Raw genomic sequence first — 140,982 nt, forward strand, 5'->3', positions numbered from 1 at the left:
TTGGGAAGGAATGAAAGCTAAACGTCTCATGTCATGGGCTGCTGAAGGGTTCTCTCAGGCGCTCCCAGTGAACTTTCCTTCTGCTCCGATCTTTGAATGGTGCCAAGTGTGGCAGGCTCCACCACTCTGCATTGTCACAGACAGGAGAGCCCAGAACCATATCTGTGTATATAAAAATCTACCAAGTTTTGAATGACAGCAACTCATTTTAAAATGTTTAAAACTTGCAAACACTGTGCGGGTGAAAATGCAGCTGGTGTGGAAGCCCCCAGTTTGAGACCCTGGGGTAGGGTTGGGCTGATGATGTCGGGCCCAGGAGCATCAGTGTCCCAAGGTCAAGGATCCCTAAATGATTTGCAGTCTGGCCACACAGAGGCTCAATCATGCGATTGTTGGAAAACAGTGCCAGGAGTCCTTGTTTGTAGATGTGGGAACACATCCAGAATGGCTGTCAAGTGAAAAGAAGCAGGCTCTAGGTCAGCTTGTGTCCCAAGGAGAGTCATGGAAAGATGTCACCCAAGTGCTAACAGAGAGTGCTTTGATGTGACTTTTAACATTTGCCTGGAGACGTCCATGGACAGAGGATCCTGGTGGGCTACAGTCCATGGGTCGCAAAAAGTCAGACACGACTGAGAGACTAACACGTTCACTTTAACATTTACACCACTCTGTAGTGCCCCACCTCCCACAACTAACTACTGTGCCGGAGAGAGAGAGAGAAAAAAGAAGACTTTTATTCAGGAAAAAAAGAAATCATAGGTTAGCTGGAGAGTGCTGAGCAATCGGAACAAGCAGCTTTGAAAGGAGTTGAGTTTTCCCTTGCTAAAGTGCTACAAGCCAAAGCTGCTGACTAGAGGGGGATTTCTGCCTTCTGTGGATCCCAAAGTTTTTTCTTTCCCTACCTTCCCAGCTTTCCAGATCTCCATCAGAAACTAAAATCCCTCCAAGACCTAGGTAATCATCATCTCACTTAATTCATGCCTAATGCTGGGATGCCCTTTGCCTCTTTTCCCTACTGGCAGGTTGGTTACCCTTTGCTTGCATGCCCCCCTATGATGGTGAACTCACTACCTCTTCCCCATCCCATAGTTTTAGTTGTCAGAGGTCCTTTATAAATACCAACAGTGTGCACAGGCTCCGAGCACCCACCCCAGAGTTGATGCCATGGTTTGATGGGGACTGCCCTGTCGCTTTGACTCCTACCCTGCAGGATTCAGATTGTGAATGTCGATGTGTCCCACCTCCACCTGACATTTGTTGCCGATTTCGGAATACGCTTGTTGGCAGCCACCAATTTTACTTTCAAGATCTTCCGGTGAGTCAGTCTCCTTGTTGGGAGCGGGAGGATTTTCAAGGACTCTCTGAAGGTAAAACGGAGGAATGGGATTTAGCAAATCCCAAGATCCCAACTCAGACCTTCTAACTCTGTTCAGCACTCTCTCCAGTGCCTTCTCACTCCCCCACTCTCCGTGGGGGAGTGAGACAGTGAGAGCATTTCTGAGAATCCAGACCCTGCTCAACAGTTATGCAAATGGAGAGAGTCATTTCACTTCTCTGACCCTGTTTCGTCCTTTGTGAAAAACCAAAGCAAAAGAAAACAAAACTTTGCAGCATGCCTATGGAGGTTGAGGGCTTCCCAGGTGGCGCTAGTGGTAAAGAACCCTAGTGCCAGTGCAGGTGATATAAGAGACACAGGTCCGATCCCTGGGTTGGGAAGATCGCCTGGAGGAGGAAATGGCAACCCACTCCAGTATCCCTGCCTGGAGAATCCCATGGACAGAGGAGCCTGGTGGGTTAGGGTCGCAAAGAGTCAGACATGACAGAAGCGACTTAGCAAGCAATGGAGGTTTGAGTGGATGGATTCACTGCTATGATTAAAATTATATTACCCCTTTCACGTGCAAGGTACCTGGTGCTCAATAAAATACTAGACTTGTTTCTGTGCATCAGTCACTATATATTCATTTAATTTTCAAACTAGGGGCTGAGTGTTCTTATTTTAACTCCTCTGTCCTGATACTACCATTTTATGAGTGCTAGTGGGCCAGCCTTCGAGTAGGATGTTTTCACATGATTGTTTTCTAGAAAATTCAGCATAGCAGCCTTGTGAGATAGGAACCACCAATCTGATGTCCATTTCTACAGAAGAAGAATCTAAGGCTCAGTATGGGGAATGACTGGCCCAGGGTCTCACACAAGAGGGTACGGGGAGCCAGAGCTCACAGCCATCTGATTCAGTGTCTGTGACCCTGAGTGGAGTCTGGGGGTGTGTCCAGCCTGCCCCGGGGGGACCATCTCATGCTGAGTAGGGTCCCTGCCTGTGTTAAGGGGTCAGCAGGTGGAGACCCCTGGGTGGGGGAGGGGGTCTTGCATCTGTCACCGTGGGCTTGCTAGGCAGTGCCGCTTGGACTCAGGACTGGTGTCCCCACAGTGACCCGGAGCCCCTGCAGCTGCTGCTCCCCATAGCGCTGCTGGCTGACACCTCCGTGGAACAGGGCTCCATCGGGACCCCCCTGGTCAGCATCTCCAGCTGCTTTTCCATCTTCGACAAAGCCATCGTGTCTGATGGCCGCAACAGGTGGGTACTGGAGGCTGGGCCGCTGGAACCCAGACATCGTGGCTATGGTGCTGTTTCTTGAACTTCCTACTTTATCCAATCCCAATGATGGATCTGAGAGCTGGCCCTGCCCCTGCCCCGCCCCATCGCCACCAGCATCATACCTGTTTTATGGCTGACGACACTGAAGTTCAGAGAAGGGAAGGGACATGCCCAAGGTCACACAGCGAGTGTGTGGCCAGAGCCCGTGGCTCCACCGCTGCTCTGCACCATGTGACAGCACACACTGGCCATTAACATCCTGTTTGGAGAGGGACTCGGCTGGCAGCCTCAGTCGAGAACCTCGGAGGGCTGCCCTGCCCTGCAGAGATGAGGAGTCTGAGGCCCAGGGAGGGTCTGGGACCCGCCAAGATCTCCCCATGAGTCAGGTGGCTGATCCTGTTTTGGAGTCTAAGACTGACAGCCACTCCACCTCCAGAGCACCACTGTGTGCTGGGCATGTTCTGGGCCCTTTCTGTGAGTCATCTCACAGTAGTCCTACCAGGTCGGTGAAGGCATTTCCCTCATTTTGCAAGAGAGCAAGTGGAGGTACAGAGTGGTTAAGTGACTTGCCTAGGGCCACACAGCTAGCACACGGGTTCAAACTCGGCAGCCTGATCGACTCCACTGCTACGAATTCCTCTGCTCACTTCGAGGTGGTTGAATATTTTAGCATCTTAAAAGGGAGCAACATTTACCCAAAGACTGGACTTTTTCCTAAGACAAGGCTTGGGTATAAATCTATTCCCATTTGGGCCCCCTGCTCAGCCTGTGTAACTCATGATCCCCCACGGTCCCTCACAGTCCTTGTGGGCAGGGGCTGCTCATGGTTTATTGATGGAAAAACAGGAGCCCAGAGTTTGATGCCGCTGAGAACATTGGTGCCTTCCTCCTGCCTCCCCAAGAGGCCTCTCAGCAAGTCTGGGCCATGCCTCATGTCAGCGTGTTAGGGAACCAAGGAACCGTGACTTCTCTTGGATCCCCATTCTGAAACACTGACTCAGCCCCACGGCTCAGTGAGGAAGGGACTGCAGTAGGTTTGCCACAGAGAAATGGGGCCCATGCAGGGAGCAGACCTGGGCCCCGCCAGCCACGGCCCCGCCTCACTGGGCTCAGTGGCCCTGAAGCCAGCTGGATGTGGTCAAGTCCAGCCTTCACAACACCCTCTGTCTCCCCACTCCACTTGGCCTCATTCTTGGCCACTTCCAAATCTTGAGACCAATGGCCCCTTCTTGGTGGCTTGATGTCTTCCACTGCGGAGTCAGTCGTGCTGGTTCCACGCCTGGCACGTGTCAGGGTGTGGCCTGGGCACAGGCTTTTCTCTGGCTTTGGGGAGAAACAGGCCCCTATGGTGCTGACCTGGGCTCAGGGGCCCTTTCTGGTCTCCTCCTCAGCACAGCCCCCGCGATGCTGGCCCCGCTGCAGAGTCACATCAAAGCTGTGCTGAAGAGCAAGGTAAAGGACCTGCCAGAGCCTGCAGGATGGGGGGCGGCAGCAAGTGCAGAGGGGGGTCGCAGGCAGGGATTGTTAGTGCTCCTCCTGAGGGTCCTCCACTTTCCCCAGAAGGGCAGGGAGGAGGCAGGGCTGACGGTCTAATGCCATGACCTGGCGGTTGTGGGGCTGCAGGGGAGGGAGGCTCCTCCACTCAGACCACCCCGGTGCCCTGTGGAGTGGAGTGCTTTCTGGGCCGTGTAGCTTCTGAAAAGAGAGCACAATGGGAGTGGATGAGGGCCTGGGCACCAGGGGTGGATGTGATCCTGGTCCCCTCCTTCCCAGCGGGGACCCTGGACAAGTCATCTGGCCCCCCTCTGCCCCTCCTTCCACATCTGTAAGGAGAGAGAACCACTGTCCCTATCCAGCCCCTGTGGGCAGGCTGTGGGGCTGAGTGCATCACAATGTGCGCAGTTTACAGCAGTTTGGGGAGAGTGAGCATTGCTGTGAAGGCCACCATGTTAGCTCCTGTCATTGTCTACGGGGGGCCGACTTGGTGAGCAACGGTGTCTCAGGGGCCAGGGCCCTACTCTCCCTCCCTGCCCCCTCCCACCCACCCTACCTCCAGTAGCAGCAGTAATGGAGACCAAGGCAACCCACTGTGTGCCATTTCACACGCTCAAGAGGTAGGCCTCAGGATGCCCATGCTACAGATGAGAACACTGAGGCGGGAAGGCAGAAGCTAGTATAGTCCTCTCCTCTGCTCCAGTACTCAAGCACGGATGTGAGGGCTGGGCCATATACAAGGCTGAGCGCTGAAAAATTAATGCTTTTCAACTGTGCTGTTGGACAAGACTCTTGAGAGTCCCTTGGACTACAAGGACATCAAACCAGTCAATCCTGAAGGAAATCAGTCCTGAATATTCTTTGGAAGGATTGATGCTGAAGCTGAAGCTTCAATACTTTGGCCACCTGGTGCGAAGAACTGACTCATTGGAAAAGACCCTGATGCTGGAAAAGATTGAAAGCAGGAGGAGAAGGGAGTGACAGAGGATGAAACGGTTGGATGGTATCACCGACTTGAGGGATATGAGTTTGAGCAAGCTCCAGGAGTTGGTGATGGACAAGGAAGCCTGGCGTGTTGCAGTCCACAGGGTTGCAAAAGTCGGATACAACTGAGCGACTGAACTGAACTGAACTGAACTGAACTGCCTCTTGGCCTCGCCTCACCAAGTCCTCCCTGGATCAGCTATGACCATCCCCGGCCTTGCAGTCTCTTCTCTGCCCCACCTTCTGTCACACTGACCCCAGCTTAATCCACTTCTGGTGGCCTGCTGGGCTGGGAGGACTCCAGTCTCCCTGGCCCGGCTTGCTGACTGCAGCCTGCATCCTCTGCAGGGAGCATCGTCCATCAGCTGGGCCTCTGGGCCGGTATGCAGCAGGCTGCCTGCCTCAGTTTCCTGGGCCTGGCTGTGGCCACTCCCACTGGGCCCCACAGCCCTGTTCTTTCCTCAGTGCTCACAGGCCCCAGTGTCCCCTCTGAGTCCCCAGGGCCCAGAGGAGGTGCTGGAAGAGGCCCACTGGCTGGTGGTGGAAGGAAGGGCTCCCAGGCCTTGGTGTCCAAGTTGGGAGAGTCTTCCACCCAGGGCCTGTAGACCCTCCCAGCCTCACCCCCTCCAGCCTTGAGAGCCGCTGGAGCCTCTGTCTTTCTGCAGCTGTGCCTGAGAATCTCCAACCTGGTGCAAGGCCTCAATGTCCACCTGGGCACTTTAATTGGTAAGACCTGGGAGCCTGGGGAGGGGGCTGGGGCCTCTGAAATCCTCTGGGATCCCCATGACCCTTCAAAGACCCCTCCTTTGCATCCGAGTTGACCTCTGGGAGATCAATCATAGGATGTCTGAACAATTATTGGTGGAATTTGGAAGTCTCCAAATTGTAGAACCAAGTCTTTGAATATTTTTTTTGTGTGTGTGTATGTGTGTGTGTGTGTATGCACACACGTGTCCGTGCCCTAAGTCACTTCCATGGTTCGACTCTTTACAACCCATGGACTGTAGCCCACCAGGCTCCTCTGTCCATGGAATTTTCCAGGCAAGAATACTTGTGTGAGTTGCCATTTCATTCTCTAGAAACAAGCCCCTGACAGGTCTTCAATTTACAATATGGAACTAAAAGCAACAGAAGTAGGTCAGCTTCATCTTTTTAGTGGTATTTATCAGTATTTATCAGTACTGAAGAACTGTTGGTAATTACTCACCCATTCCCAGACTGGTCAAAGAATGCATCCTCTGGTGACTCGGGAGGAAATCTGCGCCCAGCGAGCCCCGGGTAAATTCAGGGCATCCTCTCTTTTCACAAGCCCATTTGTAAAGCTGCTTCTGTTTGAAGTGCTCCTTCTTGTACCCGAGGACTTTCTTTGCCTGGGACTCTGGAGTTTCTCCTGTGTTGCCATCACTGACTTTGCGAAATCCAGAGCTGTCTGTCATTGGCAGCTGCCCTAGGGCATTGGTTGGTTTTGCCTTTGAGTTGGGGGTTGTATCTAACCCCTTACAGAGCCTGGGACAGGGGTGCAGGGCGATGTACTGGCGTTAAGCCAGGAAGGATGCCGGGCAGGGTCCATGTTTATCTGCAGTGACTTCTTCAGTGAGTGTTTTTATATCAGGGTAGCTCTTTGGCTTTCTTGGGCAAATTTTACCAATCTGACAAGGTTGTGTCGTTATCCCCAACTTGTAGATGGAAAATCAGAAGCTCTGAGTTTAAAGTCTCAGCATGGTACCAGCACCCTGCGTGAATCAGCTCACCTAGAGTTTCTCCTCCTCACACGTCCACCTATCATCCTGTCCACACTTCACAGCCCAGCTAGAAGTCTGGGGAACATTTCTTGAGCTCCCCCACCCTCCTCACGACCAACCCCAATATTACCTTAACAGGAGCTACTGAGAAGCCAAGGAAAATGGAAGGAATCAAAGGATATGAGTATGAATTCTGGCTCATTTGCTGTGTGACCTTAGGGAAGTCACTCCATCTCTCTGGGCTTAATGATTCCATCCAAAAATAAGGATCAAAATTTCTACTTTTCCAATGTGTTGCTATCGTACAAGACAGCCCGGGTTAGGTGCCTGGTATGCAATAAACTCAATAAGCCTTAGTCTCTTCCCTCCCTTCAGAGGGACTGTCTTCATCAAGATGCCTTGGAGCCGGGTTCATACCAAAGATCAGCTCTTGCCCTTGTCTTTGCTTCCATCTTGCCTTGGTCAGGGGATATTTGTGCCTGGAATGACCCTTCTCCCTTCTGATTTAGGGCCTTTAGTCTTCTGCTGATTGGGAAAGTAGAAACCCAGACTGTTAGAATGGTGTCTAAGAATCAGCAGGTTGTGAGCAGCTGACTCCTGGGTGTGCATTTTGCAACTTAAATTTGCTTACTCATGGGGCCTTTTCACGCCTCTTTTCTTGGTCTGGGTCTGGCTAAATGAGGTATGCGGGCATGTGTATGCTCAGTCACTTCAGTCATGTCTGACTCTTCGTGACCCCATGGACCATAGCCTGCCAGGTTCCTCTGTCCACGGGATTCTTCAGGTGAGAGTACTGGAGAGCTCCTCTCTCCATTCATCTCACCTTCTCCCTCTTCTCCCGGACCTTGGCCATAAGTCTGTTCTCTATGTCTGTGTCTCCTCAGCTGCTCTGCAAACAGGTTGATCAGTAACATCCTTCTAGATCCCACACACATGTGTTAATATATGATATTCACTTTTCTTTCTGACTTACTTCACTCTGTATAATAGGCTCTAGGTTCATCCACCTCATTAGAACTGACTCAAATGCATTCCTTTTTATGGCTGAGTAGTATTCCATTGTATATATGTACCGCAACTTCTTAATCCATTCATCTGTTGATGGATATACACTAACATATGTAAACAGCCAATGAGAATTTGCTGTATGACTCAGAGAACCCAAACTGGGGCTCTGTAATAACCTAGAGGAGTGGGAATGGGTGGGACTTGGGAGGAAGATTCAAGAGGGAGGGAGCCTACATATACCTATGGTTAATTCATGTTGATGTATGATAGCAATCAAACCAATATTGCAAAGCAACCATCATCCAATTAAAAATAAATAAAAATTAAAAAAGAGAATACTAAAGTGGGTAGCCATTCCCTTCTCCAGGGCATCTTCCCAACCCAGGGATCAAAGCTATATCTCTTATTCTCCTGCATTTGCAGGCGGGTTCTTTACCAATAGTGCCACCTGGGATGCCCAGCTAACTGAGGCATTGGTGGATAATGCTGAATATGCCATCTTTTGTTCTGCACCCTGGTTTCCTTCAGGCCTCAGCCCTGTGGGTCCAGAGTCCCAGGTCCGCTACTCCATGATTGACACCCCTACCATCACCAATGACTACGTTTCCTTGGATATCAACGTAAGTGCCTCCTGCTCCACTCAGAGCTGGGGCCTTGTTACCTCCGGAGTCCTTGGAGTTTTGCAAGATTCCTAAAGCGGCAGGAGAGATGAGGGGAGAGGAGCTGGGATGGCATTCCAGGAGGGAGCGTGGCACGTAGGTGAAGGGCTGAGGCTGACAGCATGCATGGCATCTCGGGGGTGGGTGGCATCTCACAGCCCAGGGTCTGCCATGGAGCCGCTTGCTTACTGAGGGCCCGCCTCTGTTCTCCTCCTCACTCCCAACTCAACAGGCTGTTCTCTTCCTGCTGGGCAGACCCATCGTCCTGCCTGTGGATTCCACCCCCTTCGTGCTGCCACAGCACGTGGGCACCAAGGGTGCCATGGCCACTGTGGGCCTCTCCCAGGACCTGTTTGACTCTGTCATCATGCTGCTGCAGAAGGCTGGTGCGCTCAACCTGGACATCACAGCGCAGCTGGTGAGAGCTGGTCCTGCCGCCCTAGGCACGTGGGGCAGGAGTGCCCTGTCACCCAGCCTGGGGAGACCCTGCTGAGGCCAAATCCTGGGTGGGTGGGGCAGTTGAAGCTTTGGGGCCACAGGGTGGCTATTGGAAGGGTTAGACAGAGGGGTAGGGTGGGGATTAGACAGAGGGGTTGGGGTGGGGAGACAAGAGGTGGTCTGGCTTGGGGAGTGACTGTTCTAAAACCTGTCATGTGTTGGGAGTTGATTTCAGAATTCGAGTAACAACCCGCTGAACACCTCTGTGCTGGGCCAGCTCATCCCCGAGGTGGGTGATGTTTCTGGTCATTCCAGGGGCTGAGATCTGGGATTGGGGTGGGAGGCTCTCTGGGCTCTGGAGTCTCTGCTGGCTCAGCATCTGCCCTTCCATCTGCACATCCTCTGTCTCGGGGTGGCCCCTCCTCAGGCCAGGCATCGCACCATTTCCTCCTTTCCGTGCAGTGGGCAAGAAGTGCCTACACTGTCTCCTCTGCTTCCTTCCCCTGATCCGTCCAAGTCCAAGCTCAAGGGTTGCCTCCCACGGGAGGACGAGACCCCTTGTCTGGTCCAGGAGCCTCCCTGCGCTCCCACATCCCTGAGCTACCCTCCCTCCTGGCACAGATCACAGGCTGTGACTGTCTTCATGTGGCCACCCATCAACTGGGTGTCCCCAAGGGCGGGAGTCAGGGGTGGACCCACCTCTGTGGTCTGGGCACTTATGGCACAGCCGTGGCTTGATCAGCATCTAAGGAATGATGAGCGAAGAGTCCTCCCAGTCTTTGCCCCCATGTGCCCTGCTCCCTCTCGCCCCTCTGCTCTCCAGGTGGCCCGTCAGTTCCCTGAGCCCATGCCCCTGGTGCTCAAGGTGAGGCTGGGTGCTACGCCCACAGTCACGTTCCACACCAACAACGCCACGCTGCGCCTGCAGCCCTTCGTGGAAGTCCTGGCCCCGTCCTCCAACTCGGCTTTCCAGTACCTCTTCTCCCTCAATGTGGTGAGTGAGGTGGGCTGGATGGGGCTGGCCGGGAGGTGGGCGACTCTCAGGGAGGCCTCACTTCCTCCCACATCCTTCTCACTTTCTATCCACACTGGTCTCCTTGCTGTTCCGTCAATGTGCCAAGATGTTCCTGCCTCAGGACCTTTGCACATGCTGTGCACGTCCTGTGCCCTGTGCCTAGGACACACTTCCCCTTACTCTTGGCAAGTCTAGCTTCTCCTCATCATTCAGGTCTCAGCTTAAATGCTGCAGTCTTCCTCCAGGCAGGCTTCTAGATGGTCCCCATCCCTCCACATACCACTGTTCCTTTTGACACCCAGCACTCTCTGAAAGGATCTTGTCTGATTTCTTTGGCTGTTGTTCACCTCCCCAGTGGCCTGTGTTCCACAAACTCCTGAATGGATGGGGTGTGGGTGGGAGACTGGGATATCTGGTGGCCAGCTGAGAGCTCCCACATGGTTCTGTGCCCTTTGACCCTGCTCTCCCCATGTGCCCAGGTAGTGAACCTGAGCCTCCAGCTTTCCGTGTCCAAGGTGAGGCTTCGGGGGACCACATCTGTGCTGGGGTAAGTGAGGCCTCCTGGACCCAGCAGCCTCAGTATGCTCCTCTGTGCAATGGGCCTGCAATTGCCTGTCACAGTGTCAGTCAGAGGAGCTTGGGATGCAGCTGGTGTGGTAAGCAGGTGAGAGGCACTAGGCCCCATTCCCACCGTTCCCCTCTGGCTTCCCTTTCAGGAATGTCCAGCTCACCGTGGCCTCCTCCAATCTGGGCTTCATTGATGTGAGTATGGGGCTGGGGTCTCCAGAGACCCCCTCACTGGGTGGGGCAGGCCCTGAGCCCGGGGAAGGGGAGTGTGTGCCCGTGTCTCTCAGCTGACTCTCAGGCCAGCAGTTCCTGGGGGCCGGACGCTGACACGACCCTGGGAGCAGCTGGGCTCTGCTTGAAGCCCGGACAGGGGTGACTTGCCCTCGTCCCTCCTGGCGCACCTCTGTTGGTTGATCCGTCTCTGTGTTCACGTGTCTCTCCTGGCCCCTTGCCGGGATGGGCCCGTGGTCCCCATCTCCCTGGCTCAATGGCTGCAGACTGACCAAGTCCAGACACTCATGGGTGAAGTGTTTGAGAAGCCCTTGCTGGACCACCTCAATGGTGAGCTCTGCCCTCTGCCCCGTGTGGCCCCTCTGGCCCCTTCCACCCGCATGCCTGCTCCAGGCTCTATCTTGGCCCCTTCCTACATCCCAGACTCAGAGGCTAACAGGGTGGCTTTGGGAGTCCTGCTGCCTGTGCATACATCTTAGCTCGGCTGTTTAGCAGCTGTGTGATCTTAGCTAAGTTCTGTTTCCTCCCCTAACCTCAGTTTTCCCTTCTATAAAGTGGGTATAGTAATAGCAGTTCCCACTTCCTGAGTATCTGTGGACCTTGGTGTCATGCCTCAGCGCAGGGCCAGCTTCAGGTGACACTTCGTTACCGGCTGACCTTGATTTCTCTTTTCTTTCCTGCAGCTCTCTTGGGCATGGGGATTGCCCTCCCCCACGTGGTCAATCTCCAGTACTTCACCCCCGAGGTTTTTATCCAGGAGGTGAGACCCTTTCAGTGTGACCAGAGGGGCCTCCTTCATCTTTGGAGGGAGGCTGGACTTGGGGAGGTTGGGGGTCACTTCTCTCCCTCCCTTCCTACTAGAGCACACAGTGGGGTCCAGGGTCAGCCAGGCCTAGGAATGCCCCCCTGCCCAGACCATGCCATGAATCAGCTGCGATGAGATGGAAAATTCTAAATGTAAGGTGACATTGGAGCAAAGGTTTCACTCACCCTCATCAAATATCACACCAGGTCACACTCAGTGGATTCAGACTAACTGTGATGTGACTCTGTGCCCTGGGATAGGCACAACCCCTCTGGAGTTTGGGGGAGGATGAGAGAGGGAGTCTTTCCAGGGTTGTACACAAACCTCCACAGGCCAGATGGTAGGAGGGGATCCTGACCCTTCTGAAATGATCTAATGTCGGGATCAGACATTGTGGGCCCAGGATGACATCCTACCACTTCTTTCTGTTTCACCTGAGCTACAAAAGGACAATATTCTTCCTAATTCATTCAATAAGATGTGCATGGGACAGAAAACTTAACCAAGGTCCTTCAAGCCCAACATCTGTGTCATTCACACTCCCTAAGAGGGACTGGCTAAGGGCTTTCAGGGAGGATGGCCTCCTTGCTTGAGAACTATGGTCCCAAGGCAATTGGCAGTTAATAACTTGCCCCCCAGAAAGTAACCATCTGCACACGTGGGAGCAGGGCCTTTAGTGGGAATTTCCCCAAGACTTCCTTTGTCGGGCAAGGTCAGTGGCTGACTCACCTTGGCACCCCCTAATCCAGCCACTTGGGACTGACGTCAAAGGTCCCTAGACCAGCACTGCCCAATAGAACTTCCTGCAAGGACAGAGGTCTGCACTGTCCAAGGCAGTGGCCCCTGTCAGCCACTGGGCACAGGTGACTTTTGGGCCCTCAACATATGAGCAGTGTCACTGAAAAGGTGAATTCTAAATCTTACTTTATCCTGCTGAATATAAATGTGCAGTAGTCTCACCTATCTAGGGGGAGACACAGTCCAAGATGCCCGTTGGCTGCCTGAACCTGCGGATAGATAGTACTAACGGGTGGGAATCACATGCAGTGTAGGTCCACCGGGCGAAGGGATGACTCACATCCAGGACGGGATGAGTAGGATGGCGTGGGATTTCATTATGTGACTCAGAATGGCATGGAATCTAAAGCTTAGGAATTATTTATTTCTAGAATATTCCATTTGATATGTTTGGACCATAGTTATACTTAGGTAAATGAAACCATGGATAAGAGGGGGTAACTGTAATTAGCCAGGTGTTAACGGTTACCCTATTGGACCATGTACAAGTTACGCAAAGACAAGGACTGGTTCTGGTTACTTTTCTGCTGGGTTCCCAACACCTGGCATAGGGCTTGGATCGTAGTAGAGGCTCAATGAAGACTGAAGAAAGAAAGAGAAAGAGGAAGGAAGAAAAAAGAAGGGAGGGAGGGAGGAAGGAAGGAAGGAAGGAAAAGATCAGCAGGCCCGCAGAAGTTTCTGCAGTGCAGTGTAGACAGTAGGGGACATTTTGGGGAGGGGGGGTATGCCTGGTTTTGCTAGAGAGGCTTGGACTTGGAGAAGATGCTCAGTGGTCTGAACTCCAGGTCATAAAACAGAGGTGGTCCTGACCACGTATGAAGCCCGAATCCAGCTCAGCTCCACACTGAGCGCTCTGCCTGTGTGATCTGGCTGTATCCATCTATCAGTAGCAGCCTTGCAAAGTGGATGCTTTACCGTCCACGAGAATCAGCAGCACACTGAGGCTGGAGAGGCAATGGCTGCGCTCAGGACACACAGCAAGAGCGGCAGAGCCTGAGCTAGAGCCAGGCTGCTGGGCGACCTGGGTCCTACGGACCCCGCGCGGCTTCTCACCCGGCCCATGGTTGTCTCTGTCTTTCAGGGCTACGTCGTGGTATCCAGTGGACTCTTGTACCAGCACTGACATGGGACCACTGGGAGAGCTGCTCTGGGGACCCTTTGGCCTCAAGCCACTTGGGAAACTGAGTCAAAGCCACCTCATCACCACACTTAGTCATTACCAGGAAGTTGGTTGGCCCAGCCAGCCTGCTTCATTCCATGCTGGCCCCTTCCCTCCCAACCCCCTTCCTCCCTTCATCCCCTCCTTATGGGGAGCAGATATCTCCTCCAGGCTGTACAGATCTTGCATTAAACACCTTCTCTTGAGCTGCAACTTCCAGCCAGGCTCGGCAAACTCTTTGCATATTGGAGGCCAGTTTCCTATATGCCGGGCCTGGTCCTGTCTGTCCCTGGAGCCCCCAGAGCTGGCCTGGGAAAGAAAGAGGATGTGGCCATGTCCCTGCTGACCAAGTCTGTTGACAGCATCACCTCCTATCCCAGGGGAGCAACGTGGATGAGCTGAAGTTACGAATGCCACGATGGCACTTCAGGCGTGTACCCTCACCTGGTGGCATTTCTCCTCTCAGAGTCACATCCCATCCTTCTCCTAGAACCTCAGGAGCCCTGAGAGTTCTGCGGGCAGAGCATGCAGTCCCATCTCACAAAGGCAGAGATTAAGGCCCAGCAAGGATGGGAGTGTGCCCAGAGTCTCCGAGCTGGGGGATGGCAGAAGGCAACCCCAGGACTGCCACCTTCCTAGGATTCAGACCGAAGATGCTCAGTCCTCTCTTCCATCACCAGCATTCCCACCTGGGGTTGGACCTTAGGTCATGAGCCTCAGGTGACAGACACTCACTGTCTTCTCTAGCAGCTTTTCCATCTCGGTTTATGCGGCTCACAGGCGAGTTTCTGTTTAAAGGAGACAGGATCTGCTTCCTGGGCCTGTGTCAGACACTGTCCATGTCTTATTCCTTTTCGCTGTGAAACCTCTTCAAACCCACCAGGTCACAGGTGACAAGATGACCTAGGGGAAGCTGAGGGGTGCAAATGCTAAGCCATGTGATTTTTCTCTTTCTGATAAGCTAATCTTTTAGCCAGAGATCATATTCCTTTCTTCCCAGATACACTGGATTCAGGTTACGTTTATGTTTCTCTGGGGAGTAAGGTGTCCAAATTTCCACCATCAGTAAGCAAAGCCCTTGGGACAGCGGTACACTAATCTTCCCCCTGTAATGGTTATAAGTTCAACCCTAAAGGCTCCGAGTGACAGGCTGAGGGGCCTGGAACAAGCCCGGAGTGTTAGTGGGACGAGGTGGGGGTGGTCCTGAAAGCTGGAAAGGGCCAGGCTATAAAGTCCCACCTCATGATTTCGCCCAGGACAGCATGGCTTTTATTTCATTTGGTTGTTTGGTGAATTCATGAATCCTACTTTAGCAGGTCTTTACACAGGCTCAGCCCAAGGCTAGGTGGTATGGAATACAGGAGAGACAAAAATTTTGAGACACAGACTCAGCCCATAAATTTAATACCTAGAAAAAGATCAATATGTGAGATCTATTCATTAAGCCATCAGTCCAGTGGTCCAGCTATTATTCCTTTCTTCCTCCTTCTGTTCTTCTTCCTTCCACCCATCCATCCATCCATCCATCCATCCATCCATCCATCCATCCATCCATCCATCCTGTCAGCCACACATCTACCCATTTATCCAGTGATGTGGTCTAGATCTTATTTGTACCCATGATGCTCCTGGTTCAATAATATACATTCTTTTAAGATGAGGGGGATGAAACAGCTGAGTCAAGCTCTCTGCCCAGAAGGAAGCCGGGGTCTGTCTGAAGAGAACCGGCCTAGTCCCTGAGGGACCCCATTCAGCCTTTCAGTAAGGAGCCCGCTGGGCCCTGGCTACTGGGGACACAGATGAGCATGGCAACCTGGGTCCAATCAGAAGGTAGAAACCACATAATATCTAAAACAGGGGACTCTCACTCTGAAGGATAATTAACTATGGTAAAAGAGTAACTGCAAGCTGAAGGAAATGCTATACAGTTCGCTAGGGCTGAGGGAGAGTACCCAGAAGGAAAGACTTGGGAGGGCTCAGATCTTGATGGGGAGGGTGCTGTTCAGCTTCCTGGGTAGGTAGCAGGGGGGTTTGCTACCAGGTCGGAGCTGGCCTGAGGTTGCTGGGCAAACAATGGCAACCAAGACCTCGAGGAATTCCCTGGTGGATCTGTGGTTAGGACTCCATGCTCTCACTACCAAGGACCTGGGTTCAATCCCTTGTCGGGGAACTAAGATCCCACAAGCTGTGGTGTGGTCACAAGGAAGACCTCCAGAGCCCCCACTACCGGGCAAGCCGCACGGGGGAGGGGAGAGTATGAGAGGAGCGGTGGCGGTTGTGAGTTGCAGACGTGGCAGCCACACACAGAGCAGCTGCCCGAGGGACTGCGGGCATTGTCACGGGCCAGTGGCCTTCAGAGCGAGTGGACAGCAGGAGGGTGTGGGTTTGGGGAGGGCCCTGGCTTATTTGGAAAGGGCTGCAGAAAGGCTGCCCCCAGGCTGAGCCAGAGGGGTCGAGTCTGGGCGGGTGGCTGAGACGAGCTTTGCTGGATGGTCTCCTCCCCACACGGCTCACCTCGACCCCACCGGAAATCACAGGAAGCCCCTTCCTCTCTCATGCCTCCCCGCCTTGCACCCTCTGGTTAGCTTCATGCTAAAGGAGACGTGCTGAAAAGAATTCAGAATTGAGTCCTGTATACAGACCTGTACTGAAGGGTGCGTTTTCAGGTCTGGCTCCTTCACGAACCTTCTCGAGGCCCACCTTTCAGCTTGACCTTGCACCTTGCACACGTTTCCTCTAGGCCTCGGGCTCTATGCCCTGCCTGGGCCACCTTAACCTGAACTGGTTTCCCCTGCCCATCAGCTCACAGGCGGTCTCCCTGGCCATGAGCAAACCCCTCTGCCCTGGTGATGCTGCCCTCCAGTTTCTGACGACCATGGCTAGTGTCTGCGGCTTCTCTCCCCACCACCCCTCTCTGACCCTTCCAGAGCCCTGCATACGGCAAGTGTGTAACAAGCATGTGGTGAGTGAGCTGCTTGTACTGTGTATATGCCGGAGCTCTGGCCCAGGCTTACCCAGCCCTGAGCTTGGGAAGCCGCGTGGAGTCCAGTCCCTGTAGGCCGGGTGGCTGAACTGGGTGTCACCCTTGCTGATCTTCAGGACTGGTCTGATCTTCAGTATCTGCGGGGTGTGTGGCGGGGGGAGGTGGCAGAGGAAGTTTCCCTGGAGGAAGAAGCCGCAGCTGGTCCTGGAAGGATGGCAGGACTTGGACTTCGGTAGGGACCAGGCAGGACGATGCTGGGGCGCGGGGCGGGGAAGGGAGGTCGGCAGGTAGGCAGTGCCCCCTCGGGTATGCCTTAGCATGCCTGGCTCTGGAGCTCCTGGCTCTGCCATCACTTGCTGTAACTTGGGCAAGTGGCTTGATCTCTCTGAGCCTCTGTTTCTCAGTCTGTAAAATGGAAAAAACTGCCAGAGTGCCCACCTCATAGGGTAGTCCTCAGGATTAAGTGGACTGGTGCATATCAAACACTCAGCACACTGTCTGGCACAGGTCAGGTGCACAGTAAAGGGGCCCTCTTGTTACTATTACTATCACCATCATAAGAGCTGAGTCGGAGGTGCTTCCAGAGGCTCTAGCCACAGGTTGGCTGAACCAGGCTTCCCCGGGGACACTGAAGCCATGTGATGACCCAGGGCCCCAGGAAAGATTCAGTGTGTCCCTAAAGGAATTTGTTTTTAGGGAGCTTGCCTCCTCTCTGGCCACTTTGACCTTAGAGAAAGAGGGGATGGCATGACTGTTCTTTTCCCTCTGAGCAATGCTATCATTATTCGTGCCCTCACATTATAAAGAGGATAAAAAAAGGTGGCCTAGGGAGGCTGAGGGTGCTACCCAAGGACACACAACTTGTGCGTGCAGAGGCTGGGACTGAGGCCCAGATCCCCAAACCCATGCAAAGGAGTTTCTTCAGCTTCCCCCATCCCAACCATCCCATGTCTTTCCTGCCTCCGCCTTCCCCCCAGTACCCAGGACTGCCCTGGGGGAGGCAGGGAGGGCTGGGTGATCGGAGGCACACCCGGGTGGATTTCCATGCAAGGAGGAGGCGGAGCCTGCTGGTGCCTCTGTCTGTAGGGGGTGGATCTGCAGGGATAAAGTGATGCTGTCTGTGGTTTGGCTCCTCCAGTGCAGGGCCCACATCAGGATGGAGACTGGCTATGCTGACCTGGATCCTTCTCTCCCTCACTCCCGTCTGGTTTGGCCCCGCGGACTTCAGGCAGGCCTTCACCTCTCTCTGGCCTCAGGAGTCCCCTGTGCACAATGGGCACAGAAGCATCCTTGATCTTCCACACCTGTGAGCTCCCTTTAGGTGGAGGACGAAAACCCCATTTCTCCAGCAGCCCCCTGGGACTCATCACCTTCAAGGCGCCCCCAGCCATGCCCCTCAAGGGTCTCACCAGGAGCAGAGCAGAGGCTGGGCACCCTGAGGCCCCAGGTCTAACTCCAGCTCTGTGGCCAGCTGATCTTGTGGCCCTGGGGTCAACCTGCCTTCATTGTCCTCCAGATCTGGAGAAAGCCCTCATGCCAGCATTTACCACCTCCTGGCATCTCCTCCAGGAGGGTCTCCCTTGAGGATGCACCACTGGGCCATAGCTCTTGGCCCTCTGAGAGTGTCAGGGGGCCCAGTCGTGATGGTCTAGCCCCCATGTCCCAGGCCCTTGCACCCGCCGACTCCTTGCCTGAAACACCTTCCCTGCCTTGCAGCGCTGGCTGTGCTTGCCCCTCAGGCATCAGCTCCAGCACCCTCTGCTCCAGGGCTCTTCTGTTCTGGAATAACCCCTCTTCTCTCCCTGTCCCATCTCCCAGTTCACTGGCTTCCACCACCCTCGGCTCCCCAGGACTGACCCGGCTCTGTGCTTTCCACTTGCAGATGGCCTGTCCCCCCGGGCTCCAGGAGCGCCCTTAGGATAGGAAACGCAGCTCCTTTGCTTGGTGTGGCATCTCTCACCCCCGCACAGGCCTGGCACACAGTGGGTCCTAGGTAAACATGAAAGGAATGAGTGCCAACAGTGTGCCCAGCCCTGTGGGAGGCACTGAGTCTCGGGGAGGGGAAGTGTGAGCCCCGGTGGCTGCTCTGGCGACCGCATCTCCTCCCCAGTGCCCGCCCTGGGGCAGCCATCCATGTCCTCTGTGCTATTTATGTTGGAACAGGCTGAATTGTCACGTGAGCTTTGGGGCTCCAGTTCTCTGGGCCTCTAGATAATTATCTGGGCCTTATTAAACCCTTAATTATCCAAGCAGCTAATCAGGCTCCCAAATATAAGGGCTTCCTCATCCCACGGTGGGGAGGCAGGGGCCAGTCATCAGCAGGACATCCCCAGGCTCGGCAAGGTAAGGACAGGCTCCACCTGTCGGCCTCTCCCAAGACAGTGTCTTTTTCAGCCCTGTCATTTTACAGTTGAAAACATTGAGGCTCAGAGAGGGCGAGAGACTTGCCTGAGGTCACACAGTAACTGGGTGGCAGGACCAGGGCTTGGATCTATGTCCTGACTCCCACCCAGTGCTCTGAACCTGACAGGAAGCCACCAGACATTCACAAATCTCAGATGCTGTAGGATCTGGGCAAGATCAAGGAGACAGCAGATCTGGGGTGCCTCCTTGGGTTCCATCTGAGGCCAGTGGGAGACAAGGGAGGCTTTGCTTTGCAGGAGCTCAGAGCTGAGCAGAGGCAGCAGCGGGTGGGGGGACGGTGATGGTAGGAGCATTTGGCAAGTAGAAAGCGAAGGACTCCAGATGGAGGAAATAGTGTGAGTAGAAGATGGGGCTGGGCAGCAGGAAGCACTCATCTTGGGGGGATGGATCAGATACATGCTCAGGTTCCGACTACGGTCTTCAAGCTGGAGAGAGTTGGAGGTTGAGGGGAGGCTTCATGGTGGAGGCGGCAGGGGCTGAAATTAGGACTTGAGGGATAAGCAAGGAGGAGGCAGGTGTTTGAGGGAGGGACGGCTTAGGCAAAAGCACAAACACAGCCAGAAACAAAACCCTGGCACTGACCCTTTGTCCCGGAAACACCTGTGTGACTGTGTTCTTCAGTGAGTGACGTTGCTCAGTTGTGTCCAACTCTAGCCCACAGGCTCCTCTGTCGTGGAATTCTCCAGGCAAGAATACTGGCAGGGGTGTTCCTCAAGCCACTTATTATTCTAAGAGGGCAAAAATCCCTGCTCTGAGTGGCCTTGACACCTGACATCAGTTCTGGTCTGGGAATCGGGGGACTGGGGTGGCGCTCAGTCTTGGGGCTCGGTCTCCCCACCTTAGGGGTAGGGCAGGGCTAGAGAAGACATTTACCCAGCCCCTTCAAGCTCTGCTGCCGAGTGCTGAACTCCATAGTCACCCACAGGATGAACTTCAGAGATCTGGTACTAGGTTTGTTCACAGGGATAGAAGAAACACCGTGATTGATTATTTTCAAGCTCAGATAGATATCTAAAAATTGAATGGGACGAGAGACAAATAGAACACAGTTTCACTTAGCAAATATTGATTGTAGGCTCGATGGTCTCCTTGTTTTTTTTTTTTTTTTTTATATACTGGCTGCTTTTCATCCTTTAGGCCTCAGCCTAAACATCTCCTCCTTAGAGAGTCCTTCCCTGATGCCCACCCCCACTCCCTAATCCCTCATACATATTGTATCCCATTCGATTTCATCTCTCTAAGATTCAGGACAAGCAGGACTGTCTCTGCTGTGTGTACCTTGTAGCCCGGCCTGCTTGACACATAGTGGGGACTCAGTAAATGTGAGTTGAATGAACAGATACACACAGGCAGGCATGGGCTCGACTAGAAAGAGGGCCCCCAGTAGGTGCCCGTTTCTGTTTATGGGTCAGTGGCTGAGCCGGCTGTCAGCAAGCTGGAGTCCATCGGGAACTCTTCCTCTTCGGTGACACAGGCCTGCCTCAGTGGCTGCCCCACCTTGATTCTTTTCAGCCACAGCTCAAACCTGAAATAAACACTCTGCCTCTGGTTGGAAGAATTTCAGGTCTTGGTAAGTAGTCCACAGGAAGAAAGGTTGTCTGGGAGCCCAGGGATGGGAAGGGGGTTTCCTGGGAGTTTTGAAGGATCTGAGGTCAGAGGTCACCATTTGATTCTATACTCACTGACTGGGAGATCTTGGCGCTGGTTCAAACTATGCCTTGATTTCCCTATTGGTGAGGCATTGTCTTCAGGGGCCTTAAGGGGCTGTGAACTGAGATTCTTGGAAGGGAGGCTGGGCTGGGGGAGGTGGGGGATGCCCTGGGCTGTCGTGGGAGGGCTGGGGGAGCGGAGGGTTCCCCCATTCCCACACTGCACTGCATGGGGAATTCTTGGATCAGGACCAGGAGGGAATTCCCTCTGTGGCCCGGGCACTGCTCTTTGAGCCACACCTTGAACACATCAAAAATTGCAGCTAAACCTCCCACCCAACCCTATCAGGCAGGCTGATCAGAATGCATCAGGCCCACAGATGAGGAAGCTGAGGCTTAGAGAGGGAAGTGACCTGCTCGGGGTGACTCCAAAAGACCTGGTGTTTCGTCCGGACACCCCTGGGCCCTTTGGGAGGAGGCAGGCATGAGGTTCTCTGAACTGGCTGGAGTCCAAAGGCTCCTAGACTTCTGAGATCATCCAGGGGGCTCTGTCTGCTCTGGAGCACGAGAGGTTCCCGGGAGAACCAGGGCCTGCTGAGCTGCACCCAATTCAGGCCCTATGGCACAGGCGGAGCCATGCTGTGGATCCTGCGTCTGGCGCTCTGCAGCCTGCTGACTCCCACGCGAGCGGACCCCGGGGCACTGCTGCGGCTGGGCATGGACGTCCTGAATCGCGGTGAGCTGGCGCAGGGTGTTGGCCAGGGGTGTGGGAGAGGTGTGTGGCTGGGGTTAGGTAGTGACTGCCCGTGTTTACATAGACTTGAGGGCTCTGTGATCCTCAGAGTAAACTTATAAGCAATGTGTTATTCTTCCATTTTACAGAGAGGAGAGGAAACTGAGACCCAGAGAAAATAGGGTGACCTTCCCAAGGTCCCCCAACAAGCTGAAGGCAGAGCTGGAAATTCTCCCTCCTGTAGCCTCTCCTTGGCCCTGATGGCAGGGGTTGGTGTCCACAAGTGGGTCATCGGGGTGACAGACATGAGCCAAATCCCAGCTCTGCCAACAATTTACTCTGTGACCTCAGACAAGCCAATTACCCTCTCTGTGTTGCCAGTGTGCTCATCAGTGGATGTAAAATGTAAAGAAATGTGAAATAGTGGGACTTCCCTGGTGGTCCAGAGGCCGCTCCGAACTCCAGTGCCGGCAGCCTGGGTTCAATGCCTGGTCAGGGACCTGGATCCCACAGGCTACAACTAAGAGTTTGCCTGCTGTCACTAAATATCCTGCACACTGAGACTAAGTCAGTGCAGCCAAATAAATAAAAATATATATTTAAAAAAATGTAAAATGGTAAACTGTCCTTTTGGGGCAGGATCAAATGAAATTGTGGTACAAACTCCCCGTGGCTCAGATGGTAAAGAATCTGCCTACAGTCCATGGGGTTGCAGAGAGTTGGATACGACTGAGAAACTAACACACTTCAGGTGAAATAGAGATGAAAAGGCTCTGAGGGTTCTTTACTAAGAGGTATTTTCCACCCTCAGCTCTGTGACCCTCAGGGAAGTCACATCCAGGCGCAAAGAGCTAAAGATTTTGTCAGCTCAGAATTTGTCCCCTCTCTGGGAACTAGCTTGTGACTATTACAGGGTGTTTCTGGCACAGTATCATTTGGGGTGGGGGGCCCCCAGGCCTGGGGAATCAGAATGTCTTGGCTTCAGGCACAGTATCTCTACTTTAACAAGCTCCCAGTTGAATTCCCTAACCACCCCGGATTGAGAGTGTCTGGGCTACAGCGTAAAGCCCTGTAACTTGAGGTTCAAGGCCTCTGGGATGTGCCCTGGAAACTGCTCCAACTGACAGGTCACCTCCTCCTGGAAACCTTCCCCAGCTCTTGCTTTCCTGGCCCAAACCTGTCATGTGGTTCCTCTAGCTGCTTGAACTTCTTATGGCTCTTATCACTTTTATTTACAATATATTTCTTTCTTGCTTTTTTAAAAAAATTTTTTGACTACACTCACTCCACGGCACGTGGGACTTCAGTTCCCTGACCAAGGATTGAATCTGCGCTCTCTGCAATGAGACGTGGAATCTTAACCACAGCACTGTCTTAACCACAGTACTGGCAGTCCTGGCTCTCATCACTTTTTCTTCTTTTAATGATGAATTTTTATGCGGTACTCAAAAATACAGCTATTTTACAATGTCTAATTCCAAAATACGCATTTTATTGAACACAAGCACATTTCTGTTGGGTATGTAATTAGTAGCGGAATTTCACGGTGATAGAATATATTCTATTCAGCTTTCATAGATTCTGCCAAAATATTTTCCAGTAGAATTCACTGTATTGTTTATTGTATTTTTAATTGGAGTATACAATGTTATGCTAGTTTCTACTGCACAACAACGTGAATCAGCTCTGAGTATACCTATATGCCCCCCTACCCTTGGACCTCTCTCCCACGCTCTCTCCCCACGCCACCCCTCTAAGTCATCTCAGAGCATGGAGCTGAGTTCCCTGTGTTATACAGCAGCTTCCCCCTGAAAAAAGTGAAAGTTAGTCGCACAGACATGTCCAGCTCTTTGCGACCCCATGGACTGTGGCCTGCCAGGCTGCTCTGTCCACGGGATCCTCCCGGGGAGAGTTCCCACTAGCTATCTGTTTTACCACAGTAGTGTCTGTATGTCGATGCTGCACTCTCAATTCGTCCACCCTCTCCCTCCTCTCGTCACTCCCTACTCCCTGAGAGACTGGCCAGGGAAGGAAGCAGTGAGGAGCCCAGGCGAGGGTCTATCTGACTCTTCTTTCCAGAGGTCCAGAATGCCATGGATGAGAGTCATATCCTGGAGAAGATGGCAGCTGAGGCGGGCCAAAAACGCCCAGGGATGACGCCTATCAAGGGCATCACTGAGTGAGCAGGGGAGGAGCTTCATGAGCCGGGGGAAGGGGGTGGTGGTTAGGGCAGAGGGTGGTGGGTAACGCTATGCCCAGGACCTGAGTGAAAGAGCTGATACAGGACATGGGGCCTCTTTCTGGCTTTGCTGCTGGCTTTCTGTGTGACCTTGGGCAGGTCACTGCTCTTGCCTGGACCTCAGTCCCCTCAGTCACCCACTGGGGACAATTCTAGTCCTGTTGTGAGCAGGGCCATTGGGAGGAGGAAGTGAAGTTGGAAAGTCAGACTCCAACCCCCTGCATGCAGCAGGAGCTTGCTGAATGAACGTGAAATTGAACGAAAAATCCTCCAGTGGCTGAATGGAAACAATCATCTAAGGACAGGGGCAAACTAGTTTCCTTGCTTGCATCGTACGGGATTGATTAGTAGGAGCTGTCTGGAATGATGTACTGGGGAGGGTTCTGAGACACTTTCTGGACTTAGCAGGAAATAGCAGTGTGATCGGTTACAATGTCTGCCAAGAGCTCTGGGTGGGCAGGTGAAGTAAATGTGCCACAACTTTGTTATCCCAGATCTTGACTGGTGATTCTCAGCCAGGAGTGATTTTGCCTCCAGGCGACATCTGGCAATGTCTGGAGCCATTTTTGATTGTCCCAACTTGTAGAGTGGGGGAGGGGGGGGTGCATCTAGTCCCTGTGGTGAGCAGAAGCCACGGTTTCTATGAAACATCCTACAATGCACAGGACAGCCCACAACACAGGATGGTCTTGCCCCAAATGTCCATAGCATCACTGATGAGAAACTCGGATCTAAGCAAACCTCTTCTTTTTGTCAGTGGGGAAACGGAGGCCTACATCAGGGAAGGGAGCAGCCCAGGGTCACAAATTAAGCCACATGTCATCTAACCCACAAGGAGAGCTTTCTGTGTACAGACTGGTTCATGTTCAGCCTTTCGTTTGCGTTTCACGACAGCCCCAGAGATAGGTTTATCCCTATGACATGGGATGGGGGATTTACCCAAGGCCTCCCAGCAAAGTGGTGGAGGAGTGCGTTGAGGGGTCTCCCCTGTCCAGTTCTCACTGCTCAAATGTCTGCCCCTCCCAGTCTGAAAGTGAAGGATGTGCTGCTGCCTGTCATCACAATGAACTTCATGCCTGGGGTGGGCGTCTTCCAGTGTGTGGCCACGGGCATGACCATCACTGGCAAGAGGTGAGTATGGCAGGGAGGAGAGAAGGAAAGGACAATGGCCTCTTTGTCTCACTCTTATATGCCTGTTGATTGAGTACCTACTGTGTACCATGCTGTGGTCTGAGATAATGCAAAGTTGGTTCCTACCTTTGATGGGAACCAGACCTAAGCACAGATAATCACAGACTGATAGATTGGCCTGGGACAGAAGAAATATTGACAGGGTGTAGGGGCTGTGGATTAGAAAAGGCTTTGGGGACATGATGACAGCTGAGCAACGCAGGGTTTTGAGGGATGTGTAGGAGTTCACCAAAGCAAGAGAGGAGAGGAAAGGCTGGTTGTGTGAACTTGGGCAGGTCCCATCCCTCTCTCTGTCCCATGGCATGGTCTCCCACCCTTTTCCCCTCTCAGAGAGGCTGAGATTGTGGCCACAGTGGCAGTGGTGCCCTGATGTCCGCCTGCCCTCCCCTCCAGCTTCATGGGTGGAAACATGGAGATCATCGTGGTCCTGAACATCACAGCCACCAACCGGCTTCTGCAGGATGAGGAGACGGGCCTCCCCATGTTCAAGAGTGAGGGCTGTGAGGTCATCCTGGTCAGTGTGAAGACAAACCTGCCTAGCAAGTGAGGTTCTCTGTGGTTGGGGAGGAAGGCTTGGTCCACCTTGCCAGCCCGACCCAGCATCCCACTTCCTGAGCCACTGAACTCCTTAGCCATGTCCCTGCATGTCCTGTGCCTAACTTCCTGCCATCTATGCCTCTGTCTCCACTCTCTGTGTCCAGCATGCTGCCCAAGGTGGTCAACAAGTTCCTGGACAGCACCCTACATAAAGTTCTTCCTGGTCTGGTGAGTGCCCAGAGTGAGCCTCCGCCCCTCATCCCCGGCACTGCTTAGACCAGGGCTGGCAAGTGCGTTTCATCTAGGTTGCTGATCTCGATCGACTGTTGGGGGCTGAGGAGGCTCCTGAGGCTGTGGCTGGCTCAGTGGGAGGAAGTACTGTGATCAGCTAGTGATGTCTGCCATAAGCAGAGGAGGAGGAAACAGCAGCTGGTACCCCACGGCTTGCCAACCCTGCTGAGTGCACCAGTCCCTGGGACTCTGCCATTGACTTTCTGTATGACTTGTGGCTTTGGTTCCCCCTCCAGTCCCTATCCCACCAGGGCCCTTGAGACTCCCCATGGAGTAACATTCAGCTGTGAGAATGGGGCCCTCCACTCAGGGCCCCTTCAGCCCAGTGCTTTCTCTTCTTCCAGATGTGTCCTGCCATTGATGCAGTCCTGGTGTATGTGAACAAGAAGTGGGCCAGCCTGAACGGTATGTAGCCCTAGCCATGCCTTGCTCCCACATGGGGTCAGCAGGATGGCTAGAAGTTTTGGATGTCCCACTCCCCATTCAAGTGCCTGCTCCTGGCCTGGCCTTGGGACTAGAGGAGGTCTGAGGTCATGGAGTCCACTCCTCCCCGCAATGCCCAGAGGGGGAGCCTTAGGCCCTGAGGGGCTGTCCTTACCTCTCAGCCCTCCACACAGCATTCTGTCTATCACCCTCCCAGCCTCCAAGGACAGCAGCCTCTGTTTACAACAGCTCATCCACAAACCTTGTACCACGAAGAGTAATTCCAGTAGTAACCCCACCCTTTTCTTTGTCAAGGGAAAACAGCCACCTCTATCACTGTGGGGTCCACAGGGCTCCCCAAGACCAGGAGGAGAAACCCCAGTGGCTGAGACTGAGGAAAACTGGTTCATGTGCCCAGCAGAGTGGCCTGGGACATTATTTCACACCTCCAATTCTCATTCTGTGCATCTGTAAACTGGAACCAATAATCTTGACGCCACCAATCTGCTGTGAGAACTGAGCTGGACAACCCTTAGTAAACGCTCAGGCTCTGTATTTGCAGGGTGATGTGAGGTGGCGTGATTTTCTAGATCAGGCACCATTGCCTCCATTCTGCAGATGAAGCTACTGAGGCCCAGAGATGCTAAGCAGTTTGCCTTGTGTCACAGAGAGGGCCGGGGTCCTGGCATTCAGGCCAGGTTCAGGTGGCAGCTGGCTGGAGCTGGCTTCTCCAGACTGTCCCTGGGCAGGTGTCTCTCTGAGTGAACCTTCATCTTTGCGCAGCCCCCATGCCTGTGGGCCAGATGGGCACTGTCCAATATGTCCTGACATCTGTACCGACCACTTCACCCAGCTACATTCAAGTGGACTTCAGTGTAAGCGCCAAAAGGCATCAGCCGGCAGAGGTCTCACTGGCTTGAGTGGTGGGGGCTGCTTCTGCCAGGGCCGGTGGCTGGGCTGGGGTTGCAGAGGGTGGGAAGGGCCTCTTTCTCTTTCTGCTCTCAATACAAACCCCAAATCCTGAGCTAATTTCTGGGATGGCCAAGTCCAACCCACACCCCTGAGGCTGCCTGCTTCTCCCAGTGAGTGGCTTGCCCACTGTCGTTGTATAGAAGAGAGCACCCAGCTTAGCAGGGAGGCAGGATTTGGTTAGGGCCTCACCCAGGACTCCAGAACCCTGGTGACCAGGTGACTGCATCTCCCAGGAATGGAAAGAAGAATCCCAAGTGGTCATCTGCCTGTGAAGTCTTCCTCCAGTGGGGGTCTTACAGGCTGCACACTGTCTTCCATTTACCTCTTTCTCTTGAGGTTAAACTAGTAAACGAGGGCTCTAATCATATAGAATCAGATTAACTGAGGTTACTTACACAATCCTATGTGGAGCTGCTAGGGGTTTAGTGATTGACTCCATTATCCTTGTGGGCCTCAGTCTACCCATCTGTACGCTGGGAGAGTCGAGCCACTGCACACTGCTCTGGCTCAACCATTTTATGACTTGCTTGCTGACTTGGGCACCACAGACTTCCCTGGTGGCTCAGATGGTAAAGAGTCTGTCTGCAGTGCAGGAGACCTGGGTTCGATCCCTGGGTCAGGAAGATCCCCTGGAGAAGGAAACCCACTCCAGTATTCTTGCCTGGAAACTCCCATGGACAGAGGAGCTTGGCGGGCTACAGTCCATGGGGTCACAAAGAGTCAAACACTGACACTAGGCTGGTTTGAGCACCATTCATTTGGAGGACTGAGGCTTGCCCATGGTCAGGGTTGAGTGTCTCTCCCCTGGCTGTCCCGCAGCCTGTGGTGCAGCAGCAAAAGGGCAACACCGTCCAGCTTGCGGATGATGCTGCAGGGGCTGAGTTCCCTGAGGACTATGCTGAAGGCCCCTCACAGCTGCTGCTCTCGGCCGCCTTCCTCACGGCAGAGCTTGCTCTTCTGCAGAAGTCCTTTGATGTAAAAGTCAAGGATACGATGGTGAGCTGCCCGGTGACCACACCCCCCATATCTGCGTCTGCCCCCTGTAATGACAGTCCCTGCCCAGACTGAGAATTATCTTGAGGTGGTGAGTAATGCTAGGACCGGGAGGGGCCAGGACAGATTTCTATCGTCATTTCACCCCATCATCCACCATCGCTCTGTCCGCGTAGCCACTGTGTATTCATCTGTCCATTCAACTGTCCATACACCAGGCATTTATCCACCAACCTACAGCTCCTCTGCATTGTCCATCCATCCACCTTCTTTTTTTCCAGTCTGCCTTGTTACTATGTAGTCATGTCCTAGACTCTATCCTTTTATCTAGAATCCACCCAACCCTCCATACCATCCATACCTAGAACAGGGGCTGATACTATTGAATGAATGAATCTATGTATCTGCCATTTACCACCTAAACACCCAGATACCCACCCATCTACTCATCCGTTCTCCATTATCCATCCTCCTACTCATTTACTGATCCAGCCAGCCATCCATCCATTCATTCATTCATTCATTCATTCATCCCCACTGATCCCCATCCTCGCATCCATGCACCCACCATCCATTTGTGGACCTTTCTATTCATCCCTCCACCCATCAATCCATTCATCATCCATTCTCCTATCCATTTATCAGATGATTCCACCATTTCCCCACCCACCCATCCTCCCTTCTCCATTATTCCTTTCATGCCTCCATGCAGCCATCCACCTGCTATCTATTATTCATTCTCCTACACAAACACCCATCCATCAATCCACCCATCCATTCACCCACTTGTCTGTTTATACTTTTTCTCCATCCACCTATCCATCTGTGAATCCCTTCACCCACGTCCTCTTATCCATTGCATTTGCCCATTCTCCCATCTCTCTGTCTACTTTTTCATCAAACAAAATTTTCTTAGTGCATGATCTTGTACTCAGAGGTATGGGCATTGGAATGTGTGAGCCACAGTCTGGGCTATCCAGGAGCTCATTATCTACTTAATCGAAGAGTGATAACTATTTTGATGACGGACCTCAGAAGGCATGTCCTTTTAAGTCAGAGGAGAGGTTTGTTAGGATGACTCAGGGAAGCCTTCAGCAATCCTAACCTTGACTATTATTTTGTAGATCGGTGAGCTGCCCCCCCAAACCACTGTGACACTGGCTGGCTTCATCCCTAAAGTAAGTGCCCCAGCTCTCCATAATCACCATAATCACCTGCCCTGTTCTGCATCCAGGCAAATGGATTTTCAATACCGTGTCTCCCTTGTCCAGTGTGGAATCATCCCAACTTCTCCGTAAAGTAGTCTTTGGGCCCCCCCACAGGAACGCCCAGGTTTTGTGCGTTGTACCTTCTATGTCCAATATAGAAATAGCCAGATTTTCTGTTTTGTTTCCTTCATTTCCTGATCGACATATCCCAGCCTTTGCATATAGTACTTCCAAGGTAGAAATCACCTATTTCATGTCAGACTCCTGGTTTCAACGGAAACCACAAGTCTGAGGATTGGCCCTGAGGGAGTTTCCTGGTTTCCGTAGGTGGCTGAAGCCTATCCAAAGCCGAAACCCCTGGTGACCCAGATCAGGATAAACAAGCCCCCCAAGGTCACCATGAAGACCGGCAAGAGCCTGCTGCACCTCCACGGCACCCTGGAGATGTTTGCTGCTCGGCGGCGGGGCAAGCCACCTGTATCCCTCTTTGTCCTGGAAACTGTGAGTGGATTTTTTTCCCAGCTAAGCCCAACTTATGGACATTTGAAGCTGGAGGGTAGGCTTTTAGCTCATAGTCAAGTAATGGATCGAAGGGTTCTTAGTTAATCTTGATTATTTGGTCATAACCTTCTGGGCACTGTCACCTACTGTCTGATTTTGGGCTCTGCAATTGAACCTCCAAAAGACTAGAAAGATCATTTCTTTCTCTTCCCTCCTTCCCTCCCTCTCTTTCCTGTTCATCTTCCCACCCTCTGACATTCATTAGCATCTATAATGGCAGTGAAAGTCTCACTCAGGGAACTATAGGAACCTAGAGAGATTGCAAATCTATTTTGAGGAAATCACAGAGGACTTCCTAGAGGAGGTGATGCCTGAGCTATGTTTTGAAAGTTGAGCAGGATCTGGCCAGGGAAAGGGTTGAGGCTGGGGAGGTTGGTGATGGAGGGTACTCCAGATAGAGTAACAGGATGTGGCCTGAAGCAATAACATGGTATGTTCAGGGACCCACAAACATGCCAGGATTTCTGATAGTGCTGTCGTGGGCTGGGTACAGGGAGGATGAGGATCCTGGGCTAGGGGAATGGGGAGACTGCTGGGTTCAGTTCCTGAGGGTGAGGTGGGCAGAGAGGAAGACTCTTGCTCTGTCTTGGCAGTGGTGGCAGTTCTAGGAAGGTCGTAGAGCCCCTGGTTTTACCAACCCTGATGGGGGACCCACTGCCTTCTTCCTGCTTTCCCCCCACTCTGTGTCAGCACTTCAACCTGAAAATCCAGTACTCAGTTCATGAGGACCGGCTGCAGATGACCACCTCTCTGGACAGGTAGGAGTCTGCTGCCCAGGTTGGTATCCCTGTACCCCGGCCTAGGCACCACCAAGACCACTTGGTTTCCTGCTCCAGGGCCTTCCTCTGACCCAGCCAGCACAGCCCGCACTGCCAGGCCTCTCTGGTCTCTACGCCTGCTCTAGAACCCTCAATGGCTCCCCATTGTGTGCACGATCTTTTGTCGAATCTTAGCCTGGCACTCAAGGCCCTTCTCAAATTCTCCCACCACCGCTCCCCCTAACCCACTAGGCTCTTGCACAGTGAGTCTGATCATGTGATCATGTTCCCTTTTTCACGAACAGGCTTTTCCCCATGCCATCCAAATGCCACCTGCTAGTCAGTGCCCACCTCAAATATTACCTTCTCTAGGAACACTTTCTTTATACTGATAACAGTCAACAATTATAGAGCTCTATCTATGTGTTAAGTCTAGTTTTGTATTCAATTGCTGAATACTTTTTGTATTTGTCATAATTTCTTGTCTGATGTGTTGGGTGCCGAGGTTCTATTGGTCGAAGAGACAATTTTGACTTTAACTCGCTTAAGCCCAAAAGGGACTCTTGAGTCATATAATTGAAATCTCTAGCAGTAGTTCTCCCCTTTCAGGCATGGCTGGATCTAGGTGCACAAAAATCCTCCAAGTTTATCCCTCTCTTCCCTTGGTTTTTGCTCTCTACTTTGTTGGACATTCTCAGGCAGCTGCTCCCCAGTTGGTGGCAAAGTGACCCCAATAAGAAGAGAGACCTTTTATTTAACCATTCTAACAAAATCTCAAAGGCTGTTTTCATTGGTCTAGTGTGGATCACATGACCAACTCTAAGCTAATCACTATGACTCTTTATTGCAAAATTCAGACTGAAATTGAAGAAAGTAGGGAAAACCACTAGACCATTCAGGTATGACCTGAATCAAATCTATGATTATACAGTGGAAGTGGCAAATAGATTCAAGGGACTAGATCTGATAGACAAAGTGCCTGAAAAACTATGGATGGAGGTTCATGACATTGTACAGGAGACAGTGATCAAGACCATCCCCAAGAAAAGGAAATGCAAAAAGGCAAAATGGTTGTCAAATAGCTGAGAAAAGAAGAGAAATGAAAGGCAAAGGAGAAAAGGAAAGATATACCCACCTGAATGCAGAGTTCCAAAGAATAGCAAGGAGAGTTAAGAAAGCCTTCCTCAGTGATCAATGAAAAGAAATAGAGGAAAACAATAGAATGGGAAAGACTAGAGATGTCTTCAAGAAAATTAGGGATACCAAGGAAACATTTCATGCAAAGATGCGCTCAGTGAAGGACAGAAATGGTATGGACCTAACAGAAGCAGAAGATATTAAGAAGAGATGGCAAGAATACACAGAACTATACAAAAAACATCTTTATGACCCAGATAACCATGATGGTGTGATCACTCACCTAGAGCCAGACATCATGGAATGTGAAGTCAAGTGGGCCTCAGGAAGCATCACTATGAACAAAGCTAGTGGAGGTGATGGAATTCCAGTTGAGCTCTTTCAAATCCTAAAAGATGATGCTGTGAAAGTGCTGCACTTAATATGCCAGCAAATTTGGAAAACTCAGCAGTGGCCACAGGACTGGAAAAGGTCAGTTTTCATTCCAATCCCAAAGAAAGGCAATGCCAAAGAATGTTCAAACTACCACACAATTGCACTCATCTCACATGCTAGCAAAATAATGGTCACAATTCTCCAAGCCAGGCTTCAACAGTACACGAACTGTGAACTTCCAGATCTTCAAACTGGATTTAGAAAAGGCAGAGGAACCAGAGATCAAATTGCCAATATCCACTGGATCATTGAAAAGGCAAGAGAGTTCCAGAAAAACATCTACTTTTGCTTTATTGACTAAGCCTTTGACTGTGTGATCACAACAAACTATGGAAAATTCTGAAAGAGATGGGAATATCAGACCACCTGACCTGCCTCCTGAGAAATCTGCATGCAAGTCAAGAAGCAACAGTTAGAACTGGACATGGAACAACAGACTGCTTCCAAATTGGGAGAGGAGTACATCAAGGCTGTATATTGTCACCCTACTTATTTAACTTATATGCAGAATACATCATGTGAAATGCTGGGCTGGATGAAGCACAAGCTGGAATCAAGATTTCCAGGAGAAATATCAATAACCTCCTGGCAGATGACACCACTCTTATGGCAGAAAGTGAAGAACTAAAGAGCCTCTTGATGAAAGTGAAAGAGAGGAGAGGGAAAAAGTTGGCTTAAAACTCAATATTAAAAAAACTAAGATCATGACTGAACTGAACTGAACTGATGACTCTAGAAATCGAATGCTCTGATTGGCCAGGTCTGGGTGATGTGCTCACCCCACTGTAATGCCTTGGATAGAGAGGATCAGGAAATGGAGAGTCTGTTATTGGAATAAAGAATAGATGTTGGGAAGATAGAACCAGTAGATGACCATCATATGGCCTGTTCTCGTGCCAAGGTGCATTAGTGACACCAGAGGCTGTGCAGAGGGGGGTCCTGTGAAGGACTCCAGCTCTGTGTGCTGCAGAAGTCTGGAACTGGCTAACTGAGCTGCAGACCTCTGCATATCTGGCCTTGGGCAGGTGCAATAGACAGAGCTTGGGTCCCAAAGAGAGGAGTCAGGACCAATAAGAGACGTCAGTGGTTTGAGCTGTGGGAAACAACATGGGCTGTAAGGAAGAGCGTAAGTGCCCCATCACAGGTAGCATGTAAACAGACTTAGGAGCGCCTAGTGTGAAGACTAAGGGGACTTCCCCATCAGAGAGGAGCTGGGGGTATTTGAGATGCCTTTTCTCCAGTGCTCTGACTGCCCTTCCTCTTCCCTGGTTCCCTCTCTTCTGCAGATTACTGAGCATGTCCCGGAGGTCCTCATCGATTGGCCCCTTCAAGGTAAGTATCCCAAGTACTTCTGCCTGGTCCGGCTTAAAAGCAAAAAAACTGCGCCTATTCACCTTGGGATTTCAGGGTAGAGCTCTGAAATGGAGGCAGAGTGAATACAGTAGGTCGTTGTGGGGTCTGGGGCTCCTGACTGACTGTGTGACCTTGGGAAAATTGCTTTGCTTCTCTGAGTCTCTGTTCTCTTTCCTGGATAGAATCTGGACATCTCCCTAGATTGATTTTAAAAGCATTGTTGTGCATAGCAGCACCCTGAGCTTGTTTGCCCAGCCCAGGTGCTATTTTTATTAGTTTCTGTAGCCTCAGGGCCCAACCCAGAACCTGATGTAGTTAGGAGTAGTGTGTGCTCAGTTGCTCAGTCGTTATCTGACTCTTTGCGACCCCGTGGACTGAACAGGAGCTAAGCAGAAATGAAGGGCATCCGTCTACAAAGTAACAGTCAGATGCAGTTTTAATGTGATTTGATGTCTCTAATATTCATTCCTGTGGTCCTTGGACTCAGCTGGACTACGAGCTGAAAAAAAATCTGTTGAATTAATGGAATGATGGGATGAGGGTACTTTCTCTTTCTCTCTTTCTTGCCAGGAGAAGAAATTGATTGGCTTCGTCACTGATTTTCTCCAAGAAGCCTACATCCCAGTCATCAATGGTGAGGGTTTTGCTGGTGCCAAGAAGCACTCTGAGCAGGAAGGGATGTCACAAGGGTGGTCTCAAAGGCCCTCCACTGGCCCCACATGAGGAAACCTAAAAGGGAATGGATAGTCAATAGTGAGTCTTCGAGGCTAATGTCATGTTAATGTCACTTGCTTGGGGACAAGGGCCCCTTCAACAACTTGGACTCTGACCTTTGACCCCATGCCAGAAGTCAGATCTTGACCCCGCCCTGGGATGCAAGTCAGTGGTGATCCAGCTGAAGGTGTCTAGGCCTGTGCAGCTGGCAGACATTATGAATCAATCACTGCACTATTTCCCACTATGTTGCTTCAGGCAGCCACTTAGTTGCAGAGCAGGTTAGGCTGAAGTAACTCTTCCTATATTTCTCAGATGTACTCCAAGTCGGGTTCCCACTTCCTGACCTTCTGGACATGAACTACAACCTGGCAGAGCTGGACATAACTGAGGTGAGGAAAGGAGGTGGGAAAGGCCAGTTCAGCCAATATTTTTGGCCAATGAGCAGGAGCCTGCCATTCTCAACTTGGAGGGCTTTGGACTAAGGAGGGCAGCGGCTATCAGTACAGTCTTGCCAATCCCCTGAGCAAGACCCTGCCCCTCAGAATCTGGAGGCTGCCCTTAGCCAGGGATCCCCCGAAGGAAACATGAATTCTGCTACTGTCCTCCTCTGCTGCCTTGGACGAATTGCTTTCTCTTTCTCAGTGCTTCTATTTTTCTGTCGTCTCAAATAGAGAGACTAATATACTCTGGAGAGCTGTTGTGATGATTTATGGAGATAATTCACTTAAAGGCATACAGTAAGTGCTCCATAAATGTTAGCTTTGTCTTGCACACCAAGCACTGCACTTGGAGCATTGAGTGGACATTTTTCTCATTTGATCTCTCTGCTCTGGGAGGTAGGGGTGCTTCTCCTCACTTGATTGTTGAGAAACTCAAAGTTCAGAGAGGTGCAGGGTCATAAGGCCAGTCTTCCTTTTTTAAACATTTCCTTCTTTATTTTTGGCTGTGCTGGGTTTTCACTGCTGCACAGGCTTTTCCCTAATTGCGGCGCGCAGAGGCAGCGTGCAGAGGCTACCCTCTCGTTGCGGTGCACAGGCTTCTCACTGAAGTGTCTTCTCTGGCTGCAGAGCACAGGCTCTCGTGCACAAGCTTCAGTAGCTACGGCCCCCGGGCTCTAGAGCATAGGCTCAGGAGTTGTGGCACACGGGCTTAGCTGCCCTGTGGCATGTGGGATCTTCCAGGACCAGAGATTGAACCTGTGTCTCCTGTATTGACAGGCAGATTTTTTTTTTTTTTAAGCACTGAGCCACCAGGAAAGCCCCATCCTTCTTCTCAAACACTGAGCTGATTTCATTCCTGTCCACACCCCTGTCCACCCCAGTCTGTGTCTGGGTGGCCCCTCATTGTTCCCCACACCTGCTCCTGGCCCTTTTTCTCCTGCCAGAATGCCCTGGTGCTGAACTTGAAGCTGGATTGACTGGGACAGGATTTGCCTGCCAGCTGCCTGCACACCATCAACTAGTTACACCCAGCAGAGGAGCCTGATTGGAACTGGGTGGGCCTGGCCCCCTACCACTGGGGCTGATGAGGAGTGAGCAGGGCAGGACGAGGCTGGGGACTTGGCAATAAACAGGAGAAAGGCCCTAACAAACATTTGATGTTTTGATCTCTTTATCTGCAGAAAATTGATGTGTGTTTTTACTTCCTCTTCAATGGGTTTTGGGATCTAAGAGCAGCTTGGGTCTAAGGGGCAGGCTTGAGCATATATTGAGTACCTGCTGAATGCCATGCTCAGAGCTTTACTTGTACCATCTCATTTAATCTATGCAGTAACCTTATAAGTGGAGGGTGACCATCCCCACTGTGTGTGTGTGTGTGTATGTATGTGTGTGTGTGTGTGTGTGCGTGTGTGTATGTATGTGTGTGTGTGTGTGTGTGCTCAGTCACTCAGTCATGTCTGGCTCTTTGTGATCCCATGGACTATAGCCCACCAAGCTCCTCTATTCATGGGATTTCCCAGACAAGAATACTGGAGTGGGTCACCATTCCCTTCTCCAGGGGATCTTCCCGACCAGAGATTGAATTGCAGGCAAATTCTTTACCATCTGGGCCACCTACTGACACTGTTCTTCAAACTGACCCTTCTTTAAAGTGAATGTATTTTTATATATAACAAAGTTAAAAACACAATCTAAAATAAATGTATTCTAAGTGGGTTCTCAAAATCAGTATCATCTGCTGCTGCTGCTGCTGCTAAGTTGCTTCAGTCGTGTCCGACTCTGTGCGACCCCATAGACGGCAGCCCACCAGGCTCCCCCATCCCTGGGATTCTCCAGGCAAGAACACTAGAGTGGGTTGCCATTTCCTTCTCCAAGGCATGAAAGTGAAAAGTGAAAATGAAGTCGCTCAGTTGGGTCCGACTCTTCACGACCCCATGGACTGCAGCCCACCAGTCTCCTCTGTCCATGGGGTTTTCCAGGCAAGAGTACTGGAGTGGAGTGCCACCACCTTCTCCAGTATCATTTGCTGGAATGTTGGAAAAAAAAACCAAACCCAAAACCTGTAACTTTGAAAAAAAAAAGTACTTCAGAGCCCCTCTGATGGGCTGTTGCTCCAGCCCTGGGAAGTATTGAGATGGTGGTCCCATGTACGTGTCCATGGTCCATGTGTTGCTGTTTGTGTCTGTCGGAGGGTCTCTGACTCCATGGGTGGGTCTGTGTACCAGCCTGGCCCAGAGCCATGTCACAGAGGAAGGAGGGCCCCTCCCTTGCCTTGGCCTGGGTGCCTGGGCTGTCCTCTTCCCTCAGAGTCGACCTTAATCACATCACCCATCATCTCCCAGCTCTGGGACAATGGTGGCCTTGAGACTGGCTGGCACATACAGACGCCTGGGTAATCTGTGGGTGGCTGATGCCTGATCCTAGGCGTGCCTGGGCTCCTCCAATCCCCTAATCCTGTCCTTAGATTTTCACACAGTACACTCACTGCTCCCCTCCCCAGCCCAGTGCACAGATGGAGAAACCAAGGCAGAAAGGCTGAGTCAGGAGGACCAGGTTCTTGCCTTGGCACAACCAGGGGCACACTATGTGGCCTTGGACAAACCATAGCTCCTCTCCAGACCTCAGTTTTCCCATCTGGGAAATAGGAAAGGGGTTGAGAACTTTGATCTCTAATCTCATTGCAACATTCTTTGAATGATCAGTTACCCTGGATTTATTATGGGCAGAAAATGAGGGCTGGGCTGGCAAGGGGAGCCCTGCGCTGTGACCCCAGCTTCTAGAGAGGCAATGATGGGGGTTTTCTGCCCATGGGCACTGCTCAACTTCCAAGACTCCCAACCTTGGATGAGGAAGTGGAGGCTCAGAGAGATGAAGCCAGCACCCAAGGGCACACTTGCATGTGGGGATGGGCTTGAACCCTGTCTGCCTGAGTCCAAGCCTCGTTGCTTCTTCACACCACATTCAGCAGCAAGATGCATCACCATTCTTTAAAGAACTGGGGCCCAGAGAGGGTGTATGGTCAGCTCAAGGTCACAGAGCAAGGAGGGAGCGGAGCCACGTCTTTGATCCTGGACTCATGACTATCGACCCCCAAAGCCTGCCACGCAGCCCCCTGGGGGAACTGAAGACCACCCACCGATGCCCCAGATTTGTGTCCACACCAGTCACCACCCAGCCTGCCTTCTCCCTTCCCAGCCCACTCTCAGCCGCAGTAACTTCAAGAAGGCCTCCCAGGGATCTTGCCATCATCTGAATTTCTCAGGCACCTTTGGCAGCCTTTCCTTAATGCTCTAAGGCCTATTTCCTGGATACCTGTACCCACAGCCAGACCAGTCAGGTGAGAGTGGACAATTTTAATTAACATCAGCCTTTTTGCAGGTTGGGGAAACTATGGCTCTGAGATGGAAATGATCAGAGTTAGGAATTGGACCCAGGAATTCTGGCTACAGGGCCTTCCCTCTAGGTCTTAATGCCCAGGGGTACTCTGCCATTCAGCCCCTCCCCTGCTCTAATGCATTCCATGGCTCCATATCACCCATGGTTCTCAAAAGGGCTACACATCAGATTGAAGTTAAACATGCCAGTTCCTGAGCCTTCCACCCCAGACCTATTGAGTCAGGGCTGCAGGGTAGGGCCTGGAGATATGCATTTTCATTAATCTTTACCATCGACAGGCCCAATCCCTGACTGGGTCTTGGTGCTTGAGGTGGCTTGCAGGTGCCTAGCGAGCTGGACGGGGGTGGGGGGAGGTTGTAGGAGTTTCCACTGGAGTGGGATCTGGAAGGAATTGGGGAAGATAAGGCAGACCAGAAAGTAGGTAGCATTTTCTTCCCTTGAGGAGGGCTGGCCTGGGCAGTGGTTAAGAGGATGAGTGTCACTAACACAACATTGTAAATCTACTGTGTTAAAATTAAAGGGGGGGGGGGATGGTGAGTGTCAGAGTCAGACAGGTCAGCTGGACTCTTGTGTGACCTTGGGCCAGTGGCTTCTTGGAGAGAGAGCCTTGGCTCCTTGAGGGTAAGACAGGAGCTATGATATGCTGACCTTCCTGGTCATCATGATGACTGGAACGATTTGTACACATCAGTGCCTTGCAGACAATAACTGCTCTATGAAAGCTAGGTGCTAGCTTTCCCTCCTCCTCCCTCTAAGAGTCTTAAGAATACTGGCAGTACCCAGTGTGCAAGAATATGCGCAGGAGCACTGGGAGAGCCCTGTGAAAAACCCAAGAAAATTCACTGTGGACACGTGCTACTTCACTTTGTTGCTGCTTAGTCACCGAGTCAGGTCCGACTCTTTCGCGACCCCATGGACTGGAGCCCCACAGGCTCCGCTGTCCATGGGATTTCCCAGGCAAGAATACTGAAGTGGGTTGCCACTTCCTTCCCCAGGGAATCTTCCCACTCCAGGATCAAATCTGCATCTCCTGCATTGGCAGATGGATTCTTTACCACTGAGCCACCAGGGAAGCCCCACAGGCACTACTAGGACCCAGCAATCCCTCTCCTAGTTGGCCATGCAAGAAACATGAACAACGAATGCACGTCCACAAAAAGACTTAACAAGAATGCTCAGAGCAGCTTTCAACCTGAAGGCCTGGGTGCCTCTAGACAGGAGTATGGATAAGCAATCTGGGTGTGTTCACATAATGAAATAGCATAGGGCAAAGAAGAACAAATCATTGCCTCTCACAACAGGACTGGAGTGCACAGACACAAGGTGTGAAGGAGCTATTCACAAAAGAGTACACGTGTGCAATCCCATTTATAGTACCCTCAAGAGCAGACTGAGCTCATCGCTATGTCAGAGGTCAGGACTGGGGGACAAAACAGGGCTTCTGGAATAAAAGAATTTTGTAAAAGTTCATCAAGCTGTACACTTAGGGTTTGGACTTTATATTTCAAGAAAAGATTTATTTATTTATTTAAAAGTGGTGTGGTTGGGTAACCTGGCTCAGTGTCTAAAGTCATAGGATGAATATTGTATGGTTAGGGGTTCAGGGGTTATGAGGTGAATCAGCTAAATACCACCCCTTCTCTCATCTCGCCAGATTGGGTCTCAGGGCCCCATGCAAGAGACAGACCCACGAGTACCCAGAAACATGGTTACAACCCTGCATGTCACAGATTCTGACAGAGGGGATCCCAGGAGGCTGTGGGGTCACAGACAGCTTGGGAGTCAGGAGGGCTTCCTAGAGGAGGGAATGCCTGAGCCTGGACCTGCTGAAGAATTGCAAACAAAAGCCAAAGTCTGTAAGTCTGTACAGTAACCTGCAGGGCCGCGTCACCTCCTTGACCCCGTGGCCCCCACACCCCTCCAACTGCACAGCCCTCTTTGTGTTCCTAGAACATACCACCTCAGGCCTTTGAACTTGCCTTTCCCTCCATCCATGGGGTTCCTCCCTCTGTCCAAGAGGAGAGCTTAAAAACTGGTTTAAAACTCAACACTCAGGAAACTAAGATCACGGCGTCCAGTCCCATCGCCTCATGGCAAACAGATGGGGAAACAATGGAAACAGTATGAGACTTTATTTTTTGGGATTCCAAAATCACTGTAGATGGTGACTACAGTCATGAAATTAAAAGACACTTGCTCCTTGGAAGAAAAGCTATGACCAACCTAGACAGCACGTTAAAAAGCAGAGACATTACTTTGCCAACAAAGGTCCATCTGGTCAAAGCTATGGTTTTTCCAGCAGTCATGTATGGATGTGAGAGTTGGACTATACAGAAAGCTGAGTGCCAAAGAATTGATGCTTTTGACCTGTGTTGTTGGAGATGACTCCTGAGAGTCCCTTGGACTGCAAGGAGATCCAACCAGTCAATCCTAAAGGAAATCAGTCCTGAATATTCATTGGAAGAACTGAGGCTGAAGCTGAAACTCCAATCCTTTGACCATCTGATATGAAGAACTGACTCATTGGAAAAGACCCTGATGCGGGGAAAGATTGAAGGCAGGAGGAGAAGGGATGAGTTGGTTGGATGGCATCACCGACTCTATGGACATGAATTTGAGCAAGCTCCAGGAGTTGGGTGATGTACAGGGAAACCTGGCGTTCTGCAGTCCCCGGGGGTCACAAAGAGCTGGACACAACTGAATGTCTGAACTGAACTTCCCTCCGTCTGGTGGGCTCTTCCCCAGGTAACCACCTGGCCCACTCCTTCTCCTCCTGCAGGTCAAAGGTCACACTTGTTCGAATATGAAAAGTGAAAGTGAAGTCACTCAGTCATGTCTGACCCTGCGACCCTTCCAGGCACTTCCATCCATGGGATTTTCCAGGCAAGATTACAGGAGTGGGTTTCTATTTCCTTCTCCAGGGGGTCTTCCCAACCCAGGGATCAAACCCGGGTCTCCTGCATTGCAGGCAGACTCCACCATCTGAGCCACAAGGGAAGCTCTTGGGGATCTTCCCGATCCAGGGATCAAAACCAGGTCTCCTGCATTGTAGGTGGAATCTTTACCAGCTGAGTCACACGAGGCCTCCCCTGACCGCCATACTGAAACTGGATCCCCTTCCCTTTTTTATTTTTGTCATCAGCCTCTGACTTACTTCATCCTGTGCTTATCTGTTCTCCCCAGAGGTATGCTGACCAGTACAATGGCCAACAGCCAACAGCCATACAAGGAGACTGACTGAACACTCGAAAGGTGGGAAGTCCAAATTTGGTGTGCAGACTTAGTATGAGAAAACAAGTGTAGGGTGTCTATTGAGAATTTTATATTGATTGAATGTTAAAAGATAATATTTTGGACACATTGGGTTAAAAAAGCTATACAATTTTTTAAGTTATTTTTTCCATTTTGGGTTTTGAAAGTTTTCAAATCTACAGAGGAGGGACTTCCCTGTTGGCTCAGATGGTAAATCGTCTGCCTACAAGGCGGGAGACCCAGGTTCAATCCCTGGGTCGGAAAGATCTCCTGGAGAAGGAAATGGCAACCCACTCCAGTATTCTTGCCTGGGAAATCCCATGGAAGGAGGAGGCTGGTAGGCTACAGTCCATGAGGTCACAAAGAGTGGGACATGACTGAGTGACTTCACTCATTCACTCACAGAGGAGCTGAAAGTATAGCAATAGTAAATAGCCATATATGCTTCATGGACAATTTAAACTATACTATTAACTTTCACTTAAAAAAATGTGGCTATTGGAAGCTAGAACATGGAAGCAACCTGGATGTCCATCGACAGATGAATGGATAAAGAAGTTGGGGTACATATACCCAATGGAATATTACTCAGCCATAAAAAGGAATGCATTTGAGTTAGTTCTAATGAGGTGGATGAACCTAGAACCTATTATACAGAGTGAAGCAACTCAGAAAGAGAAAGAAAAATTTCGTATTCTAACGCATACATACTGGACCTAGAAAAATGGTACCAAAGAATTTATTTACAGGGCAGCAAAAGGAGAAACAGACATAGAGAATAGACGTATGGACATGGGGAGAGGGGAGGAGAGGGTGAGATATATGGAAAGAATAACATGGAAACTTACATTACCATATGTAAAATAGATAGCCAATGGGAATTTGTTGTATGGCTCAGGAAACTCAAACAGGGGCTCTGTATCAACCTAGAGTGGGGGGATGGGGAGGGAGATGGGAGGGAGGTTCAAAAAGGAGGGGATATATGTATACCTATGGCTGATTCATGTTGAGGTTTGACAGAAAACAACAGAATTCTGTAAAGCAATTATCCTTCAATAAAAAATAAAAAATGTGGCTACTGGAAAAAATTTTCATTGCACCATATTTCTATTGGTCATCAGGGTAGGTGGTTTGTTTCTTCTGTTTCCAGGTATTATCCCCAGCACCTAGCAGACAGTAGGTGCTGCACAAGTGCCTGCAGAAGAAATAATGCATGGATGGACGGATGGATTTCTCTCTACCGTCACCTGCACCAGACTCAGGAGGGGAACACTGCTCTGGAACCCCAGGGGACACTGGGTCTTGGCAGATGGGGTGGAGTTAGTAGCCCTCCCCATGTCCGTCCAGAGTTCCTCTCTCCAGGGCCCATGGCTGTCTCCACGCCAGACCTGGGGTGGGGGTGGGCAGAGGGACAGAAGACCCTGCAGCTTTAAGCTCCTTCCTTCTCTCCCTGGGCCTCAGGTGGGGTAGATGGGGAGGCAGGGTGGATTCTGTGCCATCAGGGCGCATGTGGCCATTAGGGAACCCTGAAGAGAGACCCCATAGGTGGGCTGAATGCCCTACTCCACTCCCCAGGTCTAGGAGGAGGCGGCTGCCTTTGCAGTCCCCGGGCTTTCATTCTCCCCACCCTGGGCACTGACCCCAGTCCTCCCTTTTCACTCTACCCCCAGAAGGAAGGCTTAGCCCAGGCCCGCAGGGAAAACCACAATTTGCTTCTGACATGACACATTGACGGGTTTCTGGCGGCTGCGCCCCCTTTGTGTCCCTAGAGGCACTGTGGGCATATAAGGGCGGCCCCCGGGCCTGAGCGGGTGGAGGAGCTGACAGGAGGCCAGGAGCCCCCATCTAGTCCTCGTGAAGCTGCAAGAGAAGGTAAGACAGCCTGCGGAGCCCCAACTTTATCCAGATCCCCAGTTTTTGACCCTGTAACCATCCTGCTGTCCCGTCTGAATAATGGGCCCAGAAAGAATTCTCCCTAAGAGAACACTGTGGGTACATGAAAGGTGATGGGAGAAAAAGTCCATTTTGCAGATGGCAAAAGAGGGACTCAGTGAGGGGGCAAGGGCAGGGATTCATGGGCTGAGGGCAAAATTTTCTTAGGCTCAAGAGACGCCCATTTTTCTCTGAACCACTGATCCTGACCGGTTTCCCCTTGTGGGAATATTTCCTTCTATGAGAGAGTCAAGGTTACAGGGAGCCACTCTGGGACCAGTCCTGCTGATAGCAGGGTCCCTACAGAGCCCGTATGCACCTCTGTGCGAGAGGAAAAGGTGTCCTCTTGGGGAGGCAGAGCCTGCGCCAGAGCAAAGATTTGGCAAATACAGTGGGGCTGGATTTCCATCTACTCTTGGCCCCTCAGCCAGCACCTGCTCCAACACACAACCATGCACGGAGACCCTAGAAACAGTCCCTGCCCCCAGGGAACTCACAGAAATGGCACATGAGACCACAAACACAACACGTGGTCGCAAACTGCCTTCAAGTATACATTCTGGGTGGTGTTTGGTGACAGACAGTCTTTAGACAAAGTGAAGGACGGCGGCTTCGGCAAGTAGGTGACATTTATTCAGAACCTGAAAGGTGAAGAGTCATTCCAGAGGAAGAACCTCCCTAACAGAAAGAATAGCATGTGCAAAGGCCCTGAGGTGGAAGGAGCTTGTCATGGTTAAGACAGAGAAGGTAAAGAGGCAGGTAGGGTCCTTGTGAGTAACAGTAAGGAGCCTGGGTTTTATACCCAGGGCCGTGGGTGACCACTGAAGAGTTTAAGCAGGGGAGATGATGGGTATGTAATTGGGCTGGCAGATATGGAACTTCATACAGAAAAATCCCAACCTATGAAACTAATGTGAGCTATGCTGTCACTTCCTATCTTGTTCCTTTCAACATCGGTCCCGGATAGACGCAGGGTTTATGGTTACTGTTCAGTCGCTAAATCGTGTCTGACTCTTTGTGACCCCAAGGACTTCAGGCTCCTCTGTCCTTGCTATCTCCTGGAGTTTACTCAAACTCATGTTCATTGAGTCAGTGATGCCATCAACCATTTGTCTCCCCCTTCTCCTCCTGTCCTCATTCTTTCCCTTCATTGGAGTCTTTTCCAGTGAGTCAGCTTTTCGCAGCAGGTGGCCAAAATATTGGAGCTTCAGTAACAGTCCTTCCAGTGAATATTCAGGGTTGATTTCCTTTAGGATTGATTGGTTTGATTTCCTTGCAGTCCAAGAGGCAAGGGAGGCAGGAGAGAAACGGGACTTGTTAAATCTATCTGCTGGATGTCTCCAATGAGCCACACCTTCTGAAACGCCCCCCTGAGCCAATGGGAAAGTGGTTCAGGAAAGAGAGATCCTGTCCTGCTGTTCTGGAAAGGAAGGCCCTCTATGGCTCTTTCTCAGAGCCAGGTCCAGGCTCCCTGGGACCACAGATGACTAAATTCAGATGTGTTAGCTGCTGCTCAAATTGGAGGGAGAGGGCTTTCCTGGGAGTGAAGCTGGGCTCAAGCTGTGCCAGGTGGGTGGGAGGGCCCCAGGCTGGTGAAGGGGCACAGGGAAGAGAAGCCCTGGGCACAAGGACAGCCCCAGGTTCCTGCTTCCATTCTTGGTAGGTGTGACGCCGACAATGTTGGGCATGTGGTCCCCGCTTCTCCTCTGGGGTCTGGTGACTCCGTGCCAGGGGCTGCTTGAGACGGTGGGCACCCTCGCTAGGATCGACAAGGATGAACTCGGCAAAGGTGAGCCCAAGGTGGGCAGGGTGTGAGGATCCAGCTGCAGTATAAACTGTCTCATGGGTAGACTTACATGCTTATGCTTTGAGGGGTAGACGAGAACAGGGTTTGATTCCCAACTGTGTAGAGTTCAGGGGCTTAAAGGTTGGTGTGCAGGCTCCAATGGGTGGTTCACTCTCTTCTGAGAGGGGAACTGGACTGGATGAGCAAGCAGGGTTTGAGTCTCCCTCAGGGATGGGGGTGGGCAGGGTTGACGAGGTCCAGGGGAGGTTGCTGGCAGGGCCAGCCTCTCTGCCCCCCATTTCTGTGGTGGGGGAACTCTATCAGGCATTTGGGGCCCCAGGGGCTCAACGGCCCAGAGAGAGTATGGTTGTGAAGAGCAACTTCCCGGAAGCTCCCCTGGCTGTCCCAACCTCCACGAGGCAGTCCCTTCCATCTTGCCCTTCTCACAATCCATGTAGAGTCAGGCCAGTCGTGCCCAGGAGGGGCTGCCTCCTCCCTTTTGCTCGAGCTCTGGTGGCTGGGGGCTGCCTCCTTTACTTTTGCTCCCCACTTTCAATGCTACCAGGTGGTCCAGTGTCCAGGGGCCCTAGACATACTGTTGGCGCCAAACCCGATTTGTTGTGTGACTTTGTGCCTCTCTGGGCCCTAGTTTCCTCATCTGTAATATGACCCTTCCTCCCCTCCCCCACCCCCAACACCCCCGCCTGCCCTCTTTGCAGCCATCCAGAACTCGCTGGTCGGTGGGCCCATTCTGCAGAATGTGCTGGGGACAGTTACTTCTGTCAACCAGGGCCTCCTGGGCTCTGGGGGTCTGCTTGGAGGAGGTGGCTTGCTGGGCTACGGAGGGGTTTTTGGCGTTGTTGAAGAGCTTTCTGGGTGAGTCCTCACAATGTGGCTGTGTGACTGCCTATCTCCTGCGTGCTGTTCAGGTAGCCTGGTCTTTTCTTTGTTTCAGGGAATAGAGAAGAGGTTGACTTTTTAAATTTATTGGAAGGCAGTGGGAATATCATGGGGAGCCTTAGATAGGGAGTCCTAGAAACCGAGTCAGGAAATAAGGGGTCTACTGAATGTCAGGCAGCATGTCCCTGTGTTTGAGGGTTCCAGCTGTGGGATCAGTTTCAATAACTGTGTGAGTGTGTTATCTGGGGCAAGTTTCTCAGTCTCTCTAGGCTAATCCAAGTATCTTCACGGCTCTCTCCTTCCGCCTCTTCAAGTGTCTGCTCCAAAGACCTCTGTCCTGACCTGGCTGGTCTGGGTGGGTCCAGGCACTAAGGGACCGGTGCGGGGGGATGTCAGTGGCCCTGTCCTCCTCGCAGGTTGAAGGTGGACGAAGTCACACTGCCAAAGGTGTCTGTGAAGCTGCTGCCAGGGTTTGGGGTGCAGCTGAACCTGCACACCAAGGTGGGCCTGCACGGCTCCGGGTGAGTGTGCCCCTGGGCCTCTACACTGCTGCTCCCCACCCCACCCCACTGGGGACCTCCTACCCTATTGTCTCCGCAGGCTCAGCCCCTCAACCCCTATTTCTTCCCACCCTACTTCCTTCCCAAGGGACTCCTGCTTTGCTATTCCCTCCCTGGATCCCACCTCTCTACCCCTCTCCAGGGATCTCCACCCCACGGATGTCCAGGGACTTCCATCTCTCTCCCTGAGAGAGGTCACTGGTGGGGGTGAGGGAAGGGACGTAGGGGCGGCGAGGCAGCAGGGTGAGGAGGGCGTGGGACTAGACCCCTCGCAAGGCTACCCCATCCACGGCCTATCAGAGCCTTGGTCTGCTGCCCCGGGATGGGCGCGGCTGAGGCGGCCCTGGTGGGTGGGCCCTTGGCTGCCTGGTCACGCCCCCAGTTCCTGTCTCTCAGTCCCCTGGGAGGCCTCCTGCAGCTGGCCGCCGAGGTGAACGTGTCGTCGCGGGTGGCGCTGGGCGTGAGCGCGCGGGGTACGCCCATCCTTATCCTCAAGCGCTGCAGCACACTCCTGGGACACATCAGCCTACTCACGGGGTGAGTCCGCGGACTGAAGCCCTAGTTGGGCGGCTCCCGGCGTCCACACCTGATCGGGCTCATCGCGCTTGCGTACACCCGGGGTCTCCTGGGCCAGCTGGGCGGGGCTTGAGTTCACCTTGACTCTGTGCCTCTCACCACATCAGCCCATTGCACAGATTTGTAGACTGAGGCCCACCACGGACAAGGACTCTGGTCCAGCCCCCAGCTTGCAACTGCCGCTCCTGAGCGTCTCTCTTCTCCAGCCCCGGAAAACCTGCCTCCCTTCTTCCAGATAGAACAAGGGCCAATGGGCGTCCCTCCATCTGTGGGGAATTGAGTCTCTGCTTGTAGCATGTCAGAGACCCAGCTCAGCCTCTGACTTGCTGTGTGACCCTAGGGGATCCCTGTCCCTTGTCTGGGCTTCCGTGTCCCTATCTGTATAATGAGCACTTGAATTCAATGATCCCAAAGTCTCTGGCACCGTTATATCCATCTCTTACTCCAGGTGTTCAGGACACAGTGACTCTTCCACCACGGGGCAACTGAAGCCCAAAGAGGGCTAGGGATTTGCCCAAGGTCACACACCCACATTGCAGCAAGTGTGGAGATAAACTGGTCTCTGGACTCAGGTCCAAGGCTTTCTTGCAGCACTCTGCACCTGCCCCTACTGTCATCTGCTGTCCGCCCCCACCCCTTCCAACGTTGAGTCAGCCCCTGTTAGTCTCTCCATTCCAGACCAAATCCCACACCCACACCAAATCCCACACCCACACCCCACCTTTGCTGGGTGGCCCCCGCACAGTGATGGGTGATCAGATAGCTCTGTGTTAGTTTCCAAGAATAGGGTGAACCAGGGTTGGTTCTGTCTGCAGAAGAGCCTTAGTAAGGGGCTTCCAGGCAGGGTCTTGGGCTCCGTAAATCCCAGTGGCTCCATCCTGCTCCTCTGGGCTAGAGGTGGCGTGGAGGGGTGGAGCTCAGGAGGGTGCTGGCTGTGGTTCTGTGGTTGTCACGCTCCCTCTGTACACCCATCATCTCCAAACAGACCTAAGTCCATCTCCATGCACATCCTCAGGCCACCCCCTCAGACATTCATTCATTCATTCAACAAATACTTACTGAACCCTCAGCCTAAGCCAGGTGCTGTTGTTGACCCAAATGTCACTTGTCTATAACTATTGGGGGAGATGAAGGGAACAGACTTTCACTGAGCACTAGACATGTGTACGCTCTCATCTGATCTCAGAGGCAGCAGCTCTCTCTAAAGCAGGCACTGTATGGATGGGGAAACTGAAATCCCTCTTTGGGCCCCATGGTGAGGCAGAGCCAAGATTTAAACCCAGATCCCTAAGTCCCAGTCAAGCCCACCAGGAGAGGAGATGGGTGATGTCCTGAGTCCCAGGTGCCCATGCTGCCCCGTCATCTGAGTTGGCACTGTCCCTGTGTGGTGGCCACACCTTCACACATCTCGTTCTGCCCAGGTTGCTACCTGCACCACTCTTTGGGGTCGTGGAACAGACACTCTTCAAGGTGCTGCCAGAATTGGTGAGTGTGGGGCCACAGACCAGGCACACCCCCTCCCCTGGGCTGTGCCCCTCCTCCCCGGCTTTGAGTTAATCTGGGCGCCAGGCAGGATTAGGCTGGTCTTTCCTCCCACGCCCATCAGGTAATCCCATCCTGGCCTGCCCATGGGCCTCCCAGGTGTCGCCTGCCAGTCTGTAGGTGGGCTGGCACAGTCTGTCCCCAGACCTCTGAACCCTGAATCTACAGCTTCCGGCGACCTGCTCTCCAATCCAAGTCTCTTTCTCTTTGCCACCTGTATTGTTATTGACTCTATATTTTCCTGTAACTAGATCTGAATTAGAATTGGGTCACTCAATGATTTTTTAAAAAGCCCTGTGCTTAGCAAATACGTCTAAGAAGATCACATATATGTATATTAAGACGTGTGTGTGTGTGTGTGTGTGTGTGTGTGTGTGTGTTCAGTCGTTCAGTCAGGTCCGACTCTTTGTGATTCCATGGACTATAGCCTGCCAGGCTCCTATGTCCATGGGATTTTCCAGGCAAGAATACTGGAGTGGGTTGCCGTGTCCTCCTCCAGGGGATCTTCCCGCCCCGGGGATTGAACCCACATCTCCTGCCTTGCAGGCAGATTCTTTACTGCTGAGCCACCAGGAAAGCCCATATGTTAAGACAATGTACGACGTTAAACACAATATGATGAAACTGCTCCAGGATGCTCCTGCCTGCCCCTGCCATCCCTTGAACCACACTTAAGCTGGTCTGGCCAAAGCTCCATTTTGTTAAGGATGGAGAGGGGAGCGGCTTGCTGACAGCCAGCAAAGAGTAGTCAGGCTTTCTGGTTGCCAGTCCTGGCTGGACCTCTCTTGTGAGGCCTTGTTAAGAACACCCATGCAGGTGGCAAGGGTATGGGAGACTGATGCTGATGAAACTGCCCTGGGCTTCAAGAATCCAATCAGAAAAGCAGCTCAGGGGGAGAAGAGAAGCTCCCAGCAGCCCAGGCCCATCTCAAGTCGATTTCAACAAGGGGTGTAGCTATATTTAAGTCACAGCCAGTAACTGGGGTCTCTGCACAATTGGCTGCAAGACAGGATTTATGTGACTCAAAGAGGTTTTAAAAATAAGAGTTAATTACTGGCACTTAGAGACTGGAGGCTTCTCTCAGCAATCTGATTTCTGGCTTCTCTTGTGCTGCCAGCCATCCTGGCTGCCTGCACCTCCTTCCTGCAGGCGCACACAGCTAGCTGGTCTCCAAGGGGCTGCTCACCCCCTCCCATCACAGCCCCTCTGGTCTCCTCTCCTTTCTGTGATGTGCCTGACCCCAGAAGCTCTGGAGTTAGGGATTCCACGTTTAAATGAAAATACAGCCTTCTCTTGTTTTTCTGAGAACAGCTGTGACCTTGGACAGGTCGCCTCTCTCCTCTGGCCCCAGCTGTAGAATGAAGGGGTTGAGTGAGACAAGGGGCTGGGCTGGGCTACCTTTGGGGTTCTTGCTGCGGTGGACTCAGATTCCATGATAGGATTCTGGAATCCAAACTGCTTGCTCCCTGTTGTCAAAGCCCAGGAGTTTTTCAGGAAACCCAGGATGGTGTTATAGTGGACGCCCCGGGCCAGGCCTGACTCTGGGTGGAGGGTAGGAGGTGCTGTTAATGTGGGATCCGGATTGTAGGTCTCCGGGCGTCCACCTGGATGGCAGGAGGGGCCTGAGACCTTGGAGAAAACAGCCATTTGTTTCCTCTGGGGGAGGCTTTGTCCCCACTCCCCAGTGAGCTTCTGGAATGTGTCCCCATGTCCCCCCAGCATCCTCCAAGGTGTTCTGAGGGGGCCCATGTAACTGGCCCTCTACACCACCCACTCTGCCCTCTGACACTTCAAGCTCCAACCCATCCATGCCTCCCACCTGTGTGCCCCCCTATCCATCTCTATCGTCTGCCCTGTTTGGGGTCCTCGGGACCCCACAGCAAATAATTCAAAGAAGATGCAGTCATTCCCTGCACCAGGCTGGGGCCCACTCTTATGCTCCTGTTAACCCATCTCCTCTGGACACAGCTGTGCCCCGTGGTGGACAGTGTGCTGGGCGTGGTGAATGAGCTCCTGGGGGCCGTGCTGGGTGAGTTGGGGTCCACCCTACTCCTCCTCTGCACCTGCTGTCACCTCTCCACCCCATTACCCCAGCGGGTGGGCAACCAGCAAGGAGGACGGGGCAGAATTCTGGGCTCTTTCACGTCTTCCTCGGACTGACAAGGCCGCCATGATGAGGAGGCCTAATGGTGGAGTTCTGGGCTGAGGCCGGTTCAACGGGGTGAGGCGACGCGGAGCCATCCAGGTCTCCATCTATCGGGGCTTCAGGCCACTCGCTGATCACCAGTGGGGTGTCTGGCACTGTCAGAAGTGTGAGGCAGATATTATTATTATTTGGACAGACAAGATGACTGAGGTCCAGAGCTTACATAAGGAACCCAGGGCCCCTCAGCCACAGTGGCCCCCAGCCTCTCTGAGCCTTATGGAGACTTGGATGCCTTTTGTATTCACAAATGGGCCTTGAAAAAAGTATAAAAATGCTTAACTAGAATTAGGATGGAAAACCTGGGGGCAGATGTGTCTCTGTGTGTGGTGTTATATGAGAGACGCAGGGCAATGACATGGTTAGTGGCACCAGCGCTGGAAAACGGGAACCTTGGCTTTGCTACCCTGTGGCTTGTGTGGCTTGGGGCTAGTGACTTCCTCTGTTAAAGCCTCAGTTTCCATATCTGTAAAATGGGGATGACAGTAGCGCCCAACTCAGTAGAGTGCCAGGCATTCAGCAGGCGCTCAATAAATAGAAGTAGGGCCTGGGCTCATGGGGCCTTTCTCCTTCCTCCCCTCCTCATCCAGGCCTGGTGCCCCTCGGGGCTGTTGGGTCTGTGGAATTTACTCTGGCCACACTGCCTCTCATCTCCAACCAGTACATAGAGCTGGACGTCAACGTAAGTGTCCACCAAGGCCCTGCCCACCACTGGGGGTGGGTGAGGTCTCAGTGGAGGCCAGGAAGGGGATGCTGGCTCAGAGCCAGGTGAGTGAGCTGCCCTGAGATCCTGCCTCACTGTCTTTCACCTCTGCAGCCCATCGTGAAGAACGTAGCTGGTGACATCATTGACTTCCCCAAGCCCCGCAAACCCGTCAAGGTGCCGCCCAAGGAGGACCACACATCCCAGGTGACTGTGCCTCTGTTCCTCTTTAACACCGTGTTTGGGCTCCTTCAGACCAGCGGTGCCCTTGACCTGGACATCACCTCTGAGCTGGTAAGTGTGGCAACCTGCCCTGCTGGGTCTTAGCAATGCTAGTTGTAACCTAGCTGAACCTCATCACTGTTCAGCCCTGATGAGCCTTCTTCTTATAATCAGAGAGACTTGGACAGTTTTATAGCAGGTACATGTCCATGCTTGTCCTTGTAGATAAGTATGACATTACTTTTCTACAAGACTTTACTAATTGATAATGGCCTCTACTTGGCTAAACCTGAATGGGACTTCTGAACATGACACTTAGGAAGTTACTTTGAATTGGTCAAAATTGGTGTGTGAAATGTAGCCAGTTTTCTATCCCAGCACCAGATGAGCTCTTGTGGAGTCAATGCTCAATTTTTACTAAAGTGTGAATGGCTTAACATTCCTACTACTTTCTCAAGAGCATATTTGAGTTGAAGAGAAGAAAACTCAGGTTGGACTATACCAAAGGTATATGGAGCCCGAACAGTGTTAGAGAGGTACAGAGGAGCAGTCACCTGGGATGTGTGGTCCTCCTTGGGCGGCACCTGGATGGGGTTTCGGGGCTTGGGGAAGTCAATGATGTCACCGACTGTGCTCTTCACGACATTTGGACATTGGACATTTATTCTGAAGTTCCAGAGATATCTGTTTCCCTTCTGGCCCCTCTCACACTCTCACAGATGTCTGGAAGCCCCAGCCCAGAAGCCTTACCCAGTGACATTTTCTTGGTCTCAGCCCTGTCTAAAAGCAGTTAACTCCGAGCCACCTGGACCCCTCACCTGCGGCTCAGCCCAAGGGAGCAGGAGTTGATCATTCACTTCCTATATGTGGGGTCCAAAGAGCACGCTGAAGGCCTGTGGGGTGGTTGGAATAGGGCCTTGAGCTGGGAGCCAGATGTGACCAAATTTTCCAAGTTTTTTAAGTTAGAAACTGCAAATTTATGTGAAATGTCCTAATTTGTAAATGATAGAAACAAATGTATAGTATTTGGGAATATTTTGGGGTGAAAAGCAAAAATATGTGGGGTCAGATTCCTGGGCCTTCAAATTGGGAGGAAAGTTTAAAAGTTCTAGAATTAGCCTGCCCAGGTCAAAGCCCGGTGCCACCATTTACCAGCTTATGAGCCTGGACAGGAATCTCAGGTTTTTCCATCTGTAAAATGGGAGTAATCACAGCACCTACTTCCTGGAGCAGTTATAAAGGTGGAATGAGTGAAGGCTCAGAAAGCCCTTAGCATGAGTCTGGCATGTAGTAAGCACTCATCATTGGTTACTAGAAGGAACATGAGTGTCTGTGGAGATGCATGTGTGTAGTCGGGTGGGAGGAAGCTACTGTTTGTGCTGAGGGATCCCTATCTTGGCTCTGTGTTTATCCCCCTTCCCATTTGGTCTCTGGTCCAGGTTCCCAGCAATGTCCCACTGACAACTACAGATCTGGCAGCTTTGGTCCCTGAGGTGAGTGACCCTCTCATGGACTTTATTCATGGTGGGTCTTTCCTGATGACCCTGAATGGACTCCAGAATCTTTCTCAATACAGCTCTGCAGTCACAACTAAATGTTGCGTTCAAATTCACACTGAAGTGTGATTGACTAACACCATTTCCTTCCCTGATAGTAGATTTTGCTTAGAGAGGAAAGGACCAGGGTTTAACTGCGCCAGAAGTCAACTGGGCATTTGTCCTCGGTCTGGTGCTCCTCTGTCAAGCAGAGGACAGGAGTTTCTTTCCAAATGACTTTAGCCCCCTCCCTCCAACTGCCTTCAGTTCAGTTCAGTTCAGTTGCTCAGTCGTGTCCAACTCTTTGCGACCTATGAACCGCAGCATGCCAGGCCTCCCTGTCCATCACCAACTTCCGGAGTCCACCCAAACCTATGGCCATTGTGTCAGTGATGCCATCCAATCATCTCATCCTCTGTTGTCCCCTTCTCCTCCTGCCCTCAATCTTTCCCAGCATCAGGGTCTTTTCCAGTGAGTCAGCTTTCCGTATCAGGTGGCCAAAGTATTGGTGTTTCAGCTTCAGCATCAGTCCCTCCAATGAACACCCAGGACTGATCTCCTTTAGGATGGACTGATTGGATCTCCTTGTAGTCCAGGGGACTCTCAAGAGTCTTCTCCAACACCGCAGTTCAAAAGCATCAATTCTTCGGCCAACTGCCTTACTTCATCTTAGTCTCAGTGTTCTTGTCCCCAGAGAGAAGAGTCAGGGCAGTGACCTTGGAAAAATTCAAATAAGAGAAAGGAGAAGATTCAGGGAGATTTGACTAGTGGGCATCAGTCAGTATGTGGCTACAGGGCCTGGCCCTCAGCTTTACCATTCCTCCAACTGGGGCTGAACAGCTTCTTTCCAGACGTGGGAATCTGAATCATATGGCAGCCCTGGGCTGGGTGCTGGGCATGTGCAAGGGGCAGACAGTGAAAAGCAGATAGAAGTCTCTGTGTTCCAGGAGCTGCCATTGTGATGCGAGGGACAGACACTGAGCAAGTAAATAAACAGAAAACATACAGTGTCAGAAGGTGGAGGAGGGTACCTTGCAAAGGCCTCACTGGGGAGGTGATATGTGAGCTGAAGGCTGAAAGAGGGGAGGGAGGGAACGGTGAAGGTGTCTGGAGAAGACATTTCTGGCAGAGGGAACAGCAAGTGCAAAGGCCCTGAGGTAGGAGTGTGCTGCTTGGAGGAACAGCAGAGTGGTCAGTGAGTCTAAGAGAGAAGAGAACAAGGGCCAGTGGTGGGAGGCTAGATAGGAGGGCAGAGGATGGATCATGGGCATAGGAAGGTTTTTTGTTTTCTTTTTTTACGTTGTGTAATAAAGTGTGTTCTAGGGGTGATTTTGAGCTTCCCTTGTAGCTCAGTTGGTAAAGAATCTGCCTGTAGTGCAGGAGACCTGGGTTCGACCCCTGGGTTGGGAAGATCCCCTGGAGAAGGAAATGGTGACCCACTCCAGTATCCTTGCCTGGAAAATCTCATGGACAGAGGAGCCTGGTGGGCTGTAGTCCTTGGGGTCTCTAAGATTCGGGCACAAATGAGTGACTAACACTTACACTTATTTAGGGGCGATTTTGACTCTGATTGGGCTGTTCCATAATGTCAGCCTCAAGGGGGCTGAGACCAGACTTATCTGGTTCAGGCTGTTAACACAGCTCCCAGCTCAGTACCAGTACCCACTAGGTGCTCAGTGAGTGTTTGTTGACCGATTGACCGGCTGATTCTATTAGTGGGGCATCTAAGATGCCCCCATGCCCCCGGCTCTGCCCTGCTTCTCTCCAGGCCCTGCGGAAGCTGCCCCCAGGCCAGCAGCTCCTGCTCTCCTTGCGGGTGAAGGAAGCACCCACAGTCACGCTTCAGAACCACAAGGCCACAGTCTCCATCCCAACTACCATCCATGTGCTCTCCTACTTTCCTCAAGGGGCCCATGAGGCCTTATTCCAGCTGAATGGGGTGAGTGGCTGAGGGGTGGGAGGCGGCACTGGGGTTCTGAGTAGGGTTGACCCGCTCCAGGCTGTGGATCTTGGGGTGGGGGATCCCATGGGGCACCGTGCAGGAAGCCCGCCCCCACTGTCAACCTGACTGTTTGGACTCCCGCCTGCTCCCTCATCACACATGTGTCCCGGGTGCTTCCTCAGGATCTCAGGAGTTGTCCCCGCCCCCTAGCCTCCCTGTGCTCAGATATCTCTTGGATGACCCTCCAGTTCCCCCCGGCCCCCCACCTCCAGTCTGCTCCCCTCCACCCCACCTCTGCTAGTTTCCCCAACCATACATCTGGGCAGGGGCAGTCCCTACCCCGCTCACTCTCTGCCCAGGCCCCACACGGCCAGATACCGTTCCTTGCCGCGTTCCCCACCCCTGGCCTACTCTCCTGCTTTTCCCAGCCTTGTGTCCTAAGCCAGTTACTCAGGGCTGCCAGGTTCCCCCACCTTGCCCTTGACTGTGTAGAGACCACCACGTTTCTCCCCTTCCTTTGGCTGATTCCTGTCTTCCAGGATTCGGCACAGGGGCCACCTCAGGGGCAATGCCTTCCCTCACCCACTGCAGGCGGGATCGAGGGTCTGTCCAAGCTCCTGCCGCCCCTCGCACCCAATGCTGACAGCCCTTAGTACCCTGGTTTCTGAGCACCAGAACCTTCACATGACTTCTTGTAGCCCAGCATGGACACTAACACACAGTAGGGCTTCAGCAAGGGGTAGTGGAGGAAATGAATGGTGGAAAGTCACCTGTTGGCCAAGGCAGACCTGTCTTCAGGCTCCTTTTGCTGAACTGGTATAATCTCTGCCTGCTCTTCTCATGTAGGTGATGACTTTAAATGCCCAGCTGGCTCCCTCGGCTACCAAACTGCACATCTCGCTATCCCTGGAACGGTAACGTGGGATCCTGGGTGTTGTCTTTATGAACAAGAATTAGGGGGACTTCACTAGCGGTCCAGTGCTTAAGACTTCACCTTCCAATGCAGGGGATGTGGGTTCGATCCCTGTTTGGGTCACTAAGATCCCACGTGCCTCACGGCCCAAAAACCAGAACGTAAAACAGAAGCAATGTTGTAACAAATTCAATAAAGGCTTAAAAGAAAAAATTAGGGACTAGCAGAAACCCCATTATTAATTGAGAGGCAACTGAATTGCAGGTGTTTGTTTTGCCAGCGTCTTCCTTGCCTCTGGAACCTGCTGGGAAGGGGTGGTCTTGGCCCATTTTACAGATGAGGCAACTAGATCTCAGCGAATTGCCTCCAGAGCGGGCATCTTCCACAGCACCTGCTCAAAACCTGGCCCTGGAGACGAACCTGCTGCAGTGGAGTCCACACTTCTGAGTTATCAGCCCTAGAGGCAGGCCATGGAGATGCCTGTCCTTGAATGTGGTCAGATGCTTTGTTATTCATGTGGACTAGCTATTTCTCTAGTTTCTCCCCTTCTCTGGTAACTAGGCCTCATGATAATCATACTAACCGAGATAGTGAGGTTGATGACAATCCTTCCTTACGCATGCACAGCACTTTACAGTTTGCAAAGCCCAGGCTCCAAAAGTGCATTGTCTCTGGAAGCAAGTCCTCTGTCTAGGCCTCCGTCCTGCAGGCCCAGCGCTCTCGCCTTGGCCCGGGGCCTGCGGCCTCTCTGACCCTCCCCTGGGTGCAGGATGCAGAAGTATTCCCAGTGGACTCAGATCTGCCTGCCCTGGGCCATAGGCACCCGGCGCTCACCTGACCCCTGCCGGCCCCTCAGGCTGCAGCTGCCTCCCCTTCCTCCCGCCTCCTCCCCGCAAGGCTCCACCGCCACTCCATTTCTAGACTTGGCAAAGACCTCACCCACTGCCAGGGTTCATCTCCCCTTTCTGGTGGCTGTTGAAGCCTCAGCTCTTCAGGAGAAGAGATGTGTGTCCGGGCTCTGGCCCTGGACCTTCTTGTGGGCCAGCTGTGATCCGCTGGTGGTTTATTGCCGTTAGTGAGCAGCTGTGGGGTGCAGAGCACCCTGTATCCAGGGCTCAGTCTATGGGAGGGCTACTCCTCAGAGAGCGTCAGTCAAACAAGTGGGAGTCAGATCGAGGTTCCAGGGCCGTGGAGTTGGAGGTGGCAGTCATGACATTTCAGAAGGAGGGCACCTCCCTCCAAGCCCATTTTACAGGTAGGTAAACTGAGACCCTGAGTCAAGGCTGAATGGAGGCAGAGTTGGGCCTGTAACCTTGTTTCCTGATCCTGGAGAGCTAGGCATGGGGCAGGCTGGGGTATGGTGGGTGTTGGGGCCCCTCAATATCTCTCTTCTTTCTGCCAGGCTCAGCGTCCAGCTGGCATCCTCCTCTGCCCACACCTTTGATGTAAGTTCCTGGGAGGCTGGACAGTTTGGCGGTGGTGAGGGACTACAGGTAGGGTGGAAAGGAGGCAGGATGAGTCAGGCCATATGACTGAACTGGCCCCAGTCTGGGCCCTGCCCCCAAAAGACGGAGTGGACAAACATCCAGGCCGGCGTGTGTCTCTCTGTGTGTGTGCACACACGTGCACTCACTTGTCAAACAGTCATTGTCTTAGGAAAGTGAATCTCCCGATCTTCCAGTCTTGGAACCTTACAAAGCTGTAAATGTGTAGAACCTCACCAGGGCTCGAAATTCTGGAACTTCACACAAATAATAAAGTCCCTGACCTCAGAAGATTCTAACATTTCAGAGACTCATGGAGCCCTTAGTTTCCTGTTTCTTACAAAGTCCTGAGGTTCTAGAATTTCATGATGGTTTCAGATTCTAGATCATTCTAAGTGTTTCTCAACTCCTAGGAATCTAAGGTCAGCCCACACAGAGTTACTGGAGCTGGGCTCATTTCCTCCTTCTTTCTCAGACACAGGCCCCCACCAGGCGCCCCAGATCCTTCCTCCAGGAGCGCAGCCCTTCCAAGCTCACAGGGCCCAGAGTGAAGCCTGCCTAAATCAGAGTCCCCTTTGGGTCACTCTTGGACTGCGCACCCCAGCAGTTCCTGTGCCCACTAGGAGCTATGTCGTCAGGCTTGTGGGGATGGTGGGGCAGCTGGACCTCTGGAGTTTTCTTCCTGGGAAAGGTGGTGCTGCTCCCTGCAAAGCCACCCCTCCCAGCCTCTGCATGCTCTGTTGCAGGCGTCCCGTTTAGAAGAATGGCTCAGCAATGTGGTTCGGCTAGCTTATGTGCCAAAGCTCAATGGTAAGCGCAGCCTTAAGTGTTTTCTTGGACACAGAGTGTCTGAACTCAGGACTGCCAAATCCATTGTCTCTATCCATTGTTCTTTTGTTAAAAAATTGAAGTATAGTTAATTTATAATGTTGTGTTAGTTTCAAATGTACAGCAAAGTGATTTGATCATTCTCCATTGTTCTTAATAGACACTGAGGTTGGAGAGGGCTTGATCCCCCTTTCTGAGATGCAGAAACCAGGATTGTTTCCAATCAAACAATATGGATAGCTCCTGCATCATGCCCAACTCTGGGCATCAAGAGCTATCTAATGTGGATCGTGTCTTTCAGGCTCACAATCCAGATGGAAATAGTTGTATAAACAAATGAATAGAATATAAATGACCCAGATTGTGCAAGAGACTGAGAGAACCTCAAGGAGGCTCTGCTGAGGGAACCCCTTAAGATAATAGAGAAAAGGGGCATTTTTGTTTGGGTTTAGTAGGATGAGTAGGAGTCTCACGGGAACCTGAGTCTCCAAGAAGAGAATTGGCTAGCTCAAAGTTGTGGAATAGGGTCAGCAGGTCCCACTTTGGCCCCTCCCATATCTTTGCTTTCAACCACTTCCTCTTCACAGTGAACCTAGATGTTGGGATCCCCCTACCTAAGGTTCTCAATGTCAATTTTGCCAATGCAGCCCTGGCAATCATAGAGGTGAGTTTCCCATGGAGGGCGGAGGGTAAGCCTTGATGGGCCTAAAGCTTGTCTCTGGAGAGGGGATTGCTCTGCCTCTGACAAGGTCTGTAGCTGCACCACTTTCTAGGTTGCTCAGGGATTATAAACTACCTAACTTGGGAATGGCAAATATATGACATACTTTCTAGCACCCCTTCCTTACTTGCCCAAGGCAGATATTGTCAAGCAGTCACAGAGCTCTTTCTTGTTGAATTCAGACATAGGACTGGCCTGTGGGATGGGATCTCAGGTTTCCTCACAGAATCACAGTTCCCCTGGTCCAGGGGTAGCAAGTACACTTTCTGTTTCTCCCCTGTGCTGTGCCTGTGGCAGCCTTCCCTAATAGATCAGGACATTTTTTCCTGCTGAGTATGGACATGGTCTCACAGTCCTCTTCAGTCCAGTGTGCCTTTGAGTCTTGGAGCAGCTCTGGGAGGTGGGCAGCTCAGGGAATGCTGGACCTACTTCTCAGATAAGGACCAGGGCTGTAGGAGGCCCAGCTTCTGGTCCAAGGTCACACAATAAATTCACAGGAAAAATGACACTTGAACTAAAGTCTCTAAAATCAGTGACCTCTCCCACACTGAAGGTCATTTATTCATCGTCATTCATTTGTTCACTCATTCACTTAGTGCAAGCTGTGTTCCCAGTACCGCGCTCACCCCAGGGCATGGGGTTGGTGTTGGGGGTGGGGGACACAGTGGCTGCAGGGGTTGGGGGTGCAGCGGGGTGAGGGGCACAAGGGCTCAGAGGACCTAACCTAGAGCCATTGCTCCTTGCAGAATGCCGTGGTGCTGACCGTGCCATCCTGAGGCTGACAGAGGGCTGCCATCCCTCTGTGTTGACCGCCAGATTCCTGCCCACCTGCCCATCTGCCTCAGTTTCCCTCCCAGGCTCTAGCCTTTGTCTGTGACAGTATAAGTGTCCCTTGTCCACCCAGGGTCCCCCAGGTGCTCTGGTCCTGCAGCTCTGCCCCTAGTCTGGAGTGGGGACTGCAGGGCTAGCCACAAGACTCCGCTTTGGAGAAAGATCTAGGGCCTCCTTGGCAAGTCCTGAGCTTTCAATAAATGAGTCGTCTCAGCACCTCCTGGCTGGTTTGTTCTCCAGTCACACCGAGCCTGCCTTGGCCTCTGCCTCCAGCGCCTTCCCCAGCTCCAGGCAGGGCTCCTGGGAGGTGAGGGGACCTGGGGCCTAGTCACTGTAGCTTCGTGTCCCAAACATAACTGGTTGACGTTGGCAACCTCTGTGTCTTGTCCTGCCTTCCTCCGCCTCTGTGTGGCGCTCTCTGTGTCCCTCCTCCCCACTTCCTTCCCCTCTCTCTATTTCTTTTCTTTTCTTCTTATTTTTTTATTGGCCATGCCACTCGTGGCATGTGGGACCTTAGTTCCCTGATCAGGAATCGAGCTCGTGCCCCCTCCCTGTATTGGGAGCATGGAGTCTTATCCATCGGACCACCAAGGAAGTCCCTTCCTCTCTGTATTTTTCTAAACGCCTCCATCTTTCACCCTGTCTCTCTGAGTCTGAGTCTGTGTCTGTCTGTTTCGGTCTCTCTGATTTTGGGACGCTTCTCGGAAGCGATGTCTGAGTTGAATTTTGAAGGCTGAGTGAGAGTTTTCCAGGGAGTAAAGGAGTCAGTACTCCAGGAAGCAGAGATGGGTGAGACTCCCGACAGGTGTTGCCCTGGAGGAGTCACTTAATAGCTGCTGCACACGTGCCATCGACACACCTCAGGACAAAGCTACGCTGAATGCTCATAGTGCGGGTGGGGAAACTGACGCCAGAGAGGAGCCTGGCTGGCCGAGGCTGCACAGGAGCAGAGTTGGGATGGGAAACTGGGGATCCTGACCCTCTTGCCGAGACTCCTCTCTGCTGCTCAAGGTGGGCCTCCTTGGTTCCGGAGAATGGCCCCACGTTGGTACAAATGGGTGGACCTGAGTGAAAAGGTGCCAATTAAGTTTTGGGAACTGGATTAGAGGACCTGGGTCGGGGCCGGGGAACAGAGGAGAGTTGGAACCCGTCTATTTATGCACCAATGGGAATGACCATCCTCTGATCCATCTACCCATCCATCCATCTATTCATCCACCTACCCACTCACCCTTCCATCTATCCGTTTATCCACCCACTCACCCATCCACCCACCCACCACCCACCCATTTACCCACCCATCCATTCACATACCTATTCATCCTCCAGTCTGCCCATCCGTCCACTGTTCTACCCTTTCTTCCTCCTGGTTCCCTTCTTTTCTCTTTACCTCCCCTCCACCCACCTGCAGTTACTGGTTTGTACTACATGCCGGGCCCAGTGCTGAGTGACATGCAGGATTTATGCTTGTCTCCTTTCTCACCTCCAGTGTCTCCTGACTCCCATCCAGGACAATACAGTGATTATATGAGTAGCTTGAATTTTAGCTGCCTGTGTTCAAATCCCAGGGCTTCCCAGGTGGTGCTAGTGGTAAAGAACCCATCTGCCAATGCAGGAGAGACCTGGGTTCCATTCTGGATCGAGTGGATCCCCTGGAGGAGGGCATGTCAACCCACTCCAGTATTTTTGCCTGGAGAATCCCGTGGAATGAGGAGCCTGGTGGGCTACAGTCCACAGAGTCGCAAAGAGTTGGACACAACTGAGGTGACTTAGCACACACGCACACAGGTTCAGATCCCATCCCAGCTGCCCTGTGGCCTCAGGCAAGTCACTGAATCTCTCTGACTCAATTTCTTCATCAGTAACTTGGGGATGATGGTTAATATGGTTTTGAGGGTTAACCAGCACTCAGGATGTTGACTCACCCATCAGTTCCTGTTAGCTCATGTCACTGCTGCATTATTCTACCTTCTCATCCTGCCTTCATCTGCGCCTGCCTCTCTACCCAGACCCCAGCACGCCTTCCTCCTCTCTCACGAGGACTGCGCCTGCCTGTCCTGTTCTTCACACTCTCCTCTCTTCCATCCTGTCCTCCTTCAGCCCTTCCTTGACTTCGTCTGACCATCTCTCACCTCCGCTGACAGATTTTCCATGGCTGGGTTCTCACGGCCAGCAGAAAACCATCCAGGCTCCAAGGTGTGGCATCAAGGCTGCCTGTGGCTTCAGCCGATCCTCCTGGAGCATGAAGAGGAGGCAGAGCTGGTTCTGTGCCTCGGGCTCCCCGTCTGTGAAATGGGAATTGTGTCTGTAGGACTCACTCATAGGTCATTTGAGGATGAAATGAGATAGTCCTCCCAGAATACAGAGAAGAGTGCCTCCAGCCTCACAGACCCTAGACTGGCTCTGTTATCGTATTCGCCGCCCTGGATTGGCCCTGCCTCACCTTGTTCTTCCACTTGACCAAGAGCTCCCCAAGGTCAAGGTGAGGGAGGGTCTTTGTTCACCCCGGTGAGTCCCGTGGTTGCACAGAGTAGCAGTGAAAACAGCTAACCTCTACTGAGCGCTTACTGTATACCAGCCTTTGTGTTAGATTCTGATGACCCTTTGCTCAGTAAGGTTTTATAGTGACCATAATCAATGGGTATTATCACCCTGTTTTAAAGATGAGCACACAGGCTCAGAGATATGGAACCGACAGCTCCTAAGTGGCAAAGCCAGGGTTTGAACCAGATCCTTCTTCCCCTTAATCCAAAGCCTGGGCTTTTCAAGACTGTGCTATAAAAATAATACTTGCTGTGTTTATTGTATGCTTCCTAACTGCCAGACACCATCCTAAGGACTTTTGATACTTTTGTCATCATCTCTTTGAATCAACCCTTCTTTCTCAGAACTGTTTTTATGTTCACTCTAGAGTTGAGGAAACTGAGGCCCAGAGAAGTTAAGAGACTTGCCCAAGACCACACAGCTAGGAAGTGATGAGGGTCAGCACTTGAGCCCCCTGACTCCAGAGCCCAGGTTCTGAACTGCTGCATTTAGGGTGGGCAATGAAACCAGCCAGATGTGCAGGAAGTCACTTGGTCAGCGGCGAACCGACAGTTCATAAGGGGGACAAGGGTTGAGTTGGAGGGATTGGTAGTGAGGCTGGGTCTGTTTCCTGGTCCCAACTCCCCACTTCATGAAGCCCCCACAAGGCCCCCTGCAGGCTGAATCACCTTCAGGATGAATCACCTCCCAGGGCCTGGTCCCACCAGCTCCAGACAAAGGTGTCCTTTGGCTGCTAAGCCCAGGTGATCTCCTCGGCGCCAGAGCTACACTAATCCTCTCAGGGCCCCAGGGGGCAGGCTGGCCTCGTGACCACCAGGACCTGGCTGGTTTCGGGGCTGAAGACAGCACTGACCTTCGTGTGTGCACCGCCCTCTACAGTTCATAGTAGCCGTTGATCCCTGCTCTCTGATGGGAGGGAAGGGCAGGTGGAGAAAGGCGCAGTTGCCCTCTTTGCCCCACAAAGCTCCAAGCATGTTCCAGACATTTCCTGCACGATCCTGGAAACCCTGCTAAAGAAGTGTGATATTCTGCCCATTTCTCAGATGGCCAAACTGAGGACCCAGAGAAGAAGGGATTGTCCGGAGCTGAGAGGGCAAGTGGGATGTGGGAACACAGGCGTGTATGGTTCCTGGGGTCCCTTTCCTGGAACCCTCCTAGCCCTCACAGGAGATCAGCTGGTCTAGGGCCTGGGTTCACACACCCACTCACACCCCTTGTGGGTTTTACCAACTTTCTGCCTTGTGGCGCCAACAGGGACCCAGGATGATGAGAATAAAAATACCACCTACTGAGCACCTACTGGGTGCTGGGCCTTGTTCTCACCACTTTGCATGATTAGATCACTTGACCTTTATGACATCCTTTTGAGGCCAAGTCATTCTGGTCACCATCTTGACACCAAAGAAACAGGCTTGGAGAAAACTGACAGCAGAATTCAAATGGAACCTCTGGCTCCAAAGTCTATTTTCCACTAAAGCACCCGCCGCAGATGAGGAAACTGAGTCCCAGAGAGGCGCTGGCTCAGGGTCCAGTAGTGGCGCTGGCGAGGCTGGCAGGACTTGACATCACCCATACCTGCCTTCAGAGGCCCCACAGCCCTCAGACAGCAGGGAGGAAGCATCTCCCTGCAGAGTTCAGGGGAGCGCCTGTTTATGCTCAGCCTGGCTTGAGAGCAGGCCTTGGTGGGGAGAGAAATGCCCCCTCACCCAAGAGAGCTTCTCAGGTGGGCTTCGTGGGGAAGGAGGAGATGTCGTCAATTAAGCATGGGGGTAGGGGGTTTTCCCTGGTGGTCCAGTGGTTAAGACGCCACACTTTGAATGCAGGGGGCATGGTTTTGACCCCTGGTCAGACAACTAAGAGCCCATGTGCCATGGGGTGTGGCCAATAAGTAAAAAAAAAAAAAATGAAAAAAAATGAAGATAGGACGTAGGCCTGGGTTGGGGGTGGGAAGCAAGGAGGACTCAGATTGCTCCCCAGGTTGTATGCAGTGATCGAGAGCATTCATTCATTCATTTCCTACACTGGCATCTGTGCCTGTGCTGGGCTGGGAGTGGGGCACAGGCCTGGTTTGCCCAGAGCAAGGCCATCTCAGTGGGGTGGCAGAGGGCCTTGGGTGACCAGAGGGAGCATCCGAGTTGGGGGCTGCCACAGCGTTCTAGAGCAGCTGCCATTTCTGCACTAGTGTGACTAACAGAATCTGGGGAAGGGTGTTCTTTGGCAGAGAGGGCACGTGCAGGGGCTGGGAGACAGGGAGGCTGGGGGTGGTGGTGGTGGTGAGAGGAATGGGTACCACTCGGTGTGGAAGGCAAATCCATCCTCAGTGCCAAGGAAGAGGTCTGGTCTGTGTTCTAGCAGATCTTGGAAGGGGCAGTGGCTGCCTCTGAGGGGTGGGAGCAGGCACTGACTGAGAAGGAACGGGAGGGAAAATTCTGGGGTGATGAAAATATGTTAAGATAAAAGTGCAAGCTACATACTGTATAACATTGTCACTATTTAAATAAACAATATTTATGAATTTCACTGTATGTAAATTCTACATCTAAAGAAGAGGATCATTATGGCTTGCATGTTAAAGAGGGAAATATATTGTTAACTGCAACTCTCTTTGAAATACATTTTAAAAATGTTTATTTATTTTTACTTATTTGGCTGCACCGGGTCTTAGTTGTGGCATGCGACCTCTTAGCTGTGGCATGTGGGGTCTAGTTCCCTGACCGGGGATTGAACCCAGGGCCCCTGCATTGGGAGTGCAGAGTCTTGGCCGCTGGACCACCAGAGAAATCCCTGAAATACATTTTTTTTTAAAAGATGGATTAATGGATGAATAGATACATAGTAAAGTAAGTATACGGAGAAGGCAATGGCAACCCACTCCAGTACTCTTGCCTGGAAAATTCCATGCACGGAGGAGCCTGGTAGGCTGCAGTCCACGGGGTCGCTAAGAGTCGGATAGGATTGAGTGACTTCACTTTCACTTTTCACTTTCCTGCATTGGAGAAGGAAATGGCAACCCACTCCAGTATTCTTTCCTGGAGAATCCCAGGGACGGGGGAGCCTGGTGGGCTGCCGTCTATGGGGTCGCACAGAGTCAGCCACGACTGAAGCGACGCAGCAGCAGCAGCAGCAAAGTAAGCATAAGAAAATATTAACGGTCGATGTAGCTGGTGGGCGGAATGTGGCAAGTATATGGGTGCTCACTGAACAGTTTTTTCAGCTTCACTGGATGTGTGGGCGTTTCATAATGAAATATTGGGAGAAAAACTTCTGCAGATCAACAGGAGCCAGTCTGCTTGTTCTCTTCACAGTTGCCCCAAGTTTGAAGAGTCAGGTCCAACTTCAACTCCCCACATCCTCAAATCAGTCCTGTGAGGCAGGTATTCTACCTACTTAACAGATGGAAATATGCGATGGGAGGCAGAGAACAGGGGAGTGGCTGACCTAAGGTCACACAGTGAGTTCTGGGTCGAGTGAAGCTGAACCAGGGTCAGCTTGATGCTGAGTCTGGGCATGGTTGTCTGCCTTGGCCAGCTGGAGTGGGCAGTGCCTGCTTTCGAGCTGAAAACTAGATGCCTCTGGGGGTGCTTCCAGTTCCCCCATCTGGGGTCCTAGCTAGGGTCTCTAGGAATGTGCCCAGACCAGGGGCTGATAAACCCCAGCTCATGTGACACCATCCGGGGTTGAACAAGTTTTCAGAATTAGCCACAAACCGCAAACCCTTGTGGTTTTGAATCTCAGTGCCCAATGTGAGGAGCAAAGCTAGATTCCGGTCTCTCATAATTACATGGTGTTTCCCTCCCTGGGTCAGGGATCAGACTCCGGCTGTTATATAAGGGCAGCCTGTGACCAGATTCAGCCAAAGCATAGGGCCCGGTGAACGGAACCTCTCAAGACCGAGCTGCAGGGACCTCCCGGGGGGTAAGGAGATGCCACCTTCCCTCTTCAGAGTCTGGGCAGGGGGAGCCTGAGGTCTGGGGAGGCAATGAGGTGTGTCCCAAACTGGATACCTGCCTGGGTGACCCTTTTCTGAACCTCAGTGATCTTGTCTGCAACATGGGCATAGTCAGGAGACCTCTCAGGGATCAACTGAAGGGCCTGAGTCCCTTGAATGACATGGGTGAGCAGAGCTGCACTCATCTTCCCCAGGAATGTTGGGGTTGGGTACCTGGGACCTTTACTACCTCCCTGATACTCGTTAGGTGTTTGCTGATGCCAGAAATCCCTCCTTTGATGCCCATCTTTTTAACTGAAGGTGGTGATCCCTCTTTGAACAGAGAATTCTCTGGGCAGTGGGGTTAGGATGAGGTGAGGAAGCCAGGGGGAAAAATTCTTGAATATATGAGACCATAATATTCTAGTATGAATGAGTTCCCTGAAATTCTTCCTAGGGGAGCAGGGAAAGAATGGAGGGGCTGTGTGAACTTCAGGGGATGTAGGAGGCAGGAGAAAGGAAAGAGGGTGCATAAGTGGAGGGGGTTGAGGCCAACAATGTCTTAGTTTGGCCTGGAAGGAACCATGTCCTGCTCTGATTCTGAGTCTGGCGAATGGGTAGACTGGCCTGGTGGAGTAAGAGAAGTTTATTAGACAAGAAGGCAGCAAAACAAAATTTCCTAGGGGTTGACCTGCTCATCCCCAAGTGCATGCTTCACCCCTCCAGTCTCATAATACTTCACATCCACTTCTTAGGGGTGTGAAATAATAGCCCACCCAAATAGCTACTGTTTATTGACTGTCTGCTATGTACCAGATGTGATGTGCTGGTGACTGCATGTATGTGCGTGCTAAGTCACTTCAGTTGTCTCTTTGCGACACTATGGACTGTAGCCCACCAGGCTCCTCTGTCCATGGGATTCTCCAGGCAAGAAGACTGGAGTGGGTTGCCATACCCTCCTCCAGGGGATCTTTCCAACCCATGGGTCGAACCCACATCTCTTATATATACTGGATTGGCAGTGGATTCTTTACCCCTGGCGCCACCTGGGAAGCCATGGGATGGTGACTAGGAAGCTGTAATTCAAAAGGTCAAATCTCTTTTCTAAGGATTAGAATCCAGAGAGGTCTGATCCAGAGCCCTTCATCTTAATGACATGATGATGGAACAGTCTCCTTCAAAGAGATGGGAAGGGGTATTTGCTAGCTGGCTGGATGCATGCAAGTGTGGCTAGGTGAATGTATTGACAGGTGGATGGACTGATGGAAGGATGTATGGGTGATGGATGTATGAAAGGAAGGAAGGAAGAAAGGATAGGTGGATGGATATAAGATCAGCTTGCTGGTTGGTTGGGTCATGAATAAATGATGGATAGATGGGAAGAAGGATGGATAGATGGATGGATGGACGAATAAGAGGGGGAACGGATGGTTGATGAGTGGGGGAATGGATGGGTGGATGGGTGAATAGAAGGATGAATGGGTGGGTGGTTGGGTGAACAGATGAGTAGGTTTCTCTAGAAATCTCTGGAGAAATTTCCCTAGAGTCTGCCTTCTACTAATTTGCTATTTTGATTGGAATCCCCAATAGAGTATTTTTTCTCTATTCCTGAAGCTCCATTTGTAAAGTTTCATCTGGGGAGATATTAATGAAACATCCATGTTATGGAACAGTTCGGTTAATGATGTCTCCAAACTGACTGCAATTTGCAAAGCTTGGAAGGTGGCATCAGGAACCCTGGGCCTGCCTTCTTACGTGCCCTTGGGTGGCTTCCCCTGTTTCTGGGCCTCAGGGTCTTGGTGTGACTCTTGATGGGCTGGGAAGGGGTGGTGCTAACCCCAGCTGCTGGGCAGGGTGGTGGCACCCAACCACAGCCCTGTGACCCGCTGTCTCCTTAGCAGAGAAGCAGTGCCAGCATGTGGGCGGCATGGTGTGTGGCTGCTCTGTCGGTGGCGGCTGTGTGTGGCGTCAGCCAAGATACAAACACCGTCCTCAGGGTGACCAAAGACGTGCTGAGCAACGGTGAGTCCAGTCCTACAGAGAGTGAATGGTGGCAGGCGGCGGGTAGGGAGGTCCAGCCGACTCTGAAATTCCCAAGCACTCTCTTGCTCACTGGCAGATTCTACATCAGAAGGATGGGTCGCTTCTCTCCGGGCCTTAGTTTCATCTTTTCCATGGGATGCCACTTCTTAAGCATTTGCTAGGGGCCGGCACCGTGCTGGGGAGTTGACGCTTGAGGCAGTAGAAAGCAGCGATTAAGAGCTCGAGTCTTGGAGTCAGCCTTCCTAGAGTTCAGATATTGGCTATATGAAATAGCCAATGATTTGAGTTCTCTGAGCCTTTAGAGACTTGAGTTCTCTGAACCTCAGTTTTCCTGTCTGTGAAGAGGGTGTCATTATGGTCCCCATCCTGGAGGACTGATACAAGAATCTAATGAAATGAATGACCTTTTGAAAACTTGGCACAGTTCCTGGTTCATAGAAAACACTCAAAAGTGGGAGCTGTCATTGATCCTGCCTTCAGTTCTTGGGGGTCTTGCTTTTGTCCTCTGGCAAACGAGGATACGTCCCCTACCCTGATTCTTGTCCAAGGCTGTCATAGAATGAAAAAAAAGGGGACATTTCCTCAGTGTCACAGGCCTCAGTTTCTTTACCCATCAAATGGGGATAATAATGCTGGCGTTGACTATTTTCCAGGAATAAATTTGAATAATGCACTAAGAAGTAGGGTTTTTGTTGTTGTTTTTTACACTGTAAAGTGTGGAGTCCTTGGAAGGAAGGATCATGAAGAAAATCTACCCAGGTTTGGCTGAACAGTGTTGAAATCTGGTTAAAGTGTGAGAGGTCAAAGCCAGCAGCTAACGAGTTCATGGGGATGTCAGGGCTGGTCAGGAGGAGCCTTACCATTTGACCTCAGGAGCTTACCAGTGGGAGAAGGGGGACTAGGGGACGAGCAGTGCTGGGGGCTGGAGGGGGAACCGGCCTCTGAATGAGACCTTTGCTTCTCCGCAGCCATCTCGGGCACCTTGCAGCAAAGCGATGCTCTTCGCTCAGCCCTGAGAGAGGTGCCCATGGGTAAAGCTGGTGGTGATGGCGGTGGGCCTCTCCTGGGGGGTCTGCTTGGTGGAAGTGGAGGTGGTGGGGGAGGTGGTCTTCTGGGGGGCCTGCTTGGTGGCGGGGGTGGAGGGGGTGGCGACCTGTTGGGCGGAGTTGGGGGAGGCTTATTGGGTGGCGGTAGCAGCAGTGGTGGGGGGCTCCTGGGTGGCAGTGATGGGGGGTTTTTTGGTGGTGGGAGCAGCAGTGGTGATGGGGGGCTGCTGGGTGGTGGAGGCCACAGTGGTGGGGGGCTGCTGGGTGGCAGTGGTGGAGGGCTGCTGGGTGGTGGAGGCCACAGTGGTGGGGGGCTGCTGGGTGGCAGTGGTGGGGGGCTGCTGGGTGGTGGAGGCCACAGTGGTGGGGGGCTCTTGGGCGGCAGTGGTGGTGGCCTCTTGGGTGGCAGTGGTGGTCTTTTGGGTGGCGGCCGACACCGTTACGATGACTACAGACGTGCTGAATTCCCCCGAGGTGTCGGTGGTGTTCCCTACAATGACTTCCACGTCCGAGAACCGCCCCCAAAGTATACCAATGGCCACCAGCTGGGCGGTAATTACAAGTATGGTCACGTGGAGGCCAATGACAACACCGCTCAGCTGGGGGGCAAATACCGATATGGTGAGATCCTTGAGTCCGATGGAAGCGTCAGGGACCTCCGAACCAGCAACTACCGCAATGCTGAGAACGCGCACGGCAGCCACAGGGACCATGGGCGGTACAGGTCTGCTGAAGGCGCGGCGCCCGTGGGCAGACTTCACCGGCGAGAGTTGAGGCCTGGAGAGATCCCGCCTGGTGTAGCCACTGGGGCACTGGGCCCAGGCGGTTTGCTGGGCACTGGGGGCATGCTGGCAGCTGACGGCATCCTAGCAGGCCAAGGTGGCCTGCTCGGCGGAGGTGGTCTCCTTGGAGACGGAGGACTTCTTGGAGGAGGGGGCGTCCTGGGCGTACTTGGCGAGGGCGGCATCATCAGTACCGTCCAGGGCATCACTGGGTAAGGAGGGGCTGGGGTCTCCCTGTCAAGCCCTCTAATGAACTCCGAACAGGAATAATCACCCCCAGGGGCCCGGAGTTGGAATAAGGATGGTGTTCAGTGTCTCATACACTTTAGGACCTGGCCCCAGGACTGGATGTCTTGAGTCTTGTGTGATTTGGGATCTTGCTGTTAAAAATCCTGAGTTGAGTCCCAGCTCAGCCTTTTAGATTAGCCTGTGATTTGGGCCATTCGTTTCCTCTCCCTGGGTCTCAGTTTCCTCCCCCCGGGTCTCAGTTTCCTCCTCTGTAGAATGGTCATAGTATTATAGTCGAGGTGGAAAAGACCCAGGATTGTGCATACATATTATAATTTCAACTATGCTCAGCCTCCTCCTCATATTCACTATTTAATTTGACCAATATTTGGAGTGCCAACTACGTGCAGGGTGCTCTATTGTCCCTAGGGACACAACCTCATGGTGAGCCAAGACAAGACACATCTCTTGTCCTGATGGAGCTTGCAGGCAGGTGGGTTATATGGCATCAATAAAGAAGCCTGGAAACAATTACACACTTACAGTGCTAAGAAGTTCATGGAGAAGTGAGGAGGCGTACAGTGGAGAGATCAGGGGAGGCTCCCCAGAGGAAGAAAACCTAGAGCTGAAATCTAAAGATTCTCTGGGAAGAAACCAGGCAAAGCTGGGCAGGGACAGGCAGAAGGAGAAGCATTTTTACATGAAAATAAAAAAGATCAAAGCGAATACGTGGAAATGTAAACAGTAGACCTCCAGGCAGTGGGTCATGGCATATTTTTTGCTTTTAATTTTTCTGTGTTTTCCAAACTCTATCCACGAATCATAGGTCTTTCTAGGGCTGAGAAGAATGAATGGGGCACAGAGGAGGGGGGTACAGGGAGGACGGTCCCTGGGGAGTGGGGTGCCGGGCAGGGGAGATGGCAGCCGTCTCACTGCTCTTGGTCCCCTGCAGGTTACGCATCGTGGAGTTGACTCTCCCCCGGGTGTCTGTGCGGCTTCTGCCTGGCGTGGGCGTCTACCTGAGCTTGTACACCCGTGTGGCCATCAATGGGAAGAGGTGTGTGCCCTTGGTTCCAGAGGGGTCCCTGCCACCCTACATCCTGGCTGGGAGATCTGGGGCAGGTCATTTCTCCTTTTTGTCCATAATGTGGGGACTAAAAGACCTGAGGTGTCATCGGCACACACGTGGCTTATACCTTTGGGCTCAGGTCATCTGAGCAGCAAGCAGTGAAGGCGGCCTGCTCAGAGGTTAAGATCCTGGGAGGTTGGAGTTCGGGGGCCCTTTGGGTTCAAATCCTGGCTCTCTTTTAGCCCGTGTGAAGTCAGGCCAGTTCTCCTAATGTCACTGAGCTGTCATGTCTTCACCTGCAGTGGGCACAATATGCATCCTTTCCCAGGTGGCTGCAGCCGCTGTGACAGATGGTTTCCCTGAATAGTGTCTGCCGAGTAGTTGGTGCTCGTTAGAGGACCGCAGGCGGTGGACCTTCACATTGATTCATCCCCATGGGATGAAGTCATGCCTACAAAGCAAGATGATTGGGTAGTCACCTTGGAAACCAGAATTTAGACATGAGGTTCAGTTATTGGCCTCTGTTCCCAGCCTTTGAAGCTCTCATAAGTTAAGTGGGGATGGATTTGTTCACAGATGACTTGAGGGTCCAGGGAAGCCTCCTGGTTTGGGACCCTCAGATGTGAACCAGCAGCATATTAGATGGCAGGAACTGCCAGGGCAAAAGCTGAGGTGCAATGTGGTGGTTGGGGGTTGACACACTGTCTCCCTGGCATCGTGGTCTCCTCTCCTCTCCTCTAGTCTTATTGGGTTCCTGGACATCGCAGTGGAGGTGAACATCACGGCCAAAGTCCGGCTGACCATGGACCGCACGGGTTACCCAAGGCTGGTCATTGAGCGATGTGACACCCTCCTGGGAGGTATCAAAGTCAGGCTGCTGCGAGGGTGAGTACCAGCAGGCCGTGGAGTGCCTTGGCAAATGGAGTGCCTTGGTAGAGTGATCTGTCTTTGGCAAATCATAGTTTAGAGCAGAGGCTCTGGAAGCAGCCTGAGGTTCAAACCTCTTCAGCTTCCCTATTGCTTGCTGTGTGACCTTGGACAGTTCTGTTACCTTCTCTGAGCTCCACTTTCTTTATCTGTGAAATGGGGGTAATTTTTCCCCTTTGGAATTCAGATGGTGAGAACCCGGCACATTTTAAGAGTTTATGTCACTTGACTAACATGGGTATTGTGTCCAGTGGTGCCCCCACTCACAGGGAAACTTCCCAGTTGATGCTGTTCAATGTGATCTTAATCAGATGTTGAGGTTTTTCTATTACACTCTACCCACAAAGTAGCCGAGTCCACACCTTGTGTCCAGAGGGGTTTTCAAGTGTCTGGATATTGGCTGATACGCTGCCCCCAGAAAATGGTCTCAGATGAGGGCACATCAGGACTCCTCAGAACTGAGTCCCTTTCTTTTCACTCCCTGGCACTCATCTTGGGAGATCCTTGTCCTTGGTCTCTCTGAAGCCCCCTAATCCTTCCTCTCCTGTCTCATCAGTTTCTCTCTTCTCCAGCCCTCATGTTACCTAGACTGTGGGATCAGAGAAAGTCACTGCGTAACTTGAGCCCCAGATTTCCTATTCATGTGGGCTTCTCTGAGTCTTTCTGCTCCAGGGTGGGTGGAGGCAGAAAAAAATCAGCCCCTGGTGTTCTGGTGAGATGAGGAGGGGGAAGGAAACCCAGAAACTTCACAGATTTTTAATTCACATTTTCACAAGGAAAAATATCTGGTGGTACATTGTTCAGAATATAACCTGATGAACAGGCATGGCCCCCTCTCTCTCCGTCTCCCATCTTCCCCCTTCCCAGAGAGCTCTCCTTGGTTATTTGTTTCTTGAAGCTCCATCCAATCTTTTTAAACAAATGAAGCAAGCACGAATGTGAATTTCATTCCCCTCTGTCATTTTAACACAAGTGGGCACATACTGGAAACACTGTTTTGTACTTTTCTCTCATCACTGGTCTCTTGGGAGAATTTTCTGTACCAAACACGAAGAGTTTCCTTTTGCTTACCTTTACATGGATGTGTAATATTCCACCGTTTGGTTGAACTGTCACTGATCTGCTCTCTCTTCAGGCTTCTCCCCAATCTTGTGGACAACTTAGTAAATCGAGTCCTGGCCAACGTCCTCCCTGACTTGGTAAGAGCCCATCCCGGGACCAGGAGCAGGAGGTACAAACTTTCCCCAGAGCGAGAGGGGCCACGGTGCAGCCCCCATTTGTGCAGGCACACAGGCGACCCAGAAGGAGAGAGGGAGCCAGGGCTCTGGGACGTGTCCTTGGGGGTCTGGAAAGGGCCCTAAGGAATGTGGAGGGACAGATTGGTGAGGGGATACAGAGGTGAGGCTTGAGATATACACAGTTCTTGTTTGGAAACCCAGCTCCAGCACTTCCAAGCTGGGTGGCAGTCACATCACCTCTCTGAGCCTCAGTTTTCCCATCTGTAAAATGGGGATCACGAGAAAACCTTCCCAACAGGGCTGCAGGGAGGATAGGGCCACGCACAGAAAGGCAGTCAGTACAGCCGCTATTATCATTGTTCTCGCTGTGCACCACCCCCTACGCCCTGCGCGGTCACCAGGATTCCATGCCCTCTCTCCCCTGCAGCTCTGCCCCATCGTGGATGTGGTGCTGGGCCTTGTCAATGACCAGCTGGGTCTCGTGGACTGTAAGTCCTTCCTTTGCTTCATTCAGCCAAAATCTTCTAGCACCTGATCTGGGCCCAGCCCTCGGAAGGGGCCGGGGACACAGCAATGTCTGGAGGAGGGCCCTGTGTGGTGCACGCAGTGCTGTGCATCTGACGCCGGGGGAGAGGGGCTGCCTGGCCCTTCCTCTTGTCCCTGGACACCCCCACCAAACCCCAGAGAGAGGAGCTTCCCACTTGGACCCCTGGGCCCTGCGGCTCAGGATGGTGTCGGGACACTGGGTTTCCAGCCCCCAGGCAGCGTGTGGGCTTGGAGAGGCTCTTCCCAGTTCCCTCATCTCTAGAACGGGGGAGCTGGCCTCAACCCCTAGAGAGACTGGAGTGACTAGCACTAGATTAGAGAGTGACAGGCGCTGTGGAGACCGTCCAGGTCTTCAGATTCAGGCTCTGACACACCCTTGGTCCAGGATTTCAGAGTAAACATTCCTGAAGGCAAGCCTGCCCCGTGTGGTTGTCCAGGTCGTGCACTCCATGATTCCAGGGTCCTCCATCCAGATAGACCACAGCATAATGGTAGCACCTGTTGGGCAGTGCAGTCTCTACAGCCATGCAGGGCTGGAAGAGCCCAGAAGATAGGGCCGTTTATCACAAGCAGTCAGAGAAATGCCAAACGCAATTAAGCACGACGTTGTGGAGCCCCATAATTTCCTCCCAGTATGGCACTTCACAGCTTACAAAGCTTATCAATATGCAGAATCTCATTGCCCACCCCCAACCACCAATATTGTCCGAGGGGTTCTATTAAGCCTATTTTACAGGGGGAGGAAATGGAGATTCAGAGAGGTGCAGGGTCTTGACCAAGATCACACAGCAAGGAAGAGGCAGAGCTGGGGTTTGAACCCAGAATGCTTGCTCTTTCCATGGTGTCTGGAGCCAGAACTTTACTGCCTCACTCCCCTCAGGTCACAAAGAAGGTGTCTGGGTGGGTGGGGGGAGCTTCCTGTGACCCTCACCTTTGCCTGCAGCTCTGATTCCTCTGGGGATACTGGGAAGTGTCCAGTACACCTTCTCCAGCCTTCCGCTCGTGACTGGGGAATTCCTGGAGCTGGACCTCAACGTGAGTGCCTGGGCTCAGGTGGGGGAGGTGGCCTTTTCCCTACAGGCCGAGGTGTGAGCGAGGACCATACCTCCCCTGACCCCTCACCCCGCAGGGCCCCCCTCCCCTCAACCCCCACCCTCAGGTCTGCTGCTGAATGCCTGGGAGGCAGCATTCGAACAAAACCTTTTCCTGTTTGGCTGAGGACCTTCAAGAAGCTGTGCTGGGAAATTCAGTTACAGCCAACACTCACCTAGTGCTTGCTGTGTGCCAGGCACATCCCTAGAACTTTATGTCGATTAACCCTGAAGTAGGCGCTCTTATTGAGGAAAGTAAGACACAGAGAGGTTAAGCCACTTGCCAAAGGTCACACAGCTAATAAATGTGAACCCCGGCTTTGAAGCAGGCAGTCTGGCTTCTAGCTGTGGGAGCTGCTGCTATGGGCTTGGGTTTGTTGGAGGAGTGAATCTGGCTATTTGTGTGCTGGTAAACATTAACACCTGATTCTTCAGGGTTGTTTTAAAAAGTCCTAATTTGTAATGTTTGCTGATTTCCTGGGTATAAGTACCCCTACCCTGACCAATTTCAGGCTACTAACATTACTCACTAGACACAGGGTTGGAAAGATGCCTGGAATTGGCTCTTGTGAACTGATGCGAACTAGCTCAAGCACACCACTGAATCAGGCCTGTAACTGGGCACGTGTGTGCACGCACACATACACACGTACCCTGGGCTGCACACACAAGTGCCTTCTACTTCCTGCATCAGACACAGAGCATGCACACCCATGCCCTCAAAGGCACAGCACACCTGTGCACACGTATATGTGCACACCGGGTAAATCCATAAGCATAGAGGATTCAGGAGATGTTCACCCGTTAGCTGCTGTGGCTAGACTCTGGACTGGGACTGGTAAGATCCCTGACTTGAGGGAGGTGACCATCTACCGGAGTGGATGGGCCATCTAAGAGTCACTCAAAGAGCCTAAAGCAGGGGATGTGATTTACCCAGGGAGGTCACAGAGGGCTTCCTGGAGGAGGTGATACTTGAGCTGAGACCAGCCAAAGGAGTGGGACAGAGCAAAAGAAGAGAGTGTGGGAGGAAACGGCAGGCAGGAAGCATCTATGGATGGCAGGGGTGCTGAGCTGGAGGTACAGATAGGCAAGACCCTGGTGGCTGCATCGAGGAAGGGGGGTGAGAGAGGCAGAGCGGCTCCAGATGAGGCAGGCCGCACAGCACCGTTTATGCTATGGGGAGTAGTCTGGCCTTTAAAGAGTAGATACTCCGGTGTATGCGGCAGGTGCATCAGCTTGCTGCGTTCTTAGTGGAGGGCTCTCGTTCTTCTATTTCAAATACATGGCACTGAACCATGGCTCAGTTATAACTGGTCACAGAGAAGGAACTGCAAGAGATGCTTGTCGTTCAGTCACTAAGTCGTGTCCGACTCTGCGACCCCATGGACTGCAGCACATGAAGTTCCTCTGTCCTCCACTATCTCCTGAAGTTTGCTCAAATTCATGTCCATCCAGCTGGTGATGCTCACTAACCATCTCATCAAGAGACGCTATTCCATCACAAATTGCATTTATGGGACCATACACGAAAGTGGGTTTAACCAAGGAAGGCTGCCTGTTGGCAAATGCAGGGATTCATTCCAGCCTTCAGCCCCTCTCCTCCACTCTTCTCTGTGCACCTCTCTCCCCTGTGACCTCTTTCTTCTCTACTTCCCCAGACTTTGGTTGGAGAAGCTGGAGGAGACCTCATCGACTACCCACTGGGGCGGCCAGCCTTCTCTCCCAAGCAGAAGATGCCAGAATTGCCCCCCATGGGCGACAACACCAACTCCCAACTGGCCATTTCTGCCAACTTTCTGGGCTCGGTTCTGACTCTCCTGCAGAAGCAAGGGGCCCTAGATATTGACATCACTGATGGCATGGTGAGTCACGGCCCCCAGGATGGGGCGGCTGGGCAGCGCACAGCCCACTGTCGATTCTCTCTGGTCCCCAGTGTCCTGGGAAATGGCTTGAAAGCAAAGACTATGGACAGTCCAGCCCTTAACTCATGACACTAAACAGCATCGAAACGTTGCTCCCTATCCAATTCTACATAATTTTATTCCAAACCTTTAAAAAAGCATAATATAAACCCATATGTCTATATCTCAGTACAAGTGTTTTGAATCCTTTTGCTTGGTAAACACTGTAATGCATAATTAAGAGACATAAGAATAAAATATCACCTTCAGGTATGTTCCAGGGTCACTTTCTCTCCAAATCTTTTCTCTTAAAACATGTCAAGCCTTCATCAAAGCTGCAAAATAATACAATTAATGTCGTAACATCCTTCACCTAGATTCACCAGTTAATATTTTGCCACATTTGCTTCATATCCATCCATCCATCCATCCACCTGTCTTATCTGTCTGTCTGTCTATCTATCTGTCTATCCACGTATCCTTCTATCTGCTGTTGAACAGCTTGAGTGTTTGCAGTCATCACATTTTGTTCCATAAAATTCAGTGTGTATCTCATAAGAACAAGAGTTCCTCAAAATAACCCCATCATGTGCCTTATGTCAACCTTGAGTCTACCAAGAGGCAAGTCTCCATTTGGTGCCAGTATGATGTAACCCTCTCTTAAACTTTGAGGTGTCCTCTTTTAACTCAGGGAGTATAGAACCGCCCCCCACCCCACCCCGCTACAGATGATGGTATCCACGCACAGGGTGAGGTCATTGTTTTGTTTTCTTTGCATTTAGTTTTACAGATGCCGTCACCTTCTGTCAAGTGGTACTGGCTTTCCATTTCTTAGTATTTGATAATCTTTAAAAGTTGGTCATTTAAGGAAGACTTTAGCTAAATAATAGCACAGGTAGTCCGGGGATGTGGCGGCATCATGCGATTAATGGACACTGGGTTTCACGCATGGACCCGCTGAGGTCCATCTTGTTTTCATGAAGACTCACATTTTTAGAGGAGAAAGATTCAGATCTCGCCTCCTGCCCTGAGAAGTCCTGTCTGTGGAAGCTTCAGCGGCTGCCCCATCCACTTAACCCCAAAATGGCAACTACGCTCTGCATGGTGGGCCCTGTTGGACCTGTGGGGCCTCCCCAGCGGCCTTTAAGGGAGAGGACATGCCCCCACTGTTGTCTGAGAGGGGTAGAGGTTTAATCACTGTGGTAGCAACTCCTGTCTGTCTCCATAGCCCCGGGGACCCACACAACCCTTCTTTCCCTGCAGTTTGAAGAGCTTCCTCCACTCACCACGTCCACACTGGGAGCCCTGATTCCCAAGGTATGTATGGGTGGTGCCTCCCCTTGCCTTCAGCCCCATGTTCCCTTTCACTGTCCCAGGAGCTGGGTAGGAAGGGAAGACACTCAGCACTAGGGTGGGTGTTCCAACCTTCTCCCTGCGCCTTGAAAGTACAGTGAGAAAGGCTTGGAGACCAGACCCCCAGGGGTGTATGGGTGCAGAGGCTGAGGTGGAAAGCACCTGAGCTCTAGCCATGGACTGACCTGCCCAGGTCCAGTCCCAGCCTGGTCACTGTCTTGCTGTGTGTCTTTGGGCAAGAGTCTTAATGTCTCTGAGCCTTAGTTTCCTCTTCAGTCAAAGGAGGATGCTAATAGCTATTGCACAGGTTCATCCAGGAGGGTAAAGGAGCTGATGCACATAGAGATACTGATACAGAGCTTGGGGGTGGGGGTTGGGGAGCACGGAGGCCTACGGGGAAAGAGCCACATCTTTGGAGCAGACAGACGTGAATTTGATTCCCGCTCAGCACATCCCAGCCATACTCCCTTAGGCAAATGACTTCTCTCTGAGCCTCGGTTTTTTTCACCTGGAAAAACGGGCAAAAATGCCGACCCCACAAGGTGACTGCAGCTCTGGGAGTTGAATCTAGGCCCAGAGTAGGCATTTGATAAACGTTAACTATGATCGTTCTGGTTAACTTATTTATTTATTTTTTAAAAGAGCAAAATGCAGCCTTGCATCAGCTGCCATACACAGTTGGAACAAAGGCTTTTCTGATCCCAGTTCTCTTCCTAGCTCTGGTTCCAGGCATGCTACCCTGCACCTGGCAGCAAAGAGCTTCTTACATGGTGTTATACAGTTGCCAGGGATTTCTGTAATTGACAGCCATTTTAGACATTTTTCATCTCCTGTCTACCTGTCCCATCTCGTTCTGGGTGGAATTCAAAGGAAAGGAAACTGCACTCAACAAGTGGTCACTATCGCCCTCGTGTGGTTGAAAGCTGAATCGCAGGGCACCATTAATGGCACAAACAGTGGCATCGCCAGGAGGCAGGCGGGCCCCTCAATCCTGGGCCTTCATTTATTGCACCACTTCTTACGTGCACTGCACTTTATGGTTCATGAAAGTTGTTAAGACTCCACAGTTTCATGTGGTTTTAATCCTCCTCCCATCCATGGGGCCAGAAACCCGGTTTACAGGTGGGGAAACCAGCTCAGAGTGGCCACACCATGTGGCGGCAGCCCCGCTGAGCTCAGTGAAGCAAGGACTCAGGCCGTCATATGGGGCGGGGCCTGTAGCAGGGAGGGCCTGAGGCCAGACACGGAGGAATGTCTCCTGGAGTTACCAGGAGACGCTTGACCAGAGCCAGGATGGAGAGAGTTCAGGGTAACCTCTCAGGGTTTCTGTGAATGGAGAGTTGTGAATTCTTGGAGATTCTGCATGTTGGGGTGGAGGTGGTTGGGACACCAGGCCCCTCTGTGGAAATATCCTGAAAACCCTTTTGTGAAAAGCCAATGCGCCAAATTAACAATTTGTTGAGAGTCAATTTGCCCAAAGGTGAGTCTGCTGAGTGGTCAGTTGGCTATATTTATTAGATTAGCTGTTAGATCAAGAGTTTTCCAGGAGAGTTTCACCTTGAGTGTGGTCAGGAAAATGAATGCCTTCTTAGGATCAGACATACCCTGCTGCCCTGGATATAGAAAGCTGATGTTTAAATTGGTTTCTTTTTAAAGTAACTTTGGGATTTTTTCTATATATTTATGTTCACTTAACATATTTAAGAAAAATGTTCCTTAAACTTTTTTGGTAAAGCAGTTATTTAGTAAATATAAGGGCTGGTCATTTGATGACTGGTCCCTTTAGCCAATTTGGAGGAATCAGTGAGCAGCAAACAGGCTCTGAGCCCTCCCACCATGTGTCTTCAGAGACCCCAGCAAATCCAGGTGGGTGGGGCAGGCTGTGCCTTGCTCTGGGAATTTCACTGTAAGGCACCTGGAATTGTAGATTTTCTCATTCCAGGTGGGACATCCGGAGTCAGTAGGAAGGGAGAGAGGCCGTGGGCTCCTGAGTCACATGGACCTGGCCTAGAATCTCAGCTCTCCTGTTGGCATTGAACAATTTGCCTGATGTTCCCCCTCTGAGCCTCAGTTTTCCCATCTGTAATATGGAGAAGAAAAGCAGTGTATGGAGTTGTGATGAGTCAATGAAATCATGGATGTCCAGCACCAAGCTCAGTGTCCCTCCCCCAACCCCAGCTCCCCAGCCCTCCAGGACCCTACCTCCCTAAGGACCAGGTTTTGAGCATTTCCACAGTATCTGTGTCAGGTATTGAGTTTCAAGCTTTTCTGGCATGATTACATTGAATTCTCACGCTATCTCTTTGTGAGAGGCTTGGAGAAGACAGCCCCTGGCCAAACCCCACAGCGGATGGAGGCTTTGCATGTGGTTTGTAGGACTCAAGCGATATTGCAGATTCTGAAGGGATCCAGTGTGGGACCCTCTGCCGTGTGTGCTTAGAGGTTGGCTGATGACCCCCTGAGTCCCCCTCCACCATGGATGGCCCTGCTCACCCCACCTGGTGTCTGCCCACAGGTGTTCCAGCAGTACCCCGAGTCCCACCCCCTCACCATCAGGATCCAGGTGCCGAACCCACCTTCGGTGACGCTGCAGAAGGACCAGGCGGTGGTGAAGGTGTTCGCCACCTCTGAGGTCATGGTCTCCCAGCCCAATGATGTTGAGACCACCATCTGCCTCATCGATGTGGTAAGTGGGGGTGGGCGGTCTCTGGGAGTCTGCAGACACCTCCCCACTGTTCCTGCCACGGTGACTATGAGTTGGATTTGGGGGCCAGATGACCTGATTCAAATCCAAGCTTTAAGGGCACTTATAGCTGTGTGACCTTTGGGCTTGATTTTTTCCCCCATAGCAGTGGCAGCAGGGCATTAATGAGATGCTCAGAGAAGTACCAGAAACACCAGAAGGAAGCCAAAAGTGCTGGCTGGTATTATTCCCACAGGTTGTGTACCACACCCTATGGCAAAGCAGTCCTCAGTCATTCATTCAGCAGTATTTATTGAGCACCAGTATGTGATATGTTTTCTACTAGAGGCTGAAGAAAGGGGAACAAGATTTGTCCCTGGTACCCAGGAGGGAAAAGATACAAATACAACAATTTCCAAAATTATTTCATAGAGGAGAATCCTCTTAAAATGATGTTACTCCTTTGATCAAAATTTAAACATAGCCCATCCTCTAACTGTCGTCCATAAAGTCCTTCCTGAGCATCCTCTGGTCACCTTTTAGCCCCTCGGTGTTCCTCCAACATGCCAGGCACAGTCCCACCTGGAGACTTTGCACATGCTGTTGCCTCTGTCTCGAATGCTCTTCTCCCAGATGTCTGTGTGGTTCACAGCCTGACTTTCATCAGGTCTCTGATCTAATGTCACCTCCTCCGAGAGGTCTTCCCAGACCACCTGTCTCAAATACTCCCACCCCTCCCATCTCTCTCTCTGTCTCCCTTGCTTTACATTGCTCATAGCCTTAATGTGATTTTATTAAATGAATTCATTGGTCAGTTTATTACTGGACAGAGACACAGACCATTTTATTCACTGTAGGATCCCCAGGGCCAGGCACAGAAGCTGGTGCACAGTAGGTGTTTGGTAAATATTTGTGGAAGGAATGTGCTCAGTTGTGTTTAGTGCCATTTCCCCCTCCTTGGTGAAAGTTTCGGGCTCAGACACTTAGGGTTCTGTTCCTGTATCTGTCTGCTGTATCTTCGCAGTCTCCCCTCCCAGGGCTGGAGACGTGGTCAGCTGGCGCGCACACAGAGCCCATGCTAGGCATTGTCAGATGAGAAATTAAAAGGGCTGATTCTCACTCAGGAGTGGAGATGGCTGCCCCTCATCCAGTCCTCTGTTGATTTGTTCCTTCCGTGCGGGAATTTTTTTCCATCAATAGCCCACACATTTGATCCAGCTCAGAACCCTGCCGTGACCCCACTGCCCCCTGGATCAGACCTGATTCCTCTCCAGCCCATGTGCCCTGCCTGGTCTGGCCCCACCCCCACTCCAGCCTCCAGGAGTCCCCTCCCTCCTCACACTCTGGTTTCCTCTCTGTCCCTCTGCCAACCCCTTTCCTGCCCTAGCTCTAATGCACATGCCCTTCCCACTGCCTGGATCATTCTCACACCCTCTTTTCCATCTGGCGAATTCGTACATACCCTTCAGGCCTCAGCTCAAGTGCCATTTCCCTAGGAGGATTTCCCACACTTGGATAGGTCTCTGTTATATACATCCAGTGCTCCTGCTTCTTTTCCATCATCTTAATTATTGTTTTTACTAATAGCATCACCTGAAATTGCTGGGAGCTTCCCTTTCCTCACAAGACAAAATTGTTTTATTTTATTTTGGGGGGAGGGGAGGGCCGAGAAGCAAAGAGGGATCTTCTGACAACAGGCTTCTGCTTAGAGAAGGGGATGAATCTGGACCTTTTATGCCCTCTCTTGAGGGGGTGGGTGAGGCAGTTATGACTGACAGTGATGATATCCAATCGCATCTACAACAACTGTTCTGAGGCAGGTCCCCTAGGCTGCAGGCCATGCCCGCCTCCTCTGACACAGCTCAGAGAAACTCAGTAAACATCCCTGACTCCTGCGCCAATCATTAGCTTCCTGTGACTGTTGTCTTTCCGAAGAACGTTCCTCCAGCCTTTGCTATAACTTACTTGTGAACAACAGTTAATGCAGGCAATTTATGATTTCCAACTCCTTCCCTCCAGAGGTGGGGAAAATCCATTACATTGTGTGTTATTGGGGGTCTCACAGGGAGACCCCAGCGAGCAATGACCGCTGTACCATGGCAGTGACATTCCATTCACCTTCCCTTTCCTCCAGGACGCAGAACTCTTGGCCATGTTTTCCGTGGAGAATGATAAACTTATGATTGACGCCAAGCTGGACAAGTAAGAGGGTTTGCTGCTGAGGGTTCTCGCTTTTCATAAAGACTTCTTTGGCATTCTTATGTCTGGTGCCAACTCACAGGGAGGGCTTAGAGGTCTTTGGACTTGGCTGCTGGGTAAATCCAAGGGACTGCACAGGGGAAAATGGGCCATAACTGTCTAAACCACTGGCATGAGCAGGACAAGAAGGGTGGAGCCGTGAGCCTCACAGAAGGACCTGCCGCCAGCAACGGCACAGGCAGTAATGATACCACCGCTGCTGCTGGTGATCAGCCGGGCTCTGGCTACTGCTGTGTCTAGTGTCATTCAGCCTTGCAGAAGCAGGGCTATTATTTTCCCATTTTAAAGAGGAGAAAACTAAGACTCAGAGAGGTGGATTTATTTACTCAAGGAAGGCCACAATATGAGAACGGGGGTGGGAGGTGTGGTGCACTGTGAGCCAACCCATGTCTGTCTGATTTGGAGCTGTGTCGAATGGTTACAAGCACCAGCTGTGGAGCCAGCGGTATGGGTTCAGATCCTTCCAAGACCCCCGACTGGCTGTGTGATGTAAGCCAAGTGACCTTGCCTCTCTGAAACTCAATTTTCTCATCTGAAAATGGGCATCGTTGTCTCCACCTTATAGGACTCACGATAATAGCTGTTATTTATTGGATGCTTTCTATGTGCCAGACACGGAGCTAAGCCTTCACGGTGTCTTCATTCATTTAATTCTTGACAGCCTATGGCTGCAAGGGTTATTATTATTGCTATTATTGTCTTGAAGGGTCCCACTTCAAGACAGCATGTGCCTAGTTCATTGTAAGGTTTTTGTCTTACAACAAATATTTATCAAGCTTAACAGTGAGAGCTGCTCCTACTGTGATGCTAACTGGAGCCATTCAGCAGTGTCTAAGGAGGTCTGAGACTGAGGCCTGGAAGGGGAGCAGGGGGCAGCCGTGGGGAGAGCTGGGGGTTCCAGTCAGTGAGAACAGAGCGGGCAAACTTCCAGGGCAGGAAAGAGCTTGGGTGTCCTGGATGGAGTGGTCGTGGAAGGAGGAGGGACAGGAGGAGAAGCTGGAAAGGACTCCTACATTCTGAAGCAGAGTCTTCTCCCCTGAGAAGCCTCTATTCTTCCTCACTGGTTTCTCTTCCCCCTGGAGGCCAGTGGCTCCAATGTCTCTGCCCATGAGCAGGTCTGGTCCAGCCTCTCTCAGGTGGGACTGCTGGTTTGCATGTGAGATTCAGGTGCAGCGAGACCAAAGCTCTCACAGTGCAGAGAAAGACCTTGAACCCAGGCTCGGGCCTCCCTGCTCAGAACAGCACAGCAGCCGTGAGTGCAGCTCAGGGCATGAGTCCAGCTCAGAGCATGAGTCTGGGGCTCCGTCTCCCAGCTCTGTGGCCTTGGCCGGTTTCCTGGGAGCCTCTGGTTCCTCCTTCATGGAATTCCTGAAGGATCTTGTCAGGTAGTGATGATGCTCATGTGGCCATAGCACTCACCGGGTACCAGGGGTGATTCTATGGGATTTACTTGAATTACCCTATTTAGTGCTTATAGACACCCACTCTGCAAAGGAGGAAACCGAAGCACAGGGAACTTAAGTACTTTGCCAAGGACACATAGCTGCGACGCGAGCCTTATGCACCTGTCATCGTGTCTGGTACATAGTTAATGCTCCGTAATGGAGACCAGCCCTACTCATATTAACTCCCCCAGACCCAGAGGGGTCTCCCTGAGAATGTTGGTGGACGGTCTTCTTACACTGAAACGTGAGCCTCTTTTGGTTCTCGGCAGTCGCTACTTCTTTCTTTCTTTATCTGGCTGCACTGGGTCTTTGTTGTGGTCTACTGCGAACTCTTGGTTGCAGCATGCAGACCCCTAGCTGAGGCATGTGGGATCTAGTTCCCTGACCAGGGGCTGAAGCCGGGCCCCCTGCATCCGGAGCTCCGAGTCTTAGCCGCTAAGTCAGTAGGGAAGTCCCAGTAGCTCCTTCTGACGAGCTGTTTTCTTCATCTGCAGGACCAGCCTCAACCTCAGAACCTCAAACGTGGGCAATTTTGATGTAAGTACCAGCTCAGGCCCCAGAGTCAAGTCTGGGAATGGCACCGCCGTGAGGCTGGCTGGCAACTGGGATGGTGGTGAATTCCAGAGCGTTGATTGGCATCAGCGCTGTCAGGGCTCGTTTTACAGATGGGGAAACTGAGGCCCACAAAGCAAGTGAGGGGCAGAGTCCTGACTCCCAGCTCCTTCCACCATGCCTGTGGTGTCCCGTTCTAACTGCCCCCACGGGGATCACTTGGCCCAAATCCTCCGCCTCAGGGCAGGTAGCAGTGGGGGCAGCCAAGACCTCTGGGGCCTCTTCCTTCCTGGATTGGGGGACTCAGCTTTGCCACTGACTCTTGTGTGACCTTGGCTATACCTACGCACTCTGAGGCTATTTCCTCATCTGTAAGGCAAACAGGTTTGAATTTCTTTTGAAACCTCCACGTTCTAGAATTCTGCCTTTCTAAGGATCCATGAATCTGAGACACTTATATTCTAGAATTTGGTCCTGTTTCATCAGTATTTTCATTCTTGTGTCCCCCACTCCACCTAAGACTTTGAAAATGCCCATTTGGCGTCGCAAAGAGTTGAACATAACTGAGTGACTGAACCGAACTGACTGATTTTTATAAATTGACAATGAAATTGATGCTTGCTTTCTGGGGCAAGTTCGGGTGAGGTTTCCACTTACGCAGAGACAGTCATGGTGCTTTTCTTATCCAAACAACTCATAGGATTGGTATCATCAACTTCATTTTATAGATGGAGAAATTTTATAGATTTTATAGATGGTACCTGGATACTGGCAGTGACGTGCTTTATAGCTGGTTGGGGCAGAGCTCAGACTAGAATGGAAATCTCTGGACTCCAAATGGAAAAAGACACCAATACTTAATTGGATATTTAATGAATATTTCTGGAGCAATAGAAATTGGCATCAGGCACTACATTAACCTTTTATTTATTATTTATTTATTTTAAAATCAAGCCTTTCTCCGTTGAATCTCAAATCAAACTTATGATGTGGGTGCAATTATTGGCCCACTTTCCAAATAAGAGAGTCAAACACAGAGAAGTTAAGTGACCCGCCCAAGGTCACAGAGCTGGTAAGAGGCAGGGTGTTAGTCTTTCAGTCGTGTCCGACTCTTTATGACCCCATGGACTGTAGCCCACCAGCTCATCTGTCCATGGGGATTCTACAGGCAAGAATACTGGAGTGGGTAGCCACTCCCTTCTCCAGGGGATCTTCCTGACCCAGGGATTGAACCTGGGTCTCCCGAACTACAGGCAGACTCTTTAGCAACAGAGCCACCAGGTAAGAGGCAGTGCTGGGACTTGAATCCCATGCTCTGTCACCATAGTATCACGTGGCACCATGCCATGGCAGACATTCTGCACAGAAGAGCTTATGTTTGGTTTGGACAAGGACTCCCTGAGGTAATGATTGTCCACTCACGTTTTCAGATGTAGAAAGCAAGGTTTAGAGAGGTGAAGAGCGGCTCTATGTGAAAAAGGGCTTCCCTGGTGACTCAGAGGGGAAGTATCTGCCTGCAGAGCAGGAAACACGGGTTCGATCCCTGGGTCAGGAAGATTCCCTGGAGGAGCGCGTGGCAACTCACTCCAGTATTCATGCCTGGAGAATCCTATGGACGGAGGAGCCTGGCGAGCTACAGCCCATGGGCTTGCAAAGAGTTGGACACAGCTATAGCATGTGCACATGCTGTATGAAAAGGCTCAAGGCCAAGCATTTTACATGATCTGCTCCCAATCCTCACTGCTTCCTTGCAAGCTGGACTTGCTGGGCCATTTTACAGCTGAGGAAACTGGGGGTCAGACAGGTGAGAGAAGCTGCCTGGAGGTCCATGGAAGCTGAGCTGGGGTGGGGACCTGAAGTGCTGGTCACAAAGCGCAAGGGCCTTCCAAGCCACCAAAGACCCTGTGCTCTTTGCCCCTTGGGAAGACCTGATCTCCCTCAGTCTCTGCCTCACCATGAGCCTTGTACCAGCACTTGCTGGGCACTGGACCTCAGCCTGCCCATCTGTACAAGGAGCAGGTGGACCAGATGTGCCTCAGGCTTGGTGGTTCTGGAATCAAGGGGCTCTGGCTGCAGCTCCCAGATTCTTCCGGAGATGCTCTTTGGCTTCCTCTCCAGCCACAGGGCGGTGGTGGTGGTGGTGGTGGGGGTCCCTCAAGGATCCCTTTGGACCTGAGCATATCTCTGCCTTTTCGTTCTTCCTCTGCAGGTTGGCCTCTTGGAGGTGCTGGTCGGGAAGATTTTTGACCTGGCATTCATGCCTGCAATGAATGGTGAGAGAGGGTGCCCCAGGGGTGTGTGGCCTGGGGATCAGGGGGTTACTGGTTTGTTGGACATATTTGATGCACAGCTGTTCCACCTCAGTAGCATTCCTGAGACCTTCACTCTAAGCTTATTTATCTCAGCCTCTGAATGCAAATATTGCCCCAAGATTCCCTCAACTTCTTTATTTGCTGCTTTTGCTGGATTATTGCCCTGCCCCACCTTATTTGACTGATCTCTCTGATTATCTATGTAAACTTCTGATTATAAGCGAAAATTATATGTGTGTACATTTTAGAGTCCAGAAAGGTTGGAAAAGAAAATCTCACTTCCCAGAGGCAATTAATCCCAATATCTGGGTATACTTCCTTCTAAACTCTTTTTTTTTTTTTTAAATACAGTCCAAAATGTTTCTGGATTTATTTTTTATATTTATTTTCATTGGGCTACTTTTCAGTTGTGGTAAGATATATATATGTACACACACACACACACACACACACACACACACACACACATATATAAAACATAAAATTTGCCTTCCTAACCATTTTTAACTTAATTTACATGGCTGTGTTCCTGACTTATTTTTTCTGACTTATCTTTAATTGTGTATTTATTTTTACTTGCACAGGGACCACATGTGTATTTTATTAATGTAAAAAGTTCGATCAGTACAGATAGAACTACAGTTGCTGTTATCAATATTCCCAGCCTCCTAACCCCCTAGACAGTTACATGGTCAGTTAGAGGGTTTTCTTGCCCAAATTTATAAATAGATCAAACAGCGTGGTGCCCCATCTCTGTGGCTCCTTGTTGAGCCCTGGGGCCAGTAGGTGGAGGTTGGGTCAGCTGCTCCATCAAGAACCGCAGCCCTCAAGCTGTTACCAACCAGGGTTCTTGGCCCCCTTAATCAATAGAAATTGATCAGAGGCCAGACAAGAAATGCAAGCAAGGCTTTATTGGGGTCCCTGCTGCAGCAAGCGGGGAGCGAGAACAAACGACAGGTTCCCTTGCTTACTGTCTCCCTGAGTGGGGCAAGCTTGCTTCTTATATGTAGTGAGGGTAAGGGTGGTCCAGTGGTCAGGCTGGAGGGGTGACCTAAGTGGTTTGTCCACCCCTAGGTGGTATTGTGTGTACAGGGCATGCGCAGTACCCTGCTTGTGTTCCCGACCTCCTCTTCTTTGGTCCAGGCTCTTCAAAAGTGGCAGTTAGGTTTTCGGTTTATTTGTATCTTTTGTCCAGAATTTGCCCCAACTCTTATTTTTAGTCCCATACAGTTTCTTTGTATTTTCTTGCTTGAGAAGAGGTGTGTCCAGGTGCGAACACTGCAGCAAATGGTCCCAAGTCCCAGCTGGTCTCATTGCTACTGGACCCCAACCTCTCTCTCCCCACTTTTGCATCCTGGAAGAGGGGATGAAGCAGGGTGGCATCAGCTGTACCAGCTATTTGTTTGGAGAACTCTTGATGTCAATCAGACCTGTTTTCAGGGGACTGAATCAGAACCACAGAAAAGCGCTGGTCACCAGGCCCACGTTCACTCCCTGGTAGGAGAGGATGATGTCAGGAGATGGATGGGGCTGTGCTGACCTGGGAGCCGATACTTGGAGATGCCCACCTGGGCTTCCCCTCTAGGAGGTGCTGGGAACGTGGCAGCAAGTCCCTCGATCTCACTGTACTGCGATTTACCATTCTCAAAAGTGAAAGGGTGGGTTAGATCCATGATTCCCAAAAAGGGTTCCATAGAAAATCAGTCCCACAAGATACTCTGAGAAAAGGGTTCCATGACCAAGCAAGTTTGGGAAATACTGCATAGGTTCCTCGGGGGTAGATTCACAATGTCCTTAGTCCTCTGAAAAATCCTGCTGGAGTCAGGTAGCGTGTTCAGCCTCACTCAGTCCCGTGTTCCCCACCTGCCTCCCCCCACTTTCCTGGCTCCCTTCCTCATTCGCTCTCTTCTTTCTTTCTAGAATGTTAATCAGCAGGTCTGCTTAGGCTCTGATCTAAACCATCTGATGATCTAGGCCATCCACGGAGATCACTCGTTGGGGTCCCATGTGTTTCCTTCCGTGTCTTCATTCAGCAAACCTCCGTCTCCTCCTCTGTGCTCCACCCAGGTCTGGGTGATGCTGGGGACACAGTCCTTGCCTAAAGAAACTCACAATCTGGAGGTGGTGACCGATGCGAAGACGGGGCATTAGTATGTTGTGGTTTCCGAAATGCAGTTGTTCGGGAAGAGTGGCAGGAGCCCAGGGTTGCTCAGCCTGGTGGGTAGGAGAGCTCACAGAGGTGACATCTAAACAGAATTTCAGGGAAGGCTCAGAACTCAGCCGGCAGGCAAGGCTGAGGCTGTGTGCTCCCGGCACAAGGACGGGCAAGGACAAAGTCCTGGAGGCATGAAAGACACGATACTGGAGGCTTTGGGAAGGTTGATGCCTCTTGGCCATGCTGACTGTACCTGATCACTTTTTTTCCCCACAGCTGTGCTGGGCTCTGGTGTCCCTCTTCCCAAAATCCTCAACATCGACTTCAGCAATGCAGACATTGACATCTTGGAGGTAAGGAGAGACAGAGCTCTGTTCTGCCTTTCTCTGCAAACCCAGGAATTGGGAGGAAGAAGAGAAGGGAAGGGAAGGGCAGCACAATAGCAGCCTCTACCTTCAAAGGATGGGGCTGAGGGAACAAGAAACAAAGCTGCTAGGAGCCTTAAAGGAAGCTTTCATCATTGCCCCCATCTCACAGATGGGAATACTGAGGCTCAGAGCAGTAAAGGACTTGCCCAAAGTGAAAGTGTGACATAGTTCATCAGAAAGTTTTCTATTGAGCACCTAATATGTGCTAGACAATGTCCAAGGGGCTGAGGAAACAGTAGTGAACAAAAACCCTGGCCCTTGCAAAGCTTCAACCAGTGGGTAGATGGGCCTTTGGGAAAATATTCCCGAATAATTGCTAATTGGAATCATGGCCGGTGCTATGGAGGGGATCTTGTTACTACTTCCAAAATACACATATGTTCAATATCTGAAATTCAAAAAATACAAAAAAGATGAAACAAACACATGTTTATCTTCCTAGATATATTTGCAACCCAGAAATTATCCCTTAGAACACTTTGTTATTTTTTCATTCCAATCTCTCTGGAATTTTATTTTTAAACATTGCTTGATCAGGGGGGTTGGTCAGTAGAGCACTGGAGTTAAAGAATAAGGGTCCTGGCGTCCACTGGCCTCGGGTTAAATCCTGACTTTGTCAGTTTCCAGCTGGGTGACCCTGGGCTCAGTTATCTTCTTTATACAAAGGGGGTAATCATAGTGTGTATCTACAGGGCTGCATTTAGGATAAAAGAGGTTCTGCACATAAAGTGCCTTGTACAGCCCCTGGCACAGAGTCAGCATTCTAGAAGTGTCTGTCATTATCAGCATCACTGTAATAAAGAAAGTGCAGTGTGCATCCTGGTGCACAAACTGTTCCGACTCCAGGATGTAGCTCTTTAGAACATGATCCCGGAACATGATCCCAGATTGACGAAATCCTTTTCAAAAGGTGGCACCTATTTGCATAGCCACCAGCTGTGTGCCGAGAGCCCAGCTCCTCACACTCATGCCAGGCCTGGGCCTCAGCCCAGGGGACAGCCCACCCCCCCACGTTTGGGGAAGAGTCGAGACAGGTGGCAGTGACCTTGGATGGGCAGTGTGGGTCAGATGCCGGCCCTGGGCCGTCCTTAGGGGCGCCAGTCATGGTCCCTTCTCTTGAGCGCCTGCAGGACCTCAGCACTACTCTGAGCCTCAGTTTCCTCATCTGAAAATGCGGAACACCACCACCCACCTCACGGAGTTGACAGTGAGAGATTAAATGAGATACAGCATTTCAGTGTTAACAGTCATCATTCACTTGTTAATGGGTTAGGAAATGTGAACAGGATTGGCAGAAATTTATTATCCCCACCATCACCGCTGTCATCATTTCTACCATTTACTGAGCAAGTGCGGTGCGCCCTGCACTGTTTTGTACGCATTTGGGCCTTTCCGGGGCTCTGGTCAATGTTTGCCTCACATCGTAGGTGAAGGACCTGCGTATCAGAGAGGGTAGGCCACTTGGCCAAGGTCACTCAGCTACTAAGAGGCAGGATTTGCACTGAAATAACAGAGACAGCTCAGACCAGGGGTTTTCAAGTGAGATTGTATTGCAACCCACCTCCCCAACCTGAAGGGAATTTTAAAATTAGTAGGGATGAATTTTCTTTTCTGAATAATCACGCTTGAGCATTTTATATCAAAATATTGGGTTGGCCTAAAAGTTCATTTGGGTTTTTCAGTAACATCTTATGGAATAACCTAAACTAATGTTTTGGCTGACTCAATACATATTATTTTGTTATAAATTACTTATCTTTTATTTCTTCTGTATATTCCAGTAAAAGAATTATACTGGCTTTTAAAATATATGTATCAGTAGATTATGTAATCTATGAGATTTGTTTCAGAATAAAGGAAGTAATATGAAGACCTATAATCAAATGAAAAATGGGTGTTGGGTCTGAAAGGTGAAAAATCACTGGTTTAAAGAAAAATTCAGAGAAAAAGAGAAAGACTCAGAGGCTCTTGTAGGCTCTCTGTTGTTCAGTGGCTCAGTTGTGTCCGACTCTTCAACCCCAGGGACTGCAGCACACCAGGCTTCCCTGTCCTTCACCATCTCCCAAAGCTTGCTCAAACTCATGTCCATTGAGTTGGTGATGTCATCCAACCATCTCATCCTCTGTCATTCCCTTCTCCTCCTGCCTTCACTCTTTCCCAGCATCAGGGTCTTTTCTCATGAGTCAGCTCTTTGTATCAGGTGTCCAAAATATTGGAGTTTCAGCTTCAGCATCAGTGCTTCCAATGAATATTCAGGACTGATTTCCTTTAGGATGGACTGGTTGGATCTCCTTGCAGTCCAAGGGACTCTCAAGAGTCTTATAGGCCCTCTGCAATTGGTAGCTATTCTTCTTATTATTAGTACTACTGTATGGGTCTAGCCATTTATTTTAACTTTTTATTTTAAAATAATTTTAGACTTATAGAAAAGTTGCAAAAATAGTACAGAGAGGGTTCCAGAACACTCTTCACCCATCTTCCTCTAGTGTCAGCATCTGCTGTAATCCAAGTACAATGATCACAGTCAGGAAATTAACATTAGTACAAATCCACAGGCCTCACCTCCCAGCTTTCCCACTAATGTCCTTTGTCTGGTTCAGGATCCAGGCTTCCACTTCACAGCTGGTGGTCACACCTCCTTAGCGCCCTTCAATCAGGGACAGTTCCTCAATTTTCCTTGTGTTTTGCGACCTTGACATTTCTGATGAGTTGGGCTGGATGTGTGGGATGTCCCTCAATTTGGATTTGACTGATAGTTTCTCATAATTAGATGAGGTTATGTATTTTTGGCAAGAATGCTGCCAAACAATGCTGTGCCCTTGTCAGGGTGCCATGCCAGGGCACGTGACGTCAGCATCTCCTTCCCGGAAATGTTCAGCTTTGCTCTTGTGGTTAAGGTGGATCCTGCCAGGTCTCTCCACCAAGTTACTATGTTCTCCCTTTATAACTAATCAGTATCGCATGGGGCCTAAACTTCAACACTATGCAAATATTCTGTTTCTCACCACACTTTTCCCATTAATTTTGTCGTTCATTGATGATTTTTGCCTTCAACAGCTTTACTGTGCTGTTTGCCTGAATGGTGATTTTTTTTTAATCTCTGCAATTCCTTTCACACTTACTAATTGGAGTTCTGCTGTAAAGAAAAGTTACCCCTTCTCCCTCATTTATTTATTTACTCAATTACTTATACCAGTATGGACTCATGGGTATTCATTTGTGCTATGAATTAAGTCTGTTGCTTTTATTATTGTTGTAGATCTTTTTAATTATGAAAAGTGGAGTTTGGAGGAGTTTGGAGAGGGGCTCAGGCCTGCTTCTCTTTATTTGGAAAAGAAGGAAATGAGGGGTAGGGTGGGAAGTGTCTTGCCCAAGATCCCCTGCTCACAGCAAGCTAGTGACACCGCCAGGGTGATTCTCAGGCCCCTTTGACTCCAGCTGTCTCCACTGTTTAGAGTTACTGCTGCCGAGAAATGCGACTGGCCTGACCCCAAGGCAGGCGGCTGTCCGCTGAGCTGCAGCCAGAAACTGCCCCACTCACTAACCAGCTCTGTGTTCTGCCCTCCAAGGACCTTCTGGTGCTGAGCACCTGAATGACAAAGGCAGAGATGCTGCCACAGCCTGGGGAGAAGCTGGAACCAGTCTTGGAAAGGCTTGGCCTGACACGGTCCCCAGCTCCAAGTCTCTTCAGCTCCTCAACAGATCCCTCTCCACCCCTCCACCCCTCTTCTCGCCTGCTGCTGCCCTGAGAAAGGGTCCAGCCACTGCCCCCATTGACGAACAATCCCATCCATCGTCAGCCCCCGGGAGGGGCATAGAGTTCTCCTAGAAGACCGAGGCCTCTCAGACGCCACGCCAGACCCCAAGCTGAGAACTTTATGCTTTCAATAAAAGATTCCTCTTTCCCTGCAGTTGGGATGAGTCTCCCCAAAGGACCCGCCTTCAGGGTCTGGGTGTTTCTTTCCTTGTTCAAGACTTCGCGGGGGGCATCTGGCAGATGTAGCTACAGCCTATGAGAGATGGTTCAGTCCATGACTGAAAAATGCCAGACACCTCTGTGGATGGGCAAGGGGGGACCTTAATTCAGTTCTCACTGCCTTCTTCAGCTCTCGGCTTGGCTGATCTCTCATTCCTCAGGTCCCCCACCCCCAATTCCACAGTGCACGAGGAGGGTCAAGACTCAGAAGTAGCAAGTTCAAAGTCATTAAACTGACTGCACGCTGCTGGAGGGCTGCCCTCTGGCCTAACTCCCATTCCCAAGATGACAAAGGTCTCCACTCCTTTCTCAGCTTTCACCTGCCCTCTCCCCTCCTCATCTTCTCTGTGTTCCCAGCATGTGACTTACCTCAGTCCAGAAGGGTGGTGGATGGGTGCATCTCAGGTCCCAGGGGAGAGATGAAAGAGGCAAAAATAAAATATCCTCCTGCCCATCCTCCTGAGAGATGTTTATGGAGTGCTTGCTGCCTGCTGAGCCTGGCACTAAGACTTTGGGATTTGATCTCATTTAACCTCATGACAGCACCATGAGGTAGGTATCAGGATAGTCCCTATTTTGCAAGTGGGGAAACTGAGGCATCAAGAATTGCAGTGACTTGCCCAAGGTTGCACAGCTGCAAAATGACAGAGCTGGGGTTTAAACCTGATGATTTAGCTGCAGGGCTCAAACCCTCTCCACTTACCACACTGTCTCTGTTCATAAGCTGCAGAGGGAAGCCCTGGGCTGAATTTGTCCCCAAATCTGCACAGTCCCCAGAGCAAAGAAAGCATAAGGAGGGAGTCAAGCACCAGCACTTCCAGGCTTCCACCAGGAAGCATCGCTTTCACTTACATTTCATTGGCCAAAGCAGGTCACATGATCTAGCTTGACTTCAAGGGGTAGGGAAGTGTGATCAGGAGGAAGGGGAAACCAGGTATATGCGTGAGCATGGTAAGGGCTTCTTTGTCTAACCGCAGGTCTTATCTGTGGTTAGAGCTGAGGGGCAGCGAGGCTCCTGTTGCCATAGAGATTCTGCAGAAATACTAGGCATCTCATATCTTCAGGTCCAAGTTGAGGAGGCGCGGACGCAGCAGCAGCTCACAAAATGAGCAAGGAAGCTCTCAGGTCGGTTCTTTACAAACAAGCTCTTTTTCTGAAAATAAAGCCCAATGACTGTATGTCCGCTGAAACTTAGACTCTGGCCATGTATTGTCTGCTCAGAGCAACTGCTCCCCAAGCCCCACCCCAAGGCTCCCTCTCTGCCAGACAGTGAGGAAAACGGCCAATCTCTTCTTGTTGAGAACCATCAGACAGCATTCTACAGATAGGTTTCCCTGCCACAGGACGGCTTTATACATCCCCAGCCTCAACCCTGGCATCAGGAGGTCATTAAAGAGCAAGACTTTTGGAGTCAGGAGAATGGGGTTCACATTCCATCACTGTCACTGGTTGACTTGGTGAGGCCCTTTAGCCTTCTAATCTTGAGTTTTCTTATCAGTGGGCTTCGCTGGCGGCTCAGATGATAAATAATCTGCCTGTAATGAGGGAGACCTAGGTTTGATCCCTGGGTTGGGAAGATCCCCTGGAGAAGGGAATGGCAACCCACTCCAGTATTTTTGCCTGAAGAATTCCATGGATGGAGGAGCCTGGCAGGCTACTGTCCATGGGGTTGCAAAGAGTCGGACGTGACTGAGTGACTGGCACTTTCTTATATGTAAAATGGATAATAATAATAATACCTTAAAATGAGTGTGAGGCTATTTAAATGAGATCATTTTTTGTTTTCTGAGGTGCTTATTGGCACCAAGGCTGGCACACAGTAAGTGCTTAATTTCTGCTTGCTGTGGTTAGAATTTCTAGAGTGTGAGCCTTTGGGACCCTCTTACCTCTGTTGACCTAGAACTAAAAGACTGCCAGTTATTTCTTCAGCAAAGATGAGCTTATGCAGGACCAGCAGAAAGGTGTAACTTGGGGTCCGCAACATGGTGAGCTGTGTGCATGTCCCCCCATGGCAAGAGAAGGAGAACACTTTTGTAGAGGGGGAAAGGAAGTTGGGGGGGGGGCTGTAGTAAACAAAGGGTCCATGGCTTTTCATTGGCTGAGTCCTTGCCAAGAGAGAAGAGGAGGCTTTCTTCTTCCTGTCAGGGCTCGGCTATTTGTCATTGGATGTGAGAGTTCCCCATTCTGATCTCCCAACTCTATTGAAGTTTCTGTTGATTAATATGTGCACCTCTAATCAGCTAAACTGAGAACAAGGAAGGGTACTTGACATTGCTAGCAAGAGATGCCCAATGGGTCCTTCCTAGAGGAAGGCAGGAGTTTTTCCTCCAAACAGCTCCGTTAAAGCCACAGAGAACATTTAGAGCAGTTTTCACAGAATTATTTGATGCCAGCTTATTGCCTTGAGGGGCAAAGAAGTATTGAAGTCCTTTTTAAGTCCTTTTGTATCTTCCTCCCAGTGATTTTTAAAAAGAACTTCCCCTCCATGTCTTGTTTTCTTTTTCACTTAAATGTCAGAGAGTTAAATTATTTAGTTTATATTTATTGTTTAGTCTATTGTAACCCAATGTATTAGGTTTATTCCTGACTGCATCATTTATTCATTCACTAAGTGGCTACCAATTCTGCCCTTCTGGAGCTTCAGTCTTACTCCACAAGACAGATCTTTAACAATAAATTCTAAGAAAACAAGAATAAGTAAATTAGCAAACAAAAAGGCTATTTTGAGATGGTCTTGAGGGTTAAAAAGATAAACACGGATACATATCAAGGAGGGAAGAGAGAGGGTGAGGCACCTTTGGGTGGTCAGAGAAGGCCTCTTTGAGGAGGAAGCATCATCAGAGACCCCTCTAGGGACCTTCACAATCTATTCCCCTTCCCCAGGATCCAGGGTCTCTTTCTCTCCTGGTCTCTTGGTAACACCCAAACCTTAGCTCCTGGGAGGTGGGCTCAGAAAGAAGTAGGGTGGAACTTCCTGTCCAGCCTGCCTTGGGGAGGGTTAGAGGGGAGGAAGTCCCACCTTAAAGGGCGGTGTCTCAAGGGTGACCAGAACTTGATTCCCAGGCCAGTGGCTAAGGCTGCTCTGTTCCTACCTCCAGTGTTAGAACCACCGCCTATAAATCCTTATGAATTGATCCATTGTGTCTATGTCCACCTCCACCTTGGTTCCCCTCCCATCATCTTTCTGATGAACCCCTGCTCCGGCCTCCTCACTGGTCTCCCTCCTTCCAATCTTGCACCATTCTCCACTCAGCCGCCAGAGGGTTGGGTCTTTTAAATTGCATGACCAATCACCTACCTTCTCTGCTTCAAGCTCATCTATGGACTTTTTGTGGTACCCGGAGCGAAATCCAGACTCCTCACCACTGCTCACAAGGCCCTGCAGGGTCTGCCCCCAACCCCCTTCTCCAGCCCCACAGCTGGTCCTGTGCAGGTGAAGGGGCAGTGAAGCCCTCCATACACCCCTCACATTTTTCTCAGACATTAGAACACCCACGTCCTTCAACAAGTTTACATTTTTCTGCTATTTAATTTTTGAAAGAATTGAACTGTTTGTGGGGGGTACATTTGGGGGTCATAAGCAACTCATTTCCTTTCCCATTGGCTTTGATTTCTCAGAAGTCAAAGGATATGCTCAGGCATTCTTTCAAAGTGAGAAGATGGAAAGGTCTGGAAGACTAGGGAAGGAAAAGGAGATGAGGTTGGATCAGATGAGAATTTGGGCAGAGAAGCTTGGGGTGGATGATCCAGATGATAATGGGTGGCCTAGAACACTGGGACTTCTGGGTCAGTGACAGGTGTACAACAGAGGAGTGAGGCTTGGTGGGCTTAGCCCTGCTGACTCAAGAAAGGATCTTCAACACCTGGCCTGACTGTTCAGGCCTCAGGTCACATTGCCCTTCCTTCTGCTCATGGTAGATGAGCAAACCATCACTGCATCTTGAGTTGACAATGACAAAAGCCGAATAAACTGTTATTTTAAATTTAAAAGTGCAAAGAGGTTTTAGTAAGCATCTCCACCAGTTTTGGATGATTCTGAGGGTTCCCTGATAAAACCGAGGATGCTCCTCAAAACTGCAGGGATTCCAGCTTTATGCATGTAAGTGAGAGGGCTCCCTGAAGCACTGGGGAGCAGGCAGCAGCTTTCATGGCAGGACATGCAATGAGACTTCTCAGGTAACTCCACGAGGTCCTATTTCAGTTGTAGTGGACAAACAACAAATGCTAGATGTCCCCCTCAAAGAGCTTGCTTAATAGATGTTTCTGCTACTAATCTTGAGTAACAAACCACATCAAAACTTTGTGTCATAAAGCACAGTTTTAGCTGTTGTTGTTCAGTTGCTCAGTCGTGTCCAACTCTTTGCGACCCCATGAACTGTAGCACCAGGCTTCCCTGTCCTCCACCAGCTCCCTGTTGTCTGCTCATACTCATGACCATTTGGCTAGTGATGCCATCCAACCATCTCATTCTCTGTCACCCCCTTCTCTTCTGGCCCTCAATCTTTCCCAGCACCAGGGTCTTTTCCAGTGAGTTGGCTCTTCAAATCAGGTGGCCAAAGTATTGGAGCTTCAGCTTTAGCATCAGTCCTTCCAATGAATATTCAGGGTTGATTGCCTTTAGGATGGACTGATTTGATTTCCTTGCTGTCCAAGGGACTTTCAAGAGTCTTCTCCAGCACCACGGTTCGAAAGCTTCAATTCTCCAGTACTCAGCCTTCTTTATGGTCCAGCTCTCACATCCATATATGACTGCTGGAAAAACCATAGCTTTGACTACACAGTCAGCAAAGTGATATCACGGTTTTAGTTACCACATAGCCTCTGCTCCAAGGTGTCAGCCCTCAGCTGGGCATAATGGCTAGGTGACTTGATATCTGGGGGATGGAATCACCTGGAGGGTTCTTCATTCATCTGTCTGGCAGTTGACGGTGGCCGTTGGCCAGAACACCTGCACGTGGACAGCCTGTCCCCGTTCTGGATTCGAAGGCACAGAATGGAAACTGAATAATGTTTTTATGATCCAGTTTTGGAAGTCACATGGTGTCATTTCTGTTTGACTCATTTAGTCAAATCACTCACAAGGGCCCTTCCAGTTTCATCAAAATGTCACAGTGTCACAGAGCCTTGAAAGTCACCCTACCACCTCTGAAATTCACTGGCTCTCTTCCATTGCACCACAGTGAGTAGAGACACAGAAGTAAGGAAGCCCAGAGGGTTTGGAGAAGAGAGAAAGGTCTGATAGAAGCAGGTGAGCAGCAGGAGATGGGGGCCTGGAAGCTTGGCCAAAGAGCTTGGCAGTGGGGAGCTGTGGAAGGTTCTTGAGGAAGGGGAGGAACCTGGTACTGGTGTTGGACATGCCAAAGTGGACAAGGCAGCCCACAGTAGGAAAGGCTGGAGCCTCAGTCAGGGGCTTGGAGAAAGAGAGGAGGCCACTCAGAGAGGCCTGGTCACCTGGATATTGGCATTTCTTTTTCCCAGGACTTCCCTCTGTGAAGAGGATGTCCACCCAATCTGATCTCCTGAGGTTTCCCAATACTGAGCCCTGAGGTCTAAGCTTAGGCACAGCAGGCCATCCCGTGCTCTCAGTTACCACCTCCTTCCTGCCAGGCCCCGAGGCTCCCTGACTGGATGTAGGCACTCCACCAGTGTCGTCCAGTCTCCCTCTCAAATCATTAAACTTCCCATTTTGAAGATGATTTCTGGAGTAGAGTCAGTGTCTGTGATCCCATGTCACAGTCAACCTATAAACCCAGGTGTGGGTGCAGGCGCTCAAGAAATGCATCCCCACCCCTCTGGCAGATTTTAAGCACAGCCTTTGCTACATTGGAGCTGGGGAAACTGAGGCCCAGAGAGGCAAAGGGACCAGCCCAGGGCCACACACTGGGAATAGCGTGGCAGGGTTGGGACCACATCTTCTGAATCCGTGTCAAATCTCCTTCTCTATCATGACTGCAGCTCAAATCCCAGTGAGCACAGAACACCCTGGCAGTGTGTACAGATGCAGGCTCCCAGGCCTCCCACTCCCCAGAGCTTCTGACTCAGTAGCTTCAGGATAGGGGGCTGAAGTCTGAATATAACACGCTTCACAGAGAGGCTGGCAGAAAGACTTTGAGGAATATTGCTTTAGTTTAGGGTTAGGGTCAGGGTTCGGAGAAGGCAATGACACCACCCTCCAGTACTCTTGCCTGGAAAATCCCATGGACGGAGGAGCCTGGAAAGCTGCAGTCCACGGGGTTGCTGACGGTCGGACACGACTGAGCGACTTCACTTTCACTTTTCATTTTCATGCATTGGAGAAGGAAATGGCAACCCATTCCAGTGTTCTTGCCTGGAGAATCCCAGGGATGGGGGAGCCTGGTGAGCTGCTGTCTATGGGGCTGCACAGGGTCGGACACGACTGAAGCGACTTAGCAGCAGCAGCAGCAGCAGAGTTAGGGTTAGGGTTAGGTTAGGGTTAGGGTTAGGGTTATTGTCAGGCACACTGAGGCGGGAAACAGCAAGCAGGTGCCAGGGTTAGGCTTGGTATTCAATGCTCAGCCCTGGACTCGGTTGGGCTTGACCTCTTTGTAGGGTGTTCCAAGAGATCCCCCCACCCAAGGCATTAAGTCTGTCCCTCTCTCCTGCATCAAGGAATGAACCAAGTGTGACAGAGTTGGTCAGCCTTCAACTCCCAGCCCCAGTCACTTTCCAGGCAAGAGGTGACTCTGAAAAGAGCAAATGCAGGAGCTGGCATGGCCCGGGCTTGATAAGAACAAACCAGGCAGGTGCTTTAGGGGATCTGCGGGGTCAGTGATAAAGAGCCCTTGTTCTGAGCCCTGAGCTGACCTCATGCCCCACCCCACCCCCATCCTGAATGCTGCCATCTCTCTGTTAGCTGACCGTCTCTCTTCCTCTGGGGAATTCTGCATCTTTCTCCTAGTTGCTCAGGCTGCACCATTGTCAGGGCGCTCTCTCCTTCCTTTACTTGCCTTCTTCCTCCATCTCAGACTTGCTCCACCCGCCCCCTCCGAGTTGCTGGGATCATTCTAACTGTTCTGTTGTCCCTGTCCAAGTTCAGTCTTTGTTCCCGAGTTTCTGGACCAAGAAAATCTCCCAGCTTCTGTCACTTCTGTAACAGGAGGGAAAGGGGCAGGGCACAACTTGTGAAAGACATAGCCCAAGAGCGCAATATAAACTGATTAGAAGCAAATGGGACTAAGATGGCAGACAAGATTAGACCTTGATCCTGAATCAGCAAGTGAAATGACACACCCAGAGGTTTTGGCTGGGTTCCAGTGCCAGCACATGGGTTCAAGTCCCATGACAGTTACAACTTGTAAGACCAAGGAGTGGGCTGTGGCCCAAATCCTGGAAATCTCCGCCCCTTCCCCAAAATAGTTGGAATAGTCCTCCCATTCATTAGCATATGAAGTTATCCAGCCTAGAAAAAAAACTAACAACGCCACATTTCGCAGCTGCTGCACTCGCCCTCTGTGATGGCTCACACTCTGTCTGTGGAGTGTGCTTCTCTCTGTATCTGAACAAATCCACTTCTTATCTACCACTTTGTCTCTCATTGAATTCTTTCTGGGATGAGACATTAAAAACCTGAGCTTCATTAGGTTCTGAAACCAGGTACCGTGGGTTTTGGCTGGGTTTGAGTCCCAGCACGTGGATTCAAGTCCCAATCTGTGGTAAATGGTTTCACTACCCTCTCTTGAGCCACACATCTGATCCTTTATATAACAATCATTTTCTAAGCAGTTGCTATATTCCAGGGTGCATGAGTAGGACATCCTCTCCATCCCTTGAATTCAGGCAGCTCTACTGCTTGGGGAGCCAAGTTGGAGCCTGGAAATCCTTGCCCAGGCTGAGTCCTGGGAACTTGGCCCAGACACAGCCCGTGGCCTCTGGGCCCTGTCATTTGTCCAGGATGGGAGATGTGGGCCCCAGGTCCCTCTCCCAGACTTGGGCAGCCTCTCTCCCTCTGGAGGGTTATGTGTGGTAGCTGTGATCTCATTTGACCTTTATCTGGAAACTGTGAGAAGTAGGGTTTCGGATTTCCCTTTCACAGGGGGAGCACTGAGGCACGGAATGGATATGACTTGCCAGGGCTACCTGGTGAGGAAAAGGCAGTGCTCGATGGTAGCTGAGGCCCCCAGTCATGTCTGTGGGGCTCTTTGTGCAAATCTTTACAACAGTGGGTCCAGTTTACTTTGTGCCTAGCATCGTGATGGTGCCTGGCACTGAGATGAGGTCTTGGGATGCAGTTCATTCAGGCATCACAACAGCGCTTCACAGCAGGTGCAGCCACTGACTCCACTTTACAGACGAGGAGCCTGAGACTCAAAGAAAGGACTGGAGGCCACCCAGTGCTGGAAGAGCAGAGCTGAGATTCAAATGCAGGTTGTCCTGACTTTGGTGCGCATGCTTCCAGCCTAACCCACAGAGATGATGGGGTGACATTTAAGCCCACCCTAACATAGGGTCCTGCAAAGTGACCAGAGGAGGTGGGGGTAAGGCCGATAATTGTTGCACCAAAGGGTTTTCATACTGAATTGTCTCATCGGTTAGTTTACCGATGAGAATACCCACTAGGATTGAGGTAATCGACCTCAATGAGATCACATCACACTATAGTCTAATATAGTATAATCAGTATGTGCTGTGTTGTTGAGAAAGTCAATTTCTAGGTAGGCTGATAAGAAGTCCGGGATCCTCAAGGAGGAGAGAGGGGTCTGGAGTTCTCAAGAAGGAGAGAAGGACAGACTTTTTTTTTTTTAAGCCCAGAGTTGATGATTATATAACAAAACAACTCAGCATAAACTCTGTACTAAGGATTGTGAGTTGAGGTGTATGCATGCTCAGCCGTGTCACACTAGCGAGTGGGGCACTCTCCATTCCCCCTTCAGATGTCTATGTCAGGAGCGTTCTCTGTCCCTTTTCATACTTTAATAAAACTCTGCTACACAAAATCTCTTGAGTGATCAAGCCTGGTCCCTGGTCCTGAAGTTAAATCTCCTTCTTTGGAGATCATGAATCTGACATCATTCACCGTAAGCTATCATTGTGCTTAGTTGCTCAGTCGTGTCCAGCTCTTTGCAACCCCATGGACAGTAGCCTGTCAGGCTCCTCTGTCCATAGGATTTTCCAGGCACGAATGCTGGAGTGAATAGCCATTTCTTTCTCCAGGGGATCTTCCTGGCCCAGGGAGGTAACCTGGGTCTCCTGCATTGCAGGTGATTCTTTACTGCAGAGCCACCAGGGAATAATAAAAGGCTTTAAACCTAGTTGTGTCCAACTCTTTGCAACCCCGTAACTGTAGCCCACCAGGCTCCTCTGTCCCTGGGGATTCATTCTCCAGGTAAGAATACTAGAGTGCGTCGCTATACTCTCCTCCAGGGGATCTTCCCAACCCAGTAATTGAACCCAGGTCTCCTGCATTGCAGGTGGATTCTTTACTGTCTGAGCCACCAGGGGTAATCAAGTATAGTATAATCAAGATGAAAAAATGAGTGAGGGTTTCTGGACAGCCCAAATAGAAAAACAGATGAGAGTGGAGCTGCTTGGGTTGAGGAGGGTGGGATTCAGAAGTCCTGCCTCTTGGGCTCCCTCACTCCCAAGATAGTCTAATTAATGAGAATAAAAATGGTAAAATGGTGATAAAACACCACCAAAGAGAGAAGTAAAGTCTTATCACAATAGCAGCTAAGATCCTCTGAGCACTTGCCTTGTGATGGGTGTCACATGGCCAAACCCTTTATTTTCTTATTCTTTAATGTCTTTATTCTTGCTCCCATTCTACAGATGAGGGAACAGATGTAGGTTAGTTATGCAGTCTGAAAACACACTGATAATAAAAGGAAGACTCAGGATTTAAACCCAGAATCCACAGATGCATCTTCCATGCATTACCATGTTGTGAGTCCTGTGGGTTGCAGCAGAGTTATAAGAAAACTCTCCATGGCTTCATTTATAGGATTTTTATGGGGATCCATTTACTGATTCCCAACTTTCCTATGTTCTCATTCCCAGAACCCCCTTTTCAACAGTGGCTCCTTCCAAAAACCTTACCACCTTTCCTTCTTCTAATGTTTCTTCGGAACTTCATTATAAACCATTTTTCTCTTTGCCCCAGTTGCTACTCAAGAGCTTTGCCTTGGAATATCACCTCCAGGGCTTGGAATAAATGGGCTGTGAGTGATCCTGGAATGTCCAGGTAACAAGCCAAGTGGTTTTCAATTTGCTTTCAACAAAAGAGGAGTGTTATTATTGCTCCTAGTCTTAACCTACTTGGAGTTATTGAGAAATATTTTTTGATAATACATCCCCTCGTGATTTTTGTCATATACATTGAAAGCAGTTCAAAGGATTGAGCAACACAGTTTTAATAAAACTCCTTTCATGCCTCTCTGTTTATTTGCTGAAAAAGTATACAGAATTGTTCATGGCGCTTAGCTCTCTGAAGACGCAATTAGGTCTTTGATGGGTGCTGAACCTTGCTTTCTAGTAATGAGTAAATTAATTCAAAGGTAAAACAGCTAATTGGGAAAAAGCCATCCATTTCCTTAAAACATCCATTTCTCAATCAATATTACTTTGTGTTAAATTGTCATTTAAAAATTTGATAGATTATAGTATTTTAGTTTCTCAGTCATGTCCAATTCTGTAACCTTATGGACTGTAACCTGCCAGGCTCCTCTGTCCATGGGATTCTCCAGGCAAGAATACTGGAGTGGGTTGCCATTTCCTCTTATAGGGGATCTTCCCAACCCAGGGATCGAACCCAGGTCTCCTGTGCTGCAGGCATATTCTTTACCACCGAGCCACCAGGGAAGCTCAAAGGGGAGCAGAATATGTGACCCTCAAACACCCCACTTTGGCGTGTAGATTATTTTGAGCTGAAGGCAATCCAGCCCACCAGACAGACTCAAGAAAAACTTTCACCTCTCCCTTAATTATTTAAAATAATTAAATAGGGGGCCTGGCTCAAGGAGAGAGCTATTATCAGAGATAACTTAAAAAATAGTATCCGCTGTTATTTTTTAAAATTAGTTAATTTGTTTGTTTGGCTATGCCAAGTCTTAGGTGCTGCACGCAAGATCTTTGATTTTCATTGCAGCAAACGGGATCTGTTTTTTCCTTAGCTGCAGCATGCAAACTTTTAGTTGTGGCACGTGGCATTCAGTTCCCCAATTAGGGATCGAACCCAGGCCCGCTGCGTTGGGAGCACAAGGTCCTAGCCACTAGACCACCAGGGAAGTCCCACCAGAGATAACTTCTATCTGAATGACCTAACTCTATGGCAGGGTATACATCTAACTAGCAAACATCTCCTCTCCTTATTGTCCTGTGAATTACTCTCCTCCCTCCCTTTGGGCCCCAGGCCAGTATGCAGTTCCTTAGTTCAGGATGGCGTAGAGGTGTCAGCTGCTGCATTTAGCTTTGATTCTCATATTTTTGGGCTTCCCTGGTAGCTTAGCTGATAAAGAATCTGCCTGCAATGCAGGAGACCTCGGTTCAATTCCTGGGTCGGGAAGATCTGCTGGAGAAGGGATAGATTACCTACTCCAGTATTGTTGGACTTTCCTGGTGGCTCAGCTGGTCAAGAATCTACCTGTAATGTGGGAGACCTGGGTTGGGAAGATTCCCTGGAGAAGGGAACAGTTACCTGGAGTTATCCTGGCCTGGAGTTGTCCATGGACTGTATGGGGTTGCAAAGAGTCAGACACGACTGAGCAACTTTCACTTTTTCTTTCTCATACTTTTATGGAACTCCCATACATACATAATTAAATTCATTTTTCTTCTGTTAATCTACCTTATTTCAGTTTAATTAATAGGCCAATCGAAAGAATCTGGAAGTGTAGAGAAAAATGTTTTCCTCTTCTACAATAATAATCTAAAAGTTTATTTTACTTTTTGATGTGGACCGTTTTAAAGTCTTTATTAAATTTGTTACAATATTGCTATATTGCTTCTGTTATATATTTTGATTTTTTGGCTGCCAGGCATGTGGGGTCTTGGCTCCCTGACCAGGGATTGAACCAGCACCCCCTGCACTGGACCTTCAGGGAAGTTCCTAAAAGATTATTTTAAATATTTAGTGCCTTCAAGTCAAGGGAGATTCGAAAATTTATTTCTCATTGTGGATCAGATTGTGGATGCAAAGAAGTACCTCTCTCTCCTTTAATATCAGACTTCATCCTCTGTTCTTTTCCCACTTGTCAGCTTCAAGACAGCTTTACTGGCCTCCCAGCCATCCCTCCAACACACCAGCACCTTTCCCACCCCAGGACCTTTGCAACTGCTGTCCCTCTGCCCAGGTTGCCCGTCCCTCTAGCTATAACTGTAGCTGCTTCTTTATCCTGTGCTATCTTGTCTAAGTCAGTTTCTCAGTGAGGCCTTCTCTGACTTCTGTGTCTAAAATTTCTCTCCCTTCCTGTCAACCCTTCATATTCCCTGCCTTGACTTTCTCTTAGCACCAACTTTTTCTTCTTGCAAGAACACCAGTCTGTTTTTTCTCCTTAATTTTTATTGGAGCATAGTTGATTTACAATGTATTACTTTCTGCTGCACAGCAAAGTGGACCAGTTGGACGTGTACATATCCACTCTAGTTTTAGATTCTTTTCCCATAGAGGTCGTTGCAGAGCATTGAATGGAGCACCCTGGCTCCACAAGGATGCCCCTCGTACTGGATCAGGGCCGATCCTCATGACTTCATTGAACTCAATCATCTCGTTAAAAACCCTGCTTGCAAATGCAGTCATTTTCGGAGTACAGGAGCGAAGACATCGCCATATCCGTTGCGGGGTGGTGTGGTCACAATTCAGCCCACAGCACATGGGAAGGTTCACTTTACACCATCTCCCGCAGCTCTCTGCTTCTCTGTGTGCACTTATTGTCTGTATGTTCTGCTTCAAGGGTGTGAGAAGTACACGGTATTTTTAAAAATTCTATGACTCAGTACAAACAAAAAGAATTGTGGAATTTACTCTTGGTCTGATTAAAAAGCACAGTGTGTCTTCCAAGACTGTAGAGTGATGGCCCACAGAAGCCCCCCAGAAAGGGAAAGGGAGCACCCCTCCCCAGGTGGTGCATCTATACTCCGGGCATGAACAGACTGTGCAGGTGGGGGTGGCAGCTGGCCAGGCTGCTTTGCCCCGCTGTCAGCGGATAACCCTCCCAGACGGCCATCTCCAGCCCCTGATGCGTCTCTTTTACAGACGGTGCAAGCTGAGGCCTCCAGGGTGGAAGGGACTTAGCCAGGGGGCCACCTGGCTCTTTGACTCTGTGTGCACTCACCCCTGACTCATCCTGGTCACGCTGTCTCATCCCTCAGGCCTGGCATCACTCCACCCTGGTGAGGCTGTTTGTCTTCCTTCTGCTGCATGAGGTGTGAAATGGGCCAAGAGCCTGCAGGCAGCTCACAGATCAGCCAGCCCTCCCCTGGCAGCCCACCTAGCCCATGTGTCCTTGTGACCGACTCCAGGCTCCCACAGCAGCGGCACCTGAGAGCACTGGGGACAGCCTGGATGCCTGGGAGGGATAAGGAAATGGGCTGAGAAGAGGCCCATGGGGGTCAGGGGCCTCTGACTTGCCTTGCCTCTGATTCCTCTCCACTGGGCATGGGCCCCGGGAGACCCCCAGTGAAGTTGAGTGAATAGTAACAGAGACATCCATCCTCGTGGTCACAACAGCCCCTTCAGTGGGTACCACCCTTTGCAGTTCGCAAGTTACCCACCCTGTCCATCAGGGAGGCACCACTAAAGCCAGTACCTAGTGGGAACCTGAGGCCCAGAAATGAGAAGGGATACACTCAAGGTCCTGCTCCTAGCCCAGGGGACCCTCAGATCCTGGTGTAGACTCCAGGGGCAGCCTGTGGGCTCCCAGATTTCCTCAGTGCCCCCTTGGGAAGGGGAAGAGTGCTGGCATGACTGCTATTCCAGGGAAATTGTAATTCTTCTCTCAGCTAGAACCAGAATTTCCCAGGTACATCTAGATTCCTTAGGAACATTGACGAGCTCTCTGGAGTTCCCACAGGATTTGTGTGGCTTCCTCAGAGACATTGACATTCTTTTTCTTTCTTTTCCCCCATACATCTTTTCCTAAACTGAAGTATAGTTGACTTACAATGTTGTGTTAGTTTCTGGTGAACAGCAAAGTAATTCAGTTTTATACATAGAATATATAGTCATTTTCACATTCTTTTCCATTAAGGTTTATTCCAGGATATTGAATATAGTTCCCTGCGCTGTGTTATCCAGTAGGTCCGTGTTGTTTATTTCATACACAGTCCTGTGTATCTGTTAGTCCCCAGCTCCTACTTTATCCCTTCCCGACTGGTAAACATAAACTTGTTTGCTACATCCGTGAGTCTCTTTCTGTTTTGTACACAAGTTCATTTGCATCATATTTTACATTCCATATAAAAGTGATATCATATGGTATTCATCTCTCTATTTCTGACCGATTCACTAAGTATGATAATCTCTAGGTCCATCAATGTTGCTGCAAATGGAATTATTTCATTCTTCTTTATGGCTGAGTAACATTCCATTGTGGGGCTTCCCAGGTAGCACTACCTGGAAAGAACCTGCCTGCTAATCAGGAGATGAAAGAGATGCCGGTTTCAGTTCCTGGTTCAGGAATATCCCCTGGAGGAGGGCATGGCAACCCGCTCGAATATAGTTGCCTGGAGAATCCCATGGACAGAGGAGCCTGGCGGGCTACAGTCAGTGGTGTTGCGAAGAAGTGGCACACATCTTCTTTATCCATTCATCTGTCAACGGACATTTAGGATGCTCCCATATCCTGGCTATTGTAAATAGTGCTACTGTGAACATTAGGGTATGTGTATCTTTTGTCCACATATATGCCCAGGTGTGGGATTGCTGGATCATATGGCAACTCTATTTTTAGTTTTTTGAGGAACCTCCGTACTGTTCTCCATAGTAGCTGCACCAATTTACACTCCCACAAACAGCGTAGGAGGACTTCCTTTCCTCTACACCCTCTCTAGCATTTGTTATTTCTGACATGCTTACGAAACAATGGTATTTCTGAGGAAACACCCAGTTGTCAGGAAACACGGAGAATTCTGCTTAGAAGGAAATAAAAGACTTCTATTTTATAGAAATAGATTTCATACGGAGAGGTTAGCATCCCTCAGGAATCTGGAGTGTCCCCTCAGTTCCCATTAGGAATTCTGAGATTTCTCTGAGGAACCATGGGACACTCACAGAAGGGCTGATACTATTCCCCAAGTCAGCGATTCATTCTCTGCAAGAAAACTGAGACTTCATGAGAGTGGCCTTGGGGTAGGGAGCAAATTTCCAGGCGGCGAAGGTTGCCTTGGGAATCAGGTGAAAGCTGTGGCTTCTTCCCAGAACTTAGTGGAAGTGCCCTTGGAGGCATAAGGACACCAGAGAGCCCTGCCACACACACACACACACACACACACACACAGGTGCACACACGTATTCACATACTCAGACACAGTGCACACACTGACAAGTCTGTAGACACACACACGCAGTGCACACACACAGGTGTGCAGGCACGTACTCACAAGGATTCGTGGTGTTTTCAGGAAGTTTCATCTCCCACCCAGGCTGCTGGTGCGGACGGTCCTCCTTAGGCCTCCAGGGTAGAGCCGTGGCTCTGCACCATCCTCCTCCCTATTCTGGTATTAACCAGCAGGGGCCAGTCCTCCCCAGAGCCCTGCTCAGGTTCCTCAGGCCGTCTGCCCAGCCCCTCCATCCCTGGCCCACCCCTTGGCCCTCCTACTTCTTAAGCTCATCTCCACTCCTGGCTCTCACTTTGTGATCAAGCAGAGGAGGCCTATAGGTCCTGGGTGACCGGAGCCACATTCCAGGTAAGGGTGCTGCAGCCCCCACACTCAGAAGCCTGGAGAGCAGCCAGGTGGAGGTAAGGAAGGAGCTGGAACCCAGCTTCAGGTCTTGGTTACATCACTGACCTGCTAGGTGACCCTAAGGCCTCAGTTTCTAGGTCTGCAAAATGGGAACCTTCAACAAAAATTGAAGTATAGTTGATTTATAATATGAGTTTCAGGTGTACAACATAGTGATTCAGTACTTCATAGGTTGCATTCCATTTAAAGTTATTATGAACTAATGGCTATATTTCTCTTCTCTGTACAATATATCTTTGTTGCTTATCTATTTTATACATAGTGGTTTGTATCTCTTAATCCTTAATCTCATATCGTTACCTTACCCCTCTCTTGCCCCTTCCCACTGGTGACCACTAGTTTGTTCTTTGTGTCTGTGAATCCATTTCCCTTTTGTTATATACATGCCTTTGTTTTATTTTTTTAGATTCCATATACAAGGGATAACAGAGCATCTGTCTCTCTCTGTCTATTTCACTAAGGAAGTGAAATAGAAAGTCTTTCTAGGTCCATCCATGTAGTTGCAAGTGGCCTTATTCCATTCTCTTTTAAGGCTGAGTAATATTCATATATACGTGTGTGTGTGTGTGTGTGTGTGTGTGTGTGTGTGTGTGTGTGAGACATCCTCTATCCGTTCACTTCTTTATGGACACTTAGTTGCCTTCATATCTTGCAGAGGGAGACCTCTTTTTGACATAAATCACAGCAGTAACTTTTTGGATCTATCCCCTTAGGCAAAAAAGATAAAAGCAAAAATAAGCAAACGAGGCCAAACAAAACTGAAAGCTTTTGCACAGCAAAGGGAACCATTAACTAAACAAAAAGACGATCTACTGAATGGGAGAAAATATTTGCGAATCGTATGACTGATAAGGGGTTAATATCCAAAACATACAACAGTTCACACAATTTATTACCAAAAAAGAAGTAATCCAATTAAAAACCAAGAAGACCTGAATAGACATTTTTCCTTAGATGTTTTCCCTCAACCTTGAATATATCATGCCTGTGAAACAGCCAGCGTCATACCTGAGGGAACTCAAAGCCCACTTGTCCGAAGACCAAAGGTCTGTCAGCTCATGGACATTCTGTGTTTGTTTTGCTCAGGTCTGGTAAATATTAAGGACACAGAACACTCCCTGCCTGGGAGGAGGGGACACTGGAAATGACCTGAGGTGAGTGCTGAGCAGGGCCTGGCTCTCAGGAGGTGCCCAGTACATGGCCCAGCTGTTCCATGGACCCCACTGTTTGCCCCAAAGAAAACAGGTGCTCCACCTCCCAGGGCTGCTTGGGCTGCTTCATACCTGTCCCAGGTGAGGAGGAGGGCTGAGCTCCTGCCAGCTGGATGCCGAGGGGAGGGGCTGGGCGAGGATTGTTACACTGAGTGTCTGCTGGCAGCAACAGCAGTCCTAGCTGTCTTATACCATCTGTTCCACTTATGAGGAATAATTCCTGCCTCCTTCACCTGCTGCCTGCTAGTGCAGGTGCATGGACTGTACGAGACAACCCCCTCCTAGTGCTACCAAGAAAGAAAACACAATGTCAGATGTGTCCTGACTTCAGAGAGAGTCAGAGGGACAGACGAATGCCCCAGAGCCCAGGAAGCATGGCAGCAAGCCCTCAGGGGGCAAAGATCACCCCTCCTGCCTACCCACCACCTTTCTTTCTTTACTTCACATGTTAAAAAAATTTTTTTTTAATTTATTTTATTATTTTTGGCCCCACCGCATGGCATGTGGGATCTTAGTTCCCTGACCAGGGATTGAACCCTGCATTAGAAGTGCAGAGTCCCAACCCACTAAACTGCCAGGAAAGTTCTAATTTCATATGTTTTTAATTGAGGTTTAAGTTACATGCAGTAAAGAATGCAGCTTGATGATTCTTTATGTATGTGTATCTACCTGTAACCACACCCAGCCCAGAGACAAGATATTTCCACCCAAAAGTTTCCCTTATGCCCTACCCTGCTCAGTACTGCCCTCCAGAGGTGACCAGTCTTCTGACCTCTGTCACCTTAGGTAAGTCTCATCTGCTTTTGAACTTCATGTAAGCAGAATCAGACTGCCTTCTTTTACTGAAAGTAAAGTATTTGTGAGATCCACCATGTTATATTTATCAGCTTTCTCTAAATCAAATTAAACCCCCCAGGAACCCAAGCTTCTCCTCTCACCTGCCTCCCCTCCCCCTGGAGTACACTCAGCCCCCAAACAAATCCCCTTGCCTGGGCAATGGCTGTGCATGCCGCCCTGTGGCATGGCTCCAGGGGGACCTACTTGTGCCTCCACCCTGATCAGCCCAAGGCCTGGAGAAGCGCGGCAGCGCATTCTTTCTGGAATCCCTCACTGATGTTGCAGACGTCATGAGCAACCATCACCATCCCATATCTGTTTCCCCCCTCCCCTGGGGTGAATGAGGTCCGCCCTCGCCCACTGCCCTCTGATACCGACCCTGTGTCCCTTTCCCCTCCATCCAGCTCAGTTTAGTCACAGGTCTGGCCTTGACTTTTCAACCGGCAGTCCTGAGGATGGATCCACAGTGTGTGTGTATGTGTGTCTATTTTGAAAAATATCTAAATGCCTTCAGGAGCCAGGCAGGCACCTCCAGTGAGGGAGCTGCTGCCATCAGCTGGAGCTCCTATACATGGAGTCTGTGTTTGGCCTGGGCTTCCTCACAATACAGGGACTGAGGTTCGAGGGCGAGTGCCTGCAGAGAGTGAGTGGAAGTTCTGTCTCTTTAATGACTTAGCTTCAGCAGTCACAGGGGCTTCCCTTGTGGCTCAGCTGGCAAAGAATCCACCTGCAATGCAGGAGACCTGGGTTTGATCCCTGGGTTGGGAAGATCTGCTGGAGAAGGGAAAGGCTACCCACTCCAGTATTCTGGCCTGGAGAATTCCATGGACTGTACAGTCCATGTAGTCGCAAAAATTCAGACACTACTTACCGACTTTTGCTCACTCAGAAGTCACAGGGCATCACTTCAGTAATGCTGCATTCGTTTTGGCAATCACCAGCATCTCCCTATCCCAGCCCCCACCCTCCATCCAAGGAGAGGGAGGATAAGTCCACCTCTCAGTGGGGAGAGTATCAGTAATATTGTAATAGCGTGTGTATAGTGTGTATACTGTCGCTCAGTCATGTCCGAATCTTTTCGACCCCATGGACTGTAGCCTACCAGGCTCCTCTGTCCATGGGCTTCTCCAGGCAAGAATACTGCAGTGGGTTGTCTATTTCTTTCTCCAGGGGATCTTCCCCACCCAGAGATCGGGCCCTCATCTCTGACACCTCCTGATTGTCAGGTAGATTCTTTACCACTGGTGCCACCTGGAAGCCCAGGTTTAATAATACGTTGCTGTTCAGTTGCTAAGCTGCGTCCAGCTCTTTGTGACCCCCGTGGACCGCGGCACCCCAGGCTTCCTGGTCTGTCACTGTCTCCCGCAGTTTGCTCAAACTCATGTCCATTGAGTCGGTGATACCATCCAACTATCTCATCCTCTGCCGTCCCCTTCTCCTTCTGCCTTCAATCTTTCCTGGCATCAGGGTGTTTTCCAGTGAGTCAGCTCTTCACACCAGTTGGCCAGAGGATTGTAATAACACGTAAGACAAGATAAATATATAGTTGTGGCTATCTTTGGAAAATGCAGTCTTCCTCATCCACTAGCCCAAGTATTAGAGAGAGGATTCAAGCAATAACCATCTCTCACAATTCTTGCTGTCATTACCCACCAAGTGATCTTGAGCAAATCTTTTCCCTTCCATTTCTTCATCTGCAAATTGGAGTTAATACTGTGTGCCTCTCAGTATTGTTCTGAGGATCTGATTATGTGAAATGGTGAATGGAAAGCACCGGGCGTGGGGACCAGCACATGTAAATGTAAATGGTGACTGCTGCCTCAACCATGTCGACCAGCTGAAGCATCACGCCGTAGTGTGGGCTCCAGGCCAGCCTGCCAGACTCTGAGTTCTGACTGCCATCTCCCAGCTGTGTGCCCCGTGTCTGCATGTATGCACTTGCCCTCTGTGGGCAGGCTGATGGCCATTATCCAACAGCTGCTCCCAGCATCTGTTCAGGTTGTTCCCTCAGGAAGACAGGAGCTCTAGCTGCAACAAGGAGGGCGGAGCCCCATCGGCCAACTTGGCTTGGGCGGAGCTCTCATGGCAGTCTCCAGAATCAAGATAAATCATTTTATCTTGAGCAAGTCATTTAACTTCTCTGCACCTCATTTACCCCACCCTGCATTAAACAGGCAAATATGAGACATTATGCGTGCATGTCTGTTCAGTGGAAGAACTAGCTATTAATCAAGTAAATAAAATAGAACTATCAACCATAAGAAAAGGGCATAATAATAGAACTTATAAGGTTCTCATGAAGATGAAATACGGTGATGGAGACAAAGTCCTTAGCACAATATCTTGCACATAACAAGCTTGGTAAATCCAACTGTTACTAGATTCACGTGTCTCCAAGAATTTACTGCACATTCAAAAGTGCTTCTGTAAGGTCATGTTTCCCTCTCAAGAGGCAGGGCAAGTAAAAGTTCCAGCTTTACAAATAAAGAAATGGAGGCTCAGAGAAACTGAGTGGCTTGATTAAGCCCCAAATGAAAGTGATGGTGAAGATTGGATGAGATGGCCAGGCTCCTGGATCCCAGATCAGTGTTGCCCTATTGACCAACCATTGTTTCCACAGGAGCCTAGAGCGATCATGGGAATGTTTCTGTGGGCTCTCCTCCTCCCTTGCTGCCTGCTTAGTACCAGTCTTGCTCAGTTTGGAGGCTCCAGTTTCTAAACAGGTAAGTCATCCCATCCTTCCTTGGAGCTCCTTCCAAGGAGATTCTAGAAGAGACAAACTCACCTCTGTTGGACAAGCTAGCACCTGCCACCAAGTCAGTTCCTTAGAGGTTCTTAGATTTGCAAAGTGATACAGGAGGCATTTGGAAGCCCACTGCCTTCCCCAGAGGTGCCTAATCCCTTTCAGGTCACCTTTGGGGGTCTAGATCATATATTTAATACAAACCACACATCACCTCTCTGCTGTCTTACATAGTCTTCTTTTGTTTTTAAAATTATTGTACAATGTTTCAGGTGTACTGCAAAGTGATTCAGTTATGTATATATATATTTTCAAATTCTTTTTCATTGTATGTTATCATAAGGTATTGATTACAGTTCCCTGTCCTATACGGAAGGTCCTTGTTGTTTATTTTATTTACAGTGTATCTGTTAATCCCAAACTCCTAATTTACCCTTTCCACCATAATCTCCTATTCTTACACTTAGTTCCCAAGTAAATCTTTCTAGCTTTAATCTCTGATGATCTAAGTCCCAGGAGATTGCAAGTGAAAGTTTCACAGTTGCTTTGGAACCACACCTCATGGGCTTGCAGTTCCCAATCTTTAACGAAGGGCTCTTTCCCTCGTGTGCCTCAAGACCACAGCCTGGTCCACGTTTTCTCTGAAGTCTGCTTATCTGGAACCTCACTTCTTGCGCCAATTTTTGTCTTTAGGGATTGTTTGGTGGGCTTCCTGGGTGGCTTGGTGGGTAAAGAATCCACCTGCAATGCAAGAGTGCAGGAGACATGGGTTCAATCCCTGGGTCGGGAAGATGCCCTGAAGGAGGGCACGGCAACCCACTCCAGTATTCTTGCCTGAGAATCCCATGGGCAGAGGAGCCTGGTAGGCTACAATCCATAGGGTTGCAAAGAGTTGGACATGACTGAAGCGACTGAGTATAGCACAGCATATTGTTTGGCTGCAAGAAACAGCAACCTCCCCTACAAAGCAGTTAGCAGAAAGAAAATTGATTTATATAAAGGGGAGAGATGTCATCCACTGATTTCAGAGTTTAGAAGTCCCTTGGATCTCCCAGGATCCTAAAACTAAGATCTGGGCAGCTGTCAACCACTAAATAGCTATACCCTATGAGGCCACAGCGCTTATTCCTCAGTATCATCATTTTCTCGCTTCCATCATGGATGGCCCAAATGTGGCCACCTTGTATCTCAATTGTCATTGCCTCCTGGGTCAAGTGCTCAAAAATACCTCGTGAGGGAATTCCCTGGTGGTCCAGATGGTAGGATTCTGTGCTCTCACTGCCAAGCACATTGGTTTGATTGCTGATGATCCCCAAGCAGCGTTGTTCAGGAAAAAAAAAAAAAAAAGAAACTAGCGAGAGGTTGAATCTCTGTTCCGAACTTGCGAGGGTGATCCCTATCCTGGTTCCTGGTTGTGGCCACAGAACGGGTTCTGAGCTGAGCGCCATAGTCCTACGTCTCTGTGGGGGAAGGGGAGGTCTTGGACTCACCCATGTGTCTGTCCCAGCAGGCAGAGAAGTGGAGGTCTCCTTCTCAAGCCTGGCCAGGTACTTGGCAGCGATGGTGTGGTTAGCCCTGGCTTTCTCAGTGGGAGCGACCGGCAGGCTGGAGCCATCAGGAGTCCTTCAAGTAGCAGAGGAGCCATCCACTCCAAGACCAAAGCTTCCCTGAGTATGACCAGAAGCTCGTGTATCTGAAGGACACTGACACTGAAGACGTCGCGGAATACAGCGCCCAGTCTAAGCAATTCAGTATGCAGCCAGGCTGGCCCCAGAACCCCAGCCTGCTGACCACACCCCCAGCGAGAATGGCTGCGCCTACTCCAGTTCCACCCGTGAGGATGCTCGTGTCAAATCAGGCCACCACACATAACCCTGCTCAAAGTGAAACGAGTGGCCGAGACCCTGCTGACAGAAGTCCTGTGATCAGCTAAGGATCCTTGAGACACGAAGAAGGGAATCCCTCCAGACTGATCGAGAGGGTAGGATGAGCCACGGCTACTCTGACCACACGTTGCTCACCCACCCTGACAGTAAGAACATGGGTGGTACGGGCGTCTCAGGCAGAGACCGTCATGCAGCTGTTCCTCGAGGAAGCGGTCTCGCGTCTGGGGCAGCCATGCCTGGCAACTATGGTCAGTCTACGGCTGGGTCATCTAGTGGTTTTGGTTCTGGACAATCTGAGGAAGGGTCAATAAATGGTGAACTTGGCTCAAGGAAAACTGTAGTTTTGGTCAGTCAGAGTCAGGGTTAATAAGTGTTCAAACTTGGACTGGGTCACATAGTGTCCATGATCAAGTTGGGAGAGGGTCATCTCGAGTGTATGGTCAGTCCAGGACAGAGTCAGTGAGTGGTCAGTCTGAGTCTGAATTATTGAGGGTTTGGGGTCAGTTGGGGACAGGTTTAGTGAGGGGTCAGACTAGTGGTAGGTCATCTAATGATTATGGTCAGTCTGGGGCTAAATCATCTGGTAGTTTGGGTCAATCTATGGCAGGGTTAATGAATGATCCAGCTGGGGATGGGTTGCTAGGGGTTATGGTCTGCCTGGGGCAGGGTCAATAAATGGACAGTCTGGGGCTTGGTTATCTAGTGGCTACAGTCAGCCTGTCACAGAGCCAGTGCATGAGCATCCTGAGTCAGGGAAATCTGGTGGTTTGGATCAGCTAGGGACAGGGTTAACGACTAGGAATAGCTCATCTACTGGGCATAGTCAAATTGGGACAGGGTCATCTGGAGGGAATGGCCAGTCTGGGGCAAGGCCAACAAATGGTCAGCCTGGGCCTGAAAAATCTGCTGGTGACAATCAGTTTGAGGCAAGATCATCTGGAAGCAATGGCCAGTCTGATTATGGGTCATCTCATCATCTTAGTCAGTCTGAAACTAGACCAGTGAATGGATGGGATCAGCCTAGAGCTGGGTCATCCGGTGCATCAGGTCAGTCTAGGGCTGGTTCGATGAGTGGTCAGCTTGAGGCTGGACCATCTGATGGCTCTGTTCAATCTGGGGCTGAATCAGTAGGAGGAAACAGTCAGCTTGGAGGAAAGATATCTAATCATATTCATTCAGGGACCTCATGATCCATAGATTCTGGTCATTTAGGGGCAGGAATAACTGTTGGCCACAGTCACTTTGGAAGCGGGTCACATAATCATCATGGCAGGTCTGAGGCTGAGACATCCTTAGGTCATGGGCAGTCAGGACATGGCAACTCTGACCACTCTGGCTCCACTGGAGAAGTAAAATGGGGAAACACTGGCCACATGGGAACCCCAGTGGATGGCAAGACTCCCCATCATGGGAGACCAGTCAACAGCAATGCGTTGCTTCTGCTGGCTCATGACAGTCTAGGAGGAGGCACTGGAATGGGATCTGGAAACCCTCCCAGCCAAACAAATGCTCTCAACAAAGACATCTTGGCTCAGGAAGGGCTGCTGGGAGCCATCCTTCTCAACAACCAGCATCTGATTAGGGAGCGTGAAAGTCTACTTAAGATCCTCCTGGGCAGCAAGGCCTTACCTGCTGGCAAAGATCACCTCCTGGAGGCAGCTGGGTCCTTGGCTCTGGAAGGCTTGCTCTGCAAGGGTTCTCTAGGGGGCATCTATGACCATGGGAGTCTTGAGGACATCAATGATGTTCTAAAGAGCACGGTTCCTTTTGGGAAACTCAACAGCTGGTGAGTTTGAGTCCTTAAGCTATAAAGTAGTTCCCCCAAAGCATTGGTTAGTAGAGGTTCCAGGTATTTGAAAGATATCACTCTCTGCTGTGAGTTTCAGATCTCACTTACCTGTGTAGACAGTTGACATTGAGAAGGCAACATTAGATATCTCTTTCTTTTCCAAACTGTCAACCTAGCACCCAGTATCCCCCCGTTACGATGTCATACTTTGGATTTATGTAGTCTTGTCTGAGCCCCTACTGAATTACAAATAGCGCTGGAAAGGGGTACAACAGAAGCCCTTCCTACTGAAACCTTAGTTCTTATTTAATACCCCAGTGATCAAAACAGCATCGTTATTATAAGCTAACACCATAGTTACCAACTGATGCTTTGGATTTGATGTCCTAAGTCTCCTTTAGTACCCCAGTTAACTGAAACCATCTGTTATTGGCTTATGCTTTCCTTATCTAGAGCTAGTAGGAATGGGACTTAGAATGGAAATCTAGATTAAGGATGGGAGGGCTCAGGATGGAAGGGAGGGCTCAGGATGGAAGAAAGGTCACACTGCAGTTTGAATGTTGAGCTGAGAGGCCTGGGAACATCTTTTTCACTTTCTCTCACCCTTCTCATTCTGTAGGCTCAATATCATCACCTTTGATATCATCCAGGTATCATGGAAGGTCTATCCTTTAAACCACTTCCAACTGCAATTTCAGACAAGACTGACAATCAGTTTCCCAAAGTAAGGAACGTTCATAGCTAGAGAAGTGGGGCATGGAAGCGAATTCCTGGAGGTAGTAGACAGTTTTTCAACATCAGCACAATGTCCCTTGGCTACGTTTAGCCTTGGCAGGAAATCGTCACAGTATCTGCCTAAACACATCAGCTCCTTCGGGATGACTGTTAACAGTGAGACAGCTGTGAGAGTATATCTATTATTTTTCTGCCACTTTTGCATTCTTTATTATAACAAGCTTGGGGGAAGGGAAAGTTAAAGCATAAACCTAAATTTACAACCCAGAGACAATGGCTGTTCTTCCCAGAATTCTTTCAGTATCATTTTGAATGTCAGTAACTCTTCCATCACATCATTGTACAATGATACATTTTAACCATCTTTCTATTGTCAGATGCTTGAGCTGTTCCCAATTTCACTTTATAAAGAACTCTGTGATTAATATCTTGACTAACAAATCTTTGTTCATAGCCTCAATTATTTACTTAGAAATTCTCAGAAGTATAATTTATAGATTTTGGCAAGTATTGCCAAATTGCCTGCCAGAGAGATGATGAGAAGACGGCAGCATAACTATTATTGAGAACCTAATGTTGGCATTGGGCTTCCTTGATAGCTCAGTTGGTAAAGAATCCACCTGCAATGCAGGAGACTCTGGTTCGATTCCTGGGTTGGGAAGATCTCTTGGAGAAGAGAAAGGCTACCCACTCCAGTATTTTGGCCTGGAGAATTCCTTGGACCGTATAGTCCATGGAGCTGCAAAGAGTCAGACACGACTGAGCAAATTTCACTTTCAATATTGATATATTCCAGGGCAAAATATTCCAATGCTAAGGGCATTCATGAATTATCTCATATATTCTTCACCATAATCTCAGAAGGGGTGTATTGCTATCATGAGCATTTTACAGAACAGAGATTAAGTTAAATTGCATGTGTGGGAGTGTAGATATGTATGGTGGGAGGCACTGTACACTTTTTCTGTATTTTGACTCTTGAGCCATAAAAATGTATTACCTATGCAAAAGTAAAGCGAAAGCATTTAACTTACTTTTAAATATATATTCAAAAACAAAATTAAGTAAAATATACACGAAACAGCTGTGCCGAGTGCTGTGTTCAGGTGCTCAGTCATGCCTGGCTCTGTGCGACCCCATGGACTATAGCCCGCCAAGCTCCTCTGTCCATGGGATTTTTCAGGCAAGAATACTGGAGTGGGTTGCCATTTCCTACTCCAGGGGATCTTCCCAACTCAGGGATCAAACCTGCGTCTCTTGCATCTCCTGCATTGGCAGGTGGATTCTTTATCACTGTGCCACCCAGGAAGCCCACATATGGAACAGCAGGCATCACTAAAAAATATGCATTTGGACCACGTCTCTCACCCACAAATGCCAGTGCTTGCTTCCAAGCTTCAGGGAAACCTTGAGAGCAGCCCTAAACATTTGTTCTGGGAAGGGAGGGTTGCCTGAGCTGCAGAGGTAGAGAAGGCGAGCCGTGATTTGCCCCCAGACCTGACGCAAAGAGCTGACTCATTTGAAAAGACCCTGATGCTGGGAAAGATTGAAGGCAGGAGGAGAAGGGAACGACAGAGGTTAAGATGGTGGGATGGCATCACCGACTGAATGGACACGAGTTTGGGTAAACTCCGGGAGCTGGTGATGGACAGGGAGGCCTGGCGTGCTGCAGTCCATGGGGTCACAAAGAGTCAGACACGACTGAGCGACTGGACTGAACTGAACTGGCCTGGGACCCAGGGTGTGCTCTGGCCATGACTTCTTATGCCTTTTGCTTGGTCTTCCCTCTGGAGGCTCTCTGGGATCTCAGTTCACACAGCCCTCTCACTCCCGTTCACTGTGTATGTGTTGTCCAGGATATTCAGCTTCCTCGGTGGCTCCAAGGTGGGTGTGACCATTGAGGTTCCCTTAGAGATGCCTCAGATCAGGTCGAACCAAGTCCCATTCACTCCACAGAACTCCAAGCTCATCTTCACCAGGATGCTCATGCGAGCAGGCTAAGTGCTGTGCCAGGAGGGCTGGGCACTGTGCAGGGTGCAGTTGGGGATTGTACCAGGCTCAGTGGTGGTTACCAAGCTTTCTCTGGGGCCATGGTCTGGATCCCAGCAAGCCACTAGAGCATCTGCTCTCATCTCAGCTTCTGCTCAGATCTCTCCCCCACAGAGTTTAGGCTTCTAAACAGAAGAGAGTAGCTTCTTACTAGAAGCACATGTCTTCGCTAAAAGTGGTCCTGCCTGTAGAGAACATTGCATGGTCCCTCGTCTGTGCTCACATGAGAGATCCTGGGCGGAATCTCGTATATCACTTCTCACACTACGCTGTAATTAAGAGTGTGTGAGCTGTGTGGGGACAGAAGCTGCTTTGTAACTATCATCCATTTGTTCCTTTGTTCATTCAACAAACATTGAGCCAGCCACTACAGAGTTGTACCTGGAGATACATTGGAGAACAGGACTGAAAAGGAGGCATAGATGGTTGGATGGGTAGACGGATGGGAGGAAGAGTGGGAGGATGGGTAGCTGGAAGGATGGATACACAGATGAACGGATGGATGGATGGATGGTGAGTGGATGGATGGATGGATGGATGGATATAATTGTGACTGATCTGTGTTGATGTATGGCAGAGACCACAATATTGTAAAGTAATTAACCTCCAATTAAAAAAAATGAGCAAACATTAAAAAAACAACAACGAACAGTGTAAAAGACACCACCCGTTTATGAGGTGCCAGGAGCCCTGCTGGTGAGGTGGTCGAATGTCCTCTAGCCCACCTCTTTCTTTCACTTATTGCACAGCGACTCCATTTCACATATTATACATGAGAGGCACAGAGATGTTATGTAAATCAGACAAGGTCACACAGGCAGGAAGTAGTGGGACAGGGAGCCAAGTGATCTTGTGTTTTTAATACTGTTGTGATTTGAGTTAGAATCACTGCGGATGGTGGCTGCAGCCATGAAATTAAAAGGCACTTGCTCCTTGGAAGGAAAGCTATGACAAACCTAGACAGTGTTTCAAAAAGCAGAGATATCACGTTGCTGACAAAGGTCCATATAGTCAAAGCTGTGGTTTCTCCAGTAGTCATGTATGGATGTGAGAATTGGACCACAGAGAAAGCTGAGAGCCAAAGAACTGATGCTTTTGAACTGTGGTGTTGGAGAAGACTCTGGAGAGCCCCTTGGACTGCAAGATCAAACCAGTCAATCCTAAAAGAAATCAACCCTGAATATTCATTGGAAGGACTGATGCTGAAGCTGAAGCTCCAATACTTTGGCTACCTGATGTGAATAGCTGATTTGTTAGAAAAGACCCTGATGCTGGGAAAGATTGAAGGCAAAAGGAGAAGGGGGATGACAAAGGTTGAGATTGTTAGATGGCATCACTGACTCAATGGACATGAATTTAAGCAAACTCTGAGAGAGAGTGAAGGACGGTGGAACCTGGTGTGCTGCTGTCCCTGGGATCGAAAGAGTTGGACATGACTGAGTGCCTGAACAACAACAAAACTGAGTTAATATATACCAAGTACTTATATTACTTATATGTTAAGTACTCATATTACAAGTACTCCAAGTCCCTGGAGTGGAGGAAACATTTGTAACCAGCAAGCTATAACTGCTGTTATTTCAAATGCCCTGTTCCCCTCCCCAGCCAGCTCTCTGCAGTCGTAGAAGTCATGCTCAGACAGATCCTGCCCAGCTGACTACCCAATATGGTGAGTTTGCCCAAGTGGGCCCCGGGCAGACCCTAGATTCCCTGGAGAGGCTTTGCAGCTGGAGGCACAGAGAGGCAGCCAGGGCAGGCAGTTTTATCTTCAGACTCTCCAGCCTCTCCAGGCTTTGTTGTCCTGCCCTTTGTCCAGGCCCCTGTGGTGGGGGAAGGGACATTTACTCTAGGATTGACGTGTGCTAAGCAGTTTACACCTGTAGAAGAGGAAGATTCGTTTTGTGTTTATAAAAACTCTGCTAGAACCACTCACTTCTACACAACCAGTCAGAGGCTGGGCTGTGCTGGGCTGGAAGGAGGCCCAAGTGTCCTGTCACACAGGCCTCTGCTCATGTGTATTTCAGCTGTGCCCAGTGGTCCGATTCTGGATGCACATCATCAATCAACAGTTGAGCTTCCTAAAACGTAAGTTGTGTTATGGGCCTGAGACCTGCTCTCTGGCTTAGACTATCGCAGTAGCCACCTACCCACTCCTGTTTTCTCCCTTTCGTGGCTTCCAGAGAGGTTTTTCTGAATCACAGCTCTCTGCTCAGAGTCTTCCGTAGGAGGATCAAGTTCAAACCCCTCAGGCTGGGAGTCAGGTCTTTCCTTATTCTCCTCTGTGCCCCTCAGGCTGCTTCAGCCTATAGATCTCAGCCATCCCATACACTCCACGCCCTTTTGAGATGTTACAGCTTTGCTCCCAATGTCTTCCCCCTTCAAGGTGTGACTCCGATGCTTTGTTCTCCAGGTAGAATGACTCCCTCCTCAGGACTCCCACCCTTACCTACCCATCACTTGTGCCAGACTGTTTAGTAATTGTCTGCTTCTTTGCTTCCACTAGAACAGTAGATCCCTGAGATCAGGGACCTCTGCATTAGATTCTTTCTGGTGTTGTTTCATAGTTCCTAGTTAGGCACAGAGGAGGCACTCTATATTTATTGACACTTTGTTGGAATATGAACTGGAAATGAAAGGGAAGAACATTGATGAATGGAACAAAGGGCAAAAGTATAAATAAGTGGAAACATGTATGGAAGAATAAGTGGAGTGATGGATGGATCAGTGGACACATAAAGAAATGTGGACAGAATATGATGGAGGGAAAATGGAAAAAGGGGACTATAAGTGGATAGATGAATAGATGAAAAGGAAATAGAAGGAAAGCGAGAGAAAATAATTGATGGATATAAGAGAAACTGGAAAGATGAAAGATGATGGAGGGATGGAGGGATAGATGGATGAATGGATGGAAAGAAAATGGATAAAATAATGAAAGAAGGAAGAGAGGATGGTTGGATAGAAGGATGAATGGGTGAAAGGGCTCATGTGTGGACAGGAGGGTGAGTGGATGAATGGAAGGAAACAAGGGTCTCTTACTATTGTGTGGGAAGATGAATGGTGGAGAGGTGTGTATAGATGATACAGAGATAACAGAATGGGAGAAGGAAAGAAAAAGAAAACTATAAATATGGATGGAGGATGAATGGATAAAAGGAAGGGAGAGGGGAACATTAGGTGGATGGATAGGTGGGTAGATGGAAAGAGGAGGAGAAAGACAACGGTAAGAGAGATAAGAAGGACATATGAATGGACGGACGGATGGGTGGATTACTACCTGCCGAGGTGAGAATGCTGTACTCTCTTGTGCTAGAAGATGGTGGGACATTGGGGTTACAATGTATCTTCCAGCAGTTTTTTTGAATAATCTTCTTCCAGATAAGTCTATGTATGACAGGGACAAATGAATGAGTTTTATAAGTCTGTGTTTCAGTCAGCTTAACCTCTTGTCCTGCCTTCTCATCGCCACCACTCTCCCTCTCTCTTTATCAGATGTCCAGTCCTTTGGCTTGTTTAGGAACCTCCACTCTCCTTTCTCCAGGCTGCCCACATCATCTGAGCCGTATTACTGCCTGGACTCTCAGGTATGAGCATCGAGTGGTGGCCCCGCAAGTCCCCTTTCCTCTCCACGTTTGTTCTCTCATCTGTCAGATCAGGGTGATTATCATACCCGTATAAAGTTATCCTAGGGGCTCCCAGGGGCGCTAGTGGTAAAGAACCACCTGCCAACGCAGGAGACATCAGAGACTGCGGTTCAGTCCCTGGGTCGGGAAGATCCCCTGGAGGAGGGCATGGCAACCCACTCAGTATTCTTGCCTGGACAATCCCGTGGACAGGGAGCCTGATGGGCTGCAGTCCATAGGTTTGCCAAGAGTTAGACACGACTGATGTGACTTAGCATGTACAACATAAAGTTATCATAGATATCACTTCCGAGACACACATTTTCCCCACATTGTAACATTTGTAAAATTGGCGTGTGTCCCATATTCAATGGTATGCCACAGTCAACTAAGAAATTTTGCTGGCACATTGAATAATCATCAATGATATTCTGGCGTGCACGAAATATAGTACAATGACTAGATGAAAAGATATCTGTGATTTGTCCAGAGCAGAGGAGGAGCTAAAACACTAGTGGTTTACTCCTCTTTGCCCTTGACCTAACTATTTAAAACCATCAGGTTAGTTACTTGGCATGACAATATGTGGGGGCCCGAGGGTGGAGAAGCGGCCCATGGGGGCCTCAAATGCCTTCTTCCCCTCCGAGCTTCTTTTAAGCATTTACATGATACTGCCAACTCCCCTTCCCCCACTAATGGGAAGTCCTGAATTACGGGAAATGTGCTTTGTTTCACAAGTAGACATTTCAGGGGTCTTGGGATCAATAGCCCCTGTGCCTACCAGCGCTCAGCTGTTCAGGAGAAGAGTCAAAAGTCCAGATTTTAGGAAGAGTTCTGCCACCCCGTCTAACCTGGGCAAATCCATTCACACCACTGAGCCTTCTCTTCTCTATCTGTGGTCCTTATATTGCAAGGTTGTTGTGAGAATTAAATGAGAGATGCAGCTCTTTGGCACAGTAGGTGCTCGGTTAATGTGGGCTTTCTGGTTTTTCCCAGGACAAACACTTCCCGGCCTCTTACATTAGCTGGCTCATTGAACCTAACTTTTTTTCTTCTCATATCTAGCCCTACTACTATCTCCCAATCCCCCCACCCCTCCTCCATCTTCACGTTGAACTGTTCTTTCTCAAGAATCCTGAAAGCAAGTGTAAAATCTTGGGACCATGGACAGCCCACCGGGCATAGATTCTGTGCTTTGATCAACACTGAGCACTAAGCTGGCTTCCTGGGTGGCAAATCCCCAGGGACCAGTGTCACGGTAGAGATCCCGAGACCACCCACTGCAGTGATGGTGGTGGTGAGAGTCCAGGCTGCCATGTGCCACAGTGACTCTTGCTAGAGACAGGTGTGTGGAGCGGCCCATGCTATAGTGGTGAGTGTGAGTGGGTCCTGGGGGCAGCCCACATCAGCATCACCAGTGTCAGCCCGGGGATCCTTAACTCCATGGTGAAGAGATTTGTCCTGAGATTCCCGGAGTCACCTGCTCCATAATGATAAATCTTTTAGTGAAATTGCTGATTTTTTTTTTTTTTTTTTACTCCATGATGATCAGTATTATAGGATTCCTAGGCTATGTCACCAAATAGGGAAGACTACTACGATGGATTCCTAAAATATTTCGCTCCGGTGGTCAGTTCATTGAAGTATCTCATTCCATTAGTTTTCTAGGCCAGACCCTTTCCTTGGAGGCTGTTCTTTGTATTGTGGTCCAGTCCCCAGCCTATCCCACTTAATGGTAAAGGACACTGAGGTGAGAATCTTAGGATATTTCACTCATGTATTGTGAGAAGCTTTCCAGTAGAGCCAACTGGTTTCTGAGTCTTAAAGGAATTTGTTGGACTTCTCTGGTGGTCCAGAGGTTAAGAATCCGCCTTCCAAAGCGGGGGACATGGGTTCGCTCCCTGGTGGGAGAACTAAGAGCTCACAGGTCCCAGGACAACTAAGCCCATGTGTCCAAACTAGAGGGCCCTGGCACCACAACTACGAGCCGACGTGCTATAGAGCCCGTGCTCTACAACAGTTCCCAGATCTCGCCACAAGGGGGAGCCATGATGCTGCAAATTCATGTTTCTTACACTGACGGTCATTTGTATAAAGCAGCATATTCTTTTATGCCGGGCTCTGTTCTGGGCAGAGGAGCCTGGCCGGCTCATGGGGTCCACTGGGGTTCATAGCGGTTCATGGGGTCGCTAAGAGTTGGACAGCACTGAGACTAAACAGCACAGCCCTGTTCTGGGCACTTGGTCTTCTTGATCTTGTTTCATTTTCAAAGCTTGACTTCAAGTTCAATATCCTCAGCTCCATCTTAAAGATGGGAAACACAGTCTCAGAGAAGTGATGTAACTAAACGTGTGGCTGGGAGTCAGAAATCTTGGGCTCAGACCCCAATTCTTCAGCCTAGGGGACACAACCTCAGTCTCCCCCTTTGAAAGACAAGGATAATAATAGCAACATTATGATAGTTAATTGACCTTGTGGGCATGCTAAGTCTCTCAGACGTGTCCCACCCTTTGCGACCCTATGGACCATAGCCCACAAGGCTCCTCTGTCTGTAGGATTCTCCAGGCAAGCATCCTGGAGTGGATTGCCATCCCCTCTCCAGGTGATCTTCCTGACCCAGGGATCGAACCTGTATCTCTTATGTTTGCTGCATTGGCAGATGGGTTCTTTACTGATAGACCTTGGCTGTTTATTTTATGCCCAGTCCTGTGCTGTGCTCCTTACACGGACCATTCCGTGTATTCCTCACAACCATCCTAGGAAGTGGCTGTTAGTATCCCTGTTTTGCAGATGAGGAAACGGAGTCTTAGAGAGACTGCCTGGCCCACTCCCACACAGCTAGAAGAAGGCAGAGTGAGTTCGAACCCAGGTCTTCCGGTGAGAGCAAGAGGAGCTGGAGGACAGGGGTGTTAGGGCCTCAGGGAGGAGAGGTGCCCTGGGTTCTCCTTCCTGCCACGTCCATGTGGAGTCCCCCATGTTGCTCTGGCCTTTTCCCCACTGGTGCTGCAGGGAATCGGGATTCATGAAGCCGGGCCCCTTCACCACCCCCTGATTCTACAACTCCCTATGAGGAGGGACTCATAGGGTGGCAGCCAACAGACCACATCCTGGAGGTGTCAGGCTGGGGCATTGAGACCCGCAGTGATGGGACGGTCCCAAGCCCCCAAGGGTCTCCCCACACCCCACACACCCCGTACAAAGTGACCTCAGAGCCCAGACCTCTCTCCTCTCCTTCGTGCCCCTGGGGCCCCGGCCTGAAGACACTCTGACTGTGGTGGCTCTCAGGGCCCTTCTGGCCCAGGGATACACGTGACAGCCTTTGTTTTGTCAATCTCCTTTTGCCAGCACATCTCTGTGAACAACCCGAGAATCCCCTTGGGCGCGGAGGAGAGTCACGTGGAGCCAGATGGGGTTACAAAGAAGGAAGAGCAAAGGGGTCAGAGCGGCCTTCGGTTCTTGCGGAAGTATCTGCGGGGCCCTCAACATCCGACGCCCCTGGCCCAGAATCAGTGATCCGGGGAGGCCTCCAGGTGCCAAAGGACCCACAGTGGGAGGCTCTCAGGAGAGAACCCCACCACGACTTTCCTTCTTCCTTCAGGCAGCGAATAGATTCAGCTCACATCTACGTGAATCTGATTTATGCAAATCTGAAACAGTGTCCTGCAAAATACGAATGAAGTTTCACGTTGTGAACAGAAAGTTAATTTTTCTCATTGTTAAGAACGCACAATGGAACACGCTCCAGGCCCTCCTTTATGGAAAAATCAAGGTCCCTCCCTCAAGGCCACAATCCCTCCAGTTTCCTCCTCCCCTCCCTCTACCGCTTCACAGCCAGTTTCCCCAGAGCGGGGGTTTCTCAGCCTGGAACAGCCTTCTCAGCCCCGGGCTCTTGTTAAAATGCAGCGTCTGGTCAGTTGGTCCGGGCCGCCGCCTAAGATTCAACGTTTACTCAAAACTTCCTGGAGAAGCTGATACTACTAGTCCACAGGTCACCCCTCAAGCAACACACTTGTTTGGGACATGTTCACACCTCCGCCCACCCATTTTCACTGGTCACCCTACCTACTTAGCGCTCATCAGGCACTCAACAATCTCCACGTGGAGGAAACCACGTGTCAGCCTCATCTTACTTGATCGCACTACAGACATCACTTCCTCCTCCTTGAAATCAGTCCTTCCCTTGGCCATGCTCCATTGCCTGTTCTCCCACCCTGCTAAGCATTCTACCTCTACCCCTTTGCAGGCATAATGTTTTCATATCGGCCAATCAGTGTATTTCTTCACCCCCACCACTGTGATTGGCTCAGAGCTCGGCATGTGATCCCAGCTGGACCAATGGGGATCAGACCTAGACTTTTGAAGGGATAATAGGAAAGAGATAGTGCTCTTTGTGCCAGGGTTGTTAAGAGAGAAAGTGAGCCTGATGGCCTCTCTACTACCCTTTGGGGAGGGTCAGTTTGAGAATGAAGCCACTGAAGAAGAAAGCAGATCCAAGTCACAGAGAGAAACCGTCCAGAAACTTTCCTTTGAGCATTTGGATTCAGCCATGTCTGAAACCCTTTGACCTTTGAGTTAACATGAGTCGATGACTCCGTTTCACACTTAAGTCCGGGTTGTGTTTTCCGTTACAAATAACCCAATAATCCTGACAGATGCCATTGACAAGCAAATTTCAGCTCATTCTGTGTAAGCCATCCTGGGAAACAAGAGATGAATCTCAGACTTTGGCCTCCCAGAATTGAAAGTTGTGTGTGTGTGTGTGTGTGTGTGTGTGTGTGTAGAAAAGGAAGAGACCTATTCAAAAGCTATAAGGTAGAAAATTAAGAAGGGCCATCTGGGTGGATCAATGAGGATTTCATACGGGACGTGTCGTGAAGGATCGGGGAGATTTGCAGGGTGTGACATCCTTAGACCTGGCACTGGGAATGGGGAGCAGTTGATGGAAAGCACGGCGGGGAAGGCAGAGAGGAGGCCCTGGCGGGGGCGGGGGTGGTCCAGAGAGATGAGAGGCCTGAGAGCGACAATGAGAGAGACCCCCGCAGACAGAGAGTTCTATTTTCTCTGCATTTTCCTCCCTTTTAGTTCAGAAGGGGCCACCACATAAGGCTCCAGGACGATGTATTCTCCTTTTAATTCAATGCATTCCCAGTGCCTCCCAACCAGGATCAGCATCTGATGTTAGAGAGGAGGTTCAGAGAGCCGACTTGCCTAAAATCACCACCTCTAAGAAACAGGGTCAGGAAAGAGACCCTGTCCTGGTTCTCAGTCTCAACCCTCACCCCTCAGCAGAGTTAGCTTTTCTGAGCACTCACCATGTGCCAGGCACAGGATTCACTGCTTTCAGACTTAGGTCTTACCTAATCCTCACACCAGTTTTAGCAAATGCACTATCATGAGCTCTACTTTGCAAATGAGGAATGGATGCTCAGAAAGTCCATGTAACTTGTGCAAGGTCACACAGCTAGTCAGCAGCAGGGCTAGGATTCCAGCTGAGGTCTGGCTAATTGTCAGAAGCCCCTGGGAGACAAATATACTCACAGATGCCCCAAGTTTGGGGATTCTGTCAACATCGGTCTTTTGTATTATCTGTACTATCTCCAACTACATCATAATGTTGTATGGTTTCTTCTTTCAAGTCCCAAAATGCTCAGTTAAACTCAATTCAGTGTTTCTGAAAGGCTGTCCTCAGGACCAGGCTCTGCCAGGGACAGCAGCTAAGGCAGCAAGAGGGAAAATTCTGATCATTTGCATCAGGTTTTCAATGTACAGAACATGTTCAAGAACGTTACCTGCTTTGGGGAAAATAGTTGTCATGTTTGCCTGCACCTGGTGAAAGAGGAAAGTGAAAAAGTTGGCTTAAAACTTATCATTCAGAAAACTAAGATCATGGCATCTGGTCCCATCACTTCATGGAAAATAGATGGGGAAACAATGGAAACAGTGACAGACTTTATTTTCTTGGGCTCCAAAACCACTGCAGATGGTGACTGCAGCCATGAAATTAAAAGATGCTTGCTCCTTGGAAGAAAAACCATGACCAACCTTGATAGCGTATTGAAAAGCAGAGACATCACTTTGCCAACTAAGGTCCATGTAGTCAAAGTCATGATTTTTTCAGTAGTCGTGTATGAATGTGAGAGTTGGACTATGAAGAAAGCTGAGTGCCGAAGAATTGATGCTTTTGAACTGTGGTGTTGAAGAAGACTCTTGAGAGTCCTTTGGACAGCAAGGAGATCAAACCAGTCAATCCTAAAGGAAATCTATTTCCTTCTCCAGGGAATCTTCCCGACCCAGGGATCGAACCCAGGTCTCCCACATTGTAGACAGACGCTTTACCATCTGAGCCACCAGGGAAGTCCTAAAAGGAAATCAGTCCTGAATATTCATTGGAAGGACTGATGCTGAAGCTGAAACTCCAATACTTTGGCCACCTGGTGTGAAGAACTGACTCATTTGAAAAGACCCTGATGCTGGGAAAGATTTCAGGCAGGAGGAGAAGGGGACAACAGAGGATGAGATGGTTGGATGGTGTCACCGACTTGATGGACATGAGTTTGAACAAGCTCTGGGAGTTGGTGAAGGACAGAGAAACCTGGCATGCTGAAGTCCATGGGGTCACAAAGAGTCAGATACGACTGAGTGACTGAAAGGACTGACTGCTGATGGGTGCTGAGGGCTGGGACACAGATGAGTGCTCTTTGGGACCCCAGAGCCTGGCTTGGGGCAGGGCCAGAACAGAAGTTCCAAAAATATATGATGAATGGATGGATGATAGGATGAGTGGATGGATGGAAGGGTGGGAGGAAGGATGGATGGATGGAATTCTGGATCTTTCCTCTACATTCTCTAGTCAGCCAATTGGTCTGTTGATTAGCTTACTCTTTTCATTTTAATTCAATGTGGTGTTCACTGGGACCTAGACTGAAGACAATAAGAGAAGCAGGGGCAGAGGATGAGATGTTTAGATAGCATCGCCAATTCAATGGACATGAATTTGAACCAACTCTGGGAGATAGTGGAGGACACAGGAGCCTGGCAGGCTACAGTCCATAGCGTTGCATACAGCTGGACACGACTCAGTGACTGAACGAAAACCACCACAAACCAGGCCCTAGGTGGCTGCCAGGAACACAAAGATGGCAGAACTAGGGTCCCTGACCTGAAGGAGCCCCAGCCTAGCAGGGGGGAAAGGGCTAATACACATTCTTTCAACCGACAAACTCTTATGGAGTGCCTCCCCTGAACAAAACTTGGGCTGAGTGATGCTAAGGAAACAGAAAAAAATGAATGAATCAGAGTGCTTCCTATCCTTTGAGGGCTCAGACAGTCCAAGACAGATGCCAATCATTAAGGTGACAATGACAGTGTGTTGTAAATGTCTCAGAGCATGGACTCTGGGACCAGGTTACCTGGGTTCAAATCCCAGCCACTTACTAGGTGGGTGGCCTTGAGCAACTTACTTTACCTTTCTGTGCCTCAGTTTCCTTGTCTATAAAATGGGGACAAACTATTACCTGCCTCTGGTGGTTTGGAGGAGTAAACAATGAGATCACACTTTCCTACCAGTTATGAGCTGACCTCAATGACTCCTCTGTTGCCCTGGAGGCTGGCCCATCTCTGGGACGAGGACCAAGATTCATTCATCTTTGACACAGGGCTTGATGCAGGAGGTGCTCAGAAACAGTTATTGAGTGGATGAGTGGTCCCAGCACAAAGCTATTAGCATTTGTTAAGTGGATGAGTGACTAGACAGGTGGACGTGGGATCCAGTTCTCTTTAGTAGGAGGCATCTGGAAGATGATGCAGGGAGAAGACAGACAAGAGGTCCAGTTCTGGGAGGTCAGTGGGCTGTTGCGCTCATTCTCTCGTCCATTCATTCATTCACACATTCAGACCGTCAATGCTGGTTAGCCAAGCCAGATCCTCTGCAGTCTCTGCCCTCAGTGATCTGGTCAGACAGGGCATGGCTGATGCCCTTTTCCCACACCCTCTCTCTTTCCTTTGCTCTTTCTTCCTTTCCTTCCTCTCCACTCTTTCCATCCTCTCTTTCTTCTTTCCTCCCCCAAACATCATTTGGTTCCTACTCTAAGTCAGATCTTATGCCAGATCTGAGGTACCCAAGGGTAGAAGAGAAAAGGTGTCTGGGCTTCAAGGGACTTGGGAAGGAGCCAGACCCGTTGAACTTTCCTTTCAACTGTGTAGTGACTCTTCTCTGGGAGGTTTGGGCAAAGTGCTCAAGGGGCTTTTCACAGAGCAGGAGGAAGAAGAGCCTGGGGGTGGCAGATGAGACCTCCTTGTCCATCCATCAGTCCATGAGAAGCAGTTGTGCATTTTCTAGGGCCCTACACCTGGGAGAGCTGTTTAACCTGATAGGTGTTCCAGACACAGAGCCCAGGGTTTAGGAGAATGTTTGCAAGCTGAAAAAACAAAATGTGTTACCTTCAAAACCAGAAAAATGTCAAAACAGCTCGAAGTTTAAATTAAAGGTCTTCAGACTGTAACATTATGACAGCTTTATTAATTGTTATATTTAGCAGTCATGAAAATTATAATACATTTGAAAATAGTTGTTACGTTGATTTCTGTATTTGTCAAGAATTCCTGCAGAGGCAATTCAAGTGTGAGAAACGGGAGTCTTTTATAAATTGGATGAATTGTTTCTGTCTGGTTGATTTCAAAAGCAAAATGACAGTTCTTTCAGCTTTTTTTCATAGCAAAGTGAAGAAATTACATTTGGTGGATGGGAGGAGGGTACACTTCTGTAAGTCAACCTCTGTGTTAGTCAGGGTTTGAGAGGGACTGCCTGGGGGTGAAACCTGGGAGCTGAGTGGGAACCCTGAGCCTCAGCCAGCCCTGCCTCTGCCTCTGTGAAGCCTCAACCCCACACTTGCCCTCTCTGGTCTCGGTAGCCTGGATGACCTTCTAGAATCTTTCTTGCCAGGAAGCTGAGCTGTGTTCAGAAAAAGATACCAGCTCAGAGCTTAAGGGCTGAGTCAGTGGGATGAGGAAGCTGCCCTGGCTGAGGATTAGCTGTCATGCCAGGGGTAGGATGTCCTAGTCCTAGGACAGCTAATCCTTCATGCTTCATTGGAAAATTTCAATGAGAAATTCATCTCACGACCCTCGTGGCTGGCGCTTTTGGCCCTGAAAAGCAAATATCTTCCGTGCAAGGAAATTCCTTGTTCCCGGAGAGGGACGAAGAGACAGGGTGCACGGGAGGAGCTGTCATCTTCTGTCTCCAGGATGGCCTGGATGAACCTGCCTGGACTTCAGATGGCCTCTGAGGGAGCCAGCCTCCCTGCCCGCCTGTGCCCGTTGCTCTCCAGGGTATGGAGAGTGGGCAGAAATGGGCACGGACGTACCCCGCATTGTGCTGGCCCTGGACTGGTATCTTCTTGTTGCACAGACACAGCAGCCTGGAGAAATACTGAGCCTGGTGTTAGCTCCCAGAGCAGATGCAACAGGCTCAGAGGAGCCCATCAATGAGGAGAGAAGCCCCTGGCCAGCCAAGTCCATGTTCTTACCACTATACATACCAGTGGTCACTGGAACAGGGAGGGACCAGAGAGAAAGGAGGGGTGGGTTCTAATGCAGCAGAAGTGCCCAGTGTCTGGGGAGAGGTAGATAGGCCCGGAAAGTACTTGAAAACAGAGCAACGTGCTCTCCCTCAGGGAAGTCACCCGTGGGCAGGGTCAATGATCTCTGTGTTATAGTAACAGCAACAACACATCAGGGAACATGTGTTCATCAGCCATGGTCAAAAGGCATTGTGAGCACAAGTGGACACATCAGGCAACAAAACAAATGAGATCCCTGCCTTGTGGGGCTCCCACTCCAGCGGATGAAGAAGAAAGCACATCTTTAGGGACTCTGTGTCCAGGTTTAGACATGTTAACTGTGTATCTTTCAGACCAGTTCAATTATGTAGGTACACCCATTGTGCCCACTTTACAGGTAAGTAAGTTAAGTCCCTGAAACAGAAAGATAATAAGGCTAGTAAGTAGCAGAGCCAGGATCTGAGCCCAGGCCCATCATACTTTTAAGAACTGCACACACTGCCCCTTGTTGCCCTCACTGTTCTCTTGGGCTCCTGAACGCTGCATCAGGTCATCACTCACTACTGTTAATTGCAGTAATAGTAATGATGACGGGCTTCCCTGGTGGCTGAGTGGTAAAGAATCCCCCTGACAATGCAGGAGATGCAGATTCGATCCTGGGGTCGGGAGAAGGAAATGGCAACCCATTCCAGTATTCTTGTCTGGGAAATCCTATGGACAGAGGAGCCTGGCAGGCTACAGTCCATGGGGTTGCAAAAGAATTGGACATGACTTAGGAATTAAACAACAACAAAGTAATGGTGACGTTCACTATTACTCATGGAGTATCTTCTCTAGTCAGGACTGGCCTGGGTTCTCTACTGACCTGTCCTCACTTAGTTCCCCTGCAGCCCTACTAAGGTAGAGGATATTCCTATTCTTGGTTTACAGTTAAAAAAACAAACAAACCCAGAGCTACCAACAGCTCATGCAAGTCAATATCAAAGCAACAAACAATCCAATCAAAAAACGGGCAGGGCACCTAAATAGACATTTCTCCAAAGAAGACATATGGATGGCCACAAGGCATGTGAAAAGATATTTGATATCACTAATTATTAGAGAACTACAAACCAAGATTGCAATGAGGTAACACCTCACACTGGTTAGGATGAGCACCATCAAAAAATCTACAAACAATAATTGCTGGAGAGGGAGTGCAGAAAAGGATATTCTCCTACACTCTTGGTGGGATGTAAGTTGGTGGTTAGTACATCCTCTATGGAGTACGGTATGGCGGGTCCTTAAAAAACTAAGACTAGAGTTACCATAAGACCTAGAAACCCCACTCTCGGGCACACACCTGGAGAAAACCACAATTCCAAAAGATACATACACCCCAGTGTTCGCTGCAGCACTATTTACAATAACCAGGACATGGAAACAACCTCAGTGTCAATCAACAGAGGAATGGACAAAGAATACGTGGTACATAAATACAATGGAATATTACTCAGGCCAAAAAGGAAGGAAATTGTGCCATTTGCAGAGACCTGGATGGACTTAGAGATTGTCATGCAGAGTGAAGTAAGTCAGAAAGAGTAAAACAAACATTGTGTATAGGTGCATGCATGTGGATGCTAGAAAAATGGTGCTGATGAACCTATTTGCAAAGCAGAAATAGAGACACAAATGTAGGGGACAAACATGTGGTTACCAAGAGCGGAAGAGGTGGGTGGGATGGACTCAGTCAGTTCAGTTCAGTCGCTCAGTCATGTCCGACTCTTTGCGACCCCATGAATCGCAGCACGCCAGGCCTCGCTGTCCATCACCATCTCCCGGAGTTCACTCAAACTCACGTCCATTGAGTCGGTGATGCCATCCAGCCATCTCATCCTCTGTCGTCCCCTTTTTCTCCTGCCCCCAATCCCTCCCAGCATCAGAGTCTTTTCCAATGAGTCAACTCTTCCCATGAGGTGGCCAAAGTACTGGAGCGATGGACTAAGAGATTGGAATTGACATATGTACAATGCTAGGTATATAAAACCAATGAGGGACTTCCCTGGTGATCAGGTAGTTAAGACTCCATGCTTCCAATGCAGGGGGTGAGGGTTCAATACCTGATCTAGGAACTAAACTGCAGCAAAAATAAATAAATAAATAAAATTAAATATATAACTAATGAGAACCTATTGTATAGCACAGGGGATAAAAAGAAGAAGGTACAATCTACTTGTAAGACATATACTGCTAAGTCGCTTCAGTCGTGTCCGACTCTGTGCGACCCCATAGATGGCAGCCCCCCAGGCTCTTCCATCCATGGGATTTTCCAGGCAAGAGTACTGGAGTGGGGTGCCATTGCCTTCTCTGAGACATATACTCAGCTAATCTGAAAACGGCATTCCAATATATGTTAGGTGCAGACAAATACTATTTGATTCCACTTATACAAGGTACCTAGAATAGTCAAATTCATAGAGTTAGAAAATACACAGATAGATGCCAGGAGTAAGATTGTGGGCAGGAGGAGAAAGGGGCAACAGAGGATGAGGTGGTTGGATGGCGTCACCAACTCAATGGACGTGAATTTGAGCAAACTTGGGGGAGATAACAAAGGATAGGGAAGCCTGGTGTGCTGCAGTCTATGGGGTCACAAATAGTCAGATAAGACTGAACTGAATGGAGGGGCTGGGAGAAGGAATAGGGAGTTGGTGCTTAATGGGGACAGAGTTCCAGTTTATGAAGGTGAAAAATTCAGGAGATAAACGATGGTGAGAGTTGTACAATAATGTGAATGTAGTTAGTGCCACTGAACTGTACAGTTAAATGTGTTTAAAATAGTATGTTTTATATTCTAGTCAAAGCTATGGCTTTTCCAGTAGTCACGTATGGATGTGAGAGTTAGACTACGAAGAAAGCTGAGCACCAAAGAATTGATGCTTTTGAACTGTGGTGTTGGAGAAGACTCTTGAGAGTCTCCTGGACTGCAAGGAGATCCAATCAGTCCATCCTAAAGAAGATCAGTCCTGAATATTCATTGGAAGGACTGATGCTGAAGCTGAAACTCCAGTAATTTGGCCACCTGATGTGAAGAACTGACTCATTTGAAAAGACCCTGATGGTGGGAAAGATTGAAGGCGGGAGGAGAAGGGGACGACAGAGGATGAGATGGTTGGATGGCATCACCGACTCAATAAACATCAGTTTGAGTGAACTCCGGGAGTTGGTGATGAACAGGGAAGCCTGGTGTGTTGCAGCCTGTGGGGTCACAAAGAGTTGGACACAACTGAGCGACTGAATTAAACTGAACTGATATTATGTGACTTTTCCTACAATAAAAAATTTTAAAAAAAGAATTATAGTTTATATCTACCACCACCAGCAACAACAAAAACAGAGCTCAGAGACGTTAGGGCCCTTGTCTTCTGTCACACAGCCAGCAAGGGAAAAGACTGGGAGGCACATCCAAGGATGACTCTAAAAGCAAGCTTATTGTGCTGTTATAAATGAAATGCATGCATTCCTAAATATGTACACCTTAATCAGCAATAAAGAAAAATGCTTCTGCAGGCTGTAATAGAATTGTTGAGCATCTGCGTGTCAGGTCCTGGGGGTGATGCCCTGTGGTCCTGGTCCTCATGGCCTCAGAGAGTGGGCAGTTATCACTGTGCCCAAGGAGCGGATGGGATTCCTGCAAAGCAAGAGTCTCAGGTGCGCCATCTGGTGGGAATGGGGCAATGTAGCCCCAGATGTGCCTGATCACCTCTCAGAGCCCTGAAGTGTCAGCTGTCTAGCAGAGAACCACTGCTCATTTTGCAGTTAGAGGAAATGGAGATCATGGGAGAAAATGAACGTCTTGGTCAGAGTCACAAAGCGGGTTATTGACAGAACCAAGAGTGGAACTCAGACCAGAATCTCCTTCTTCCTCTAGCACCAGGCAAGTCCCAGGGTCCCACCCTCCAGGAGCATGCGGTGACACTGGCTGCAGGCACCTTAAACATGACCTGGTCCTACACTGGCCAACATGCAGTGTCTCCACTCTCTCCTCCTGAATTTATGGAAGGCATTGCCAATCAGTCCTCCCCTCCAAGCCCAGGAGCTTCCTGGCAGGGCATCTTGGCAGAAAGCTCCATCCAGGCTCTACAGTCAATCAGGGTCCTACTTAAGACTCCCTAACTTGGCCTCAGAAGGGAAATGGGCAGAGTAAAAAACCAACTGTGCCAAGGGCTATATATTAGCACCCAAGGGTGCCAGAATTTGCGGACATAGGTAAACTGTAGATCTGAGCCCATTTAAGCTCACTTCGTCTTTAGTGAATGCAAAAATAGGAAAAGCAGTTGTGATTGATTAAGCATAATGGCTACTTAATCTACCCACTACAGCCTCTCCATAACCCTGTGCAGTGGGGTCATAAACAGATGAGAAACGAGGCGGAGGGGAGTGAGGTGACCAGACACCAGCAACAATTGTAATCATCACCATCACTGTAGCAACTGTCTGTCAGGGGCCTACCCATATTACCCCACCACTTCTCGCAGCATCCCTGGGAGGAGAGGCCCATAGTTAGTCCCATTTCACACTTAGGGGACCTGAGGCTCAGGGAGATGAAGCTCCTTGTCCCAGCCACACAGCTAGCAACAGGCAAAAAGAGGATTCCAACCCAGTCTGCCCAACCCCAGATTTGGGGTATTGTAATTCCCATTTTGCTTTTGAACTGTGATGTTGGAGAAGATGCTTGAGAGTCCCTTGGACTGCAAGGAGATCATACTAGTCAATCCTAAAGGAAATCAACCCTGAATATTCATTGGAAAGGCCAATGCTAAGGCTGAAGCTCCAACACTTTGTCCATCTGATGCGAAGAATTGACTCATTGGAAAAGACCTTGACGCTGGGAAAGATTGAGGGCAGGAGGAGAGGGGGAATCAGAGGATGAAACGGTTGGATGGACATTAGTTTGAGCAAGCTCTGGGAGTTGGTGATGGACAGGAAGCCTGGTGTGCTGCAGTCTATGGGGTCACAAAGAGTCAGACACAACTGAGCGATTGAACTGAACTGAACTGAATTTCCATTTTGCCACTCGGCATGGAGTTGTTTTGCCATTTTACAATGAGGCAGCTGAAGCCTGGGGCCAACATCAGGTCTGAGCTCACTACATCACCCTTGGTCCCTTGGGCTGTGGTCCTGGGTTGGGAACTCTCTCTTCACAAGATTTCGGCACAGCCCCCAGCTCTGTGTCCACAACAAGTGAAAGAGGAACCCAGTGTTTGCAGAACTGAGCACAGACAACCTGCGAGTCTGCTGACCAGTCCAAGGCTCGGCTGGATGGGGTCTACTATGTCCCAGGTCCAGGCTTGGGCACCTGCCCTGTGCTCTGATGATGGGACCACAGTCAGTATGAGGAACACTAGCTCCCCAAGCCTCTGGCCCTATCCCTACTTTGTCCTGGCCGCAGTCATGTCAAGGACAGGGTTACAGGTCCCTGCTGAGGTGCAGGTGGGTAAACGGAGGAGGCTGACTTTCGGTGACCCGAAGTTCCCTACTGGTGCCCCAGTCTAATGCCACGTGGGCACCCATCTGTGCTTCCTGGACTGGGATTTCTGGGTTGACATAGGCCCAGTGCACCAGGCATTACAATCAACTCAGTCAGAGTCAAGGAATAAACACGGTATTCAAGTGCGACTTTCCTGCCCCACCAGCTGGCCTCGACGTGATCTGAGTGAAAGTCCTTCCCTGAGAATGCAAACACTAGGTTCCTGTTCTTGTGAAACCTGGGCCAGTCACCTTTCTTTCCTAAACCTCAGTTTCCTCAACTGGAAAACGGGGCTTCCAAACCTCCTTAGGGGGTTGCCATGAGCGCCAATTGTGAAAGTACACCTGCAATGCCTGCCCCTAGGGGCTTCTGGATTCTGGGGCCAAAGAGTGCGACTCGCTGCTGCCCCCAGAGGCTGAGAGTAGGAACAGCCAATCTCAGTGGTAGAGGATGCAGAACTGGGTGAACTCCCCAGCTCTGGTCCTTCCTGTCGAGAAAGTCATCTTCCCCTATGAATCTCATGTTCCTCGGTCAAGAAATGAGTGCAGTAACACCCCTGCCTGGTTGCTGACGAGGTGAAACAAGATGAAGCAGGATGTCTAGGCAGCGGTGGGGTTCCAGAGGATGGCGTGGGGGTCACAGCTCTTCGAACTCAAGGTTAAAAGTATCTTTGAGCCACCCTAGTCCAGTTGCTTCCTTTTTTGGCCACCTGTACTTGTACTTGCGTACTTGTGTTAGTCACTCAGTCATGTC

The 140,982-nt window shown here is 50.2% G+C and overlaps 4 protein-coding genes and 1 non-coding gene across 5 annotated transcripts in view; 4 read left to right on the plus strand and 1 right to left on the minus strand.

Moving 5' to 3' along the window:
* Positions 1–13,463, plus strand: part of BPIFB2 (BPI fold containing family B member 2) — a 17,716-nt gene extending 4,253 nt beyond the window's left edge. The window contains exons 3-15 of the mRNA XM_068986807.1: positions 1,211–1,315; positions 2,432–2,578; positions 3,991–4,051; positions 5,743–5,803; positions 8,356–8,447; positions 8,719–8,904; positions 9,160–9,213; positions 9,748–9,918; positions 10,419–10,486; positions 10,656–10,701; positions 11,004–11,067; positions 11,421–11,497; positions 13,422–13,463. Coding sequence (XP_068842908.1) covers positions 1,211–1,315; positions 2,432–2,578; positions 3,991–4,051; positions 5,743–5,803; positions 8,356–8,447; positions 8,719–8,904; positions 9,160–9,213; positions 9,748–9,918; positions 10,419–10,486; positions 10,656–10,701; positions 11,004–11,067; positions 11,421–11,497; positions 13,422–13,463 — 1,174 coding nt within the window. The remainder of the gene's footprint in view (positions 1–1,210; positions 1,316–2,431; positions 2,579–3,990; positions 4,052–5,742; positions 5,804–8,355; positions 8,448–8,718; positions 8,905–9,159; positions 9,214–9,747; positions 9,919–10,418; positions 10,487–10,655; positions 10,702–11,003; positions 11,068–11,420; positions 11,498–13,421) is intronic.
* Positions 13,464–21,191: 7,728 nt separating this feature from the next.
* Positions 21,192–35,520, plus strand: BPIFB6 (BPI fold containing family B member 6). The gene is made up of 15 exons (XM_068987627.1): positions 21,192–21,291; positions 23,368–23,467; positions 24,554–24,658; positions 25,112–25,261; positions 25,420–25,483; positions 25,891–25,951; positions 26,753–26,844; positions 27,761–27,937; positions 29,059–29,112; positions 29,470–29,643; positions 30,394–30,461; positions 33,320–33,365; positions 33,957–34,020; positions 34,416–34,492; positions 35,488–35,520. The coding sequence occupies exons 1-15, from the start codon at positions 21,192–21,194 to the stop codon at positions 35,518–35,520; spliced, it is 1,365 nt and encodes a 454-aa protein (XP_068843728.1).
* A 9,280-nt stretch (positions 35,521–44,800) lies between these two features.
* BPIFB3 (BPI fold containing family B member 3) lies at positions 44,801–59,814 on the plus strand. Its single transcript, XM_068987660.1, has 15 exons — positions 44,801–44,912; positions 45,629–45,785; positions 46,226–46,330; positions 46,766–46,906; positions 48,367–48,430; positions 50,456–50,516; positions 51,281–51,372; positions 51,508–51,687; positions 53,055–53,108; positions 54,919–55,089; positions 55,939–56,006; positions 57,408–57,450; positions 58,236–58,299; positions 58,905–58,981; positions 59,785–59,814. The coding sequence occupies exons 1-15, from the start codon at positions 44,801–44,803 to the stop codon at positions 59,812–59,814; spliced, it is 1,419 nt and encodes a 472-aa protein (XP_068843761.1).
* Positions 59,815–65,119: 5,305 nt separating this feature from the next.
* Positions 65,120–65,192, minus strand: TRNAG-CCC (transfer RNA glycine (anticodon CCC)). Its single transcript has one exon. It is a non-coding gene; the product is annotated as a tRNA-Gly (tRNA).
* Positions 65,193–68,257: 3,065 nt separating this feature from the next.
* On the plus strand, positions 68,258–94,174 carry BPIFB4 (BPI fold containing family B member 4). The gene is made up of 16 exons (XM_068987590.1): positions 68,258–68,363; positions 69,353–69,415; positions 69,905–70,424; positions 71,393–71,497; positions 72,251–72,394; positions 73,572–73,635; positions 74,102–74,162; positions 75,164–75,255; positions 76,970–77,173; positions 78,476–78,529; positions 81,081–81,251; positions 83,383–83,450; positions 85,447–85,489; positions 87,714–87,777; positions 90,248–90,324; positions 93,969–94,174. The coding sequence occupies exons 1-16, from the start codon at positions 68,258–68,260 to the stop codon at positions 93,990–93,992; spliced, it is 1,860 nt and encodes a 619-aa protein (XP_068843691.1). The 3' UTR covers positions 93,993–94,174.
* The last annotated feature ends 46,808 nt before the right edge of the window (positions 94,175–140,982 follow it).

This window comes from Capricornis sumatraensis, chromosome 15 (assembly GCF_032405125.1).
Source record: "Capricornis sumatraensis isolate serow.1 chromosome 15, serow.2, whole genome shotgun sequence".
Lineage (NCBI taxonomy): Eukaryota > Metazoa > Chordata > Mammalia > Artiodactyla > Bovidae > Capricornis > Capricornis sumatraensis.

Excerpts from the sequence above, each read along its gene's own strand:
- BPIFB6 (XM_068987627.1), top strand. The coding sequence starts at position 21,192 with ATGCTGTGGATCCTGCGTCTGGCGCTCTGCAGCCTGCTGACTCCCACG. Across the intron at positions 25,262-25,419 it reads AAGACAAACCTGCCTAGCAA|CATGCTGCCCAAGGTGGTCA; the intron begins GTGAGGTTCTCT and ends CTCTGTGTCCAG. Across the intron at positions 29,644-30,393 it reads CCCTCTTTGTCCTGGAAACT|CACTTCAACCTGAAAATCCA; the intron begins GTGAGTGGATTT and ends ACTCTGTGTCAG.
- BPIFB3 (XM_068987660.1), top strand. The coding sequence starts at position 44,801 with ATGTTGGGCATGTGGTCCCCGCTTCTCCTCTGGGGTCTGGTGACTCCG. Across the intron at positions 48,431-50,455 it reads TCAAGGTGCTGCCAGAATTG|CTGTGCCCCGTGGTGGACAG; the intron begins GTGAGTGTGGGG and ends CTCTGGACACAG. Across the intron at positions 58,300-58,904 it reads TTATGTGCCAAAGCTCAATG|TGAACCTAGATGTTGGGATC; the intron begins GTAAGCGCAGCC and ends TCCTCTTCACAG.
- BPIFB4 (XM_068987590.1), top strand. The coding sequence starts at position 68,258 with ATGTGGGCGGCATGGTGTGTGGCTGCTCTGTCGGTGGCGGCTGTGTGT. Across the intron at positions 73,636-74,101 it reads CCAACGTCCTCCCTGACTTG|CTCTGCCCCATCGTGGATGT; the intron begins GTAAGAGCCCAT and ends TCTCCCCTGCAG. Across the intron at positions 85,490-87,713 it reads CAAACGTGGGCAATTTTGAT|GTTGGCCTCTTGGAGGTGCT; the intron begins GTAAGTACCAGC and ends CTTCCTCTGCAG.